At 39.9% G+C, this 144,179-nt stretch overlaps 1 protein-coding gene across 1 annotated transcript; it reads left to right on the top strand.

Annotated features, from left to right (window-relative positions):
• The first annotated feature begins 26,512 nt into the window (after nt 1–26,512).
• Nucleotides 26,513–106,806, top strand: LOC128949503 (type II inositol 3,4-bisphosphate 4-phosphatase-like). The gene is made up of 15 exons (XM_054294355.1): nt 26,513–26,577; nt 41,780–41,910; nt 44,950–45,054; nt 48,287–48,395; nt 53,544–53,721; nt 58,427–58,639; nt 63,272–63,416; nt 71,495–71,666; nt 72,536–72,660; nt 73,576–73,693; nt 75,381–75,521; nt 78,071–78,168; nt 81,826–81,938; nt 83,764–83,918; nt 106,599–106,806. The coding sequence occupies exons 1-15, from the start codon at nt 26,570–26,572 to the stop codon at nt 106,771–106,773; spliced, it is 1,986 nt and encodes a 661-aa protein (XP_054150330.1). The 5' UTR covers nt 26,513–26,569; the 3' UTR covers nt 106,774–106,806.
• Nucleotides 106,807–144,179: the final 37,373 nt, after the last annotated feature.

Genomic DNA, 144,179 nt, shown 5'->3' with positions numbered 1-144,179 from the left:
AAGAATAAGATATACAGAGAAAAGAGTAAAACCCTTTTCTGGGTTCAGTGTGACCATGCTGACTCCTGGTGTCTGGAACCAGTGAATGTGCTGCACTGGCCCCGTGCCACGGGGCAGCCTTTATCTGTGCCCTGCAGGCACGAGGAATTATACTGCCACATGATTCATGGGTTGCCAACAGAGCAGGATTTATACAGAATGCATTGGAGCTGTTTATTATCAGCACAGGATGTGGGAAATTTAGGGGAGAAAAAAAGGGAGAGGAAGAAATACTGCTGTTAATACAATTGAGCTGCATAACTGGAAGTGGCTTTTGTCGTTGCTTTGCTATATGGAGGCAGTGCTGGAAGCAAACTGAGCATCTGCTCAGGAAGTTTGGTGTTCTTAAACGATGTTCACCAGGCACTGGTGCTTATCTTTACAGAGAAATATGCAAGACAAAATGGAAGCCAGCCTACAGACGTTCTTTCCTGGAAAGTGTAGTTTGCTGGGATGACACTGTGCTTATGTCTTTGGTGAAATGGAACAAGAACAGTAGCTCTGCCCTTGAGAGATCTTTAGCATCCACAACACAGTAGATGAACAAAAAGGTTAAACCTTGAATAATTCTTTGTCATTTGAAGATCACTTTTTAGCAGGGAAAAAAAAATATCTTCCAGACTTCACTTGGATTTGTGGGGTTATGGTAGCTATAGTACTGGCAGGAGCTCTCTTGTGTGTAGGCAGGTGAAGTGCATGATTGTAAAATGATCATCAATACATGGCAAACCAGAAGAACCAACAGGAATTTTTTGGCCGTGAGACTAATAATACTTCTCATGATGCTGACATTTCCAGCTGCTGCTTCTTAATGTTGTCTTTGGAAGAACCAAGTTTCTGTGATTATATGTTATGGATAACTGGTATGGTATTTTTAAGTAGAAACTGAAGTTAGGAGTAAAATGGGTTCTGTCATTTGGAAGAACTTGGAAGAGACATGTGCCAAAAAGTAGTCCTTCAGCAGCTGTGTGCCTTTTCCCAAGGCTTCTACCAGCTATGTTCACAAATGAAACTTAAAAAGAGGGAATGGTAATTTTTTTAAATGAAGGCATTTATTTGCATGAGTTTCCTTTTTATGTCCATAAAATAAAAAAGAGTAACCAACTTAACTTTTGTTTCATATGCCAGTGGTAAAACGTCATAATGACTTACATGAAAAGGAAACTTCTGCAGCAAACTTTATTATCAAATTCTTGGTAGTGAAGAATGGAAAGGAGTAGAAGTTTGGCCTACCAGCAAATAGAAGTTTCTGATCATGGGAGTCCAGGAATCCTGGAAGGATGCTTATGACATGTGATCCATCCTGGTGCTGTCCAGGTTGAGGTGTTAAATACCAGCTTTCCTCAGCAGGGCTTTGTAGATCACTGTGTTCAGCTCACTGTTAGGCAGGAAAAGCAATTCTCTCTTCCAGGAGAGAAATATCTCAGGAGAAAATACGCCTGGGTTGGCACATGGCTTTTGAAGAAAAGAAGGGTCTGGGTGCTGAGTGCTGTGCAGTCTGACTTCCCTCTGACAGAGGCTGAAAATGTCATTCTTTGTCCTGTTGTGAGTCATGGTGAGGAATTAAGGGAAGTGCTGCCTCAGGAAGGACGTGTTTCACTGTGGCAGCATGGAAGGAATTGCTGTGTGCTAAGGACAAAGATGCTAGGTAGAAAATAAATTAACAGTTGAATTAAATTGGGGTAGGGGAAACAAAAACTACCATGACAGAAACGAGAGGACAGGTGGAGCAGAGAATTGATGTCCTGGCTCCAGCATCTTAGGTCCTCCATTCTGCAGGACAAAGGCATTTAGTTTTACATAGACATGGATGGCTTTTATGAGATGAATATTGACCAGAAAACGGCTTCCATAAATGTCTAGCTTTTGAGCTTGCTATTTCACACAATCAACCTTCCTGCAGAGGTCTGCAAGTCTGTCACTCTTGTGTTTGCAAAACGTTCTTCATGGGCTTCATTCAAGGGCTCTTGGTTTATTCTTACATGCACAAGGGAAAAGGGAAGTATTGTTAACTCAGACCAACCTTGAGAATTCTTGGCGTTTTTGAGGACCTTCACATGCCCTGAAACTGTCCCTCTCAAGGTATTTGCAATTGTGGATTGCTCAAAGGTTTGTGGTAGAGAGTGGTACATAAATCACTGCCTTTCTGTGCCATGAGATTTGTGTGGAAGGAGGAGAATTTTAAGCTGCAGTCTTTAAATCACACCTGTCATGCACACTTTGTTAATCCTAACATAATCTTGAGCTGAAGCCTCACATGAAATTTAGATCAGTGCTGGGCCTTCCTTTTAAAAGAATGCTCAGCTATTATTTTTAAATGTGTGCTTTCAAGTCCAAGCATGTTTTAGTTTTTGCAGGGAATGATTACTGAAGATCATTAATGTGGGTTTTATTCCACTCTGATCTTTTCAAAACCAAAAGATAGACTTCAATAAAGAGCATTTTATTAATGGCTCTCTGATGAGGTCTGTGCTGATAGCTTTGGAGTTAAGGTTCTTGCAGCAGTATTAAATTAGGTATTATTTCAAGATCTTTAGTGCTTAAAGCTGAGCAGAGTGACTTAATGAAATCACAGACTGCAACAAAAAGAAATTATTCTCGTTTAGGCCATGTCTATTGAAGGTGCATAAATAAACAATTGGTATACTTTGGTTTAACTGCCCATTTTCGTTCTTGTACATCTGAATAAAGATGGTTTTTAATGGTGCTAATATTTATGTGCAAATAGAGGAAATTGTAGCGAATTCTAGGAGATGTGTATGGAAATACTTATTGTGATTTTGCTGGTGTTTGGTTCTTTTTAAAGTTAAATTATTAGCTTCTTAGATTTTAAAAATATTTTTTTGATTTGCTAGCCAAAATATTGAAAAGCATTTTGAGCCTTTTTATTCTTTCCTTTGTGAAATAAGCTAGAAGTGACAAAATTAATTTTGGCCAACTTTATGGAAGTTTTAAAGATGGAGAGAAGACTCAGGATTAATTTCAAAATAATTCTGATGATACTGGTACTGTACAAAATAATGACTAAGTTGGGGCATATATGTGAGAATGGGATTTTTCTGTCTTCAGAAAGATGTGATAAACTTTTATATGGGGTGTTTCAAATGATGTGTGTGAAACAGACACTGTCTGTCTCCCTTTAAGGTTAGACTCTCTACTCATCTCCAGTGTTCATTGACCTCATTACATCCTCATGTTTTGTTTGTCATTTTTCAGTGTGGCTGTTGCTGTTGTGGATGAGGACTTGGACTCTTTATTTGTGGTATGACAAATAAAAGTCATAAATCTGTGTGTAGGAGGTGTTTTGGGTTGTGTTTTTGGGGTTGTATTTTTGGGGTTTGATTCTGAATTAACTTGGACAATTCAGCTGCTGGATATGGCTTTTTTAACATTGGAAATTGAATGGGTTTTATTAGAAAACTGGGCACGTGACCCTTGGCATTCATGCTAGCTTAGTTAATATCTTGAAATGTTTCCTGGAATTAATTAGATAAAAATGAATGCATTTTTATCTAATGGAGTTTTGTCTTGCTTTTGATTTTTGTCAGAAGGACCCATCTGTAAGATGGTTGAGTTGGAGGACTCCTTTTGGAGGGCTTTTCCAACACTGATGATTCTATGATTCCACCATAATAGTAATATTGGATGCAATGTGGGTCTGCAATAATTTACGGAGAATTTATGGCATGAGTTGTGCGATGTTCTGTGAATACAACATTATTTCACATATAAGCTCTTCCTTGTTGCATATATCTTTTTCCCTTTTAGTTGAGTTGTGGAAGGGGAAGCCTTTAAACATTAATTTTCCAGAACTACCATTATCCTGCCAGCACATGGGATGCTGTGCTATTGGGGATGCTATATCACCAGCTGTCCTCAGGCTGAGGAGGTTACCATATTTTCACATGTAAAGTTACTGTTCATATCATCCATCATGTGTTAAAATGGTTTTCTTTTACAAATAATGACTCCCTTTGTCAGGGAAGGAGGTTCTGCTCCATGTGGAAGGAGTGAAGCTGCTCTGTACTTGGCTGAATTATGATACCTACAACTTGTGGCCTGTGGCCTTATGATACATGAGGCCACCAACACATTTTTGGAAGCACAGACTATGTGGTTTATTAAACGGATAGAATCTCTCACTGTTTTTCAGAAGTCCCTCCTCAAGATGTTGCATTATCTGTAGTGACCCATTTCAAGTTATGTAAATTTAGATTTGTCTACGGCAAAATGTATCTGTTCCTTTCACTTTATTTAGAGAGAAATCAACTCTGTCATCTAATTTAGATTACATAAAATCCTTGCTGTGGAAATGTGCACGTGCTTTTTTCAACCCCTATTCTTGCGGTATGATGGAGAAAACACAGAAATTTTCAGAAGCACGAGCTTTCTTTAGTTCCTGAAGGAACCTTGGGCCAAGAAAAAAGTGCCTGTTTCCATCTTACATCAGCTTGTCTGATAACAGATCCTATCTTTCCCAGAAAACAATGTCATGCTGAATTTCCAAATAAGAAGATGCAATATAAAAAGGAAGAAAGAATCTGTAAGTAATTTCTAGAAATAGAAGTGTGGTGGTCAAATTTCAGACCTAAGCAGCTTTGCCAACAATATTGTTCCTAATAGATCCTTTTATTTGCAGAAAAAGCATCACTGAAACAGTTCCCCAAAAAAGGCCACTTTTCAGGTTCTGAAAAAACTCTTATTTTGTTTTTTCTAAGCAGTGAAAATATTGAAATATATTTGGCTCTCTGAGCCTTAGCATCTTTCTGCATTAATTCTGAAAGAGGCAAAATGATTGCTTAAAAACATACACCTAATGTCTTTATTCACACCTTGTGCTTCGTAAGAATCAGAGTTTAATTACTTATCTCAGGCAGCTGTGACTATGAACTTTCCTGAGCCTGCTTATCAGTCTGAAAGTAGGGAGCTCATTTCTTACCTGGTTTTAAGTAACATCTCTGCAAGAGCTTGATCATGCTTGCAGAAGAGGATTACCATGTCTTGCAGATTGCAGTTGTGCTTTAAAAAAAGTAGAATTGACGCTGTAGAGGAGGGAAAGGGTTTATCTTTGTGTGGCAGTCAGGCACAATGACGCACACTCTGGTGAGGAAAGCTGCTCTTCCTGTGAAATGGTTTGGAGAGCAAAATCACGTGTGTTTAATGGGGATGTAGCCATGAATACAGTATCACTGATGGGAAAATGAACTTCTCTTCACACAAACCTGTGTCTGGTACAGGAGAGAGAAGGTGCTGTGTGAAAACTGCTTTTTACCTTCGCTTGTAGGCACAAAGTTTCTTTTGGGTTGCTGCATAGTGAAATAGTCCCACAGAGATACTTGTTCCCAGTGATACCTCCTCCTTCCTTTAAAACAGAAACTAATTTAGATTGTGGGACAGATGACACATTTGTCTGGAAACTTCTTCCAAAGCCAGCAGTGAATTTATTTGATAAATAAATAAATAAAACTCCTTTCAGTTTCTCATCTCAGAAGACAGGGAGCAAAGGGCAGAGCACTAGCAAAAACTATTTAAAGATAGCTGATCAGGAGGTTATGGGTTTTAGTGTTTGTGTACTTAAGAATTTAATTCTTGCTATGCAGGTTTAACTGTTTTAACCCAAGAAAAAATGCTTTCTCAAATGAAAAAAAAAATTGTACATTTTTTCTTTTTAGATAGCTTTAGAAATGTTTATATTTGGGTAGTTGGGAGTGTTTATATTTGGATAGCTGGCAACATTTATTTTCCCAGGATCTTCTGGAGGCTCTTTAGAGAAAATTCCTTGCTCCCCTCGAGCGCGGATTGTTAGAAATGTGGACGGAGCATGTGGGAGCCCTGGACAGAGCAGTAATTCTCATGAATTCTCATGCTGCAGTTCCACAGGCTGGAAGGGACATTCACTATGGAAGTGCAGCTATAATCTTGCTAGAACAGACTTTTGTGAATAAATAGATCCTGTCTATGAAGGCAAAAAAAACCAGAGCTTGTAGGAAGCCCCGAATATTTTCCTACTCCCTCTCATCTGTCTAAAATACACCTTCTGCCACAGTAAATCTGATGAGCAATTTTACCCCTAATTCTGTAAAGGAGAAGTGAAATCCTATCCATTAGGTAATGCTAGCACCAGACCTCAGCCTCAGCTGTTTTTTAAACATTATCACAAACTGTCAGGAGAAGAAAAGAAAAATCCTTCTTGGCAAATATAATTTTCTTTGCTTTTGTGGATGTTTGTGCGAGAGTCCTTCAGCTTCTATGTGTTAGAGAAAAGTTTGGTGTGTGCAGAAATTTCCCTTAGTTCTCCTAAAAAAAAAGCGTTTGCCAGCTGGAACAATGCAAACAGGATGAAATAAAGTAGACTCTCAGTACATGCCTCTGTGCTTTTCTAATAACATGAAGTTTTTTGGGTGAACAAAGACTTAATACATCAGAAACAAATGGTGTGAAGGAAAAAAAAAGGTAAATTAGTTGTTCAAAGTGTGACATAGGACTGGAGCAGATGATGTGATTTGGGGAATGCAGAGCTTATGGTATGACAGTGTACTGGAAAAGATTGGCTTATTATCCTAACAAAATGAAGTACAAGAGGGCATATGATTCCTTTCTCATTGATTCATCAGGAGACCAGTATGAGGAACAGAAAAGAATTACTTATCTAAGACACCATGTTGGCAGAAGAGCAAAGGAGTATAAACTTGCCATGAATAATGATGGGCTGTAGATTAGGAAAGGACTCTGAGCTATCATTGCAATCCTGTGTTTTGAATGACCTTCCAGTCAGAAGAGAGGCAGAGGAAATAGGAAATTAAAATAATTTCAATGTGTAGTTAGAAAGTGTTCACTTTAGAATCTAAAAATTTATGTTAAAAAGTTACCATAAAACATGGAGTGGGGGATAAAATCTTCACTGTTTTTTGGGGGTGATCTTAAAACCACTGTTTGCTTCTATATTTGGTTAGTTTGGTACCTCACATGAAAATAACTCTCAAAATATTGAACTCAAGGCCCCCAGCTGGAAATGCACTTAGGTCTTCTTGGCAGAGGGATAATACAAGCTCCTCAAGGGAACTTTGGAGGTTCATGGACTGCTCCAGCAAGTTAAATTCTGAGTTCTTCATTTCAGCTTCTGCCATGAGTCAGAAGACAGGGGTATTTTGTGTGGAGTCTTGAAGGGTCTGGACTTGTTTAAGGCAGCAAGACTTTTTTTCTGTGTTTAATATGTGAATAATCTTTTGTCACTTGAGTAGATGTTGCAATCTGGTAAGGAACTGGAACACTTGGATATACCTCTAAAAAATGAATAAAATCAATCTTGTTTCTTGTAACTGGTTCGTCAGTGGAAATGGCATCATGCTTAATTTATACTAAGATTTCTTACTGCAGCTTCTATGGTAATAGATGCAAATTATGAAACGTGGACTTTAGCATATTCAAAAAAGGCTGTTTATTCAGTAAATCAAAATATAGGATTTCAGTTTATTTTGTCAGATATTCACAGTCAAATTTTAAATTTTGCTGAAGTTTTTAGGCAGAAGATCATGTTCTGGAAATTTTGTTATGCCATTGAGCTCATCTGATCACTCCAGTAATACTTGCTTTAATTCATGTTGTCTGCCATACACTGAAGCGAGGTGGAGCTGACCTGAGTGTTCATCAGACAACTGTAGGAGCTTTTTACCAGCTTGGGCTTGCATCCTCTCAAGTTTCCTATTTCCTTCATCGCACTAGAGTGAGTATTTTTTGGGATATAATTTGTCAGAACATCTGGATTTCTTTGGCTGCCATTAGCTGCTGCCTTGTTTGGACTGTGGAGTCTGTCTCGGGGATTTTTGAATAGTGCCATTGCAGTGACTAGGCTGAGGTGTTTGGATCTGGGAACACAGGTCCCCATTGCCTGCTCCATGTAAATGAAGAGCCAGAAGAGCTTAGGAATGCTCCAGCTTTAGCTTGCTGACAGAAGCCAGAATTTGCTTTTTGTGAATTTTATTTCACAGTGGAAGAAAGCTGGAAAGAGGAGGCACCACAAGCACTTTGAAGGGTATTTTTACTCTTCAAATTTTGCAGATTGTTCCCAGCATAAAACAGACTTCAACAGGTTCATTCCTGGGAATTATTATGGGGAGGAGGCAAGGCTAACTGGCTGATTGTAACAGCTACAGACTTAAATGTGATTTTCTGCTCTATTTCATTAAAATTATAACTGACCAAATGCTTAGAATATTCAGTACCTATTAAGACTTTAGAAGGCTACTTTGCATCATTGGGCTTTGTTCAAAAAAGCCTGAAAAATGGCAGAAAAAGCCTGTGGCTCATTAGCTTGCTACCAGTGGTCATGGATTGCAAAAATTCAACTGCTTAAAAAAACCCCAGTGGGTCTGTGCCAGTCAGCACTCATCACTGTGGGGCACTGGGATGCCTGAGTGTCCCTGTCACAGTTATACACGTTTTTCTTTGTCACTTTTTATCTGTGGCATAACCTTACGTGACAAAGCTTTCTCTGCAGAAAAAATGCTGTTTCAAATTGGTTAAAAAAATTGAATCCAGTCTCACGCTGTGTGCTGTGTTAAGAAGGTAAATAAACTCTTCCTTCCTTCCATTTTTTTCGTTGCATACACTAAAAACATATTAAAATTATTTAGATTTATGTTAAACTCAGTCTTTGCTTGGGGGATCTCGTGATTCTTCTCTCGTGCCATATCAGTTGCTATACAGCAAGTGATAGGGGCATACATATTTTCCCTACTATCTGTAGTAGGAAATATATATATATATATATATATATATACACACACAGGCACATATATATATATATATATATATATATATATATATATATATATATATAAATATTTTGTAAGTTTAAACTAATTAATATATAATAAAAATCATGCAGTTATTATGCAATGTTGCAGTAATTTGATAAATCTTATATTCCCTTTATTAGTTTTCATCTTTAATGAAGTTTTAACATTTATTAGTTTCGCTGCCTATCAGGTTTTCCATTGGAACTGTAGAATCCCGCAATACCACGTGCATGTCCATTTTGAAAAGATTTTCTCTTTTGTTTTATATGGACTGTAGGAAAAACTGATTGGTTTTGTGGCAGAACCCCATAACAGTTTTGGCATTTTAGGCTCACCCAGCACAAACACACGAAGCTGCAATTTGTTTGACTGGGAAATTCCAGGGAGTCATAACTCCTGGACTCTGATGTGTTTGGCATTGAAAACTAACTCTACTCTTGTGCATCTTTCACTTGCACGAACCTTCATCACACTGCCCTTTTCCCAGTGGGTTCACAGGCCTCCACTGTGGTGTAAAAAGGTAACTGTGTTGTTCTACACACAAAATTACAGGAATGGATAGATGCCAAAACCTTTGCTGCATTTAGTCCAGGTCACAAGCTGTGTTTCTTGTGTGCCTTTGTGATCTCTTTGTGTCACAAAGGTAAAGCAGTAGTGGTGCTATTCCCTGCAGGCATGGGCTTACCCCGGTTGTGAATGACCTCCCCACTCAGAGGTTTGCATTTTGCACAGGAAAACCTAGAGAGAGTAATGGGAAAACTGAAATTCTAACAGAGTAGTGGAGATTTGGGAATAAAATCTGACTTTCTGTTTGCTTTTAGATTTTATAGTTGTTCTGGATGGGGCCAGAGGGGAAAAGTTGATTTATGACGTGGTTTTAAAAAGTGTGGCAGTTTGTTTAATCAAGAAATGCGCTGGGAGGATATTTGACCTGTCAAATCCTCTGTATTTATCTCCCATTTTTTCTCTTCCATTTTGTGGACTGGGACTAAAACTGACTCGTTTCTTATGTTTTATAAGTTTTTATGAGCTGACCTGATGTTTATAATGAGGCCTGTGTGAACACCCCATAATGATACCCCAGTAATTGCAGCATTCAGAGAGTTTGTTCGGGAACTCAACCAACAGACAGCCTGATAGTGTTCAGCCTGTACCACCCATGTATGTATTTACATACACATATGTGGCTTCTCTTTTGATAAATGTCAAATAGTAAAACTGCTTCCGAAATTGCAGATATTTGCACACACTTGGATCAAGGCACTAGATTTAATTTCAAACAAAATATACTTTGGGAAGAAGAGAGGTACGGTCTAATGTACAGTCTAATTTAAAGGGGTTAAAACCCAATGAAAACAAATAAACATAGCTGAACCAAAAAGTATTGCAAAATGCAGCAGAAGTTTTTTCTGTATTTTAAGTCCATTTGAAATTCAGGAATATGCTTTTATTATATGGAAGACTCTAGGTTAGTCAGGTGTTGACATCCCTTTCTGCTCCTGTGTTGGGTCAGAAAAGCTGAAATATGTTCTCCTGAATTGATATTTTATCCAGCAAAAGAAGGAATTAATATTCTTTGATTCTAAATTAATGTTGAATTTCCTTGATTTCAGTATGTGTAAAAGAAACATTAGCTTTCTCTTGCTGTGAAATACAACGTAGTCTCATATAAAAACGCATACACTGTTAAAAATATGAACTGCTGTTGGGTTACAAATACGTAAGTAAATTATGAAAAGGAGTGTTAATTCTTACATTATTAGTTTATTTCTCTTGAATAAATAGCCATAATAATAATTAGAAAATATAAATACCTCAGTTGTTGGGCCAGATGTCACTTCTTTGAGGCTGGCACATAGAGCAGCTTTTTAGCATCTTAAAATGACACAGCATTTTTGGTTTGGTGTTGATACTCCATCTTTCTTTTAAGAAACAGATTGCTCTAAGTTATTTCCTCAGCTTCAAAAGGGAAAGATGGGTATCACCAACAAGAAAATGCCAGTAATTTCATTTTCATTCAGGGCGTGAAGCATTTAAAGGTTAATTTTAGATAAAAATATCATGATTGAACATTTTATACTAGCTTTCTGTAGATTTCCAAATGCTTTGGAGTTGCTAATGTATTAGTGTGGAAAATCGAAATGTAAAATTGCATCCATATGAGGACTCCCACAGATTTCTAAAGTATGCTGTCCCTTAATAAATTAATTATAGCATTTTTTTTACTATCTCCAGGCTTTTGTGGAAAAATCAAAGTTCTCACTGTAGGAAATCAAGGGATAAGAGCTGGCTGAGAAAAGCTGTGGTTCTGCTTTGTCAAGTCTTTGTGGTAGCCTTTATATTGGTGCTTTATAACAACATGTATTTAGAATAACAAACAGACAATTAAATTATCTTTACATTAAAGGAGTGTTTCTTTTTGTGCACTAAGTTGCAGCTAGAATAGAAGAATTGAGGGTCACTTTTGAGGGCATGGGAAAAAAAATGAGTCTTTTGCAGAGAGATTTACAGAAGGAGTTTGATTATTTCTTGCCTTTTTTTCCCCTCCCTTCTCTCAGGTCCACACCAGTGTCCTACCTGACCACAAGGAACCAAGAGCAGATGTTGGGGTAAGAAATCATTTTCAGTAATTGATTTTTTTTTTTCCATCTCATTGGAAGGCACTAACACTCAGTGCTCAACAGGAGCTGAAAAGCTTTTTTAATAGCGAAAGTTTTTGGTGGAATGAATAAAATAATCAAGGCAGGAGTGGCAGTCTCATGGATTGATGTCATCCCATTCACATCTTTTTGAAAACCTCTTTCAACTGAAGCTATCCTGAGACCAGCATAACCCTGTAAAGTCCTTGCTAATATCAAGCAAGCAGTCTGGATGGGAAGTCATTTTCTGAGAGGGCTAAAACCTCATGGATAATATGGGCCCCTGGTGGGAGTGGGAAAGGTTGGTCCTGCTCGAGCTGAGTAGAAGAACAAAGCTCACCTGGTGCAGGTGTCAGATCTGTCTGCAAATATGGAAAATGCCTGGAGGCTTCAATTTTTTAGCCTAAGGGTTTGACTTTTCTGCCTTACAAGGGCTTCCTTGGCATGGTTTTCAAGACTTCAGCTAGTGTTTGAAAAACCTGTAGCTTGGCAGCAAGTTCAATCTTAGTGAAATAATCAGTGTGTTTTAGCTTTCCATATAGCTATTATAGAGACTTTTCTCTTTGGCTAGTTGAGATTATTCATCAAACTACTCAAGGCGAGTGTCTTTAGATTTGTGTCTGGAACACTAGCAAAATTCCGAAGGAGCATTACTCTGCGATTAGGATTACAGCACAAATTTTGTTCTAAAGCCTACTTTTCAAGCCTTTCCAAGTCATGTGGGCAAAGTTAAATTGGTTTGTAGACTGCCAGTTCAGGCCCCAGGGTGGACTATTGGTATCTGAATCAGTATAGAAAAAGTATTCTCCAGTTTGATATTAGACCCCTTGAACATTAGCATAACTCTCTTAATTTGGGTCATGGGATCATTTGAAATTTTATTTGATTTTGCACATAGCTCTGTGCTGTCAAGCAAAGAATTTCTTTTTTTCTAAATAAGCATATGAATATGAAACAGAGAACTAAGTAGAACATTTTAAGCCGATAAAATCATCCACCTTTAATTTCATGACACAGAAGAAGTAGATCTGATGCTCAGACATGTTTAGTGGGTACAATGACCAAAGCTCTTTGGCTTTATGAGAGAGCAGTGTAGTTGTCTCTTGGCCCTGGTCACTTGAGGATTCTGACTTAGGATTCTTAAATATATTTATGGTTCTATTTTGCTGCAGAAAGAAGCCCCAGGTGACCAAACCTTATATCAGTTTCATTCCAAATAGCCCTCTTCCCCTTTCCAAGCGGTCAGGTTTCAAATACAAACACTCAAATGTCATGAAATGCCAGAATAAAGGCTGCTGTGGAGAGACAGTGCTGTGGAATGCGTTCTTGCAGCATGGAGAAGGATATGCTCTTGGAAGAAGATGAATAATCTGGGCTAAGTGTGTGTGACCACAGAGTTTTAGTGTGGAAACACTCTCACACTGACTCATCCAAAGGAAGACAGAACCACCTGTGTGTTCACTCCAGCAAGGCTGTGCATCACCATGTGTTGCACCTGGATGTCTTTTTTTGTAGAAGTGCCTTTAATTTTGGCATTGAAAACTAACTGTGCTCTTTGCTTGTGTGGCTGTGTTATTTTTCTTCCTTTCTTCCTGTTCATCGCTTCCCAAATTCAATGTTTTTCCAGCCTGCCCTAGACACTCGTGTCCTTGTTCCATTGCTGCTTACATGCTGCTTAGGAAATCTAAGGCTGTGCCATTTATGGGAACAAGCCTTACCTCATGACTCAGTTTATTGAACTGCAGACATGCAGTTTGCAGTTTACTAACTGCACTGTGGGTGCTTGCCCAATTTCAGAGTTGGTGTTTGAACTGTACGTTGTGTATGGAAGAAAACTTATCTTAGTGTAAAGCTTTATTGTTTGCATTCAAGCACACAACATCCTGCTGGCTTTCCTGAAAGAAAGCAGGCTGAAGGTTTGTTTTTTTTTTACCAGAGAAGTAACTCTTCTCAGCAGTGACAAATTCTTTTCTGTTTTCCTTGAAGAGAACATTGCTCTCTGTAGGCAGCCTCTGTTGACTCAGAGCAACTTGATTCTTCTTTCATTTGTATAGCCAAGAATGTATATAATTTAGCCTGGAATTCTAATTTGCCATTCCAACAGTAAACTTAGTGTTATGTAAGAAAAACCAAACTTTGTGCCCTTCTTATTTTTTTTTGCTAAAAATTAAACATAATGTCATGATCTTCTTACAATTTATTTAGAGCAAGTGATGTTGTGTTGTACATTTGAAAGATAAATTGGTAGAAGATGGCTGTTAGTTTCTTGCCCATTGTTCCCAAGGCAAGAATACTACTGCTGGCCAAATTGACAAAATGGGATCTCAGCAGGATATGAACAGAGGTTAAAAAATAGCCCAAGTGCAAGAGAAGATTTAACCCTTTTTCCTCTTTGTACTTTGTTATGCGTGAAGAGTGATTTTTATAGAAGAAAAAGATACAGTGGTGTAGCCTAATTTAACTTTAGGCATTCTAGTTACATTACCACATTTCTCTGCAATTTTAATGCAGTAAATAAGTTCACCTTACAATGGAAATAGAGGAAAACACTACTTAAAACATTGCCAAGAACTAGAGAAATAAAACATTTCTATTAATAAACTTGTGCTGAACTCAATTTAAGAATGCCTTCCTAGCACATACATTCATATTTTGAATACGTGGATGGTAGTGCCAATGGCTTGAGGAAAAACCATAACAAGAACAACTTTGGTATAACACTGAAAACTTAGCACTTCTTGTAATCCAGAAATTAGAAAAATAGGAAGGAACAGATGCAAAATGCAAATACTGGTACTGAATGAAAATCTTCCTGTGGCTGTACATCTTACAACCTGTTATTTTGTCAGGTTGTTAGACTGTTCTTAATGGAAATGAGAAAGGTTCCTGCCCATAAAACCAAAGTTTTTAACAGTTTACTGATAATCATGCTGCACAAAAAAAATTCTAGAGGATTAAGTATCAAACTGTTATATTGAAATGCAATATTTTTCTTTGTAGCAAAGAAAGATTTTCAAGTGTGTGAGCAAAAGAAATAACAAAAATGAATGAATATGTTATCTTTTCTTTCTGCTTTGATTTGTAGCGAAGCGTCCTGGGCTGTGCAACTTTTAGAGTGGGTGATCTGGTAAAGTCAAAGGAGCAGCAGTTGACCCTCACCCTCAGGTAAGTGTTGTAAATCAGGGTTTTTCTAAGTACTAACCTTTGGCATTTCTCATCCAAAGAATGGCAGCAGAGATAGGGAAAGGTCTGCAGCACGAGTCGAACAAGGAATGGCTGAGGGAGCTGGCATGTTCATCCTGCAGAAAAGGAGGCTCAGCCAGACCCTGTCACCCTCCACAGTTAACTGAAAGGCCATGTTGAGAAATGCAGGTTGGTCTCTTCTCCCAAGAGGTAGCAAGTGAGCTTCCCATGTGCCAGATTAGAAAAGGTCATTTTATACCATGATAACCTATGGAAGAATTGTAGAGAACTTGGCATAGGGAATATTCATTCAAAGTTTCCTTTAGAAAGGAGCATAAAATTGTCAGTTTTGTTTGGTGTGTGTGGTTTAAAGAATTAGCAGTGTACAGGTTTTTTTAGGCACGTTTAAAGAAGGTGGTCCTAATTATTGAAGGTGTCTCCCACATGAAAATGCTTGTGGTCTCCTGAACTCTTTGTATGCAGCTACACTGAGACTGCAGGGGGTGTGATACAGAACTCTAATCAGTGACAGGGTACAGACCTAGGTAGATGAACTCCAGCTTAGTGATCGTAAGAATCTGTTCTTACAGGAATTCAAGTTGTCTTCAGCTCTTTGGGATAAATTTGGTTTCCCTAACTGACATCTTGAAAATTTGATCTGGAAGATTGTCTCCAACAGGTGGCACAGTAATTGACAGAACGGAAAGCTTCGGTTTCAGAGTAAATATTTTGTATCTCAGCCATCCAATTTGTAAGCAAAAAGTTAAGATGGAAAACTCATAAGAAATAGATGAAAAAATTGTTTTTCATTAATATTTTTAGTCTTGGTTGCCCTCTTTGTTCAGCTAACACTAAAATACAAATGTACCAATGAAATTTAATTTGCAGACACATTAAATGGTAGGGTTTAGTCAGTTGGATATTTTTAAAGAAAAACATCCTAACCTTTCAAAAGTGGGTTTGTTTTCTGGTTATGACTATTGGGCAGCAGAATGTCAGTAGAAATGATCCACATTTCTTTGATGGCAATTTAACCAGAGCAGTCTACTTATTTAAGCTTGCTTTCCTCTAATTACCCTGCAATATTAGTACCTCTCAGGAGGATAGAGGATATATCAAGGGACTTGTCAGAGCAATAAATTCTATTTAATTCTTGTTGATATTCTTTGGATAGGAGTTTATCAGGGCATGCCTGTGATTGAGATACTCCTTTGTTAGATTTAAAGTAGAGATTTAAGGACCCAGAAATAGCTCTGTGGTGTGCCCTGTAAAGATTGGTGTAATTATAGAATCTGCTTAATTTTTAACTGAGTTTTCTTTTTCTTTTCCTTTTTTTTAGTTATGTTTTTCCTTTATCTTTCTGAGGTACAATGGAACAATATAAAAGTGTTTTCAAAGGAGCATTCTTGTGTTTTTCTGTTATTTTGTGGAGAGCTGGCTTGTGTCTACAAATTCTTACTGCTGACACACAGTGCTCTACTTCTCTGTTTTCCTACCATTGTGCCCTAATAGTGATTAGGGACACAAGTTACAAAACCTCTGCAAAAGAAGTTTTTATTTTGATTGTCCTTTCTTCTCCATAAAGGTGTCCTAAACTGGTGGCTGAGTGTTTCTGGTAGATCTATGCAGTAATCATCAAAACACAAAAAGATTGATTTGCAGAATTACTTCAGTGTACACAACAGGTGTTGGGAGAGGAATTTAGTTATTAGAGATTTGGGATTGCAGTTTTCAATATGGAATTTATAAGAAGAGAGAGGTTTTCTATAGACTTGCATGTTTCATTTTGCAGTGATAACGCAATGTCACTTGCTTCCAGCTTTCTCATACAGTTGTGATGATGAATGGCAAAAAATGGGCTGTTGAATGCAACAGAAGTATTTTTCAGTAGGAGAATGTTTCTTAATATTGAGTGTATGATACAGTGTGTCTGATGAAAAAAATAAAATCACACTTTTTTTTTTCCTTTCTAAATAAGAGCTAGGTATACTGGTTGCTAATTTAGCAATAAAAGCTGATTTTTTTTTTTTTTTTTTTTTTAGAAGATTGGAGGCAAATGCCTGCTGTTCTCAGTCCATCTTGTTCACTTACTTTTCCATCACTAGCTTGTTACCTTTTTTCTCCCTGGATGCCTTGGTCAGCATTTTATGGCCAGAAGGAGTAAGGTGGGCACAGATTCCTGCTGCTCGTGGTGTTACTGGCTATCTCCTTCCCTCACATTTGGGGGAACTAATACTGACCTGGGGATCCTTAAGGACCTGGGATAGTAGAGAAATCTGTTTCAAATGCAGGTGCTCTGCTGACAGGTATCAGATGAGTGCTGATCCTTGTCCCAGGGTGCCAAAAAATATCAGCAATTTTCCATCTCCATAAGCCAGGTGGGTTTTGTCCCGTGTATGGGCTTCTTATGTTGATGCTGAGTTTATTCTCTTGGCCAGATTCCCCATCCCAACTCGCCCTAAGCAGGTTGTCAAGGTGCAGTCCTTTGTTTTGTGGGGATGTGTCTCCTCACTCATGACTGAAAGCAATTTGGTGCAGGGACCGTCTTCACTGCACCGTGTGAGTGCAGAGTGCCCTTCTCAGCTTTATTAAACTACAGCAAATAAGCTGATCTCATTCTAATGCATTGTGAAGTATCCTAAAACCAATTGATTCCTTATCTGGTGCTGTGTTGAACAGTGTGTCTGTGTGAGACTTTTTACATCTCTACAAGCAAAGGACATGAGGTGTATACATAATGTGTGTGTGTGCTCAATACTGTTAGTGCAAAGTAAAATTATGCAGGGTTTTATCCTACTAAGGTATGATCACTAAGCTTTTTTTTTTTTTCCCACTCCGTCACTTCTGTTTCTCTTTTTAAATTTTCTTTCAAATGAAATTTTAATCTCATGGTATTGCTGGAAAGTTTGAAATGCGTGTTTTCAAGTAGCTGAAGACTCTCAAGCACTGCTGGTGTTTTAAAATCAGTCTGACAGTTTTACCCTGGGCATTTACAGAGCTCTTTGTTGATTTGTATGCCTGTAGCATTCAAAAGAAACTTTGGGTTTGGGATTTGTTGATTTTGTTGTTGTTGCCTTTTTCGTTAAAATGTGTCTTCGTATTTCTGTGTGGGAAGATAAGAACTGGAGAAAGGAGTGCAACTACAGTGCAACAAGTCCCACTGTTTAGTTTTATTGTGTTGCATTACCTTCTCTTACAGGTAACACCTGTAACAGATTGTAGTATTAAATATGTATTAGACCAGAACAGGAGTGATTTTGAGAAGAAAATAATAATAAAAAAATATATAAAAGTGGAATTATATCAATCACTGTTTTTAAACCCATACAAAATACATATTGCTCCTTGTGCAGGCAAACAGTGCAATGCTCGCTATCATACTGAGGCCAAGCTTTTAATAATAGCACCAAGGGAAATATTTAGGATTCTAAAGAACAGGAGACAAGGATGAGAAAGTGTAGTTAGCATTTCCATTTTACTGGAGCAACAGGCCCTGTTGGTTTGGATCAGTTCATTTGCTTGGCACTTTGATCGGAACACCTTAAGCTCCTGAAAAATTGTCAGTCTCATAACCACACACTTTGGCTTCTAAAGATATGTGATTTGCTGACATCTGCTGTATTCCCTTTCTGCTGGGGATGCTGCAGTGCATTTGTTGACAGAGCCTAGTTTGGGTGCTGGTTTGACACAAGAAGGAGCAGTCAAGCCACACGGCTGTAGCAACTCCAGGGAAAGTTCTTCATTCAGAAGGCCCTTTCAATATTATTATGTATTTCTGCTCATAATTTGGACACTGAACCCTTACTGCTTTTCTTCTGGATACTTCTTAAATTAATACAGGCTTCTTCAATTGCAAAAATATCTGGAACTGGTTCATTTTTAATAGTCTCTTTATTGTCAGTAATTAATTTGGCTTAGAGCAGATGAAGTTTTACACATGTAAAATATGAAGAATTATGTTTATTTTGCAAGGTTTTATAGAAGACCAGATTTGTGTAGTTGCAAGATGAGTGTATTCTACTGAGTGCATAGTAAAGCCTAATGGTTTTCAAGGAAGATAATTATTTAATTTGAAAGCTTGGGGGTAACTATTTTTTGAGACTTTACTGTACGAGCTGAACTTGTTTAATGGGTCCCTTCCAACTCAGCATATTCAATAATTCTGTGGTTTAATGATTTTATGACATTGAAGTTTTCTATGTATTCTTTTTTCTTGATTCATCACTCTTCATTTCCACTGCTCAGAAAAGACACAGTATTGCCCCACACGTATTTGTTTTGATTCTCCTTCCTCGCTGTGTTTTTGTAATTGTGCTGAACTTATTCTCGTCATTTCCTTTTTGCCTATTTTTGCTTGGTGCCTTTTGTTACTCTTTCCTCATTATTATGAAACTATCAGTTACTCTTCTTTCCTTCCTTTAAAAAAAAAAAATCTAGCTGTTCAGAAGAAGTCAGGGAGATAAACTTGGTGCTGTGCTGCCAGTGAAAGCTGAAAAAGCATTTGGTATCTTTCAGGAGTTTAAATCCTTGTTTCTTCCTAAAGGAAGTCAGCAATGCTCTTCCCTCGGTGATGTACATCTAAATTATTTGTTTTTGATTAATTGAAAGTAAACTATTTATGGGGATGATAATGAAGGAATTCACCTGTAACTATACTACCATTCCCATATAGTTCAAGAAATGGGATGGATTCTGAATAATTTCTCTGTGGAGGGATTACAAAGGGAAACGTGATATTCAGATTAGCTTCACTGTTTTGGTTTTGCAGGGATTCTGTTAATACACTCTGTCCTTTCTTTGCAGATTGTTAGGAAACAAAGCCATGTACTCTGCATTGGGATTGCAGATCCTAAGTGGAATATTGGTGCAGTGTTACAGCCCTTTATCCAATGGTCCACAAAGAGGATAAGGTCTAGAATGAGAACCTGGCAGTGTTCATGGATTCATGCACCATTCATAGCACTTACCTGTCCTCAGTGTTGTGATGAGAGCTTTCATTGTCCTGAAGAAGTTGCCTCATTGTTGTTAACATTTGGTTTGTGATGGTAAATAGCCAGCTCAGTAGCGGTGGCTGCACTTTACAGAATGGAGAGGGCACTAAATATTTACTGATGTTATTCTAATTGAAAGGATTTGATGCTGCAAGTGACCCGGTGTCATGGGTTGGTTTTTTTCCCAGGACATCTGATGGTGGAAAGACAGTTGGTACCATTGAAGTCAATCTTATGAAGATGGGAGAGCTGGATGAGGGGGAAACAGACCACATCACAGCAGATGCTCAGGATCAAAAGGTAGAAACTCAGTTTATTGCACAAAGTTAATTAGAATGATCTGTTGTACCAGATGTCTAAAATACTAATTACCAAATTGGGTTAAGAACTTAAAACAAAATTTGTGGCGCAAGTGCTGTGTAAACTTATCTCCCTCATCCAAAAAAACCAAATTCATGAAGATGTACAGAGTAATATCCTAACCTGAGTTTCCTAGGCCCTCTCCTTCTTGAAGAAAAAAATAGCTTATTTTTATCTCAACTGAATATATTTGATCACTTCTGATAAAAACTGTCCAGAGAGATGCCATAAATACAGCTTCTTTTTTCCTTGGACAGCTGGTCTGGTTTCTGCCCTTGAAGTCCTGTTTATGTTGATTTTTATGTGCAATCTGTGCCCACAATACTGAAAAGCTGGAAGAATGACAGACAGGCAAAGCAAAGAAGAGGTAAATTCCCTTGCAAAGGGGCAGGTTCATCTGCATTAAATGGGAGCACACAATTTTTGCAGCCAGAATACAACAGTTCACTGCTTAACACTGTGGTGTATCCTGTTCTTCCTGAATAAAAGGAAATATTGCTACAGGGAATGCAGGATTTTTTTGTTTGGAAGTTACATATAAAACTATTTTTTGAGCAGAGGACATTATTTTCAGTATCTTTTCTGCATAGCAAAATCAGTCTGAGGGTAAATTTCACACTTTTTTTTCACTGCTTATCTCAGAGAACTTCAATGCCTTAGATGAGTGTGACCAGTTCCAAAAAAGCAACAAATGCTGTGAAATCTTCCTGACTTTGACCCGTAAAACTTGCACAATATAGGCAACATGAGCTGTTTTTTTCAGCCTTCTCTTTTATTTGGCTTTTCTTCCACTGCAGAATGTGGAATGAGACTCCTTGCAGTTATTGGAGATGTAGTTACTGAGCTCTGTTGGGCCTGGGGGACACAGAAGGCTTTAATAGCAGCTTTCTAGGGGTTTCTAATACTTGTAAAGAGAGACCAGACTCATGACCAATGTATGGTCTTTAAAGGAGTCCTTGGTTTGTACAAATCAGTGGCAACACAGTCTTGGATTATATGTTGATAGTGAGGATGCAATTGTGAGAATGGTGAGTCATTGAATTAATAAAAAATAAATAAGTTTTGAACTGGTGAATCACAAAATCTGAGCACATTTTAAGGACTTTTTTGTGCTTCCTGCTTTTCCCTTGTTTAAAAATTAATGAAGGGTTTTCTTGCACTGTGCATGTGAAAACTGCTTTGTCTAAAGAAACCTCTTCGAAAGTATGGAACTTGTCAAAAATGGTTTTAAACTAAAGTGCCTTATTTTTATAGTAAAACGTATTAAGCTAAACTATTACTATCTCTCAACATTTCTGCCATAATACTGGTAGGAAACATTTCTGTTTTGTTATGGAACAGCTGATCATATTTTTTTCATTTTCTTGGCTATAATTCTGATTGTGTTTCAGTATCTTGGAACAGAAATATAAAGAAAAATGTAAATTCTAAGTAAGACTTTGGAAGTTTGTATTATTATCACTCATGGTTTTCAGCCTACCTTTTATAAATGCCATGGATTTATCTCAGACCCCCTGAATGTGTCACATCTGTATTGTATTTTTTTGCAGTGTGCATTGGTTCGTGAGTGTACAGCCACTGAGGGCATAAGTGGGAAGGACAACCTGCCTTCCTTAAATGCAGGTAAGAATTCCAATATCTGTAAGAGACAGCTCTTGCAACTCCACCTCTGGTCCTGTAGAAATCACACAGATTCGTGGCAGAGCTCATCAATGTCTCTTCAAATGCTGCACAGATGTTCAAGTTCAATATTTTAGTGTTTTATACATGTTTGGCATTATCATTTCACGGAGAAGTTTGAATAAGTGTGTGTCAATTGCGCTTTCTGAAGCAGTGCTGAAATCTCCATCTCCTGCATCTTTACTGTTCAGTGATTTTCAGTGACTAAAAATCACTGTCAGTGACTTCCATGGGCATGGAATTACCATCATTAGTTTCTGTTGTGTCATTGCACGGCATTCTGTAAAATAATTCTGCATTATTTGTAAGTGAATACCCAGGACAATCAATCTCTCTCATTCATAACTGGTGAAGTGGCAGTTTCAGATTGATCTGGAAACTGTCTGTCCTAGAATGAAGGGAGCTGTTGGCAAGGCATTCTCAATTCTAGGCCAGCTTGGGCTTGAGTGCATGGTGTTAAACTAGATCTGTTTTTCTTTCATTATCTGAGGAGTATTACATGCTGATGTGCTGTGCCATAAAACCTTTATTAGCCCGAGTTTATGAATCTCCATTACTCGGCAATAACAATGTCACAAATAAGTTATATGGGTCATCTAAAACCACAGCACTGTCAAGAATTCTGTGTTTGCTACATACCGTTGAGGAGGAATGTTACCAAACTTTTACAACTTTTTAAAATCTTTCTTGAAACTTTTTAATCTGATTTCTCTGATAGGGCAGACTTTCTGAATCTGCTTTGCAGTCTGAAGGAAGCCCTAAAAACTGCCAAAAATTAAGTTCTTCCATATGTGTGTGAATATTGCATTTTTTTTCTGTGAGTTGTTGAGATTAGATCAGAATCAGAAAAAATATGTTCTAGAGAAATACCATTTATTTTCATCAATTCAAAGTGAGAAAGATGTTAATTGAGAATTTCTGAATGTGCCGGAGCTACATCCGGCTCCAGAAATTCCTGAACTGGAAATAGCTGGAGGCATGGAGGGTATCCTGTGTCTCCAGGTGTGTATTTATGGCTTTTCTTGGGCACAAGATACAGAGGCCAGGTGAAGGATTTCATCTAGCCCAGTGCAGTTCTTTGGTTGTGATTCTGTATGTCATCCAGATTAGTGAGACTTGAAGAAATGACATTTCTGCCAGAGAACGATGCTGATTCACAACAGATTGTTTTCTGTTTGTTGCCTCCCTTGTATAGGTCTGATTGGGGTTTTTTGTTGACTTCTTTTGTATAGGAAAATGCTGTAGGTTGTGAATATGTTTTGTTGGAACTTCCAAGGTAGATGTCAGTTTTAGGAATATTGAAGTCTCGATCAATTTGTCAAGAATATTTCCATGTGATTCTACAGTGTATCTAGGCAGCGTTTTCACATTTGTTATTGTCATATACAAACACAATATAAAACCAAAGCCCACCCAACACTACTCGGGTTTATAAAGTTATAAAGTCAAACACACCTTGAAGAGCTTTTTTTTTTTTTTTTTTTTTGTCATTTTTTGGGTTGTCAGGCTTTTTTTAAAGAATTGAGGGGAAAGAGGTGCATATGCAAGAAATGACAGCATGCAGGCTATTGGGAAGAGTTTGCACTCACAGGAAGTTTTTCTCAGATAAATAATTAGTCTTCAGTCTGTTTCCTGTATTTGTGACTTTCTCTTCTCGTGCAGCATCACCTCCACTTTCCTGCTGACATGCTGTGCTCATACAGAACTGCCCCCAGAACAGTATGTTTTCCATATACATTCATATTTAGTTGACGTGTATGCTGCTGTAAAGCTTTCTGGTATTTTCTTGTTGTTTATCAGGCCTTCAAAATGATGAAACTGAAAAAAAAAGCTGCCTCTGTGAATCCTTAAGCTTGTAGGCATAGAAGCATGCTGGCATTCTTGTGAAATTTAAATCCTAGGATAGGGAACTCTCAGCCCTCCAGTGAGTTATGAGATGCTTGTTGAGCGAGTGGGAATAAGCAGTGTGTTTCAGAGCCTTATCACTATTGCTTCTATACCTCCAGAGACTGAATTTACGTCTCAAAATTCAGTTACTTATTTATAATGCTGGAGAGTTTGCCAGTTGTTTACATGTAAACAAATTGCATTCTAAATTAAAAAAGAAAGATAAGAAAAGTAATTGAAATTAAGCAAAATTAGGAAAGCTTTAATTATTATTCCTGAGGTAATACACATCATATTCCTATGCTACAAAGAAAGATATAAATAGGAACACTGTTAGCAAATTAATATATGGCAAAGATATGCTTTGATCTGTGTTCAATAGGGAATGAAAATAAAACCAGAGTATTCAATCTTTTATTATTTTTATTGTACTTTCAGGGGAAGCAATGTGAAGGATATTGCATGGAATAAAAAGCACAGAGGTTCTTCATATTAAAAATGACAATGTCCAAAAATATTCATGGGTAAATATATGGCATTGGCTTTCAGGCTTGATGCTGTGGAGAAAAGCTTTTAAAACAGAGTTTTCTCTTTTTTAACCACTGCAGTTCATGTGGATTTTGGGTTTTCTTCAATGCCTCTCATGATCACTGTCTGAGTACAGCAAGGATTATCTTTATGAAACTTCCACTCATTTTAATCACTACTTTTTATGAAAACCAATTCTAGTCTCACCCTTCTTATTGTACATGCCCTCTAGAATTTGGTTCTAGACAACTTGTTACAGGTAGAAATTAATTATTGTTGCAGTTGGAGGGGAAGATACTTCTGAGATTTTTATGGAGTTGCATGCCTTCAGTAGTTCTGTTTATAAGGAAAAAACATCAAGTACTTATGCAGCTTTTATTGGCCTTAAATCTTAAGCTTTAGCAATACTGCATATTGGGATTATTTGGGAAAAATGCCCAGGCTTTTTTTGACTTTGTAAATGAAATTTTCTTCTTAAACCCATGGATTTGACCATTTAAAAAACTTACAACACACTTGAGATTATCCCCATCTGAAAATTCAGACCTGAATCAAAGACCCGAAGATGAAGCCAGTACCTGGAGAGGAGTTTAATAATTCTAGCCACAATAAAAGTCACAACTTTGAATCCATATTTTTAGTGTTCTTTGTCCCTTGGTGCAGTTGTGATGGGTTTTCTGGGCTTTGTTTTACTTTGTGATGGTGGCAACATTGGGGAGATGGGAGGAAAGAGATTTTTCAGATACATATTTGCATTAGGTTCTCACAGATTAATGTGCATTTTTCAGTGTAGTCGATTCTGAGTGTGAATTTAAGGGCTGCTCTTGGAAAAAATCCCTTGATAAACTCCTTAGGAAGTAGATATAAAAAGGTAAAATAAAGAATCTTTTGTGTCAGGGGCATCATCATTTAAAATGTCCAGGTAATATGCTGATCGGGGGGCACAACAGAAAAAACAGTACCAACTCAAAATTATCATCTGGTTTGGCAGTTTTCTGTTTAAGGCCAGACTTGAATTAGCCCTTGAATTAGCCCTTAGTTTCCTGAGGTTTGAACATTGAGATATTTTGGGTATTGATAGTAAAGAAAAATTGCTCTTTTTAATATGTCAGAGAAATTAAGCATCTCTTTCGCTTATTTCACAATACTGAGTGAAAATTTAGTTTTTGAAAGTAAAATCACTAAGAACTAAAGGCAAAATTACTCTAAAAAGGCTCATAAAATGACAATAAAATTAAGAAATAGTTGGCTTCTGATTGTAAAGGCGTAAATTATAACATCTGTATTGTCTCACCCTTCCCAAGAGATTGAAAATAGAATAAAAGTTTTTTAAGACTCGGTTGCTCCATCTCTGGATCAGAAAAGGGCATAATCCAACAACAGTTTTTCATCCAAGATTGCTGATGAAAGACATCTCGGTGGAGTGATGGGAATATAGAGCAGTGCGACCACTTAAACATTGCTCCTTTCTTCGGGTTGCAAGCAGTGGGTTTATTATCAGTGTATTTAAATCTCTGGTCTTCTTTTAGGCCTTTCCTAAAGGATATTTGTTAAAAATCCTGATTGCTTAGATAGACAAGGCAGTTTGGGTACCTTTTATTTTTAATTCTCTATAAATCAGACTACATAAACATTAATGGTGTCTGTGAAATGTCTGTTAGTAGCTGTCACTGTTAGTAGCTGTCACTCATTCCAAGTCAAGTGATGTTCTTATGTCACATTGCAATAGTGATCTGAAAACTGTGTGTGTAACATATCGACAGGGCTGTTATATTTATTTCTATGTAGTGGCAGTGTCTTGACCCCATCAAAGTTCCAGGTAACTCTAATATGTTCAAGTTTCCTTTAATGCAGAAGCACACCTCCAATTTGCATTAATGATTTGTGTGTGCATGTCCAGGGGAAGATGCAGCTGAACCCTGAGTCCTGTGCAATTTATTGGAATTGTGAGTGGTGCTGGCAAGCTGTGGTGGTGGCTGTACTGAGTTCATTGTTCATTTGTGCTCTCTGGTTTTCCTAACTCCAGCTGAAATGCAAGAAAAGAGAGTCTGATTGACATTCTCACTACTTTGAAGACCTAAATTCAAAAGTTAGCTACTCTGCTGGTAAAATGCGATTTATTGATGTACTAGTAATACTTTGCCCTCCACATGCTGGTATAAAAATGAAATAGATATTAAATGTTTTTAGTGGAATTTTAATGATACTAAAATTAATTTTGTAAGCTAGGGGGAAATAATATAATAATTATGCAGGTTATTGTCATAAATGTTTGGACTCATATAAGCACATGAAAGCAATGATATTATTTTTGCTCTTTGCAGTGTTGAGAAACCCTGTTTGTAAGTTGTATAGATTCCCTACTTCTGACAACAAGTGGATGCGGATCCGGGAGCAGATGGCTGAGACCACCCTCTCCTTCCACGTTCCTAAAGAACTAATAAATCTGCACATAAAGGAGGACATGAGAAGGTAAGGAAGAGGCAGCAATATAAATTATATTTTTCTGACTTTGAATCATGCAGACGAGGAGCTAAAATATATTTATTTGTAGTATGAAATGGGCACTTTTATAGCTGCTAAGAATTTACAGCTGTAACTGAACAGAATTGATTGCTCAATAGGACTCCAGTGACCTCATAAGTTCTGAGCAATGAACTGTGCTAAAGTGCAGTCATGGCTTTAAACCTGTTAGCACCACCGTTTGATTAACAATTTAAATATTCTGGAACATTAGCATTTTATAAAGGATCAGAAAATGACAGGGGGCTGAGCAACATTGTGCTGTGTTTGGCTATGTGTCTGGGTAGAGTTAATAACATAGACAAACATTATGCCATGAAAAATGACAAGTTTATAGTGAATAAAGGAGCAATGAGGATAAAATGGACATTCCTTTAGCTAATCTAAATTAGTTGGCATAAGAAAAGGATTCCAAAGTAATGTTTGTTTGAAACCCTAACGTTTGGCCTCATAACCCAGAGAGATATCTGAGAATCATAACAATGTGTATGGCCTGGAGAAAAAGGAGAATAGAGAACACAGGTGTCCCAAAAGCCTTTGAATGTCCAATTTGCCATTGCAGTGATTAAAATGGAGCCTGTCCTTGAACCCTTGTAAGCTGTGCTGATAAAATTTGGGGAAACATCTTTTTAAGTAACCCAGGGCTACCCTGAAGACAGTGCCTCCTTCTTCTTCCAGCGATAATGGATGATGTAGAAGATATTGCCTCCTTCCTCATGCAAGTTACTTAACACATAGATGGGCAGCTGGTCTCATGTGTAAGAGTGATGCTGGGACCCAGTGCTGCATTCCAAAGCCATCCTGTGCGCTTTGAGGCAATTCCTTCCTGTTGTGTCACATCCCAAAACAACCTGTTGTGGCTGTTTGTTCTGCAGTATCAAGCTTCTTTTCCTTTTTTTATTTACCCCATCTGTTGCTTCCCTGTGATGTTTATATGCCAATAGAACAGCATGTGGGAGGCTGGAATCTTGATTTTAATAAAGTCACTGGACTGATACATCCTTATGCATGGTGATGATGGGTTATAAAATTCCTATGAATTGTTATAATAGTTTATTTTATTCATTTAGTACTGTGTTTAGGCATTTATGGCCTCATCTTGTTTGAGAATACTTATGGGCAAGGTTTTTGCAGTAAGCAATAAAAATAGATTATACTGAGTCTCACAGTTCATGCACTTCCCATATTTTCATTTGCCTCATGGGTAAGTGCCTTTTAAATGTTAGAGGATTACTTGAACCACTTTTACTACTTCTGCATTATTCTCTCCAAAGGCATAATACAAGTAATAGCCCTTGTTGTTGTATCATATTATAGAATTCACCTCCCTGGACAAACTCCTAGTAAGAATTCACCATGGTGGGGTTTTCTCTTCACCAAAATAAAGATTTGAAAAAGAAACAGAAGTAACAGTGGCACAAAGATTGAGATAAGTGCCTCTGATTTTCCTGACTGCCGGTGTGGTTGAGCTGTTCAAGCCTAGTTGAAAGTGTGGGTGTGAAAGAAAGAGACCAAGTGATTGATGCAGTCTGGAGGAGGAGATAAGACTAACCAAAATGAGCAACACTATGTAGAATACCAGCAGATGGTGGGAACAGGAGCATCTGTGTCATCTACCATCATATAAGAGTGTGGGTTGGAGCTTCTGCTTTGTCTGGCCTTTCTTTTTCAAGAAAAGCAATTGTGGAGATGTGTGTTCTTGTGGAGTCCTTACACTTGTAGTCTAGTAGAACGTGTGAGGAGGATGCTGCTATATTCGGTGTGGGCTCAAGTATTCTTCTCTGTGTCTTTTCCCCTCTGTTAGTATAAAAGGATAAATATTTCTGTCTCAGAAGCCACTTATCATACTCAGCCTGTTTCATTTTTTTTATTGTGGCTTCAATATAGTCAGGCCTGAAGCAATTACCTATAAAAATGTGCCAGTAAGTGTTAATGCTATTCAGTATTCATTAAAAATTGTAGTTTAAATTCCCTTTTCTCGCCATCTTGAGATTGATTGTCTCTTGATAAAACTTCAGTGTTCATTGTTAACCAAACCCTTTCATTTATTGACATGATGCTTTGAAATTTGTAACTTCTAACAGTATTTGACTTTATTTTAACTTTAAGGGAAAGAATTTAAAGCAGGAATGGAAGCAAAATGATCTTAAAGTAGGAAGGGAGAAACAAGTTAAATTTAGCTTATAATTGTCTACACTTTTGTATAATAAAAAGTGTAGTGGATAGAAATTTAAAAGGAACTTAAAGTTTTCATCTCTTAGGAACCATATAAAATCGTATCATGGCTTTGCAAATCCCAGTCTATTCTCCTCACATGCATAGGAAAAGAGGCTTTAAAATAATTTTAAATGTATTTGTTGCCATTTTTGGGGTGGGTAGTTTGCTCATGGGGTTCTGGTGGGGTTTCTTTTGTCTCTTTTTTCTGCTTTGTTTTCTCTTTTTCTGTTTCTAAACAACTGTTCAGGGCATGCAAAGGTAAGCACAACTCACATTGAAGTTTTTAGTTGCCTGTCGGGTCAGGCTCACCAAAACTTGAAATAATTTTGGGAAATTCTGTAAGGAGACAAAAATTGCAACTGTTTTCAAGAGAGTCTAAAATGAGATTATTAGTAGAGAAAGAAAAACATGCCTTTTTTTTTTTCTTTTTTTTCTTTTTTTTTTCTTATTGACTCCTCCGTAATAATTATTTGCCTGGTTTGGAAACAACAGAGTGAAAAAGCTATGAGTATTTTATTTCTGGAGGGAATGTTATATTGTTTGTCTGGAGTTTATTGCCTATATATCACAGAAGTATATCTTGTAGCAAAGAAAAATGAGAGTAATTTTATCTGATTCTGTTCTTTAAAAAAAAAAAAAAATTGAAGTGGTTATCCATACATTTTAAAGTGAACTTTGTTAGGAAGAATAATTCCTGTGCTCCTTTCCTTAGAAGCTTCTAAACTTCCATTATGTATGAATGATTGAGTCATATCCCAAAGCTATAGTTTATATTTACTCCAAAGCTCCTGTTTGATAAATATTCAGAATTTTTAAGCTGTTACAATATTACAGAAGTTTTGCAAATATAATCTGCAGAAATGTCCCCTCTTGTTTTGAATCCTGCTAAGCTCTTTGCTTCTGATGTGTTGTAGTGTGTTTTTAAGTTTCTTGTTTTGTTCCCCCATTTTAGGTATTATTCTCCCCCTGTTCTTTGTAAGATGGTTCTTCCCCCTCCAGTTTTCCCGCCACAGAGTCTTTGGCAGTTATGTTACCACGGTTACCCCTGCCCCCCTTATTTGTCAATCTCCCAAGTCACATAACTGCTCCTCCCTTATCCCACCATATAAGTAAAGTTTTCCTCCTCCCTGGGCCCAGTCAATCACCCCCCACTCCTCCCTGCTTTCGAGAACATTCTTCTCTCTGGGGGTCATAGTTGGCTGGCGTCCCAGGGCCCCTCCTTTGTTCTATGTTTATTGGATAAGTTCTTGTGTCAGTTTTCTTATGTACCTCCCCACATGTTCCCCTATTGGTTAGCTGGGCTTCCCCTCCCGTCTCCACCCCTTCCCTGTAAAACTCTGTCTCCCCCCGTGTTCGGGGCCATTTTGCTGTGGGTTTTTCCACTTGTTGGTTTGCCCTGTGCTGCCTGTGGGCTCTTCAATAAACCGACGTTTTACCCCCAGCAAGTGGTCGCCTCCTCTCTCGTCTCGTCCAGCGCGAACCCAAGTCCGCAATCCAGCCCAGCCCGAGGCCAGGACGCCAAGGGGGGCTGGCCTCAGATGCGCAGGGGCGTCGGCCGCTTTACCCCTTCAGCTAGCCGGACTTAGGGCCGTGTACGCCCTCGCGCAGTTTGCCGTCCAACGTGGGGGCCGACGAAGTGGACTTTTGACCACGGACTGGACCCTGCGGAGTTGGGATTTACTTATCCTCTGGACGCCAGACTACTCCGGGTAGTAGCAGGCTTCGTTTTACAAGCAGCGCTCCCCGGCGGAAGGGAGTCGGGACTCCTCGCACCCTCAGAGGACGACTCCCCGAGACAAGTGACCTTCGCCTGGTTTTTTCTTTGTCGCCGCAGCAGGATTGGTGAGTTCGGGCCCCGTCCTGGGGACTCTCCGGCTTCCCCTCTGCCTTTTTAACTTTCCCTAGGGGTATATGCCCTGCGTTGGGGACCTACCCCCCCGCCTTCTCTCCTTGAGGTTTTTCCTCGCCCCCGCGCCGTTTTTGTTTTCTCTTCCCTTTGGGTGCCGGATTTCCCCAGACGTGGGGCCGCACCCATCACCCAATCTCTTTTTCCCTCCGGCTGTTTACCCAGACTTTGGGGCAGTGGGGGGGGGGCAGGGGCCGGCGGCAGGCGGCTCATTGTTTAAGTTCTCGTTGTTTCCCGGGCGTGCGGTTGCGTCATCAGAGGATTTTCCCCCTTTCTAGCGGTAGCAGTTTCTGCTCTAGAAAGGCGCAATGGGTGCCGGCTTGGAAAAATCCCAGAAGGAGGTTTATTATGTTGTGAAGGGTTTGTTGCTTGGGGGTGGTCAGAAAGCCCGCAAGCAGGAGTTAAAATGTTTAGTTAAGTGGGTATTTTCTAGGTTTCCCGAGGTCTCCCCGGAACGCGTAAAAGAGCCGCGGTTTTGGGCAGCCGTTGTGGCAAAATTAGAAGAGGCCATAAATTCCGGGGAGACAAAACTAGCCACCGTGGCGTATTGCGCGCGCAGAGTTCATGCGACACTCGGCGTGCCTGTGGAGCCTAAGAAATGTCCCGCGGTTTCTGGTTTGTCCCCTCGTTCTCCTCGTTCAGTTGCCCTTGTCCCCCAAACCTTTCCCTCGTCCCGTAGGCATGAGCCCTCGAGGGGGATTTTGAGGGCCGACCAGAGGCAGGGGGTCCATCCTGCCCCTGCTCCCCCTCGACCGGCTCGGCCTCCCCCTTCGAGGAGCCCTGGCCAGGCTCCTTCTCTTCCCTTACCCTCTACCCCGGTCCCCAAGTCCCCGGTTCCAAACCCCAAAGTTGTTCGGTTTTGCGACGACCCTCAAAAGGGGTCCCTTGGTGCCCGAGATGGCGGCGGCCACGCGGCCGCTCCCGCCAGGGCTCTTTCTTCTCCTCCTAACCCTTTCCTCCCTAATGCTAACCCTTTCCTTCCCCTGGACCGAACCTCTTTTTCGGTTGTCCCTCCCCCATCTCTTTCCTCTGCTCCTTCCATTTCTCCGCCCTCCGATCCTCCGTCGGCTCCTCCCCAGGTTCCTCCCCCAGTTCAGCCCCCTGTTTACTCCTCCCCTGCTCCACCTTCATACTCTGCTCCGCCTCCGAACTCCACCCAGGGGGCGGAGAGGGGCGGTGTGCCGCGCCCACTCCCTCGCCCTGCCCCATTGCCAGACTCCGCCTCAACCTCCTCCAACTCCGGTTCCCACGCTCCCCCTTCCGGTTCTCACGCCTTGTGTTCGGGGTGGGGGGGGATGGATGACTGGAAGCCGGGGCAGGCGCCTTTATTGGAAGCCGCTCCGGTTACGTACCACCTCAGCGGGGAGGGGAGCTCTCAGGCCCAGTGGGTGCCTTTAGCACAGGCCCGGATTAAGAAACTGAGCAAGGCGCAGAAGGACTACTCCCGCGGGTCTGAATACTTCCGGGGTATGCTCCGGAATGCCCTTGCACAGGGAGATCTGGTGCCGGCGGACCTGAGGGCCCTTTTCTCTAGTTTAACAAGACCCATGGAGTTTAGGGTCTGGGTGGGGGAATGGAGGAGGGAGATAGTGGAGGTTCTCCCGATTCTTTGGGGGAATCCTTCAGTGTCTCATGACGCGGACGGTTTGGCAATTTCCCAAGAATATCTTTTAGGCGAGGGACAGTGGGCAGAGGGGATAGCTCAAGCAAAGGCCTTGTTCTCGTCTCAGCTTGTAGAGACCGCTAAGGCAGCAGAGCGGGCCTTTTATAAGCTAGAGGTGATGACCTCCCAATGGGAGGACGATGAAGTCCGGCAGGGGCCGCAAGAGCCTTACATGGTTTTTATCGAGCGCCTCTACAGATACGTGGAGGCGCAGGCGACCGGGGACGACGACAGGGAGAAGATGCTCTGGAGGATGGCGTATAGCAACGCCAACCTAGAGTGTCGGAAGGCCATCAGGAGGCTCCCTCGAAGTCCCCGGCCCACGGTGGAGGTCATGATAGAGGCCGTGGTAGGCCAGGTATCCTTACCATCGCGGCCTAAAAGAGCCTCAGTGGCTTTTGCGGAGGACCCCGAACCGGACTTCTTTGATATAGAAGCTGCCCCCGTTGCCGGGCCCCCAACATCCGGGTCCGGCAGAAGATCAACAGCCACCCACCCCTGCCACCTCTGTGGCAAGACAGGGCATTGGATGCCTCAATGCCAGATGCGATTAGATTATTTGGAGTATAGAAGGAAGCGGGAAAAGGAGGAGAGTAAGGGCACAAAAAACTAGGCCTGGAGCGCAGCCCCTCCCTGCGCGAAGACAAAAATGCGGCAGGCCACTTAACAACAAGCGGGGAGGGAGGAGACGACAGAGAGCTGCCGTACACACTGCCGGATTTGTCTTACTTAGTACCAGACTTGACACATACCTGTGGTATTCAGCCTACACCTGCGCTTGACACCATGTCCTCTGTCCCTACAGGCTGCAGCTAACTAGGGACTTCTATCTCCCTAGTAGTGACATCCAGCTGGTGTCTGTCGACCTGCAACACCCGGGTCGCTGGAGGAAACTTGGACGTTGCAGGTGGACAGTCGTCGGGGACACAAAGCACACACCGCGAGACATTCACATCGTCCCTGGTCTAGTAACTACCGACCGGGACCGTTTCGTGGTAGGGCTGTACTGTGTCCGACCCCCACTCTTCCTCCCTAAGGGACAGATCATTGCCCAGGCTATTCCGGTTCCAGATAAAGATAATTGGAAGAACTCCGTGGAGAGGACATCGCCTCCGACAGTAGCCTGGGCACAGCTGGTGGGGAGGGAGAAGCCCCGCCTGACTTGTCAGCTCTCGTTGGGAGGGGACAGAAAGATCGTGAGGGGTCTTTTGGACACAGGTGCGGATGTGACGATCATTCCCTCTCAGGAGTGGCCGTCACATTGGGACTTGCAAAGCGCTGCGGGCACAATCTCAGGTGTTGGGGGCCTTCAATTGGCCAATCAATCTAAGAGCATTGTGCAAATTAAGGGGCCCGATGGGCAATTGGCCTCTATACGCCCGTTCGTTTTAGATTATACCGAGCCTCTCTGGGGAAGGGACCTACTAGCCCAGTGGGGAGCCAGAATTGACCTCCCAAAGGCTCCCCAGGTTTTTCGGGCAGTGGCCACTGAGGAGCGCCAGACCTGGAAGCTGAATTGGCTGTCAGATAAACCAGTACAGGTCTTGCAGTGGCCACTCAACAAGCAAAAATTAAAAGCGCTCAATGAGCTCATTTAGGAACAGTTACTGAAAGGCCACCTGGTGGAGACAATGTCACCTTGGAACTCCCCAGTGTTTGTCATTAAGAAGCCTAATAAGGACAAGTGGCGGCTCCTGACCGACCTCCGCCAAATTAACGAACAAATAATGGACATGGGTCCTCTTCAGCCAGGGATGCCTTCCCCAGCAATGCTCCCTCAAAACTGGAATTTGGCAGTTATAGATATAAAAGATGGTTTTTTCCAGATTCCCCTGCACCCAGACGATGCCCCGCGCTTTGCGTTCACAGTTCCATCCATCAATCGTGAGTCCCCAGCCAAGCGCTATCATTGGCGAATGCTTCCGCAAGGCCTAAAGAACAGCCCTGTGATCTGCCAATGGTATGTCGCTTTGCTGCTGTCACCCATACGTACAGCCCTCGGGGATGCCGTCATCATTCACCATTACATGGACGACATCCTCGTGTGTGCACCCGACCACAGTCTGCTTGCCCATGCGCTTGACCTGACAACCAATGCGTTGCTTGCTGCAGGGTTCGAGCTCCAGCAGGACAAAATTCAGCGGATGCCACCTTGGAAATACCTGGGCCTCGAAATCACAAAGCGGACCATTGTTCCGCAGAAATTGGCTATTAGGACAAAAGTCCAGACCCTAGCGGATGTCCATCAGCTGTGTGGGTCTTTAAATTGGGTGAGACCCTGGCTAGGCATTTCAACTGAAGACCTAGCCCCCCTTTTCAATTTGTTGAAAGGGGGAGAGGGGCTGAGTTCCCCTAGGGCTCTCACCCCAGAGGCAGGGGTGGCTTTGGAGAAGATACAGAAAGTTATTTTGGCCAGGCAGGCCCACCGTTACCATCCGGGCCTGCCCTTCAAATTTATTATACTGAGAAAATTGCCACATCTCCATGGCGTGATACACCAGTGGGACACCAGTGTAAAGGACCAGGGGCTGGGTGACCCCCTCTTAATTATAGAGTGGGTGTTTCTCAGCCACCATCGGTCCAAAAGAATGACACGGCCACAGGAGTTGGTAGCCGAACTGATCCTCAAAGCAAGATCGAGGATCAGGGAGCTGGCGGGGTGTGATTTCGCATGCATACATATCCCAATTAAATTAGAATCAGGACAACTCAAATTAAAGACCTTTGAAGAACTGCTGCAAACTAATGAATATCTTCAGTTTGCACTCGACAGCTACACCGGGCGCATCGCAGTAGATCGGCCGGCCCACAAATTATTCAATTCGGAGTTTAAATTATCGCTGAAAAAGGTTCAGAGCAGGAAGCTGCTGGATGCCTTGACAGTTTTCACAGACGCGTCTGGAGCATCCCACAAGTCAGTAATGACTTGGAAAGATCCTCAGACTCAGCAGTGGGAGACTGATGTTGTTGTTGTGGAGGGCTCTCCACAAGTTGCTGAGTTGGACACAGTCGTCAGGGCATTCCAGAGGTTCCCTGGGCCTTCTAATTTGGTTACAGATTCTGCATATGTCGCAGGTGTAGTGTCTCAAGCTGAGTCTGCGGTTCTTCAAGAGGTCACCAGCAAAAGATTATTTGAGTTGCTTAACAGGCTCGTCGAGCTAGTCTCCCACCGCGAGCACCCTTTTTATGTTATGCATGTGAGATCACATACTGATCTGCCCGGGTTTATTGCGGAAGGCAACCGTTGTGCCGACTCTCTGGCCGCGGCTGCTGTTACGCAGGCCCCTCTCCCAGACGTGTTCGGCCAGGCTAAGATCAGTCACCAACTTTTCCATCAGAATGCGCCTGGCCTGGTCTGGCAGTTCAATCTGACACAGGATCAGGCCAAGGCGATAGTGGCCACATGTCCCCAATGCCAACAAGATCAGATGCCTACTGTGGCCTCAGGGGCCAATCCCCGAGGTTTGGCGAGCTGCGAAGTGTGGCAGATGGACGTGACGCATGTCCCATCTTTTGGTCGATTGTGTTACGTCCATGTCTCAGTTGATACCTTCTCTGGGGCTATCTATGCTTCTGCCCACACAGGTGAAAAGGCAGCGGATGTGCAGAAGCATCTGCTTCAGGCATTCGCTGTCTTGGGCATCCTTAGGGCCCTAAAAACAGATAATGGCCCTGCGTATACCTCCAAGGAGCTGCGGAGCTTCCTGCAGCAATGGGGAGTAGTCCATACGACTGGCATCCCCTATTCCCCAACAGGCCAAGCCATGGTGGAGAGGGCCCACCAGAGCTTTAAGAAGATCTTATCCCGGCAACAACCGGCGATGAAGGTGGAGACCCCCCACGTCCGGCTGTCAAGGGCATTGTACACGCTTAACTTCCTAAATTGCTCTTTTGACAGCCAAAATCCTCCAGTGGTCCGGCACTTTGGCAGTCACCAGCAGCTGCAGCCTAAAGCCAGGCCACCGGTTCTTGTAAAAGATCCGGAGACCTGGCGGACGGAGGGCCCCTTTGACCTGGTGACCTGGGGGAGGGGATATGCCTGCGTGTCCACTCCCTCAGGCCCCAGGTGGATTCCATCTAAGTGGGTCAGGCCCTTCGTCCCGAAACAGAGGACTAAGAAGGAGGCAGTACCACAAGTCCGGCAAGCTTGTTGGCGTTGGCGGAGGAAACCACACCATCAATCTTTGTCTTTCTTTCCGGATCTTCCCCCAGTTACAGAAGAGCCCTCTCCTCCAGCTTCTCCTCCACCCCTTGACCTCCTATGTCATGTTTCCTCCCATTCACCCCCTGCTCCAGCTCTTACCCCCTGTATGTTTTACTTAAACTGGTTGTTTGGAGAAGAACCATTTTTGTGAATTCGTCATACTTTTACTATCTTATCTCATTTCAGTTACATCTCCCCCATGGCCCCCGTTTCAACATCGCTGACTCCCAACCCTAGCCTGCTAATGGCGATCATGACGACCTGCGGACTCCTTTTGCCACCTTCGGAGCCGTGGGTCATCCCCCAGCGGAAAGTCAACGTCTGGCGTGCCTTGGCTCAATCGTTAGGACAGGACAGTATATGCCTAGACACCGGCGCAGCAGAGGACCCGATGTCGCCTTGTGGGGATCCCTTTCTCTCCAGGCGAGTTTCTCCCTGCCTTCTAAAGTGCCTTTAATGCTATCCTAGCCCAGAGCCTCACTATCCTCCCCAGTTTTGATTCCTCCAAAGCCTGGAGAGACGGAGTGAGCAGGCTAGATCCTGCACCCTCCGAGCCCACAGAGTTACATTTCCTCGGTTCGACCAATGCATCAATTTGCTTTCAGTTTGATTATACAATCACCCCCGTCGAGAGGGGTAGTGAGGTAGTGCTACAGTCCAAGTTAGAATACCAAGCTAAGCAGTGGTGTAAGGCTGTCCTAAAGATCCTCGGCCCCACCACTACCAGACGGACCCCTTACTCCCTTCCCCGAGGCGTGTTTTTAATTGTGGCGACCAGGCGTGGGCAGGCATCCCCTCTGGCCTGGTCGGAAGGGCCGTGCACTTTTGGCCGGCTGACACTGTTTACCCCCAACGTCACTCAAATTATCAATTGGAAGAAGACAAACATCACATCTAAATTGGCTAGACCTAAAAGAGATCTCAAGGATCTCATTGAGGATTGTGATGATGAAATTACTCATTGGTCACACTCAAAATCCGTCGCCTTTACCATTTTGTTGCCTTGGGTATCGGTGGCGAAGGCTCTAGGTGAATTGGGCTGTCTAGAGTGTTGGGTGGCTAAACAAGCAAATTTTACTTCGGCCGCGCTCTACGACCTCCTCACAGACGAGGAAATAACAAGGAAGGCGACACTCCAAAACAGAGCAGCAATAGATTTTCTATTGCTGCTCCATCATCATCACTGTGAGGAGTTTGAGGGCCTCTGCTGCCTGAACCTATCCTCTCGAGCCGAGGACGCCAGACATTCCATCAAGAGGCTGCAAGACCTTGTCCATCAGGTCAAGCAAGAAACCTCTGACTGGCTGGGGGACATTTTCAAGGGTTGGGGCCTCAGCGGGTGGGCCGGTTCCATAATAGAATCTGTTTGCAAGGTTGTTCTGAGTTAATTAGTACTTTTAGTTTTCATTATTTTGATCTGCGGTTTGGTCCAGAGACTAATGGTCAGAGATACCTCAGCATCTGTCAACCATGCCGCAGTCCCGTCGGACAAGCCCATTGAGCTGGAAGACCTCTCCTCGGAGGCCGAAGAAGCTACAGATGAGGAAGGGGCGACCGCACCGTCCTTCGACCACCCAGGGGCGGGCGGATTCCAGCTCGAAGAAAGCGAGGCCTGGCCGGACCAGCCGCGAGATCCTGAATTTTAAGTTTCTGTGGACTTCCCGTTCTTTTTATTTTATTTGTTAAGAAACGGGGAGATGTTGTAGTGTGTTTTTAAGTTTCTTGTTTTGTTCCCCCATTTTAGGTATTATTCTCTCCCTGTTCTTTGTAAGATGGTTCTTCCCCCTCCAGTTTTCCCGCCACAGAGTCTTTGGCAGTTATGTTACCACGGTTACCCCTGTCCCCCTTATTTGTCAATTTCTCAAGTTACATAACTGCTCCTCCCTTATCCCACCATATAAGTAAAGTTTTCCTCCTCCCTGGGCCCAGTCAATCACCCCCCACTCCTCCCTGCTTTCGAGAACATTCTTCTCTCTGGGGGTCATAGTTGGCTGGCGTCCCAGGGCCCCTCCTTATTGGATAAGTTCTTGTGTCAGTTTTCTTATGTACCTCCCCACATGTTCCCCTATTGGTTAGCTGGGCTTCCCCTCCCGTCTCCACCCCTTCCCTGTAAAACTCTGTCTCCCCCCGTGTTCGGGGCCATTTTTGCTGTGGGTTTTTCCACCTGTTGGTTTGCCCTGTGCTGCATGTGGGCTCTTCAATAAACCGACGTTTTACCCCCAGCAAGTGGTCGCCTCCTCTCTCGTCTCGTCCAGCGCGAACCCAAGTCCGCAATCCAGCCCAGCCCGAGGCCAGGACGCCAAGGGGGGCTGGCCTCAGATGCGCAGGGGCGTCGGCCGCTTTACCCCTTCAGCTAGCCGGACTTAGGGCCGTGTACGCCCTCGCGCACTGATGTTTTGCAAAAGTAGATTTCAGAAGCTCATTTTGCTTAGCGGAGGCCAAAATCACTTAGTCTTCTAGGTTTTGAATTTGTCATGTTTGCTTTACTAGGAAACACATCATTAGATTTTTGAAGCTGTATGTATAAAAAATTGCTACTTGGCCTTCATACAGCATTTTCAGCTTATGTGCTTTTTAATAGCACAATTGTTGTTTGACACAGTTACTGGTTGAAGTGGATTTTTAAAGTTATTCAATGAAATAAGTTAACATTAAAGTATTAAAATATTATTAAAAATTTCAACAATTGTATTAGTGTGAACTGTAAACTTTTTCAAAAATGGAAAATATTATGGTTTTTCCACTCTGTGTACTTTTAGAAAAGGCCTTTCATGTAATAATAATAAAGCTTGGTACTGTGGAGTATTGTTGATGGAGTTTAGATATAGAAAAGACAACTCTTTTTTCATTCATAACTCAGAATTTTATGGAGTCAACAACAGCAGTGATAAACTGTAAAAAGACCACGAGACATAAATCCAATTTAAATGCTCTGTCTTCTATAATTTCATTAGAAAAAGAAATAGATATAAAGTGAGGCTATGAAACTGTTTTCTATGGAAGTGTCTGCCATATAATCCTGTTTTCTAATGGTTTTGATTTTGCTGGAGTTTAAAATGCAAATAAATTCAGAAATCGTAGTCTTTAAAATTTCCACGCTGTGTATGCTCTAGATTGCTATAGCGCTGTACTCTCACTTTAAGCATTGTTGATGTGTCTTTTTTTGCCACATATTGAAGACTGAATTTTTACTTCATTGATTTGTACATGTTTCTGAGGAGAAACAAATACCAACCTTGTCACCAGTAATGGGGACAGGATTTGATATTTCTTGAAGACCTATTAAAATTAATATTCCCATTGCTATTGATGTCAGTGGAGTTAACTCTCAAACTTCAGTTTGAGACCAGCAGCTCCAGGCATGAGCTTAGATGGAGGCAGGGATGTAGTTCTTGGATAGAATACTCTATTCCTATACAGAAGGAGTAGTAAAGTTTTGGAAGCCAGCCAGGTCCAAACATTGTTGCTAAAACTATTAAATCAGACACCATAAATATTAAGGGCCAAAACATTATCGCTGCACATAAACAAAATTGCATACCCTGACAAATTTTACACACTTTGCTGAGAAGGAAGCCCTAAGATTTTAATTGAAAGGGAACCTCATGTTATACTGCTAAAAACTGGCAAAGAAAATGGTCCCTGAGAATGTTTGGTTTATCCTCTCAAATCCCTTCGTGACAGATTGTTCTTATGCTACAGCATTACCAGTTTGTATTGCTGGAGGAAAGTTTAATTGGTTCAGCTTCAGGAGCAATTAAATGGCAGAAAGTAATAATATCGTTAACATAGACTGTCAGCAAGTCCATGTGTTGTGTCTTTGTTTCCATGTTGATATTTTCAAGAACATGTACAAATGCAATGCTTTAATTCCGCTTCCAGTGCAGTCTCTCTGGTTTTGATTGTCACCTACACCAGGAGCAGAGGTCTGCCTATGGAGCTTGTTCTGACTGCACTGCTCACACTAATGCAAAGCTAATAATGATGGGGAAAGCCCCACCAGTGTGTTGCTGTTCCATTTAAGAAGTCATTTTAAGGCTTTTTTGACTAATGGTCAGATCTACTGCTCACATAAGTGAGCTCTGTGTTCCTGCGCTGCAAGCTCACTGGTCCTTTCCTCCCTCTTTCCACCTCTTCTACCCTATTTTTGCTTTTTCTTACATAACTTTTCTGTATGCAAGAACTGTCTACTGGAAGACTTTTTGGAGACTTCCAAGAATTACAGTGGAACACTCTTCTTGATGCTCCAAGGAAAATAATGAAAACTGGTTGTGTTGCAAACATTTTCTCCTGTTAAATTCCAGATGTTTGAAGACTGACTGAAGATCTTTTATTTTCCTTAAAAGCAGGTCCCACAAAATGGCTTTGGGAGAGATACAGGAGAAACTTCCTCTGCAAGAGGAAAAACCAAACAGAAAGCCCAAAATACTAAGCTTGTTTGTGCAGGAAATTCAGATGATCTCTATTTCACTCAGGTCAGCTCTCAGGAGTGTACAGGAAAACTGATAATTTACTAAAGGATTTCCTTTTGGATTTCCAGTGACCTGTTTGGTTACCACAGCAGTACTTTTTTGACCTGATGAACACTGGACATGACATTTTAGGGAGCAGGTGTTGGGATTTTTTGTGTATATTTTGTTTTGAATCCTGAAGAAATGTGGTGAGAGCTGATGTGTTGATTAAACTGAATTTGTAGAAACACTGCTAGAAATATGTGTTTATGAAATGTTTATGAAAGTATACAAAGAGTAGTGCATCAAAACAACCATACTGAAAGTTTTGCAGGAAAAAGAAACTTTATATTCTTTCCAATGTTGTTTAATATCTCTTGAGATAAAGTTACTTGCTCTGAGCACAACTCTCTGGAGCCTGGAAGCCTTCTTTCCTTCATGAAAGAAGTGGTATTTCATTTTGAAGGTTACTGCATTTATACCAGATGAGTTTTGAGCACAAAAGTTACTGCATTATCTACTGACATAATTTATTGTTTACTTGTAAAAGAGAGATGAAAAGCAGATCTCACAAGCAGTCCGAAAACGGATTTTATTTCAATTAGAAATCTTTCTGATGTTTTGTAGCAAACTTGTTTTAGATTAATTTGGATGAACCTTGATAGATTAATGAGTTAATTAGCGCCTTCCCTTTTTGCTTTTTGGTACAGGAATCAGGAGCTTAAAGACCTGGGAGAGCTTGCTCCTCACTGGGACAACATGCGCAAAAGTGTAATTGCTCACTGTGATCAGTTGCTGAGCATGTACCAGGACACTCTGGCAGAGCTTGGGAAGCATACAGGTGGGAATCTGTGATTTTATCTGGAACCTTTCAGAGCTTACTAGATTGTTAGCTATAAAATACTGGCATATTCAGTGGGAATAAAATACATAAAAATCTTAGAATCAAGGGATGGTTTGGATTGGAAGGGACCTTAAAGATTATCAAGTTCTAGCCCACCTGGACCAGGTTACTCAAACTCCCATCCAGCCTGGCCTTGAATACTTCCAGCAATGGGGCATCCCCAGCTCCTCTGGGCAGCCTGTTCCAGTGTCTCACCTCCCTCCACATTAAAGAATTTCTTCCTTATGTCTAATCCAGATCTCCTCATTTAAGTTTGAATCCCCTTGTCCTGTCATCACATGATCTTGTAGAAAGTCCCGCTCCAGCTTTTATTGTAAGCTCCCTCCAGGTACTGAGGCAGTAAGGTTGCAATTGCATCAGCCTGAAATCTCTTTCCCAAGCTGAACTGTTCCAATCAGCATCTCTGTGGCCTCCTCTGGACTCACTCCAGCAGGTCTGTGTCCCTCCTGCGCTGGGAGCCCAGAGCTGGATGCAGAGATCTTGGTCACAGAAAAGGAGAAATCCGATTTGAGTGTATTAAAAAAAACCAGTCTCTAACTGAAAGTCACCTTTTTGAAAGCAGTCGGTCAGCTGCTTAAATATTTGGTGGGGGAAAAAGCTCTTGTGTTGCACTAAATGTTGTATAATTATTTCCATTTTGTTGGCAGAAGTGACGTTTCTTGTATTTATGATTGTTTGCCATCATCAGAATATCCCAGTTCCAATTTTGGCATCTACTGTCTAGCCCAGTATGGCACTTCCTGATTCTGTTTTAAATAGTATCTATATGTATTTTCAATCTTTGCCTAATTAATCTTGAAAGCGCTCCATAAAGTGTCGTAAACAAGCCAATAAATACAGATAATGACAGATCCAATGTAATAATTATAACATTCAGGAAGATATTGAGGGGACATTTTGAGATTTTAAAAAACAGACAATATAATCTCTTAAACATAAACCCTGCAAGACCTGTGTTGTGCAAAGTGGCTTTCTAAAGGGTTTATAATGTTAAAGGACCCATCTTAATTGGGTCTTGAGAGAAATAATGTGGTCCTGGGAAACTGAGGTCATCCGGGAGGAGCAAATCAGCACATGTAAAAGAGAAAGGGACATTAATCAGAAAACAAAGCAGTCTAATACAAGATTGTATACAAGATCAGAAAAGCGAGCCAGACATAGATTTGATTTAATACTGTAGTTGAACAAATAGTTACGTTGGGAGCACGTTGAAATTCAAGTACTTATGAAGTAGAAATTGCTAAGATTAGGGATGTGAGTACAATTTTAATTCAGACTTTTCAGGTCAACATATTTCAAGGCATGCCAAAAACCATTTTGCTCTTCAGTGTAGCCAGTGCAGGTGTCTTTCTTCATCCTAAAACATCGCCTGAGTTTGTGTTGAATTGTTCAGAAGGGCAGATGGCACCTGCAAATAAAATTTCTCCAAAATATGCTCATGCTTCCCCAGCACAATAATCTCACGTTGGGCTTTTTGAGTGATACCCACTTGAACTACACCAAACTATTTGGGAATTTAGTGGAGAAGGCTGTTAGGAGACCACCTAATTTCTTTTTGAAGTTGAGAGATTGCTGTGGAAGTATGAGGAAGCCACATTAGTGTTAGACAGCAATTTTGGTTTACCAGCATATTTATTGAAAATGGATGTTTAAGAAAGTTAAAACTCTTTCAGATTTGAGTTGTTTTGGCAAACACTTTTATCCTCAGTTATGGGAGAATTTGAGAGAATGTAAAGCATTTTATTGTAAGGAAATATACCAGGAAGATATAAGTGTTAGGAAACAAAAAGCCCAGTAATTTCAGGTAACTCTAAAGCACAGATTTGGTGATATTGGGAGGGAGTGGAACTTTGAAAATTATTTGTTTGTTTCAATCTGCATCATGGGATTTCCTGTCTAATCTAAAATTTTGACTCCTGGCTGTGCTCTTCATCTGTATTAAATTATAATTTTAAGTTCCTAACTTAGGGAGCAGCCTGAGCATGCTTGGCTGGTCTGGAGCATCGTTGGTGCCCTCTGGCAGAGTGGTTTATATTGGGAGGCTCAGTGCTCAGTCCTGTGGCAGTTTCAACAGATAAACACTAGCAAGTCTTGATTGGGCAAGCAAAAAACAATTTAAAATATTTTCTTTATCTTTTTATGTGTTTGCTTCAAAAAAAGGCTGAACCTTGGCAAAACTTATTTAAAAATTCCATCTGAGTGAGAGGAATTTTAGTTCTAGTAATTAATAGTTGGCGAAATGATAGAATGTTGGAAAAGTGGCCTAGGTGAACGTTGGGCTGCCTGAGTTAGAAGACAAGGCCACCTCTCTTTCCTAATCTACACCCTTTTATTTTATACAGATTCTGTATTAAATGTGTTCAGGTAAATTATATTTTCATGCTGTCGGACTTTAATTATTTTTCTTTACGCTACCAAAAAACTACTCAAATTCTAATGTTTTGGAAATATACAGCCATATTAATTTGTTTTGTTTTGTTTTTCCAAGGCATCATGCCTCCTCTGAACAAATATATAGCTTTTCTTAAGATAGTTTGTGTTTCTTTATTTGACCTTTCTAGGAAGAACGCATAGCCTATTCAATACAATACTTTTCTTCAAAGAAAATAATCTTACTTGGAAAAATGCAGTGCCATCATAGCTCTGTAACCTCGCAGTTTTAGCACAGAATATACACAATGCACATTAACTGCTGCGTTGTCTCCAGCAGACTACAGACTGATTTCAGACAGCAGGGAAGAGTATCTGTCTCCCAGAATAAAACAGTTAGATTGCTCTGTGAATTAAATGCTGCTTTGCTGCTTCCAGTATGGATACATGCTGAGACTCAGTGAACATTTCATCTCCTAATATATAATTATCCATTGAAGGTAAATTAAAGACAACTCCTCACATACAAGTATTGTCTCCCTTTAAAAGGAATACAAAAACATCTGGGTAGTTAAGACAATGATTCTTTAAACTTTTGTTTTTCAGGTTCTTCCTTTAAATCAAGCTGTAGCAAAGGAGAAAAAACACTAGAATTCATCCCAATAAATCTTCATCTGCAAAGAATGCATGTGCATAGTCCTCGATTGAAAGGTAAAGAAATTCCCCAAGTATGACTAAGTGTGCTTTGAAACACAGTTTCACTGAAATCTAGAAATCACATCCAAAGTCAAAGCTCTGCAAGGAATTTCCCTGCCTCGTCTTCTGATGCCACAAGTTGTGGACAATTACTGCACATCTTGGAAAACTAGGGGCTGGTTAACTAAATTTCTTCCAAGTTCTTTTCTAAAAACAGATTCCAAGAATGTGCTCATGTTGTTCCTATGACACTTCAAGCAAATAAGTAAATGGAGAATATGTGCTATTTTGGCTCAGTGTTGAGTGAAAATACTGCAAGCTTCCAACATCTCCTGGAAAGGGGGATAACTTTCTCTAACATGGTCTGTGGTTCTTTTTAACACAGAATTCTGTTGTTGCCACTTGCATATGATTTTAGCAGCTTCCTTTACAGATCAAAGATCATATTGATACATATATATGACCAAATGGCACAGTGAATAATTTGTTGATCAATTGAGATCTGATAAATTTGCTGTAACTACAAACACAGAAATTACATTCTGATATGGTTTTTGCCTTATTAATACACTCTGCATCTAAGATTGTAAAACAGGAAATAAAAACAATGGTAAATTTCCTGTTTTGTACTGTGTGAGTATACATCCACTTCTAAATTGGGACACAGGGGCTTCCAATTATCTGTTAGATACTTGTTGGTTCAATATTTTGTTATTTGTTTTACTAAAAAACTGTGCCTCCAAATATTTCAACAAGATGGGGATTTATAGTGACATAATGTGATAACACAGATTTTAATTTAATGTTTTCAAGTTAATTAATTAACTGAAAAGGATTTTTAGGTTTGTAATGGGGGCCAGAAGCTTAACGTTGTCTTTTCAACAAAACCTCTTTGTGAACAGGACACTGTTCTATTTGCTAAATAAAAAGAGAATTTGAGTGAAATCTGTGACTTACTTAAGCACCCACAACTTTTACAGTACTGGAGTTTTGTTTTGCTTTTTAATGAATTTTCTCCCTTCTTCTCCAAAACCATTTTGCTTTGCACACATCATTAATTGATAATCAAAAAGAGTACAGGAAGAGATAAATGTTAGAATTGTTCTAGTTGTCTTCCAAATTTGGATCTTCAAATTATAAAACTCTGCCTCTGTTAGTTAACTGATGTTCTTCCCTGTGTCTTGTATTAGATATATGCAGGCTAAGCAGTTTGCAGCAATTGCTAATTGATCTGGAATAGGCAGCACTTCGATATGAAGTTGGTCTTTCTCAGCTCATGCTTTGCTTGGCATATATCAAAGGACACCTGGAATATAACCAGGAGAATGATACTGGAAGGGGAAGAATAAAAATTCATGGAGGTGGCATTTAAACAAGCTAATGATCCATGGAGGTGTCATTAGCCCTTACACTATCAGATATCTTAATTTTGGGAATGCAAGATAGGTTTTTATCCCATCTATTGTATATACACATTGGTATGTGGGTTTTTTTGTGTTTGACATGTATAATAATAGGTTTGCTTTTCCTGAACTTTTGTTTGGGTTGTCATTGAGTACTGAAATGGAAGAGAAAGTGTGCTTAAGCTTTCAGTAGGAGTAGCTTTGAGGAAAAATACTGTTTTCCTATGGGTCAATGGTATCCTTATCCATTTGATAAACCCCACATTGTGCTCTGTTCATCATACTAGAGAACTTAAATCTGTATATTGACATAGCTTTGCTTTTGTTTCTGTTTGCAATATGTGCTTGTTTTAAATAGATTTGGTGAACTGAAGTGGTTTTTGTTTTGCATCTGGCCAGTTTAAGACACTGACTGCCTCCTCCTCCTCCTTATTGTCAAGTATCAGTGGAGTCCTAATAGCTGAAGAATATGTATTAGTGATAATCTGTATAAAGACCTAAAAGAATGGGCTATTTAAGAACCTTGAGGCTCACCTTAGGCAAATGAAATTATGTCACTTCTCCTTTTAAGTGGATATTGAAGAGTCACCAACTCATTAGAGCTCAAATCAATTTGAGCAAATGTGTTCTGAGATTCAGCTCAGGAAGTAAGGCATAGTTCATTAACTGTGAATCATTTGTACAGTGCTCATGCTTCTGGGCATATTTATCATCACAATGCAAGTTCTATTTTAGGAGAGGTCTAGATTTTAATTTACATGGGAAACTTCTTTGAGGAATAAAACAGTTCTCAAAAAACATCCTGTAACGTTTCCTTTAGAAATGCATTTTAAAGATGAGGCATTCGGAACTGCACTTTTGTACCTCCAGTAAGTTCAGGTACAAAACAGGTACTTACTGTAAATGTAAATTTTTAAACTTAGAAAAAAATAGTTATGTGGTGTGGGATGTAATTAAATCTTCATCTCCACCCTGAGAATCAATCACGAGCTCTTTGAAAAATGATGTTTCACCTCCAGTTCTGTAAGCATATATCCACAAAAAGAATTCATCCCCTATGTCATAAGGCACCAGGTATATACAGAAAGAGACAACAGATTGTTTTCTCAGCAAGCATTTCATTAGTATGATTTATTTCCTATTCTGGTAGCTTCTCAACTGACTTTGTGTTTATAAACATATATAAGAAGTGTATATCCTAGAGCAGGGCTCACCAATTCAGCATTAAACACCATTATATCTGAAAGTACAGTAGCATTACATCCGAACAAATTGAAGCTAGAAAAGGAATAGGGATTTTTACTAGCCTAATTGACTTCTCTGGGAATGCAGTGAGTTTGTTGTCATTTGAAATCTTTTAATCAAGATTAGATGCCTAAACAAAGAGATGCCTTCACTCAACCAAGAGACAAGCTTGATGCAGGAATTATTAGCTGTGATTCAGTAGTCTCTATTATTCAGTCAGACTATTCCATCAAAGTGGTCTCTTTTGACTCTAAAATGCTTGAACATGACTACAAGTTAAATAATGAAAGGGGCAATAGAGTGGAATACGCAATGGGCCAATTTACTTGTCAGCTTTGTAAACTGCAGAGCTGGAATATTCTTCTACTCAGTGGCACATAATTTACATATAGCCATAAATCAAATGAACTTTTTAAAGTGTGCAGTGGCTGTATAGAAAGATTGATTAGCTCTTGGGCCTTCTTGGGACATGGATTATCAATTATTCCCTGGAAATTATATAGACTTGTCCTTACTTTTTGTGGAATAGATGTCATAGTGTTTCCATGATTTAGGGATAGAAGCATTCAGATGTCTGTGTTCCTCTGTTCCCATTCCAGATGCTCTGTATGATGTTATCACTGTGGGAGCCCCAGAAGCACATTTCCAAGGATTTAAGAATGGTGGTCTCCGGAAACTGCTGAGTAAATTTGAGGCTGAAAGACGAAAGTAAGTATTCTTTCCAGCAGCTGGGAAAATACCATTAAGGTTGCATTAAAATGCTATAAGCTCACTGAATAACAAAACAGTTTATCCTGCTGAATGAATGGAAGATTAAAATCTGGTAGGATTGAACACTGCATTCATAAAATATTCCCCTTTTTTCCCCTGCTTTGATGAAAATTGAAACACGCTCTACTTCTTGTGTTAAGACCAATTTTGAGTAAACACAGGAAATTACCTCAAGCTGTGCTGCAGGGTGTTCAGGTTGGGAGGATTTCTTCATGTAAAGGGTTTTTGTGCATTGGGACTTGTGGTGGAGTCATCATCCCTGGAAGTGCTCAAGAAAAGGCAGGACTCGGCACTCGGTGCTGCGGTTTAGTTGATATGGGGGTTGTTCTGTCAAAGGTTGGACTCGATGATCTTGGAGGTCCTCTGCAACCTTAATGGTTCAAAATTATGATTTTTTTTCCTTGTATTTTAGGAAGCTGGAGGTATATCAGTACTTGAAAACCTGCTGTTCAGAATGAGCGATCTCTTTGGCAATTCTTGTGCTAAGAGGAATGTATCTGTAGACAATTTTTAAATACAGAAATTGTAACTTAAGGTAGCAGCTTTATTTCTGACAGGCCTGGGTGTATGCTAAGGTAGAAGTATTTTTAGTACGCTGTGAAAAAACAAACTACTCTTATTCTTCAGAAAGCCAAAATAAGACTAATCAAAAATAAAGGTTTCAGTTTATTGTGGAGCTCAAACGCTTTGTTCACTGTTGAACATGCGCCAAAGTGTTAGTCACATCTTTTCCTAAGAATTGGATGTATTTGTGTTTGTTGCTGTGGCTGTTCAGATTTTTTCAGTAGTTGTGACTGCTCAGTGCTCCAGCTGATGGTGCCAACTGCAGTGTTACAGCATTCCAAAGGGAAAGCAGGGAGGGAGTGCTCTGATCTAAATTACCATGACAGTCCACAGCAAATTAATTCCATTATAGTCAATGCTCAAAAAAGTTTCATGGATAAAATATCATAGAGAATAAAAGGGAAATTATTCAATTCTTCTGTTGACTTCTAGGTTGAATAGGAGCTGGCATTAATATTAACATCAAACAAAACCCAGCAGATCTAGTTGCTTTAAAAGCTGTATTATTGAGGGGGTCTTGCTTGCCCTACACAGTATAAAAACCCTGTTAAATCTTCAAAAAGCTTTCATTTCCCTGACCACCTCTGATGCTGAAACCTGCCAATGAAACACGTACATCATGTTGATCACATAAGACGCATCGAGAAACTCGGTGTTAATATTCTGCTGTCAGCAAACTGGTATGGGCAGCCTCATCCCCATCATATGAGGGCCTAGAAAGTACATGTTTTCTGTTGAAGAAAATGTCTGAAGACACTTCTTAAAGTATTTTCTCCTTTACTATCTGATTAATGCAGTTGCAATAGTGATTTGTGGGTTTTTATCATAAAAATTTATAACTGAAGCCGCTAGATATAAATAATATAATAGACATAATCCTTTAAAGTTATATGATATAAAGTAGCATTACAGTTCTCACAGTGCTCACCTTTCAGAAAATGAACCATTTCTTACTACATTCTCAATCTTATAATGGACAAATTTATTTCACTCTGGCGACAACAGTGCTACTTTGCATGCACCTGTTTATTTTGCTGGATAAAGGTGTTTTGAGGACACCTTGTGTCCCCCGGGGCACCTTCTGCAATTTGAATTTCCTGTTTTATGATGGGGCTAGATTTTCTGAAGATTTTGTTGAAGGAAGAAGTGACACCTTGCGATATCAGTCAGAATACAGAACGAACAGGAAAAATGCAGATTCAGCAGCCGTTTTCTCTAGGCTAACTGAGCTGAAGACCTAATGCAGGACGTGGGAAGAGACTAGTTCTCAGCCAATCCTAGCAGCTGTCAAGATGTGACAGAATTGCCTTGCGTGTTTTTGACCTTCAGTCTGATTATTAGAGCAGTTTATCAAAATATTCAACAGTGTCAGCATATTGCAATATATTTCTTGCGCAGTCTTAGACTTGTGGAATTTGCAGACAAAGAGAAACAGTTATCTGGTAGCATTTGCAGTTGCAAAACAAAAACAAGACAGAGACATATGTTTTGTGAAAGTTTAAGAAGAATGTGGAAAATGTGTATGTGAAGATAGTTCTGGCGTCTTTTCTATTACACAGAATATCAATCTTTGTGCAGACACAAAGGGAAAGTCCTGTATAATAATATTTACAAAAATGCAGTGGCTTTGCAATTCTTCTCTCATTTATTACCATCAGGAATGTCATATCCAATTTTTATAAAAGGCACATTATAAAAAAAAAATAGGACCTGAAATGAGAGCAAGAAAGGCTTTTCTTTTAAGTGAAAAGTTTCTGCTATGTGATCTGAAGAATGTCCATAAAGCAAGTTTAGGACTGAAATGACCGCTGACAGTCATGTGGTTATGGTTAATGATGGCGCCAATATATGGAAATGGTCAAGTGTGGTTTTATATGCTTAGTGAAAGCTTTCAAACTTTTCCCAGAAAGCATTATAATACAGTTTTCAAAAGGTACCCGAGTCATAATTTACATATGAGAGGTATGTTTTCATTATGCTGCTGCTATTCTGCACTGGACCTACCCATGCGGCCTTTACCCTAATGCAGAAGTTTCGTGCAGTTTGTGCCTTAGGACACCTGTGAAAAGTTTCTCTTCTGCCTAACAGTGCTTACATACCAGAGCTGCATGCAGCAGTAAGCTTTAAAAGTAGCTGCAGAGGAGGGAATGTCGCTTACTTGTGAGTGGGAATATCTGTTTGTGAAGGCTAAGGCCACAGAAAACCTCAGCTAGTCATACATGCAGCAGTGTGAACACAACAGTTAGAAACTTCAAACGTGTTGTTTCTGAAAAATAATTACACATTCTTCTAGGGGGATTGAGAAAGTTGCTCTCAAATTATGAGAGGAACTAAATATTTGAAGTTGTGTCGTGCTTTCTAGGGTTCTGAAAATGTTTAAATTGTCCAAATAATTACCAGTCTGGTAGTGCACTTCATTCTGAAGAGTCATTCTCTCTTCACTAATTCCTTTACTTAAAAGCTATGATTTACTTAATTGCAATGAGAACTGCCCACACCTTTGGTGTCACTGCCCTCTTTCTTACAAGTGGTGTCTGTAGCTTTTCTGCTGCAATATTCAGTGAAGCCTAGAGCTGTGGGAGATCAGTGAAAACTATCTAGGATTTAAAGACTGAGGGAAATCCCAGAAAGGAGTGAACTTGATAACAGCATTAGCCAGATTCAGCCTGCAAAAAGGACTTTTTGATAAAGGGAGGGAAAAGCCTGATGGGGAATTAGAGAAGTGTCAAGACTTTTAAGACTATGTCTTCACTGCAATTAACATAGACTGTTGCTCTTTGTCCCTGCCCTATCCACTGAGCCTGCTGCTTGAGGGTTCCAGTGGATGTAGTGCCAGATCTGACTCTGGAAGTCATCTCACTAACAGGCTCTCCACCTCAAAGGCAGAACTGTGGCAGTTTCTTGATTACTCAGAGGGACAGAGGTTTGCTTGTTTTTCCTAATTCATTAGGAGGGACAGTTTATATTATTCACTTTGCTGAAATACTCAGAATTATGACTTCTACTAGACATGGGTCTAGTAGACATGAGTAGCTCATGTAAGTTGGAGATGCGTCGTAATTTAGATGTGGCTGGTAGTAATGGCAGCTATATGCCATTAATCCTGATTGCTTCTACAAAGAATTGTATCTAGGAATGAAGACATTGGTGAAAGACAGAAAAATAGAATGGATATTGGGGAATAGAAAATTAGAATTGGGTATTGAGAGTATACTTCAGCAAAATATGTAAGCAAGAGCCTTCATTTTAAAACTGCTTGAAGCTATCCTTATTTGCCAGAATCATAGAAAATGCTGAATTGGAAGGGACTGATCAAGATTTAGTTTCTAATTTGTAGAAAACTAAAGAGAAGGAACTAGAATTCACTCAATAAAAGGCACAAAGGGGAACTGGGGGTAGGGAAGAGATCTGGACAAAGACTGAAATGAAAGCGAATGCATAAAGTTCAGAGGATTGAACAAGTGTCAGTATTTGGTCTTGGTATGCCAAATTAAGAAAGAAAGAAAGTGGTGAAATGGCTGAAGGGACTGAAATACTTCAGACAAAAAGGAGAGAAGGGAGATACAAACAGTACCAGCTGGGAGTAGCATGTACATTCCTCTGGCATTGGTGATGTGCCAGGAGGGGCTTGGGTTCTTTTTTTCCTGTTTTAATCTGAAGCTGCAGAAGATTTTGGTTAGTTTCTCTGAAAGACTAAACCAGGGCTTTATAAAAGGAAGGGTTACGTACCAGAGGTTCAGGTGAGGAGCTGTGGGCTGCAGGCAAGAGCCAGTGGGTGTGTGCATGCTGTCTGAAGTGGTGTTTGAGAACAGTGGTGTAAGAGGATATTGCATAATTTGTAGGGAGGAAAAGAAGAAAGAGGGATAGGAGAAGTCCTGCAAAATAATTGCAGTAGTTTGAACAGTGGACAGTAGGAAGTTTGCAGTGTGCATTTGTGTGGTTTTGAAGTAATTCACTTCCGCACCCATTGCTGGGTCTCTTCTTGCAAATCAGATGCCTGTTCTTTATTGGAGATAACTCTGTTTATCGTCTCTTCCTGGACATCACTGAGGCCAATCAAAACACAGTGTGGGCCACTGATCAATTCAACATTAATGGCCCACTTGGAAAGACTCGGTGAGGCAGTCAATTCTCTTTTGGGGAGCTCAGTTGGAAGAATAAGGAGCCTTACTCTTTGATATTATTACCTGACTTTGTCAAATATTTTCTGTCTCTAGAATTACAGTGTTTAAAAGAAACACATAAAAACATGGGGGTTTATGTTCAGATCACCCACTCAAAGGAATTTTGCACTGTATTACTTGGAGCATGTGGTGGTGGGCTGTTTCATGCCGTTTATGCTTTTACTGTTCAAGGAAAGGTTTGTTTTTACCCTTAAATGCAGGATCAGTGGTGTCTGTGAAGTTCAGGCATCTGGCTTTTTTTTTTTTTGCAAAAGTAGTGGTAAGATTTTTAGCACCATAAGCATTGCCGTTAATGGCAGAAATGAATTTGACATGATGTGACTCTCTGTTATCACAGCACTGGATACCAGTGTATTTACTATTCACCTGAAAACACAGCCAAGGCAAAAGAAGTTCTCAGCAACATCAGTCATCTGCAGCCTCTCATATCAAGCCATGCAGACCTGCTGCTCAGTTCTGCAAGCCAGCGTTCTCCAGACAGCTTGAAGAACTCTTTAAAGATGCTTTCAGAAAAAGTAAGATTCAAATCCTCACTGCAGTGGAAAATGGAGTAACCAAGTCTCTCTAACTGCTGGGGAGGAAGGGGGGGGGGGTTTCTGCATCATTTGACTTTCACAGCATCAGGAAATGTTAAATAAACTCAGCTAAAATAAGCATCAAAATGTTGTTATTAGAAAAATAATGTTATTTAGCATTTCTGTAGGCCTTCCGTATAGAAAATTAATGAAATCTATAAAGATTGCTTTATTAAAAAGTGTAATTAATTTAATTTCATGTAGCTTCTTCATCCTCTAGTGGCTACATACTGGAGTTTATGAAAATATCAACAATTATAAATAATTTTGTAGTATGAGAAGTCTTTTTTTTTCATTCTCTTTCTATGATATTTCAAGCTGCTGGTTATGGGAGGTAGTTCAAGCCAGGTTGGTGTATAAGGTTTAGAATAACAGCATGATCAGAAATGGTGATGCAGCCTGGAAGGAGAAGCTGGGAAATTTGCTCTAGGAGATCTCAAAGTTTATTTCTCTTTTTCCTATTATATCTGTCTGTAGCTGTAACCTCTTCCTCATTTTAGTTCCTTTAGTTCTAAATTAGAGAAGATAATGTTCGCCGCTGGTCTCACAGACTGATAATGGAGATTAGCTGAAGCCTGTAGTGCTTCCCAGCATATGTTACCCTATAAAAATATGAGCCCTTATATGAATAACAATATGAACCCTGTGACCCGAGAGCTTGTGAAGAGTTTCCCATTTCTCCACGGGCCATCCCTTCAGCAGTATGATCCCAGTATGGCTCAATAACACGATCAGTAACCATTTCCATGCATCTTCAGCTATTGGGAAGTGACAGCCCTGTTGGTCTGTTGAGCACCATTACCCCAGCAGCTCCTCGTGCCATAGGAGGGTTTCAAATATTGATATTGAGCTTGGCCACTTGCTGGGAAGGCATTCCAGAAGAGCACTAGGGAGAGGAACATCGCTCTCAGCGGCAGATGTGTGAATCCACACTCGCTCTGAGAATGTGGAGTCGCTCTGAGCGTCAGGGGTGATGGAAGAAGGCAGAATTCAGCCTGGAAATGAAACAGAGGAATTTAAGGAGGGGGACTGTAGTGATTATGGTGTACCTCTGGATGCAGGAGGGCATTTTTAGCTGTGCATAGAAGAGTGAAGCTGCTCTGTTAGAGGTTAGTTCAAAGAAATCTGTATGCACAGGCAAAGCCAATCAGGCAAAGAAGGGTTTGTTCTGAAGATCCAAGGGGTGGTTGCTGAGCAATGTGCATTTTCTCTGCCATTGGCCTCTGGACAGGAGGAGGGGATGATTTCAGAGGCAGGAGCCATGGTACTAAAGTACTGCTTGAACCATGGCTCGCTAGAGACTCTGGCTATAAAAAGGGGACAAAAAAGACAATTCATTCAGTTTGCTAAAGCCTTAGGTATTTTACATTTATAGCTGGTGGCTTAGTTGAGTGTGTTCATATCAGCTTTTCAGGACCAGGATTAAATTGCTGTTAGTGCATGAGCTCAGGTTCCCAGAAGAAGGAGTCTCACCCCATGTACTCCTTGGATGTCTGTCTAGCCTCCACCTTTTGCTTGGAAGAGACAAATCCAGTTGTCTGAACAACTGCAGCAGGAGTGGTTCAATACCTGCTTCCCTGTCTATTACCAAATGCACTCCTAGGAAAAGGTGGACAATAGAGAAATAGGGTGGATTGCTGAGGAAGCAAGTGTGCTGGGACAGCTGCTTGTAAAGAGGGGAGGAGAGATGGGGAAGAGAGACCAAGAAACAGCTTCAGGAAAGAGAAATACAATTTCAAAGCCCTAAACTCAGTGAACCCACACAATACTGAAATTAGATCCCTCATGGTTAATTCAAAGCCTTATATTGCTGTCTTGAAATATTCTGTCTGTATAGTCTGGTACAGTACTGGAGAACCAAGACTACCAGAGTGTTCCTGCTTGCATTTAACACAGAGTAGCACATGCTCTGCTGAGTATAATGACATGATATCTGCTTGTGCTCCTGAGGCATATGTAGTGCTTTGCTATTCCATCTTTCCTGCACTTTTTGTATGTAAAAAATAAATGCTCTGATGTTTTAACTGGATAGATATTTAGAAAGTAAACATCTGTTTGAAGCCATAAAAATTATTTGCCTGGTGATTAAATTCTGCAAGTTTATTAAAAAACATATCACTTGGTATATATAAGAATTCTTTCTATAATTACTAGGTAGCAGTGAGTAAATCTGAATTATCAATAATGTGAATTACATTAAAGTGTTCATGTTGGAAATGGAAGGACTGGCTGCATGGATTGAAAGTGGAAAATGAAATCAAATAATTCCACTGCTGCTTCTTAAAAGGAGCTTATTTTCTCCTGTTAAGCATCTCCATATATAATTTACAGTTTCCTGTAGTGTTTTCCTGAGACTAACCTTTTATCATTCCTTTTTGTTAGTTGATTAAGGAAGCCTTTAGCTATCGACAAGTGTATCAGCATTTGCAGCTTGCAGCAGGCTTGATAAATTAATTTTCCAGCTATGCCTATCTTTGTTTGCAGGAATACTCTTTAGTAGAGTATCTGAAAGAATTTGCAGAGTTTTTATTTCTTTGTATAGACTGGTTTTGTGATTTCAGTGCAGTTTCATAAATAGTGATGTTCTGCAAATTTAGCTGTACTGAGCTGTTAGAAAGTGAAGTTAAAACATAGACTGCTGTAAAACCAATGGGATCTCTGAATGGAATTTAATTACAGAATTATTTGAGTTGCTGCATGAAAAATGGAGTCGCACTTCTGTACTGATTTTCTTTTAAAAACTAAATTTCCCTATAAAATATTTCTATTCAATTATATTACTTAAACTTTGCAGTCCTAGTGGGCATTATTTACATCAAGCTATCCAATTCTCCTAATTTTTTGAAATGTAAAGTTTTTTTGAGAGTTATTCTGAACCAGAAACGTGAAATTTTCTCAAACAGACATTGTGGGGAAGGTAGGTATTAAACCTCAGCAAAACCATGATATTGCTGTTTTTAAGGGTAGACAAGTAATGGAGTTTCAACTCTCTTGCTATGGAACTGTAGAAGTGTTGAAGAGGAGCTTTGCTGTTACCACACAACCCCTCAAATCTCATTGTGCCATGGTAAGGCAAAGAATGGTGGGGTGTGATAGCACTATTCCCCAGAGACTAAGTCATTCTCCAGGCATGCACCATCTGGGTTGGAAATGTAGAAAACTGCAATTGTCCTGCAGAGCAATTCAGGACAACGAGGAGACAGTCCTGAGAAAACTGTTAAAAAATGGTCTTTCCCTCAGGCACCAAGTTGGTAATGAGGAGAAGGAATGGGTCTGGTAATATCGCCAGGGAGATGAGTAGCGTTGCCAAGTCTAAAGAATCCCAAGTCAGGTCTGATTTTGGTTTTAAAAAATCAATAATTTTTCTTAGATGTGCCTGCAGTTCTTATTTTTAGAACTGTAGAGATTTATTTGGAGTAAAATTTTCAGCCCGTCCATGTGAAACAATTCAGAAAGCATTTTTTTGGTAAACATAATGAAAATGGGAAAGGCAGAAACTTCTCATTTAAGTACCTCACCTAGCAGCTGGAGCCTTAAGAAAACCATTAATTTTTTAGAGCCTTTCTGTCTTAAATATCTGTAAACTTTTGAGAGGGTCTTGAGACAGGAAGGCAAGAAAAAGAAGTTGAGTAGGAGTGGGTGCAAAAGATGACCAGGTAGTATGAAGAAAGGGATAGGATAAGAAATGCAGAAACTGGGAGAAAAGACTTCCAGGAATATTCTCAGGAGTTCCAGGGAGGTGCTGGCACTTGGCACTTGTTTGTTTTGGGGTTTTTTTTGGCTACTTTTCCCTCCAGTTTTTGCATAAGCAGCACATAAGGGCTGAAGAGAGCTTGGCTGGGCAGCCCTCATTTTTGGCATTTCCTGCTGGTTGAGGCTGGATCCTCTGACTCTTATCTACATACCTTCCCACATCCCTGTTTAATTAAGATTGTCTGCACAAAGGCATACTTTCCTTGTTGAGGTGGAAGGGAGATGAATAATGCAGGGAGGTTGAAGGATTTAAAAAATACGGTAAAATGCCAGCTGTAACAGTCAACATAGAAAAATGATGCAGAGATTGAATAGCATCTTCAGAAGACCCGAGAAGACAACTTCAGAGTTTCCTTTCTTTAAAATATACAAAAAAATCAAGCTTGAAATCAGGTGTCACCTACCATGATATCTGGGTTGACACCTACCAGTAGTAAAATTTATCTGTGGAAATACTGCTTTTGCAGATACTGCTATTTCAGCATTGTAGAGTGGTGGGTTTTATTTAGAGAGATTATTGAACTGGTTAATTGTGTTTTATCTTACACTTATTCAGAAATCATCGTGCTGTGGTTGGTTACTCTTGGAAGTGGTTCTTGTTGAGGCTTGCCTCTGAGGTGAAATTTGGAATTCAAATAAAATGTGAAAAGATTGTGATCTCTGACAGATAATGTGCTCCTGTGTTAATGCTTAGAACACTGGGATTGTAGAATGTGATCTCTAAAACTCTTGAAATTTTCCTCATTATTTGTTGGCCTACTTTGTTTTCTGCCTCCCAGGCAGGCCTGAAACAAATAGCCGCTCTGCCTAAGGATAATTCATTGTTACACAGCTTTGCTGCCATACCACATTCTTTGCTCTAACCTTTCCATTGGTTTGGTTTTTTCCCTAGACGGAGTTATTTGTGCACACGTTCAAGGACCAGCTGGTGAGAAGTGCCCTTCTAGCGCTGTACACGGCCCGGCCTGGCTGTGTGCTCAAGAAACCAGCTGTGCCCAGGAGCAGTGCAGAGGAAGGGGCTGATGCACAGCACCAGGACCATCCTGCTCACGTCAAAAGGCAGGACTCCATACCCCATCATTCTGAGTATGATGAGGAGGAGTGGGTAAGTGGACAGAAACCCTTGGCCAGTGAAACCCTACAAATTAGCATAAGCCACCTCAAGCCCTCAGTGTCCTTGTCACATGCCGTTGCAGGGGGCAAAGGGGTGCAAAACTGTAAAATTGTGCTTCTCAGATGCATCGCAGATATGCAGATTTTGAAGCTAAATTGCAAGGCTTTGCCTAAGTACAGTGTGCTGCTCTGAGACTGCCTAGTTGTGCATAGAACAGTGAAGGTGTTGAGTGTATTCTTGCCCAGACACAAGAATAGTCTTTGTTCTTACTTGGGTTGGTTTTGCTAGTTGGGCAGATTTAAGGACTGGAACAGTATATGCTGTTCACAGGGAAATGGTTTTTTTGTTCCCCACCCCCTGCAACACCCCTCTCCAGCCCTCAGGCTGTAATCATTTTAAATACACTGAATTAACCCTCAGCCCATTGCCCCTAGACTCTGTTCTTAGAAACTGTCTGAGGTTCTGTAAAAGAATTAAATACAGTGTTTGGATTTTAACATTCTTAGCATATCTTTCAAAGATATGTATTATTTATATGGCTGAAATGTTATAAATCAATTATTTTGGTGGATGTCTTCTTTAATAGGTCTGTTACTTTATTTCATACGTACTCAAGCTATTTTTATTCAGTCCAGGCTCATGCTTTGAGTTCATCACTGTATTCTCATAGACGTAAAGGATGTCAGCATATTCATCTCTATTGTAAATAATTAATAACTTGTGTGAGCTATGGTATTCCACCTAACCTGTAATTTTTTCCACACCAAAAATAAAGGAAGAAGAATATATTTCTTCTAGAAGAAAGGCAATTATTTCCAGCCCCATGCATTAAGTATTCGTGAGATTTAAACAATAAATAACTCATTATTTCATTTGTCCTCCAGTTTTAGAGCCTTTAATTCACTTTTTCTTGTTTTCTCAACAACCTGAGGGGCTGGAATGGTGCTCTTTGCTTGAACTAAAGCCAAAATGTTTGTTTTTAGCTGTTGAAACATTTAGAGATATAAATAACACAATAGTTTTTGTAAAAGAGATAAATTTTGCACTGGAAAAAGTGGCATTTGTGAAAGCTGCATTTTAATTTAGTACTGCAGTTCAGCATCTCTGAAGAGAAGATAGCTTTGCTGTAATTCATAACTAAAAGCCGCCAGGTGCTTGGTCCTCACCTATTAAACTGCATAAGTGGGTCATTTTAAACAGCATTCATTTTTTTCTGCTGAATTAGTAATCTTGATTCAAATTAAATGTATCTTTCACTGTTTTCTGAATTGAGCTGAGTCAGAGTCATTGTCAAACTTGAGACAGTATAAATTTTGGAGAAATTTTGTGATTTTTTCTGGATTTGAATGGTTAAACTTTTCAGTTATTTCTGTCAGTAGAGGTGATATGAGTTTTAATAATCAAATTGTGATTAGCACGATGGAAAGAGAAAGAATAAAGGCATGTAAAATTTGAAAAAACACTTAATCCACTGTGAAACACAACTATAAAGGGAAAAACTTTAATATATGTTGCTTTGTATGCACAATGCTCTCTCCTCCTTTGCTGTTGTAGGTTTTTTCCTCACTATTATCAGTACTAAGTGTTATAAGTACTATTATAAGTACTAGTGTTACATTTTGCAGTTGGAACTTTAGTTTTGCCTGAAATCTACATCCTTAAACAACTCTTTAAGCTGACCCTTGAAGCAGCCCACGAGGGTGTTAATCTCTGAGCAGAGCTCAAAAAGGCCTTAAGGAATTATCTGAATATCCACTGAAATGAAGGCGACACAGCATCTTCAGAGTGCTTGGACGTGCAGATGCTGTGCCATACATGGCACAAGCAAAGCACACAGCTGAAGTGGTGTGTATGGAGGGACAAGAAGTGACTGAGGAGCTCTGTGGTGAATTCGGAAAGGCTGAGAATCCTTTAAAAACAGAAACAGCCTCTGGGACTCCACTGGCTGGCAGTGTTTAGAAGGAAGACATCCAGTCAGGTGCAGTGACAGAAAGGAGTGTCCATTCCTGCTCTCTGAAATGAGGAAGGTGTCTTAGTTTTTAATGATACTTTCTGATCAGATGGAACTTAATTACAATTTTTTCAGTTGGATGAATGAAAGAGAATTATTTTACAGGCTCATTTTTAATTGTCCTAGGAGAGGTGCCCAGCTTTCACTGATGCCAAGGCCTGCCTTTCCATCTTTTCATCTGCTTAAGAAGATGAAAGGTCAGTGCTAGGCTACAGGAAAATATTCTGGAAGTAGTAAAAGATGACAATAAGAAGTGACGAAGTGAAGGGAGACGGCCCATCTTAATTGATCAGCATCGAACTCCAATTTATTGATCCAACATGCACATTTTTATAACCGTGTTAATTAAGTTCATACATATTGCAAAACCCGAGCTCATCATTGGCTACAGATTACACAGCAACCCCTCCTCTTGTTTTCAATACCTGTGGTTTGTTATTGAGACCAAAACTTGTGTTTCTCATCCTGTTATTAACTGTTCTCAAGGCCTCCATGTTTGTCACTGCTTTCCCATCACTACCCAAGGACAAGGTATTTACTTGTTATTAAAAACAAGCCTGAGAACTTTGCTGTTTACAGCTGCCTTTTACTTTTCAATCAGCTGTATATTTTCATGGCCTTTTTTCCTTCAAGCCATGTCTGAGCAAAATTCTCCAACAAAGAAACGGATTAATTTCTTCTCATGGAGAATCATAGAAGCCACTTGATTTTCAGTGATGGGAAACTGCAGTTTTACTTGAAAATTGTTCCTGCCAAACTGCAGAATTTCAACAGCCTTCTTAGATAAACGTGACTGCCTTTGGTGCAGACAGAATAACATCTCAATGAATGATAAATAGATGCCTCTACATTTTCTATCTGCCCACAATCCCAGGAGCCTCCTGTGTGGAGAAAAGGGGCTGTGAAACAGGCCCTTGCTCCCTCTCAGTTGCTTGTATATAAAAAAGCCAGATACATGATAATAAGAGTGAGCTTTCTGTCAACAGATGTTTATGAATTTCGCTTCTAAACCCTCAGGGAACGTTTGTGGGAATATTGTATAGAAATCATCTCAATGCTGGGTTAATAGTTGGTTTGAAAAAAGTGCTCTTTCCAATGTGAAACAAGGGCTCATATTTGTGTTGCTTGTGCAATAACTCCAGATGCTCTTTAAGAGCTTAATGCTTTTTTTGTGCAGGAATTAAGTTCCCCCATCACACAAAAGAAAAGGGAAATTAGATTGCTCCAACTTCTCTGAGCAACCTCACTTGCATATTCCTCAGCAACTTCAGTGACTGAAAGCTCTGAAGCTCCCTTATACTCTGGAGGATTCTTCATAGAATCCTTCTCCCCAGAATTATGCTTGTGGGCGGTAAAAATCAGTAGTTTCACACATATTGTAAATGTTTTTTCAGGATTGCTTGAAGTGCATAGAGGAGGAAACTTTTGAAGGAATCTATACCTGCCCTCAGTCTTTTGTGTCCTCAGGAGGAGGGAGCAGGGCATAAGATAAGATCCCTCTAGTCAGGCTGAAGCGAGGCATATAGTTGAAAAGCGACATTAGATTTAAATGTTTGCCTTAGCAGTGGCTCTAGATTTGCCTCCACTCAAAATCCAAGGGTTGCCATTTAAACGGAACTATGCTATTTCTCTGAGTTCTCAGTTTTCTTTAACCTTCTCTCTTGGTATTTTTGCAACTTCATTTTTCCGCCTGAAGACCTGACAAATACATAATGCTTCTGGCTCTGTAAAATACAAAACAAAGCAGTGATGTTAAATTCCCATTTTTAACCCTCAAGCAAACTCTGGTTGCTCTGCAATACTTTCAGAATGACTCAGCATTGAAACATATACTTGGAGAGGGAAGGGTGGTTTCTGTGGGTTTGTTATGGTTTGGTTTTAGTCTGATTGCTTGTCTTGTGAACAGCCTCATTACTTGTATGGCTTGGTTTCTTCCTTCTTATTCAGTGCTGCAAAAGTGGGTGCAAAAGCTTTGATTATCCATAACAGCTCTTTCTTATGCTCCACATGATTTCTTTTCCTCTCTGCTTGTACAGAACTTTTTGTACCTCTCTATTACTTCCCTAATTCTCCTATTGTAAACTCAGTTAAGTGTGACGGTTGCAGTTTGTGTGAGAGGTGAGGAACAAAACTGAAATTGTGTTAGCTAATAAATATGCCATGACAGCAAGTTTCTCATTTTAGTCCTTGAATTAACATTTTCTTCAGCAGAGTAACTGATGTGATAAAATACAGGATATGTTAAATTATCAAAAAGAGGTTATTAAACACTGTGACAAAACTGGCCCACACAAGGTTTCATTTGTCAAGCTTTGAGTGTGTCTGTACTCTTAAGGTATCATTTAAATAGACAAGCTGCTCAGTTCCTTGCTATTAGACCTGAAACTTTGTCTGCATTATGTCGAGTTTGAAGCGCTTGTGCACAGTGTCTAAAACCATAAAAGTTTGGGTTCATTTACGCTGCAAGAGAATCTCCATGAAAAAGGCTCAGGTTGGTAATAGGCTGAAGGATGAGAGGAGCAGTCGTATGCTAACATCATGAATAACTTACTATTGTCCCTTTTTGGTTTTTTTTCTGCAGTAACATGCAGTGATAATTCTGGTCTTTTCAGGACAGGGTCTGGGCCAACGTGGCAAAGAGTTTGAACTGCCTTATTGCCATGGTGGACAGGCTGCTTGAAAAGGACAACATCAGCAACATCAAAGAGGGTGAAAATGAGCCTTCAGCAGAAGATTGCAAGGTGTTGCATACAGGCGGTAAGCAACCTCCCCTAATTTTTTTTTTTTTAGTCATTGACAAGAGTAAAGAAAAATTTGCACAGCTACAGAAAAGTCATCTAGAGAAGACTCCATAGTATCTTTGATGAGAGTGCTAATGGCAAGGTTTACACATTTGTGGGAGGTTATTTATCAAAGTACAGCTTTAATGTGTGCTCAGACTGCTTGCCATGTGCAGTTGTTTGTGCTAGAGTGTAAACCTTTTGAAACTAGAGTCTTTTCTTTTTGTAGGCTGATGTAATTTAATTTACTCTAGATTTTACTTGCGTGTAGTATTTTGAGGAAAAAAAAAATTGGACTGTGTCTTACCCCATAGAAAATTTGTAAGGAAAGGTGAACATTCTGAATCAGTGTCATTCTCCTGCAAATGCTTCTGCTTTTCTGAGGTGATATACTGAGTTTTATTTTCTGATTTGATAAAATTCATGTTTACCTGGATATACCTGTCAGCCTGTGTCAAAAGGTCAAATGGAATAATTCAGTGGGATGATGTAAAGAAAATTTTGTGACAAGGGTCCTTGTCACCTTCTGATCTTCTCCTTCTCATCTTCTGATCTTCTTCTGATCTTCTCCTATGATTCATGTTTGCATTCTTGATGCATAGATTATATCTGCTTAATAAGTCTAATGGGATTTTCTAGTCTGAAAGTGTGTTGCAATAAATGAAACAGATCCTTAGTGATGGTGGTAGTAGTCCTAATGGAAGGACATCAGAGCCAACCTTTGTGCCACTCTTTGGCTAAATAAATCAACTCCCCATACAAAACAACAAACCAACACAACTGCTTTATTTTGTACAGTTTTGTATAGTTTCAATTTTCTTTTTTTTCATTGTGCATTTTATCCTGTGTCTTCCCTTACATGTTCTCCACGGAATTTAATGACATCATTTTATATAAAGACTTTTAAAGTTATCAGTACTCACTTGTAATTTATTTCTTACACAACAAGAATTAAAATCACTTTTAAAGTTTTATGTCATTTGTGTAGTACTGGTGAGATCTGTGAATTCTGGTTGTAGTATTGATTTTTAATGCAGCTGTAACATCTGCATTTTACCAGTGTGAGAGGTTTATGCTGGAGTCCTGGCATCCTTGTTTTCAGTGCAAGATGTGTTGGACTTGATTTTGTGTGATTTGTTCAGAGAGCAGCTTATTCCTTATCTGTTTGGTTCTCTAAGTTTCTGTCTACCAGGCATGTAATGTTAGACAGGAGGGTGATATAATCTCTGCTCTCTAGTGAAGGCTTGCAGGTGAAAAATATCAACACAGCTTTCTACACCTTTCCCGCCTTCCTCAGAGAAAGTACAAATATTCAACAGCTAGGTAGGTGTAGTTTTGAACTTGGGAGAATCCTTAGATGGTGGGCCTTTTACAGACTTTTACAGACTTTTCCCTAATTTCCTTCACTCTCTTCAACCCCCTGAGTATCTCCTCTGCTATACGCCGTGTTATGGATTTAACCAGCACAGGCAAATGAAATATTGGTTACAACTTTTAGGTCACAAGCCAAAAACAAAAAAGGAAAAAGCAAAGTTGCATCATTTAAAGTACTGTAATAAGGCAGCCATCAAGTCATCAAGTAGAATGAAAGGTAGCTCTTGCTTAGCAATAATGATAATAGTGATGGTTAGAAAATTTTAGATGAGCTTCATCCAGCTGAGAGGTTGTCTTCTGGAGCTGGTGGGCCAAAGACACAAAAAATATCCAACTGCTATGATGCTGGAATAAATCCTTGCTTTTTTCTTCATTTCAGAGCCATCCCTATTTCTCTTGAATAAGTACAGGTGTCCTTCAGTGAGAGCAGTGCTTTTGTTGAGCTGTCCTGAAAGTTCTCTAACACTCCCTCACATGAGAGCTGCAGAGATCTGTGGGGCAAACTGCTGTGTTTTCATGTCCTTTTTGAGTAAGACATCGTTTTAGGAATGCCTTGGACAGTTTATAGGACTTTCAAGGTCACATAGAGATGGAGACGTTTTAAAATTGCTTTCTTTTATAGGACTAACTTGAAAGATGGAGCTTTCCGAAGAGCTTTCCAGGTGTGTGCCAAAGTTGGTTCCCTAATGATTTTCAAAACTTTGGGGCCAGAATTTTTCATGCTTGACTTCTCTATGAGAGTGTGGGTGTAGATGTTTGTTTTTCTCTGCATCTCCCTCTCTGAAATTTAACGTGAAACCCTAAGGCTGCACTGTGAAGCAACTACACAGAGGTTGAGATTCCAAGTTTACAGTTACAAATTTGGCTTTAATTCTGCTTCATTTTAAACTTGAAGCCTGATTATGAGTTCACAGCATTTTCCTAGATACAAAATCACACTGTGTACGCCCATAGATACATTTCTAAAATAACAGACTTTTGCACTACTTAAAATTCACAAACGTGACATAAATGAAAAGCTTGCCACATCTTGCTTATATATTATACATAATTTGAGCATATTTGAGCATAATGTATTTCATTAATACTGCAAATATATGGCACAGGTTGATCTTTAAGTCTGAAACTGCTTTAGTTGATACTCAGAGAAATTGGGCTGCTTTTGTAAGAAAAAGAATGCAGAGTTTTGAACAAAATAATAACAAATAAGCCTTGAAGTATGAGATTAAATTTTTGCTTATTTAGTGAACCTGACTGGTTTTTTGTAGCATATAGCAATGAAAGACCTTTCAAAAAATGCACATCTGTTCATTTTAGATGATAGAAAATATTATGACAATATTTTGATGCAATAGCATTTTCATATAAATTTAGATATTGTTGTAACATATATTCAGAGTTTCCTAAAGTAGGTTGATATTTGCAGTCTCAGTGACTATGGCATTGTGTGATCTTACTCTCTTTTTTCAAACATGTTTATATTTGTTGTTTGGAATCTTTGTAATTGGAGATACTGGAGCACTTTTTTTTGCTGTACTCTGCCTTTCAATGTGAATTATACCTTCCTTAGCCTTAACTTTTCATGCAGTCTGACCTTTGAGTGTATTCTAAAGACTGAATTTGAGTTACAGTTACCAAGGTAACATGCTATGGTTTCATCAGTCGCAGGATTATGAATCCTCTGCAGGATAAATCAGGAAGAGTAGAAGGATTTTTAAGGAGAGGGCTTTTTTGTTGTTCTTCTGACTCTAGTCTGGTTTGCCTTGGAGAAATATGTGACAACATTAAATTCTTTTCACTTTTGCCTTTTCGTTTTCCGTGAGAGTTGTGATGTGAAAGCCTGTCCTGCAGCATTAGAGGTGCCAGTGGAACACAGCGTTGGCTCTGGTGCTGGCACAGCCCCGACAGATGTCTGTGCTTGGCTGCTGCATGTGGCTGCTGTTTCTGTCTGCTGCTCGTGCCTCCTGTCAGAGCTCCCACCCAGCCGTTCCCTCGCTGCCTCTGCGTGAGGACTCCCCCATTTGATACACACAGGATCCACCTAGCATCACAAACAATTTGAGTTGCCAGTGTGATTGCACCTGGATTTTGCCTTTAAGTGAATTATGGAATCATGAGCTCCGTGAACTGGCCCTTGATAACCTTCAGCATAGGTTTGCAAAGAGCACCTGGGGAACATTGCCACATTTCCTAGCTGGAATTACAGGAGACCTCTGTTCATACTCACATTGCTACAGACACATGTGGGTTTATTTTTCTTGTATTATCTCATACCTGTTGGGGACTATATAAGTTTAGATTCAAAATTTCGGACTTTCATTGCCCTGGGGATGGGGACTACATCTTTCGTTGCATCCCTTCCAATGCAGGCTGGTAGAAGTGGGAAATAAAGCTATGTTCTGTGGGAAATAAAGCCGTGCTCTAGTTTTATTGGAATCTTCAGAAAAGCTTTTATTATAAAATATTGTTTAGTCATGAAGATGAAAAATTTTTCTGTGGTCTGTGTCCTTGAGCAGCAGACATAATTTATTTAGAGCAGTCACATGTGAAAAGCTTTCTCTTTCCTTCCTCTTCCTCACATTTTTCCTTCCTTTTCTTTGAAGCTTGTATTTACAAAAGTTTTACTTATGCTTTTTTTTCCCCTTTTCCCCTCTCTTCTGTGTCATCCTTTTCTTTTTGATAGGATCCTTATCTGGGCTGAATGTAGCCCAGGAATACAAGACAATCCCCTTCAGCAGTACTTTCTCTAAGTACTTTGGCTAAAAACAGAAGCTGAAAAATATGTAAGGGAAAGACTGTTTAACTGAATCAACAAACTAAAACAAGATATAAGAATATTTAGTTGCACAGCATTCACAGAACCTTCCTATGCTTAAAGTGTATTAGATTTTCTTAGCTTTGTCTTTTATTACCTTTGTCCTCTCTTTCTGTTTTCACTCTGACTAAGCATGCTGAGATGCTCATGTAGGTATTATTGGATGGTTTTGGGTTTAGCTATTAATCCATGTGACAGTGGAGAAAATCTTGGATGGTTGCAGTGGAATAATAAATCCCAAGAATTCCAAATTTCTGGACACCCAAACTGTGCAAAGCAAACTGCTACCTTCAAGTGCAGGAACACCAGGAAATCTTATTCAGGTTTTTATTGTTCCTGCAAGAACTGCTGCAGCATTATGAGTACAAAGCCTCCTCCTTTTTCAAAGAGCTTAGCCCTCAGCTACAGTTCAGCTGAGCTCCAAGAGCTGCGTGGCAAAATAAAGAAATAAGGCACTGACCTTTTTATGGTGCAAAGTTGAATATGTGCAATCTTCTGTCTTTTTAAACCTCCCTTTAAAAAAAAAAAAAACATTAATTCAAAGACTGTTCCTTTCCTAAGTCAGTAAAATCAAATTCTGGGTTAATTATTTCATGCTGATTTTAGGGATTTACTGCTGCTGTGTTGGTTGGTTGGTTTGATTTGCCTGCCTTTTTCATTAAAACAGAGTTTGTCTAATGATCACTTTGTGATATAAAGACAACTCATTTATGTTTTTTTACCTCTAATTATTTCAATTCTGTCATGGAATATTTTTATGATCAGGTAGCGAGTGATTAATTTAAGTGAAACGTTACCTCGTGGGTATCTGCTGTTACATTTATACGTCACATTTATATTTGTATTTCTTACATTTGTGTGGCTGTAGTGCCCCCCTTTGCTTTAAGGGCACAACATTATGCATTCTTCTGCTTTTTCTTTAAGGTTTGGTTTTTTAACTTCATACCATTCAAGTTTTGAAGTGACTTAAAGCAATTTATGGATTTTAGGTGGCACAAATAGCAGTGACAAAATTGGCTTTTTTAATCTGTTGCTAGGGCTAAAGGAGATAGGAGTACTATGCTGAAGCATCCTTTTTGGTTACCAGCATATTTTAATGAGCATTTCAGTGGGCCTGACTTTGAAAAGACCAGAAGCTTGCTTTTCTGCCAAAGTTTATAAAATTTAACATGTGGTTTGACATATTGCAACTTGGATATGAGCACGCAGAACTGACTAGCTGGGTGCTAAGCAGGTCATTTGCCTGCACAGCCTGTTGATTACAGGAACATGGGGCTGAAGGGCGTTTTCCAGTAACCAAAGGGCAAATCCTGTCACAGACTGAGCTGCCATCACTCTCTTGGCAATGAACATGGAATATTTACTCAGTGCTTTGTGGAACATGCACTTTTGTTTTAATCTCATTCTAACTGCATAGCGGTGGTACTGTCCTTTTAGTTTCATCCTTTAATTTTTTAATTTAATATGTTTGGTTTTCATGCCTTGTTTTAGTTTCCCGTGGCTGACTAGCTCTATTTTTGTGCTGAGTTTCTTTGCTTTATCCGGAGACTCTGACAGTTCTTCTGGATGCTAAGTGTTCCAAACTGACAGGCTGCCCATGTCATTTTAGCAACCTGCCAGTCATCCCGGAGTCTCCTTGTCGCTTCTGTTCTTGCTTCTAATCTCCTTTTTTTAGATGGTCACTCATTCAGTTAATTCTTCACCCCTTCTTCAAACAATTTTCTGCTGTGATTTTAATTTAAAAGAAAGTTGAGATCCGAAGGCTCAATGTGTGTGAGTCCATGAATGTGTTAAAAGCAATAATTTGTATTATTCCTTTCCTGAAGTGATTCTACAAAGGTATTCTGAAAAATATCTTATTCTAAAATGTATACAATATGATTTACTGAGTCACTCTAAGAGAACTCTTAGACTTTAGACTTTGAGCTTACTTTGCTGCTGATGCTTTTATTGGCATATGTATATTGCTTAAATTAATAAAGGATTGTAATTTGACTGAGACTTTAGATTGCCTGATCTGTCTACACTGGCTTCCAGTACATTACACTTTTTTGTCTACCTTATTTCTAAACTCGTCTGTGTTTTGCAGCAGCCTCTGGTTGTTCTTTTGCTTTTATTCCCTGGAATAAACACCACAGTTAGTTCTTGTTATTTTCTCCTCAGGAAGAGGGGAAATCAAGTTGCTGCTCAGTCTTTTTCATCAGCTTAAGGAGATTAAATCTTGGTAGCTCTGCGCTGCAAGCTCTCCATTTTTCCAGCAGCCTCTCTAAAACGTGTACACCAGCGTTTGGCACACAGCGTGTCATCACTCTGTTAGCCAATGACATGTATAAAATCACCTGGAGCTTGTGCCTGGGGGTGGCTCATGGTCTGTTTTGTCAGGATGACACTCGCTTCAGAACTGCTTTTTTCCAGGGAATGCTTCCTCAGTCTGTGTTACTCATGGTTAAATATGTATGACTGTGGTAAAACTCATGTTGTCTGACCACAAAGTTAACAAAGAGCTCATCCGATTCTCTGTGCATGCTCTGTCCTTGTTCCCCTTTCCTGCTCCTTGCTTTCTCTAATTTCTCCCAGCTTTCAAAGCTCTCTGCAGTCTTCTTGGCTGCAGTTTTATTAATTTGTGTGTTTTTCTGGAGCTCAGCCAAATTGACTGGCAACAGGCAGCTGTCTTCTGCCTCAAGAACTTCCTCAGTTCTAATGAGGTTTTACTGGCCTGACTCAGAATGTTACCTGAAACAACACGCTGCTGTCTTGCACCTAATTACAACAGATTTTAATTATCATTGATTCTTAATTACACTGACCTACAGAAAATATGAGCCAATTATAGACTGTTGCATTGTCAGTTGCATTCCCAACTTTTATATAGATTCTTCTAGAGTGTTGATTTCCCTCATTTCAAACTGTACAATCAAACTGAGATGTAGATTCTGAAGGAGGGGGATTTATTTATTTGTTTTTATTATTTGCTCAACTTAGGGGTAGGCAAAGCCATATGCAACTACCAGGCAGGTCTGATTTTATTAAATCATATAAAATTCAGGAGTAGCTGGGATTATTGGGCAAGTTTGTGTAAGGTGTTCCAATTCTCCTCCATTCCTAGTTATCACTGTTTCATTTGTAATGTATTAAGGAATCACATTTTTCAATCATTTCATGAGTGTTTTTTTTAATATGCCTAGCGTGTATTTTCATAGAGAAAAACATGTTTCAAAATACTCTGCATCTCTCTGATAGAAATAGCTAAAATGAGTTCAAAATGTCTAAATGTTTAAAGAGAACAACATAGAATCTAAAAAAAAAGGAATATGGTCTGAAGCTTTTTATATTTCCAGCCTGTAGATTAAGTAGGTGATACCCTTCCAGATACCTATTTGTTATTGTGTTTTACCCTCCAGCACCCACCTTTTCTTAAATATTTGGTTATTCTCTCTGGTTTTGCATTTTTGATGCTATTTCATTTCTTACATAGCCAGTTCTGAGTCCTGAAAGGAGACTCCATCGCCACTGTATTAATCTCTGTGTGCTAAATGAGGTTTTATGTGTTTCCCTGTGTACTCTGTTTGTGACACTTGAATACCAGTTTTACAGGGATGCTGGGACTGTTGGAAAAGGCCATTGTTTCAGAGTGCAGTTGGATTCAGGCCAGGGATTTAACCCCATTCCCAGTGGTAAGATGGAATCCTGCTTATAAGTATGTTCTCCAGTGGCATTTGTGGTCCCACAGTGGTCTGGGGAGAGCTGCAGGGGTTGTTTTAAAGGGAAGGGTGATGTGCACAGCTGCTCCTGCCATCCTTCCTAGTGAAGAAGGGTTTTTCACTGCGAGTTTTCCAGTCTGGAGCAGATGACCTGTCGTGTTGTAGGTGACTGGTACGAGCAGCTGTACCCGCTGGTGGTCACGCTGAAGGACTGCATGGCAGAGGTGGTGACCAGGGCCAAGCAGTCCATGGCCTTTGTCCTGCTCCAGGAACTTGCCTGTGGCTTGCCCCAGTGCCTGATGCTGACCCTGAGGAGAGACATCGTCTTCAGCCAAGCAGTAGGTTGTCTTGTGTCGCTCACTTCCTTCTCTTGCTCTAATTATAAGCATACTCTTCATGCCAGTGTTTGTGGGTTTCTTTCTCATTGGTTTTTTTTTTTTCCCTTACAATTTGATACAGCTTTTTCATTTATTTTCCATTATATTCACCTAAATAATTTATAATGTGGTAAGAAATTAAATAGGAAGTAGAAATCCATGGTACTGGCTAGGCAGCATCCAAGCCAGGGAGATTTTTTTCTCCTGGTCACCTTGGAAATAGGGAGAAGACAATTTGTTTTCAGTTTGTGGCAGTGTTTTAAGTGTTTAAATACTATTAGCATGTCTTTCCTTAGAACTGTCTTTTCTTGGCAAATAACTGAAGCTCTTTATGTCTTCTCCTGTATATCATGTTTTTTTCAGATAGATTTTTTTCTAAACATTTCACTTAATTTCTCTCTTAAGTTGGCAGCTGCCTAGGAGATTCAGTTACATTAGATGTTGAACCACTTTCAAATCCATCAGAATTCACATGTTTAATTCACAGTCTTGCATGTTTGAAGCCTGACAAGTGAGGTTCTGGTCTTATTTATGTCAGTGTAAATAACACACAATGATACAAAACAAATTAAGCTTATCTAATATACCTTAACAGAATATTTCACTACTTTATACACCCCCAAAAAACCCATCAAAATACATTATTATGAAATCATGTACTTAGTCACTAAACAGAAATACCTATGCTGATTTCTCAAATATGTAGGTGCTACCTCTGTTGTGTATAATGATGGCAAGCCTCATTTTAACTGTTTGTCTTGTAACAGTTGAAATGTCTTGTATCTGTTTGTCTTGTAACACTCTTGCACATGTTTTAATTATCTTTACAACTCGCTGGATTGGTCTGTGGTTTTGCAATCAAATTGCACACAGGTTTACATGATCAAGGATTTTTACAACAGCTTCACACTGTTGGATTGCTGGTGCAGTATGAAGGACTCCTTAGCACATACAGTAAGTATTGCTCTTGGACAAAGTTCCTTATGTTTCCTGCCCAGAAGTTACCCAGGAAGTTCTTATTTTAACCTCAGCAAGCCTCTTATTTGGCTTGCTGAATCAAATCTTGTCCTTACAAGACAGTAGACTTGCACATAATAGCACAGCTGAAGTCATTGACACTGTGTTGTTAATTCTGCAGCAAAAGTTATTAATCTGTTTCATTCTGAGTTCCTCAGAGAACACGGCCTGCTTATTGTTCCATGCAGACCTGACCCAAAATAGCAGGTTTATAAAACTAATGCAAACGGAAGATTTAAACACTTACTGCTTTTATCAGCCTCGGCCCTGATCCCCAGTGCTGATAATGTGAAGATAGCCTGAAAACAGTTTCATAGTTTGTTACACATGCCATTATTTGATATGTATTAAAAAGGAAATTTGGAGGGAGAAATTGTCTTATGTTTCAAACTTTGAACTAGATCTATTGGAATCATTCCCTGAATCAGAGATTTTGACTAAAGTAGAGGAATTTAGCATTTGTGCAGCTTTATTATGCAGTTGCTCATTTGGAGATAGCTGTCTTCTTCATTTTACATGATGCTTGTTTTTATTCTCAAAACCTTTGTCCTCCATCAGCAGGAAAGCCTTTTGAAAACTTTCAGAATAGACAAAAATGGCTTTTCTGAGGTTATTTTATGCCTATATAGAGCAGGCTGATTTTCAGAATTGCTTAATACTCATGGTTACCATTTAGGGCACAGAATTGTCAGCAGTTCAAGAAATGAGTCTGGTTTTATGTAGGTTACTGTAATGTGGATTTAGAACTGTGATTTTTAGATGCACAGACTGGAAAATATATTGCTTTGCCCTGACCTATACAGTGACTGATCTGCCAACTCTGTTAATAGTCTCTTTAATCTTTTCATGTAGGTGAAGAAGCAGGGATGCTCGAAGACATGGCTGTGGGCATTTCAGATTTGCAGAAAGTAATGTTTAGAGTAATTGAAGCCAAGTCAGAAGATTTTTTGCCTATTATAAGTGGAAGGCGGTAAGAACTTTGTTTCTTGGAGCCCAGGAAACTGAGCTGCAGTTTTAATCTGTAGCCCATGAAACCCGTCTAATGGTTTTCTTGTTGCTGAGTTCTGTTTTATTGAAAGTGCATTGTTTTACTTTTTAGAAGGTGAGTTAGTAGGGATTCTAAAAGCCAGTAGGCTCTGGGTTACTCTCCTGATAAAAAGCTGAAGTTCCAGTTACTAATACAGATTAATCTGAGCAGCGTCTGTGTTGTGCAGAGCTGCTGGTGCATTATTCACACATGGATACTGAACCCTGGACAAGTGACAAGGCCATTGTTTACAAATGTGGTCTCTAACTGAGAAACTTTGCTTTTGAATGTCCTGAATTTGTATTTCAGCATGAGAAATGAAACTGCAGTTCCAAGAGTTAGGCCTTGATTGTTTTTAAGATGGAAACCAAAAAACTCCGATGCCACTTAGTATTAAAAACTTAGTAGTCACTTTTAAAAATGGAAGCCTTTTTTAGCTGCTGAAAATCACACAGGACATAGGCAGTCTCAGAAATCCTTGCACAAAATCACTTATCCTTTATGAATCTCACGTGAGTACTGCTGAATGTCAGGACATATACTGCAATAGTCCGTTTATTTTGGCTATTTGAGGGTTAACAAGATTGGAATGGATTTTTCATCTTTATTATTATTCTAGTCTGAAGCTCCAAATAGTTTTATTTTGCAAAAATCACTTCCTTAATAGTATCATTGCTCTTAAGATGACTGTAAATTAAATTCAGCTAAAAGCAGGAACTTTTAGAAAATATATGTTTCCTCTGAAGGGGGCTTTCACCACTGATTTACTTAATTAATCTGGATGATTCACTCTCATCATATGGGCTTTCTGAGAAGGGATTGAATAAATAACAGGAAGGCTGGAATATGATAGGCAATACAATGGGAATAATTAAAATTAAAAAAATTTTAAAAATAAAATCTACAAGGTTTATGTGGAGGAGTGCCATTCCTCTTAGAGCTGTGATAAGACTGCTCCTATCAAACAGCATTGGAAGTGAACCGTAAAAAGAAAAGATGAAAAGGTGAAAATCTAGTTATTTTCTAATAATTTTTTTAGAAACCCTCCATTTTTATTTTGGTTGTTATATGGTATGGCTCAATAAATGAGAGTGAAAGACTGTAGAAATGCAAGACAGAAAAATCAAACTACAAATTCTTATCTTGAAGAGTCAGCATATTTACTTGTAATTGTTTTTTCTAGGAAAGTGCTTAAACCTGACATTCTGTGTGCACAAACAAATCAATCCAAAGTGTGTGGCACTGTCTAGCAGTGCACTGATCATCTGGTGTGGGTGGTAGATACCAGCCACCCAGGGGAGGTGAAATTCTGTTCAGGAGCTCACATGCTTTTATTAGAGGCCATTCTTTTATTAGAGGCGCTTTTGGAACATTCTTTACAGAATCACAGAATATTTTGAGTTAGAAGGGACCCATATGCATCATCAAGTGCAACTCCTGGCCTTGCACAGGGCTTCCCAAGAATCACACCCCGTGCCTGAGAGTTCAGATGCTTCTTGAACTCTGTGAGGCTTGGTGCTGTGACACTTCCCAGGGGAGCCAGTTCAACCTGCTCAACCATTCTCTGGCTGAAGAAACTTTTCCTGACATTCAAGAACCCCATCCTCACTCTTGTTTTCATTGTTGCTAGTGAACATTACATTATAGAGGTCCAGCTCCCAGCAAAGATGTTTGAGCTGCTGCCACAAGAGATTAACGAGGGAAAGCTGCTTCGCATGTATCCAGTGCTCTTTAATGTTGGAATCAATGAGCAGCAAACACTGGCAGAGAGGTAAGGAAAAGTCACGTTGCATTTTCTGTCCAAGTACTCCATGCTGGTACAGGCTATCTCTCAGGATTAGAAACAAATCTTCTTTGTTATTTGCTCTTAGACAATCTCACATTGACTCAGTGTGTATTTTCAAAGGTATTAAAGGAAATAAACACAAGCTATGAAGCAATGTAGAACAGTGAAAAAGTCCAGATGAAGATAAGATCATAAGCAGGGCTCCGTTTCACAGAGTTGGTGCCATGTTTCTCTTGGATACAGGTGCAAAATGGATTTCTATTTCAGATGCAGAATTTTGGTTGTATGCAGTACTCTGAAATTCTCACACAAGTTTGAAAATTCAAAATTCTTACATCTTGAAGATGGGTTTGAAGAGACCAAACAAGTGATAAGCTAGAGAAATTAGTACTCCTCTGCAACAGATTGCTGGAAACTAATTAATTAGTATAAAAATAGTCATGGATTCACCAACGTATTAATTTTCTCTTCCAAGAGAAGGGTATCTGTCAGTCATGTTAAATTACCACATTTGTGCAGGGCTAAAACTGCAAAGTAGAAGTCAAGATGTCAATACAGACAGCTACTTTGTTAAAACTTCTTTTCTTTTAGCTGCTTTTATTAACAGAGCGTCCAAAATACCTAATGCTTATCTTGAGGTTGCATTTGCTCTAAGCCAAAAGCTTATAGCAAAGCTGTAGCTGGAGTAATGGAGGGAGACAGTGAAAATCCTTAACCTGGGTAATAGGCAAGAAGTTAAACACCACAGGATTTTATCTCCTGTTCACTGTAGACAGCCAAGTAAACCCAGTCTTTTAAAGAAGTCTACTAAAGAATGTCATCAGGTAGCTTTGTGAATGTTTATGGGACACTTCTCCAAGTTGAGTGGTGGTATGTGAGAAAATTTAGGCAGAAAGTTGAAATGGGAGACATAGACTGAATCTAAAGACAGTAAAATCTGGCATTTTACTGTGAAAGAGCTGGATAGCTGGTTAGAGAACTTGGAAACTTCTTGAAAATGAAAATAGGTTATTCTGATGACATAAAGAGAAAAGTGCTGAGAGGAGTGACGTGGCCAAACTCATAATGTGCAAAACCAACAAAATCAGTCATGACAGTTCTGAGTGGGACACTCAAAAAATAAGAGGTAAGACATGATGTGGTAAGCAAGAAGCAGGCTGGTGGGAGCTTACACGAGTGAGATAGGCAGGAAGGACTGAGTTATGAATAGTCTGAGGAAAAATTTGACAACATTTAGAAATAGCCTGATTACCTGGGGGCTTGTAGAGGAGTTGGTATGAAAAGATGCCTGGCTTGCAAGTGAAGTGGCAGGAAGTGTTGTTCCCAGTGGTCATTTTACATTGTGTGCAAAGAAAGCCATAGGAGAAAACAAAATAACTGCATATTTATAAATATGGATATGTACTAATATCTGCCAAGAAAATAAGTTCAATGCAGAAGCAGCTTTAATGCATGCAGTTACAGTCTGCTTTTGTCTTAATTCAAAATGCTGCTTAACTCCTAAAGTTGTACATTTGTTTTTGAGACTGAAAACACCACACACGATTTATGGCTAAAAACATGGAGGGGTTTGTGGGATAAAGAACCTGAGAATATAAAAACACTTTCGTGGCAAATTTCTAGGAAATGTTACTGTATTAGAAAAAAAATCTTTTAATTTGTTTTTTGATAGAATACACTTGAGAATGTTTCCGATTTAAAAGAAATGTTCTCATGTGACAGTGCAGCAATGGCTACTAAGGAAGTAGTTACATCTTCTCCCTGTGGCCTGTTGAAATATTTGCTTCCCTTGTTCCCAATTTAGCAGCATATTTGGTATCTTCTGATCTGTGTCCCCTTCTCTCTGAGTTTCTCACTTATCTGCCCATGCCTCTCTTCCTGTACTCCTCCATTCCCGTTTCAAATCTATTCTGAAGATGAATTTCAAAACTTTGGCCCTAATTGTCATGGGGACATTCGTGTCTTTACAATCATATCTCTTGTAGTACCGTGAGATTTAGTTTCTTGGCATGTGAAATGTGGCTGTTGTAGAAATCTTGGTCTCAGAGAGAAAGATATTTGTTTTTATAGCTACAGTTATTTTGTAGATAAGCTTCTCTTCCATCTTGTGTCACTTCCATATTATCCAGCTCTTACAGAAATTGGTATGCTTAAGCAGTAGCAGCACTAAGAGATGGAGAGTTGGTGTTCTCTGCCTGTGGTACCCAATTTTTGGAATTGGAATTCCCCCAAAGTGCCTTTCCATTTATTCACGATTTGTGAGGGGAAAAGAATAAGTGCCTTATTGCATGTTTGTAAATAGATTGCTTTGTTAATAAACTTTTGGAAGAAGTATGCATCAGCGATGATCTCGTTTCCAAAAATTAATTCCAAAGCATACAAGAACTTAACTACTGCATGTTTGACAAAATCTAATGCATTTAGCACCAAAGTTATTTCTTTATGCAAAGAAATAACTATGAAGGATAATTTATCTTTTGTTGTTGTTTGTGGGTTTTGGGTTTTTTTTCATAATTTATTGTGTATTTTCATAGGTTTGGAGATACCACTTTGCAGGAAAACATTAACCAGGAAAACTTAGAGCTTCTCAAAGAATATTACAAGTTATTTACAGAAAAAATGCCTCCTGATTGTGAGTACAAAATAATGCAATGTCCAAATCGGTTTGAAAAGCTTTGAGTAGGTAGAAGGTTATAAGACAGTAATATTAGCAGAATCCCATAACTTGTTCCATAAATTTAAACATTTTGTACCTGTACATGACCCTGCTGGTCTCAGGAGTGATTTCAGGCCTTGTGCCACAGCAGAAACTACAGAGAAAATGAAACAGAGGAATGATGAACTGAACAGCTATTTTAAGTTATTAAAATAATAAGTTTGTTAATATTTCATGTAGAGGACAGTCTGTACCTACTGTATTTTTACATAAATACTTGGTGGGCAATTTCATCAGCTTCAGTCATACCCTCTGTTCTTATTCTGAAAATATGTTGAGGTTTGGTGAACCATGGAGAAATCTGCAGATCAAATACAAGCAATGAGCCACATCATCATTATATGAACGACAAGGTTTCATTGGAATAGGCCCTGTATTCCACTTCTGTAGAACTTCTGTATTATAAACATAAGCATTACTATGCTGTTACTCTGATTGCCAGAAGCAAGGACTGAAGAAAACATCTGCATCAATCGAATCCTGTTAGTTTTAATGCCCAAACTATAGTCCCAAATGTGGGAGATTTAACTGCCTGATGTTTAAATGCTATGTAAAACTTTAATACATCACATGCGTATGTATACATGTTTATCTCTTATATCAGGATGATTTTAATTTGTTAATCATTTTGACAGAAACAAAAGCCCTTCCTAAATGATGGGCAGGATGCCCATCCATCCCCCCACAGACCTAGTATTTATTTCCAGGATGTCTACAGAGAAACTCATACAATAAGTTGGGTGATTAATTGAGGGGAATGTTGCTAAGAAAACATCCTCGAAAAACTAACCTCATGCAGGTTAGGACTAAGGTAGATCTGCTACCTCATAAATGGATTTTATTTTATAAAATACTGCATGCAGACAGTATTGGCTACTTTTCATTAACACAATTTAAACTTGTACTGCCTTCCTGAAGGATTATTAGTGAGCCACACAGTTCCTGGACTTCTTTCAGACTGTGAAGGCTTTTGAGAACTAATTGTGTCTAGTTCATCGTGTATTTTCTGGTTATTATAACTTTCTTGCTTTTTTTCTTTACCTTTAAGAACTCAGTCTCTTCTTTATACAATTTTTTGTGGAACATAAAGCATCTTTTGGTTCCACTGCCCTTCCCAGTAGCTCCCTGCCAGTATACAGAGTCAGTCTTTTGCCTTGGAGAAATGTGCCTTTTAAACCAGCCCCCTGGGAAAAAAGGGAAGCTCTCAAACTTGTTCATTTGTGGCAGGACTTAATCCCACTCCTGTTCCCCCTCGTCTGGAAGACAAACCTCCATACAAGGCTGGCAGCAACCCTGGTGCTGGGGCCACGTGAGAGGCATTCAATATTGATGGCTTTTTGATGGTTTTGTCCCACCTATCCAGATAATTTCCTATAATGCCAAATCTGTGCTACAAAATCAATGCAGGACTGTGTTCCCAAAGCTGTCAGTTCCAAACAGTGCTCAAAAAGCCCAACAGAATTTGAGCATTTGCAGCCCTATTTGCCAGGCTGTTGGATCCACCCTTGGTAGCCTCCCTGGCCTGCTGCCTCATTCATATATTCCCTTTCAAAGAATTCAATTTCCCACTCCCTGAAAGGTATTGCCACCTTCGCTGTTAGTTTTCCTCTTGTGTCTGTATTTCTCCTTGGCAATAATAGTCTTGCTTGTAACTAAGCATCCACTGACTTTCTGTCTTTAGGATGAACATACACTTCGTCATTTACCCATTTGTTAACTTCTTAAATTCTTTTAGCAGAAACTGAAAATAAGAGCATGTTTCCAGCAAGGTTCCTACCAAAAATGCTGACCAAATATAGCTCAAAATGGTACTGCTTTTATAGAAATACTAAGACAGTAAGGGTCCAAAAACGTAAGATAGTTGTTTAGTAGTACGTAAGTACCTGAAAACAAAAAGGCTGTTTGGTATTTCCAGGCTTCTCCCCCTTATCAGCCTGATTTGGTGGTTTGGTACTGTGGGGGACCCAAGGAGTTTAGGCCATTGATCATTTCCAGTCAAGGTGCAACCCCTTTGGCAGTACTGTGAATTAGGAGACTCTTGCTGTACCTGTGCTGAAGTCATCCCTCTGAGATGTCACGTTTTCTGCTGTGACCCAAAGGAAAGCTACTGGGAGCAATAGAATGTTTAGTGATACATTTGCATCATCTCAAAGCATCTTTGCCATTTTGTGCTCTCTGTTTTAAAGAAACAGATGCACCCATAAGTGTAATAGTCTAGCAGAGTGTGATGTGGTTTTATGTGCTCTACATTATCTAATGTACAATCAGAGCTTGTGATACAGAGGTAAAACAATCCACATTAAAATTATTGCAAAACAGATTCTGGATGTACGTTTTCCTCCCTTTTTCTTTTTTTCTTGTTTGTTTGTGAGTTTTTTTAGACAGCACAGTATGACTGGAGCAACTTAGTTCTTTTTGAATAGATTTAAAGTACTTCTTCCTATGAATCATGGATAAGGGAAACTACAGAATTTATTAGATGTAAAAGGTAAAAGCCTGTTGATGAGAGGGATCATTCCAACTTGGATCACGTTAGGAGAATGGATATTGACCTTCATTAATACTTCCCTCATTTTTTTTCTTCCAATTGAGTATAAGTTTTTGGGCTTGGGTTTGGGGCTTGGGTTGTGGGGTTTTTTCCCCTCACTGGATGGATAATTTACTTTCTCTGCTTGAAGAAATCCATTGATCAATTTAGTTTCACTTTGTTCCACTTGATTCTGGCCCCTTTATTTGGTGATAACTATGATTTAAATTCTTTTTACTTTGCCACCATGAGAAGAAATAATTTCAAAAAACAGATTCTGCATGTTTTTATTGATTTTCAGAACTAGCAAGGATAAATGCAACATTAGAAAAATCCCTCCTCTATATACATATGAAACAGAGGGGGAAATTAAATTGCCTACTCTTGAATTTTTGCTGGAGATGTAGGATAAATTAAACTTCAACTTAAATTCCATACCCAGAACAAGCAGGTAAATTTTTGGATTTTAAGCAAACTTGAAATTATTTTCTACTTCAAAATAAAGCCCCACTTAATTTCAGGAGAAAGATACTTTGTTATTTTTTAGAGGGGATACTAAGTGCTGTTTAACCCTTATCTTACATTATAGAAAAATCTAAGGCATATTTTAAAACAAAAACTAGATGTTTCAATTTGAAAACAAACCCCTAATTTTTTACTTTAATTTTAAAAAATAATCATCCCATCAAAGCAGGTTGTAATACACTCAGTTTTTTTTTTATTTTTCTGATTTCTTTTGAATGTCTGTAATAGCTGATGAACAGAACTACAGCAGAGATTTGGTTTTGTTTTTCACCATCCATTTATAAGATAAAGGTTGAAGATACTTCAAATTTCCACGTGAAGATCTTAGGGAGGACAAGGCAATACTCAAAAGACATAAGGTTTGCTTATTCCTTAAATATTTAGCTGGTAATTTCTATCCTGTGTTCCAAAACAAGGCTGTAAATAATAGACCTGTTCTTTACCATGAGCATTCTTTAGTCGGGACAATCATATCACCAACCTTATCAAAATGAGCAACTTTTTTCGTCCTTTTTTCCCAGGTTTACCACATTTTCAAGAACAAAATGATTTAAAGGGATTGCTAGAAAGTCTTCATCAAAATATCCAGGCCAAAAAGAGAAAGAATGTAGAAATCATGTGGCTGGCTGCAACGGTGAGCTCTCTTGTTTCAAAGAAATTGATGAACTAACCATAAACTCATTTTCATAAGCTTGCTGACTTTGTAACTGCAATGGATTTTAAGGAAATGACTGGAAAACTCACTGGTTAAAGGAGGCAGATGTGCTGTAATAGTTTTTTGCAGACAATTTCTTTTTCTCACTTTTTAAACTGGTAGAACCTGCTAGAATTTGAGTGATTTGTTTGATATCCATTCTTTGATAATATAAAATTACTCAAAATAATTTTTTAGTGTCCTTGAGGTATGATGTGGGACACGATTGCTTGGTTCCCTTACTTTAACTTTCTGAAATGTGTATTTCTGGTCCTAGTGATCTACACACTGTTATTCTATATTCCATTTATTTATTGAAAAAGATGTAAGAAGAAAACTTTGTCAGTGCAGTAGCTGTGCAATATCACTTTTTTATTGCAGTGGAAGTACAAGATTCCACATATGAGCCCATCACTCATCCAGAATAATTACCTGGGATTTTTTTACTTCATTTTATAAATGATTTTTTAATATTTTAAAATTTTTTTAGGACTCATTCACATCGAATAGCCCCAATGAATCGGGGGCTTCCAAAGATACTAGTGCAAAGAGAATTAATCTCTTCAATGAAACAGTTCTTTCACATAATTATTTAAGCAGATTATCATATAGTACTTGTTTTAAATCCCAGTGCAACTGTTCAAATTTTTAAACAGATTTAACTTTTAAAATTTTCAATTATATGATGGAAGAAACACTCATAGGTTCTCCTTCACTATCCTGTACCTCTTTGGATTCTAAGTAAGATTCCCTTAATTGGTTCCCTAAATTAAACTTTTGAGATTGTCCTCACCATGGTATCACAAAGAACTTAAAGGCTCTAAGTATTTTCTGATTTTTATAGAATTTAATAGTATTTATTGTTTAATAGAATTTCTAAGAATGCAATTAGCATTAGATGAAGAAACACTTATTTGCTGGACTGACACTGGTCATGTTTCAGTTCATGTTCCAGTTCATCCTGCGAGCTCTCCCATGATAGCCAATGCGGGAAGTTTCTTTTTGTGATTCCTGCTGTAGTTTATTGCCTTGCTGCATTCTCACAAACATTTTGAGGTTTTGTACCATTACAGCTGTGATTCCCCAGGGATAGGTGTAAGCAAAGTATTACCTTTTCTCAGGACAGGTTATATCTGGGAAATGGTAGATTTGGGCACAGAAGCTCTCCTTCAATTTTTCTTTTTCTAGTAAAATATCATTTGAAACCATAGTATAAACTAATGGAATGATACAACCACAGATTGATTCCTAAGAGGAGGAATCATCCTCCAAAATGTCATGTTTCCTTTATGTGTTATAACTTTTTCAAAGTATAAGTGAAAGTAGACAATCCATGGCAGCAATTTGTTAAACTTTATTAATTGTGAGCCATACATTGAACAGTTCACCTGTTGAAAATAAAAACTATGTAAGTTAGATGTGTCTGACTCCATACCTTCACAAGAAGTTAGTCTGCTACATTCATGTTTGTGAGTTAAGACTCACCATATCTTCATTCATCAGATATTCAGACAATTTAGCTTTCATTGAACAGGGCAGCTGCTGCATTCAGTGAGGAAACGGTGAAGGAACTGTTTCTTTTATAGTTATGAAAGTCCCATGTCAAATTCAGGAATTCAGTGTACTGGTACTAACTTCCAGAAGATGTTTTCTTCTTGAGAAGTGCTGTAGCTGTCTGGAAGCCCTCGCTGGGCTTGCAGAGCTGTAGGGCTGCGCAGCCTGGTAGGAAGGAAGGGCTGACCTGTGGGGCCTGCCCGTGTTTCAGATTTGCCGCAAGCTGAACGGAGTGCGCTTCACCTGCTGCAAGAGTGCCAAAGACAGGACATCCATGTCAGTGACGCTGGAGCAGTGCTCCATCCTGAGGGACGAGCACCAGCTGCACAAAGACTTCTTCATCCGGGCGCTGGATTGCATGAGGAGGTACGTGGGGCTCCATGGAACTCTGAGCCAGGCCAGGGCTGCCAGCGAACAGGGCCTGAGGCTGGTTCTGAGGGCCCAGCAGAGCCTGAGGCAGGTTCTGAGTGCCCAGCAGAGCCCAGGGCCACGGGCACACAGGGTCTGAGGGTGGTTCTGAGTGCCCAGCAGAGCCTGAGGCTGGTTCTGAGTGCCCAGCAGAGCCCAGGGCCACGGGCACACAGGGTCTGAGGGTGGTTCTGAGTGCCCAGCAGAGCCCAGGCTGGTTTTGAGTGCCCAGCAGAGCCCAGGCTGGTGCTGAGTGCCCAGCAGAGCCCAGGGCCACGGGCACACAGGGTCTGAGGCTGGTTCTGAGGGCCCAGTAGAGCCCAGGCCTGCCTGCACAGGGTCTGAGGCTGGTTCTGAGTGCCTAGCAGAGCCCAGGCTGGTGCTGAGTGCCCAGCAGAGCCCAGGGCCACGGGCACACAGGGTCTGAGGCTGGTTCTGAGTGCCCAGCAGAGCCCAGGCTGGTTTTGAGTGCCCAGCAGAGCCCAGGCTGGTTCTGAGTGCCCAGGGCCACGGGCACACAGGGTCTGAGGCTGGTTCTGAGTGCCCAGCAGAGCCCAGACTGGTGCTGAGTGCCCAGCAGAGCCCAGGGCCACGGGCACACAGGGTCTGAGGCTGGTTCTGAGTGCCCAGCAGAGCCCAGGCTGGTGCTGAGTGCCCAGCAGAGCCCAGGCTGGTTCTGAGTGCCCAGGGCCACGGGCACACAGGGTCTGAGGCTGGTTCTGAGTGCCCAGCAGAGCCCAGACTGGTGCTGAGTGCCCAGCAGAGCCCAGGGCCACGGGCACACAGGGTCTGAGGCTGGTTCTGAGTGCCCAGCAGAGCCCAGGCTGGTGCTGAGTGCCCAGCAGAGCCCAGGCTGGTTCTGAGTGCCCAGGGCCACGGGCACACAGGGTCTGAGGCTGGTTCTGAGTGCCCAGCAGAGCCCAGACTGGTGCTGAGTGCCCAGCAGAGCCCAGGGCCACGGGCACACAGGGTCTGAGACTGGTTCTGAGGGCCCAGCAGAGCCCAGGCCTGCCTGCACAGGGTCTGAGGCTGGTTCTGAGTGCCCAGCAGAGCCCAGGCCTGCCTGCACAGGGTCTGAGGCTGGTTCTGAGTGCCCAGCAGAGCCCAGGCCTGCCTGCACAGGGTCTGAGGCTGGTTCTGAGTGCCCAGCAGAGCCCAGGCCTGCCTGAGCAGCAGCCTGACTGCTGCTGGGTCACCTCAGGGCAGGCTCTTTGCAGCGGTGTGTTTTATCTGTCATTAACAGTTTGTGAGACAGATATGTGAAATCTTGCAAGGGTCAGCTCACCGACTGTAGAATATGAGCAGTAGTCTGAGCAGCAGTTGCTTTTAAAAAAAGTTATCTTTCAATTTTGAGGGTATTTTAAAAACCATTTGCGCAGTCATTAAATTTTTTGTTCGACATCTACACAAACACTGAGAAAGCAAAAGAAAAATTTGTTACGCATGGCAATTCTTACTAGTCACGTTATTGAAAAGAAACATCCAAGTAGGTTTGGACTGGTGGTGTTTGCCACTAATACCTGATGAAATCTTTACTGCGCTTTAGAAGAAGTGAATTAAAACATGTTTTATTCTAAATTGCAACTATGCAGAAATTGAGGCTGATATTATCAGGAATGTGTAATTAAAAGATGTAAAGATTTTTCATTACCTGAGTCTTTGATGAATAAAAAAACCTTCTTGAGCAAACAAATGTCAATCATAAAATTAATCCACATGCTAGATTATCTAAAGAAACTTTCATCATTGGTTTTAATGAGCTTAATCATATAGTTTTAATCATATAGTAACAGTTCTAATCACATTGTCAAGAGGAGTTTTAAAATGTGTATCCCCGACACTAGAATAACATATAACAAAGGTCACTGCAAAACTAATAGAAAATATTTTGGTCAGCCTGCAAAGAAGTAACTGAATCATATCTTGGACTTTTCTTAAACACAAATTGTTTGTATGGTGGCTTTATAAAGATCCTAATAAGTAAACAAGCATGTTTACGGTCTGTAATGGGTAATTCTGGACCTTCATATTTATTATTGCCAGAATAGGTGCTTAATGTGTAGACTAATACTGTAGGTTTGCCCACATAAACCCTTTGTCCTTTGGCAAAGATAGCTGCTCTGAAGAGAAAAGGTAATTTTATAAAGAGTAAATGAGCTGAGATGGCTTAGCTGTAGGTTTAGTTGACAAGTGCTACTAATGCAGTGAGATGTGGTGTGTTGAACTGAGCTGTATTGTTTTGGATGTATTGCACCTTGCATAAATCCCTCAGTCTCTGTAGTGATTCAGTGAGTGAATGAGTTTTGTGCAGTCTTTCATAACTACATATTTTATCATTAATGAATTCTGAGTTTTCTGTGTTAAATTTTGTTTTTTGGCATTTCAAATGCTTTTTTTTTTTTTTTCTGGTATGTCTCCAATAAATACAAAAGTATGTAAACTACAGTAAGTTACCAGACAGGAAAATAATTTAATTACATAAAATCGCCATAATGTTAGAATAGCTTTGAGTAGAGTAGGAGATTGGAAAATTTTCACAGACATAAATATAATTTTAAAAAACCTGAACTTGTTAGTAAAAAAATGTAGTAGGTTTTTGTAGATCAAAATATAAATGGTTTTGAGTGGGTTTATGTCATGTGAGTGATTTGAAAGTTGAGAAGATTAACACATTAGTTATATTTGCAGGCAACAGTAATTTGAAGTCACAGAAGAATGTTGTAAAGGCAAAAAAATCAGAATAATACTTAAAAATTAAACAAGCAAATGGGTATATGAGGTTGAAGCACCATTACAAAAATGTAAAATCTATCAGTTATGCTGTACTTTCAAACAGACAAAAGCTTTATCCTGCTCTTGCCCTGTATATGAATTTCAGAACTGAATTAAAGTAGGTGAAAAATGAGTTACTTTGACTTGGGTAATAGGATTGTCTGAGGACTAAAGCAAAGGCTTTGCAGTAGTGGCAGTAGCATACAAAATAATTTGCACCATCAGGATAGTAAAGAAATAAATCTTCTAACTATGCTGGTTGCTATCAGTCTAACACAATACTAGAGGTTTAAAAATAAAATACAAAAAAAACCCAGCCAAATTCCTCTTTTTCCCTCCCGAATTCAAAATTTTCACGTCTAAGAAGAGAACCTATTTTCCTTCAAGGGCAGACAGAGAAAAACTATTTGCCATTTAATTTGCAATTTTAGCAGTTTTTTTCCCAATGAATCTTCTCTAGATCACTTTGTTAAAGTTTGTCAATCAAATCCCTTTGTGCTGATTGCCACAAATTGCTTTTAAGCCTTTCAGAAGAACAAGTAGACATGAAAAATTCAGTTTTACCATCTAGAATCCTAACAGTTTGGGTTGACCTTTGAAAGGCTTCTTTTAAGAGTTAACAGTGGGAGGTAGAGACTGCTGTGAAACTAAGTGAACTGTAGAAGTAAATGGTGATTCAAAAGCAGACTTTATTGGAAATGCCATAATTTTGAGATATGAAAATTATAAAGGTGCCTGTGTAGCCATTAGACTTTTTCTTTGTCTGCCAGTGGTGACAGAGCTTTTGCAGTGGAAAAAGGAAGCATGCGTTTACAGGTTCATGCTTCCTTGCCACCAGCAGCTTGGAGATGCTGCCCTCCTGTGTGCTGCTGCTTTTCAGCTTCTTCAGGGTGCCCAGAATTTTGAGCAATCCAGAAGTGATTCCCAAAGTTTCAGCGTATTTGCCTTGGTGTACATTGCATAACTCTGTTTTGGAAAATACTGCCTGTAGCTGTTCTTTTAATGACTTAGTTTGTAAGTGGAATTGTTGTCGTTTAGTGATAAACTCTACAATGTTTGTTGCTTCTTTATAAAAAAAGGCTGTACAAGAATGCTTCTATTAGTTCTTCCTTTCACTTATGAAAAATGTGGAAAATGAAGCAATGATGGCAATGCACACTTTCTCATTTACAATATGTAATAGATGGCTTTGTCCTCAGTCATAAGTCGGGCCATTATGATGCTGCAATTGATGTGTACCTGGAGCAGCCATTCTATAAATAATTCCACATATTATAATTTCCTTGATATAGGTTTGTGACTTCCATTGATCTTAGTGACAGGCATAGTTCAGAATGAGGAAAATCAATATATCATCCCCTCTGTATCAAGTGCTTGTAATTCACATCGTATTAAAACCCTGTTTATAATGTCTCTGCCACTTCCAAGTCTCTTTTTGCAGGCATCAATATTCTTATTTTTCCCTTCACCCATACCTGAATGTTTCCTATCATTCAGTGTTAAGTCTATTCCAAGAGACAGAGAGGCACAAAACTGGTTTACCTGAGTTCATTGCAGTATCTGTCACATGGTTCTATTTTTTTGGTCTTTAGAGCTGACTGCTGTTAAGGGAGGATGGACTGGTGGGCAATGCATAATGAAGTAGCTCTGTAAAAAAAAATAGATTTTTTTCCCTTTTTAAAATTTATTTCTTTTCTGACTCTATTTAGCTTTATTGTTTCAGTGACAGGATCCCTTTTGGAGGCTGTGGGTCATGAATAACCTCAGGATCTCCTGTCATTGGGCATGTTTCCAATAAAGCCTCAAAGCAGTAACAAAGGCCATGACAAATCCACTGTCTATGGTGAATCCTCCATGCTGTCAGCCTTATCATCGTTCTGAGCTGGGCACAACACCTGTCACGTGTTTCTGACATTGAATACAAAATTTGACTCAGTGTGGCACACACTGTTTCCACTTGAAACGGTTAAGGATATTTCAGGGTGTCTTAGATAAAGTGCCTATCAAAAATCTCCCTGAAGCACGAGTTCAAAGAATGAATGATCTGGACAACAAGTATTGGGCTTTTGATGAGCCAATTATAAAGAAAATATCTCCTTTTTTAAAGAGCTGTTTGAGGACATTAAAAATGAGTGAGTTGAGGAGGAGGAATATCTGACCTCCACCACCTTTTCTTTTTTCTTTTAGAAGTATAAGCACAGTGCAAACAAAACTTTCGAAAGGCAAGCCTGACTTCCAGTATAGATTTTTACATCATTCTATGGCTCTTTAGAAACTTAACATCTCTATTTGGAGGTGGAAGCTGTAGATGATTTGCATCACCTGATGTGCTGATAGGAGCCTGGGCATTAAGTAACAGTAAGGTCCAGTTTTGGTGCTTTGAACTGCCATCCATCTTGTTTTCTAAAAGTTAATTCACCTGTTGTGATTAGACAAAGCTAGCATGCAAGTAGTTAGATTATTGTAAAATATTGTTTGGTGTTCACTTTTGAGGTTTTTCTAGTTGCTTATGGAAAACTTCATTAATTTTCTCATTCATCTAGTGCTTTATTGCTTATTAAGAGCTTCCATGAAAAACTCGGTCTTAGCAGAAATCAACAACCAGATGTTTATAATCACCAGACTGAGTAATACCAGGTTTCTTCCTGTTATATTTCACTTTGATTAAGATTTCCTGGAAGAGTGTGTGGGAAAAGTCCTGTATGCATGTTCATTATCTATTGAAAATCCAGTTCCTACAGCTGAATTACCATGGCTTTGGCCATGTTCAGCTAAATCTCAGGAAGAACAACACTGCCAAGTCTAAAATGTAGATAAGAAAGAAGCAGGAAATGAGAGTAAGAGGGCAGTAGTAGCATACAACAGCGAGTTAAAGCTATCAAACATGAAATTTCTTCTAGAAGTTACTAGCCTCTAAACCAGTGTTCTTCTCAGAGTGATATAACTTGGACAGGGAGGGCTCATAACTTCCTGTCTGCAGTCCCAGCAACCTACAGACTGTCCAAAGGTGGGAGGGGGCACACAAGGATGAAGCAACCAGCTGCTCTTCCAGACAAGGTGGTTTTGTGATAGCAGATCCTGCATTCCTTCAGGAGAAAGGTGACGGAGTGTCAGGCTATAGCTCTGGCTGCCTTGTAAAGGAAGCAGCTAAATACATTTCTAGGTTTATCTTTCCTCTCATTTTAGACTCCCTTGATCCCTTCATAAACTTAGTTTCCTATTGTAGGAATGCTCTCTGGCTCAGATAATCATCTTTTCTTGTCCAGCAGCCTGGTTTCAGGTTTTTTTTCCCTGAGTCCCATCCTTTGGGATGGAACACTGGCTCAGGGCCAGCCACCATCTCTGGGGGCTAGCCTAGTGCTTAAGATGTACATGACATGAGAGAATTCAGCATTCAATCTCCACATTATCTTTTTCCATTTTTTATTATGATGCATTCATAAGGTGACCAGGCACATTCTGTTATACAATTGTGCTTTCAAATAATTAGGGTCCTATTCAGCTTCAGACACTGGATCTGAATTTTTCTATCTCAGGTTCTTTAGGGAAGGAATCTAAAATCATATTGGATACCAAAATAAAAGGAGAGATGTAATTGTGTGTCATCATCAGCCCCCGTATTTTATAACCATAATTTGAGGAACTGTCTTTGATGTATGGGGGTTTTCTCCCTTCAGCCTGCTGCTTTTTCTTTTTCCAATGAGCATTTCCCTGTTTCTTACTCTCTTGCAGTAACATCTTAGTGTGTGGTATTTTTATAGAAACTCTTCTGACAGTGGCTTTTCTCAGCTTAGTTTTAGCAGTAGTTTCTACTTGTTGCTTTCTGTGGCAGCTCTGGTTTGGTGAGTGACATTTTGTAAGCGTGTCCTTACCATTACAGCAGCCACTGGTGACCTTTCACTGGAATCCCTGGCAGCAACAAGTTGTTTCTCAGTATTAACCTGCAATACAAGTCCTGGTAGCTGTTTGCAGTGCAGTGACCAGAGGAGTTTCCATTTGGATCATTATGTACCTATTATGTATTTCCTACTTTCATGATGTTGTCTGCAGTCAGCTGGAACTAAACCCAGGAATGGAGACAGCAGTATTATATTGCTATCCTATTCTCTAGATCATCCAGAGATAAAGCTGGGAGATAGTTTGGGGAATTTGCATTCTTAGTAGTGGAGGTCTCTGCTATAATTTGTATGAATAGAAAGCACATGTTTGTAAGGAAGTTAATGCAAAGGAAATGTTGGAGTCCTGCCAAAGTGCACAGCCCGCTCCACAGCTGACTCCTAATGATAGAACAGTTAAAGTAGTTTCTGCAGCCCTGGGACTTAGTGGTGCTGCAGTTGTCCTGTGGGTCTAACCAAACCCCTAATGCCACAATCCCTGGGCACTAGTTTGGCTGTGCATCTGCAGTGCTGTTCCCGTGCCCTGGTCTGGGTTTACTTCCCTGCCAGCCTGTCTCCTCTCCCCAGCCTGCAAGTTGCCATGTGTGTGTTGTCTTCCAGCAGTGGGAAAAGCCCTTGGCTTTTCTGCTCTGTTGGAGATGCTCCTAATGCCCCAGGAAGGTGCCAGAGCGCGTTTCTGCCTCTGCAGAGTCTTGTGATTCCAGACAAGGCTTAGCCAAGATCTACAGTCCCTTAGACCACGGAGATCAGCACGTGGGAAGGGAATCACTGCTCCCTCTCTCTTCTGTTAAGGGATGACATCCTTTGGTATGTGAACCAGCCTCTTTTGTTAGGTTGCCTCTTGCTGAGGGAGACAATGCCTCTGTGTGTGCTGCTCAGGAACTTCACTTACTGCTCCGTGAAATTGTTGTGTAGTACATAGATAAGAAACCTTCCTTTCTGTCCCTCTCATTCATCCTATGGGTTTTCTGATGTATCATCAGCTTTAATTTCATGCTACAGCCTCCCCTTGGCTGCACGTCTCCTTACCCTTGTGGGAACACTGTAATGTGTGAGCCTTCTTATCCCACATTTCAGTTTAGCTGAACTCAGTCCTTGTGCCCAAAGAGGATATGTACACATTGCTGTTCCTTCCCCTCACACCGAGAGCTAGCATGTGCCCTTTGCTTCTAGAGAAAGACAGGCTAAAAAGGCATCATATTATCTGCAATAGATCACTGAGATACACCTGACTTTAAAAAATATATATATTTACTCTTCAGCCCCTCTCCACTCAGCATTTTTCCGATTTGAGGAACTTGTTTAGATTACTGAAACATTGAAAAGACTGAGGTGCAATCTGATCACACAGTCATGTATTTTATAAAACCCCGTTGTAGGATCATCTGGTTAATAGTTTGTGTCCTGGGTGAACTGAAAATCTGATGAAAATACATAATTCCTGTCAAAATAGTGTTGGCTTTTATATTTGATTTGCAACCATCGTTCCAAAGTTGGTGGTTTTTTAATTTAAATTCCTTTATAATTCTTTCATAACTGTTGATAGCAGAGCATCTACAGAATACAAAGTAATCAGCTCAGAAAGGTTTGCAGCTTCCAACAAACTGCCTTGTGGTGTGTAGTAAGTAAAATATGTGAGGGTCCAGAGTAGTTTGTTGTGGAGTGTTTTTCACATGGTTTTGGTTTGGTTTCTTTAGGGTTTTAGCTCATGGTGTTTAACCAAGACTGGCATGGTCTCTGTTCTAAGTTTATTTCTCCTAAATGGTTGTTACATTGAAAGCCTCAGGAAAGCAAATGAAAATGGGTAAACTGGCACTGTGGCAGAGGCATTATTGGCTGGTTTTGAAGTGATCAAAGTAGCATCAGGCAGAGGCAAGCAGCTACAACAATATCTCATTCTCAAAGATCCATTAAATTATTCTTAAAATCCACAAGAGACTGCTTTGATAATATTGGCTATAACTGGTTTGAGTATTTATTCCACTTGCACTTTTTAAAGTCAAATGTTTTTTGATTTAAAAAGCTTATAATTGACAACCAAAGGGCAAGAGAAAGAAATGCTCTTGGATCTCTTTCAATTTTAAAGTGGGAGAAAACTAGTACAGAGGTGCCAAGTCCTTTATGACATCATAGTCCTTCCTTTGTTTGAAATTTCATTTGAATCTACTTTTTCTTTAAAAGGGCCTCTTCTCATAGACTGTTTTGCTTTAAATAAGAGTCCTGTTGCTGTACTTGAGTGTGCAATAGCAAAGCTTGTAAATAATGTTCATTACCTTACTGACATTCACTTTTCTGCATAGTACTAATTCTGTTTTCACACTCCTCCTTGCTACTTGGGTTCATGCTGACATAGCAAATGCAGCAATGCTGGCTGCACAATTCAAGGCTCTCTGCCTTCTGGACACTGCTGAACTGGTGTTTAAGCTTTTGAGTGCTGATGGATAATCTTCCCTCAATATCATCCTGAATAAAATCCTCTCTGGCTTTCCTGCTGTGTGGTAGCCTCAGGGAGAAGGCTGCTCCCTATGTCACCTTTCTCTGTAAAAATTTGCTATCACAGTGATATTATCAGCAAATTTGTAGATAACCACATTAAAGTTAGTTTGACGTTCATTTGCCATGTGAAGACGCTTTTTGAATTTATTTTTCAAGTAATTTGGCACATATCAGACGACTATGATGCTGTTTATTTTCTCTCCTGTGCCGTGCAAGGAGCCCAAGATGTGCTGCCAGATTTATTATCTTCATGTGATGATCTTTGTTTGTAAATGAAAATTTTGGTGGGATAGAAGCTCTAGGAAAATGTAGGCATTTCATACAATGTGATCAAGCTCTTGTTCTTGGTTTTCAGAGAAACTTGAGTGCAGTAACATTTTTCAAATCAGACACATTTTCTTACTTTTACACCAAGGGTATTCACTGGCAAGACAATGCTGGGTACAGTAGTGTAGAAAAGTATTTGTAGGCTTAGCAGACTATTTAAAAATCTTTTTGTGACAGATGTATCTCAAATTTTATATTTTCTATCCTAAAGGCAATCGTTCTTCCTGCTGTCACAAAGCATCTTCTTTGGTGCAGCACAATAGGGATTAAAAAAACCTCATTTCAGTCTTAACTTAATTCCAATCTGAAAAACTTGCAATGAGGTGGTAATGAACTTGAACTTAGTACAGATTACCTCCTGCATGCTTACACAGATGTTCAAACACAAGACAGATATTTTTGAGACATAGTTCTCTTCTGAGAGTGTTTCTCTCTTGAGCAGATTAAACCCTGACATTTTCTGCTTTGCTTGTTGTTGCAGCGAATACGGTAACACCGTTTGGAGTTCACCTCCTAGGTTTGAATTAGGTCTACATAAATTCATACCCAGAAGAAGTATGGCTCATGATTATCAGGATGAGATCCTTGTAGCAAATAATAGGTTGTTGAGATGAAGAGGCTGATCCTCTGATCAGACCAATCAAAGCCATTTGGAATGCAAAACTCTATGCTAATGTGTAACCCGATGGAATAATGTGTCCACACTGGGGTAGGAAAAGTCTAAAAGCCTTTCTTCAGACAGGACCTACACCTGGTACTACTGTGGGCTGCTTTATGCAAATACTACAGCTTCGTTATTATTGCACCACAAAATGCATTAGGCATCCAATTTCCTTTGTAAATGAAGCAATACATTACTTCAATAGCTACTTTTGAAGCTTTCTGCAACTTAAACCACAGATGTTAAAACTATTGGAATTAAATGAACCCCCTCTGAATTGTAATCCTTGAATAAACTAGAAGGGGTTTTTTAATTATAAGTTTTATTAAATTAAAAATATACTACAATGGAGTGGAAAAAGTCAAATGATCTTATATGGCAAAAATAAAAACTTGAAGCTCGCTATCCATACTCCATTGGGTATGGAATGCCAAAAGAGAAATAATACATTTCATCTTGTTGCAAAGCCTAATGTTCTGTACCACATCATAATGTAGCCCAAACCTGACAATTCCTGGCTCATAAATCTCTTGGTTTTTCTTTTATTTACACTACAGACAAAAATCAAGTCTGTCCTTCAAAAGTACTCTGTCGTCAAGTGAGCTTGAAAGTTTATGTTGTTATCCATCATGTTTGACTATGTTTATGGTGCTGGAGATAAAATCTAGGCTTGTGAGCTTCATATTTTAGGGGATACAGTGGCAGTGCAAGTATGGACTTGAGATTATGAAGCTCTTTGAAGATGAGAGGGAAAAAACATTTGGGCGATTGGCATTGGAGAAGTTATTTCCAAAGACCACTGAATTCAGTGCAACACTTATAATCAAGCTATTTCTATCACAAAACTTTAGATAGCTATTGTATCCCAGCTAAGGACTCAGGTTCCCAATACTGTCCTGGGGAGGATGGTTAGTAGCCTGATTTAGGGGCCCTGAATCATCCTGGGGATGCTCTGTAGAACTAGAGGAAGCCTGGGCTGTTAAATTTGGCACCCAAAGACTTGCCACTCATGGTTAGGGAATGTTGCCTTTTAAAGGAGTTGGATCAGGTCTCAGAAGTGTATTCTGTAGTTGTCATGGTAAATACCTGAAGGTGAAATAAAGGTATGAGGGCAAAACTTAGCTTGAGGAAAATTTTGCTGACATCAGAACCTGATGGGCTTTTAAACATATGCTTGTCACTAGACACTAATTTATTTATTATCATGAGGTCAAGGAAGCCAGGAGTTATTAGAAAGAAGAAATGGGTAAGAAACGAAATGTGTACTGTTAAGTTACTCTTTAAACTTTAGCTGCTACAAGATAGAGGCTGCTTGTTTGCTCAATTCATATGATAACTACTGCATGCTTTGCAATAAGGGTAGAAGTCCACTTTGGTACTTTCCTTGTTTACATAGAGAGCAGTAGCCATCAAGTGATGTAGTTATAGTGCCCTTATGCTAAATTCTTGTTTATTTTCATAGAAAAACTTTATTTGATAACTCTTCCAGACAAAGTTACTTTAGCTTGCATAACTTCAGCAACATTACAAATTCTGCAGATATTTAGCCATTTTGAGTAGATACATGTGCAGAAGTTATACTTCTATACTGAAGAACACTTTTTCAGTATTTCGTTAGATGTTGCTCTAGTTTTTCTACCATTGTGATTTGATGTGTTTATTTTTGAAAAAGAACTTATAATCAGTGCTCCTTAATAAAAATATGCAGCTAATAATTTGAATGAATGGGAGGGTGAGGAAGCTTTCTAAATAAAGTATGTCCTGTTTATGGAAGCAAGTGTTTGGTAGAGAGCTCTTTCCTTGCCCTCAGGTTGTCTGTTGCTTCTTCGGTTGTTGAATTCCTCTGCACTCGAGAGAACATTATTGGTCAAATCTAAACCCATTACTTTTCCATTGAAATTTCCATTATCTGTGAGCAATTCCATCTTGGGGAGGATTATAATATTTTTCATATTCTGTAGTGTTCTGCATGTGCTTCATTACTGTGCACCATACATGGGAAAATGTCATTTATTATTTCATACATCAAAATACTCTGTCTGCATTGATGAGCCTTCTTGTCTGACAAGTGCAGCTGCTGGCCTGCACTCACATATCTTTAGCTTTATTTGAATCTCATATCTGCCATCATTAGCTATTCATGCAAGCAGGAAAAGCAAAGGAAATAGTTCAAGGAATTCAGAGTGCTTGCTTTAACCAACTCCAGTGTTCTAAGAGAGTAGCAAGGATATTATGAACAACAAAGAGAGCACAAGCCCTGTCCCATGTGTACATTAATGAGATAACAAGAGATGCCTGTAGCTCTGCAAAGATAATTTTTTTTAAATTGCTTTTGCTGTTTAATTGCAGCTTTTGTGTTTTATAGATTTTATTTAAGCTATCAGTAGCTGTACATTAATAGTGCATTTAACACAGAATTGAATACTAATAAAAAGGGACAAGTGGACTAATTTCCATGTGTAAACCAGGCTCTGACAAGATGATGTTAACTGATAATAAGTTTTTAATAAAGGGTAATTGAGAATAAAGCTATAAGAATTGTTGAGATCTTTAAAAAATAACCAAACCGAAATTGTTTAGTTACCAGAAGCCTGTAAGTGCTGTCCAACAGACATAGAAGCTCAGGATTATCTAAAAACCAGGGACAGAATCAGCCTGCTCAGATGTTTTTGGAGGGTGGCTGCCCTTTTTCGTAGTCCCCTGGCCACGAGCAAGTGCTAGAGAGGACTGTGAGTGCTGACATCCCTCACTCACCTGGAAAGCCAGCATTATTCCTAATGAGGTTAATGTGGAGTGAGTTGCAATATAATTGAAGGACATTAGCATTTATTAGAAATTGAAAAGAAAGCGGAATTCCTTAAGGCCTGACATTACAGGCATTTGGAGAGGATGAAATGTTTCTCATTAACAACCTGTGTGCTTTTTGGCTGCACTGTAGGTTTTTCTGTATGAACACCTGGCCTCTGGCTCATATTTATTTGATCCAAACACCTGAAGCATATGAATAAGTGTTATTGGTTTTCCTAGTGACTGAAGAAGGCATGGCCAGAAACATAAGCATACCAGAATATATGAATGTAATACAAATGTAATAAGAATGTAATCTTATATACGTATAAGAATATAGTTGAGAACTGTATTCTTATAAAGAGAGTGTAAAATCAGAGGCACTGGCATTGCCTCCAGCACAACCTCAATCTGTGTAGTCTAATATTTTGTAGTTATTTCAAAATACAGGGTTTTTCTGGAAAATTGGAGCAGTGTTTAGCTAAAGTCGGAGCACCGTGAGATGATGAAACTCTGAAATGTACCTTGAGCTGTTTTCCTTCCAGTGCACATAATAAGCAGTGCATATAATAGAGTAGGAAAATGCACTGCAGACAAAGGTCACTCTCCACCATCCCAGTGAGACATTTGTACCCACTTGCTACCTTCTGTGTCCCATCCTGGGGAAGGAAGGAAGGAAGGAATACTCCAACATTGCTATTGGCATGCTGCTTCTTCAGAAGAAAATAATAATGGATGAATGTTTCCCACAAAATCTTGGATAGTTCCTTTTTTTTTTTTTTTAATGTTTTGGATTTCTCACAGGAAAACACCCTCTTTTCCCCGTGATTGCAATTGCCACCAAATGTGGAAAGCCCCATTGCTGTTCTGCTTGGCAGTTGCATATGTGGCTTGCTAAACATGTGCTTGGGAACATTCATACTTAAAATATCTCAAACCCAGAGACTCCAAAGTTTCAGGAATTGGCAGGTTCTGTAGAAGGTCCCAAGGCATTGTAGTTTAAACTCTGGTGATAATGTTTCAGCACCACTGGTCATGCGCTTGAGGGAACACAGTCTGCAACGCAGGAAAGACTGACTTTATAAGAAACTTCATATGTATCTGATAGTTCAGTCCAGGTCAGGAAATAAATGGCCATTTTTTTCATCTGTCAGAGACTTAGCTCATGGTTAAGTGCTGCTGACAGTGCAGTGAACTCCTCTTGAGCTCAGGGAGTCTTGAGCATAGTTCATAGAGCTTATCCTGAGAACTGCGTCTTTGATCTTTGGCAAACTGACAATTACTGTTACTGCACTGAGCAAAACCACGTCCTTCAGCTCTTTGTAACAGTGAGAAAAATGTAGTGTTATTGCAGAGAGGAAGGTATTTGCACCTGTGTTATAAATTATTTACTCCTTTCTGCCAGCAAAGATTTAGGAATGCAGAAGGTAAATAAATGGCTTATTGAATTTTTAGTCTTTAGTGATCTCAAATCTTCTGAAAGTCTTTTTTTTTTTCTTGATACTGGGGGAAAAATAGTATGGGCTTTCATCTCTTTATTCTCCCTTTCAGTGCAGTGGTATTTTTGCTTAAAAAGTGAATCTGTGCTAATATTGTCTTTGTGAGATACAATGAACTTCTTAACAAATCTGCAGTAGCATTCAAATAAAGATTTCCTTACAAATGCAGCTTAACAACCAAAGAGAAAATGCTTGTATTCAATATTGTTTAAAAGATTTCAGTTTCAGTTCTCCTCCTTGGTACTTGAGTGAAGAACAGACTCCAAAATTTCAGCCATCTTCTAAAAAGATACTGAAACAAAACAAGTAAGATGAAAGAATTACATTCACTCCTAATTTCTCATAGAAAGGTTTATTTCTCTAAGTCTCCACATTGTACCTATTAACAGAAAAGATGACAAATGCATTCAAGGCATTTAAATTAGAATTTTATCCAGCCTTGTCATTTGCCCTGAAGGAAGTACATGGAAAAATTGTGTGTTTCTGATTCAAATGGAGTTTTCCTTGCATTTTCCAAAGTTCTCTAACAATCTACCTGCTGAAGAGAGGAGAAGATGGTTTATTGGTAGTAATGTTGGGACACAATTTTCAGGTTGCTGCAGTGTGCATCCCAGCCTATGCATTTTTTGGATAGGTTGTTTTGGTTAGCTCCCTACCTAACCAAAACAGGGCTGCATTTTTTTTCCTGGTGGCAGCTAAAATCAGATTTAGATGCATTTTTCTTTGTGGCTGGGGAATCTATATGTGCACAAATTCACCTTGTATAAATATACCCCCAGACTGTGTGCTGCTGAAAGAACAGCTGGGATCAGAACAGATAAAATCTCAAACTGGCTTTGTGGTTTTTAAAAAATGTATCAGTGTGTTAGGTGAAAGTTTTTTTAATGAACTGACATTATTTAGCTGAATTATTTAGAGACTAGCAGTTGTCTGCAGTTTATGACTCACACTTTGGTTAATCCCATGAAGAGACTATGTCTCTTGGTGTCATTAATGAAAAGCAGTTGCATTCCTCCTTTCATATATCTCAAAGTGAAAACCCAGCAAGTCACAACATTCAAATTTAGAATTCCTTCTGTTCAGCACCCTCCTCCCTTAAAATACCTAAATTAGGGATGCAACATAGATTAAATGATGTTCTGTTTACACCAGCAGTTCTCTGACCTTAATTCTGTCATCCTACCCATAGATTTGGACATCTCGAAATGAATAACAGATTTTAAGCTTCATCTTTCACACGTGTCTGTTAACTAGTGTAGGAAGCCCTTTCTGCCTCTTAAATCAGCTTTGCTACTTTGTCCTCAGCATGGGGAAAAAGACTAAAAAAATTTTTGCCAAAAGAAAAGGGATGACTCACAAAGATTTATTTTCATGGCCAACAGAAAGTATTTAAACCTGATTAGACATATGAAAGAATTTATCATGGATTTATGTTTCACTGTGCTATGTGAGCTAAATGTATAACTACATCTTCAGTAAAACTCTCTTGCTGTGACAGAAACAGTCTGGAAACAAGTGTGACTTGCTAACCAATTATGCCAGTGCCCTACCCTTACGGAAGGGAAATGTTGGATCTGTTCAGAGCTCAAGTGAATGTCAAACCCGTGGGGTTTTGCTTGGTTGTTTTCCTGCACAGAGATGCAGACCACATTGGCTTTAGTGTTGGTCGTACATTAGACTGAATTTGACACCTTGTAAGAGAAATTTGTCAGGAAAGATTTCGCAACTTTGACCTGAGAAATTCCCATACACATGTAATCCTAATACTTTATAGAAGAGTGTCTAGGAAGATTATTAGAACCATACTTTTTGATAGACAGAGAAACCTTTGTAAAATTGATGTGTAATACTACAGAGGACTATCAGTAAAAAGCAGAATGAAATAGCAAATCCTTTCCTTGGAGTACAGTAGAGGTGAAAATCATGTTTCAGAAACTGCTCTGCTGTCTCAACAGGTAAAGAAGAATCTCCTCTGCAAACCCATCACTTTCCAGTTCTGAAGCTAATCTCTCACACAGTCACCACAATGACTTTGCAGGACTTGAAGCTTCTGGCCACAGCTGTAAATTGAAAACCTCTGGGGACAGATGCTAGAACATGATCTCAGTCATTTTATACAGTGAAATTATTAAATGTTTCCGGATGCAGTTTTGGCAGATTAAGTGTGCTCTCAAGTGATTCCAGGGCACTTTGGGAGTTGGCATGACCAGGATACTGTGCCCATGGGGCAGCATCTGCTGTCCATTTTGGCAGATTAAGGGACACAGGCACAGAAAGTCAACTTGGCTTTGCTGTTCAGATGCTGAGGGTGAATTTAGCCTGCTAATGGAGGTGTCCTAAATGCACCAGTGACAAAAATTGTGATTCTAACTGGAATTTTTTTCTTAATGTTTCTTGTATTTTCACTATAATAAGTTTGTCAATGTTACTTTTTTACCACATAGATACTCTTTAACATTGAGGGAAAACCATTCTTGAAGGCATTCTGTATCAGTCAAAAAGGAAAATATTAATTCTTCTGCAATCAGCAGAGATTTCTAAAGTGCTAAGATGAACACTGGTAGAGATGTATATTACCCAGTAGCATGTTTTATGCATATTAGATATCAAGCTTGAAACTGCCCTTTTCCCGTCTATTCTTTGGAGTTAATTGTATGTTAAAAAGTAAACATAGACAAATATAGGGGTGTTGCTCTGTGTGAACCAGCAATTCGGGAGATGTTTCCATGGCCCAAAGCTGGAGTGAGTTGTGCTGTTTTGTTGCCTGCAGTGCAGGGTGTGTGCCTCTTTCACTTGCTCTGGGAAATCCAAACACAGCTAAGCTGATAAAATAGGTCATAAATTTGCACATTTATAATTATTTTGACTTCAAGGAGAACACATACACAGCAGAGCAAAAGAGCAACTGTGTAAATTGAGTTTTGACTTCAGCATTCCTTCCAAAGGATCCCTGTCCATGTCAGCACATAAGACAACAGGGTTTTCCCGGATGTGGTTGTGTGGCTGTGGGACCAAGTGTCTCCTTGCCTGTTATTAAATATTGCTGCAAGAGGGTTTCTTTATTAATCTCTTGCTCTGTACTGAACTGTTAAGGCCTGTTCATAATAGTGCTGAAAACCTGTACCCTGTCCAGCACTGAGCCTCCAGTAGCTTGCTGTCTCTGACCACCTCCTCAAAATTGAATTTTTAGCTCTGTACAGACTGAAACTCCGTAATGGTTTTGAGCCCAAACCCCACAGTTACTTCACAATAGCTGATTTTCAAGATCTAGGTGTCCTATCATCATGACTGCACCATGAATCTGCTGCATGGTCCAACTCAGTGGTCAAGCCTCATATTGTATGATCTACTTTCCTTTCTATTTCCTAAATATTGCATTAGAAAAGTCGTGTGTTATAACCAAGCAAGGAGAAAAGAAAGGAGTGGGGAAATAGAGGATTTCTATTCTAGCAACAAGAGTAGGGAAAAACTTGCATTACAAAAGGTTAAAACAGGAGGAGGGAGTTTAGTGTGACAATTTGATAAAACAGATTTGATAAACAGTCTGGGGTTTTTGTGTATGTTTAAATAGCAGCTTCCTAAATCACTGACTGAATTTCTCAGTATTCTTGGATCTAAGACTGCTTATCAGTTTCAGCAATTCTCGTTGTTTTGAGCTGAGATTATAGGATCATGTAAGCAGCAAAAATTGATTTCTAGCATCTTCTACTTTATTTAGTGCCATGTGGATTTGAGGGAAAAAATTTAAGTTATTAAATGCGTATCAGAAAAAGAATAATTTTAAAGATCATTGATACAAAAGATGTCTCTGCTGATTCCCCTCCCTTAGCTTCCATTTTGAAACAGTGCAGAACCATTTTTTGTTCTTAAAAATTGTTGGAGGTTTATTGCATCAACTTCATATTTCAAAATAAAATTTTGTTTCCCGATATTCCTTTATATGTTTTATCTGAGTTCTGCTCTGATACTGAAATCCTTCAGGACTAGGCTGATACCTGTTTATTTCCTTCTGCATGATGTTTTATTCTTCTAGATGTGCTAGTGCAGCAGCTTGGTAATGGCTAGGAGATGTTCACAAGGATCCCACATTTTCTCTTTGAAAAAGTTAAGGCTGCCTTCTTGAACTGTAGTGCTGTACATTGATACAGGTGATTATTCTCTGAAGTGTTTCAGTCAATCCCAGTAACATGTATCATGTAGAAATTAGGATGCTTTCGTTCCAAAAACTTCTTAAGAGAAGCTGCTTCTTGAAAGCTGCTTATGAACTTGACTGTCTTGAAATAAAAGGAATAGGTAAGTTATCAAAATTGTGTAAGACTGAGAACTGTTAGCCATCCTTTCTATTTGAAGAAATGTCTCTACTATTACCAGATGGCACTCTAGAGAAGCAACTTACTTTTGCTATTTTCTGTGTCAGCACCGAAGTTTAAGAAGAAAAACACATCGGGACCAGAAAAACCTTGCTTGAATCTGTCTACAAAAAAAAAAAGGGAAATTCCCATAAAGTACAAGTGCAGTAGGACATGAATTCAAACGGTAGTCACCACTAGCACGTGGGACACCTGTTAATAGAAAGCTGCCTGTTTATTCCACCTGAAGAAATCGTGTAGAAGAGTTCAACGTTTCTAATAACTGTAGCTGGAAAAGTTCCAAAAAAGAAGCATACATCCCAAAATGTGAAAATCATCTCCTCCAAAAACGTTGCTCAGGGACATCAGTGTGACTGATAATCGAAAGCCAGAATGTGCCCTCATGTGTGTGCTTGACTCTCTTAAGGACTTGAGAGGCTTTTTCCTCACACCATTTTCATCATCTCTGCTTCACTACTTTGAGGTCCAAATAATTTATCAGCTGAATTTGAAAAGAACAAAAAATACCTGCTGTTTTGCCTTTGCCTCATTTGATAAGCATGTAGCAACTCCTAACAGGAGTTTAGGATGATAAAACATCAAATGAGATAGAAGGCAGGCTGAAATGGTTATATTGTCATTAACTTACAGAACCCTTGGCTGCTACAATGTGTTTGTGCTGTGCCGGAGGTCTCAAATGAACAATTTGAGAGTAAATGAATAAAAATTGTATGATAGGTTAGTGGGGTGTTCATGACTCCAGATGTTGCGAACTTAGGTGGTTTCACTACTTCTGTTTAAATTATTTGTAAAATAGAAACTTGCTGGTTATTTTTCAAGTTTTCTTCCTTCCTTTTGCTGTTAAAGTTCAATTTGTGATGGAGATAACGTCTGAAACTATGGCTGTACCTTCACACCTGAGCATGTAGCACCCTTAGCGCTCTGTTCTGGTTGTGCTGTCAGTCAGAAGCCACATGAATCCAGCTGACAGGGCACTAGTGGGATTTCTGCTGTTTGCAGTGAAACTCCTCCAGGGTGGGGTGAGCCAGGGGAAGCAATGTTATGGTGCTGACAGCTGGGTGTAGGTCTTTGCTTTGTTCAATAGTCACTGCAGAGGACACTTTGGGGTGTGTTGGAAGGCACTGTCACTGCACTGCACTGAGAAATGTTGGCACACGCTATAGCAAGGCATCTGACCCTGATCAAATATTCCTCCTCAATTAAAAGCATGCGTAGCTATTCTGCTCAGCTTGTTCTTAGGAAGCTAATAATGGACTTGGATCCTCTTGCTCTATTTTGGGGACATCTTATTGAATCATGCATTGAATGATGTGACTAATTTGTGGAACAGAGTGCCTGTGCATCAGCTGTTCACGGTTGCTTTCCTGGGGGGAAGATAAACTTTTTATGTTAAAAGACACCGATCATTCTTTTCAGCATATCAAAGAACAAATGTACTGTAGGCTTTTCTGTTGAAAAAAAAAAAAAAAAAGAGAACAAATGGCTTTTATCTGTATTTCCATCATTACTCCCGCATAAATCTCACTGAAGCTAATGTGACTTGTAGCAGTGCAGATGAAAGCCAGACACTGTTGAGATGTGGAGTCCAACAGAGCAAGGCACACCACAGAAGCAGGAGGGTTCATCCCTGTAGGAACAACCTGCAAGTGTGTGACTCAGCCTGCTTGGAATGAACCATTGGTGTGCAAAGCCAGGGCTCTCCAGATTGGTGTAAACAATCAATCTGATTAATGCAGTGGCTGTGCACCCTACTGAATGCTCAACTTCACTGCTGCCCAGATGGATTTCTCCAGAAGAAAAAAGTTTGGTGTGTGCATAGGAGCACACGTGATGTCTGTGATGGAAGGGATGCAGGGCAAACAAAAATCACCCGGACTCTGTGACTGGGAAGGAAGAGATGGGACTGGGAGGGTTGAGCTGGACTTCTCATGAGTTGTGGGCATAAGGGGAGTAAGCTGAAACCTGCAGGCTCACCTTGAGGAGTTGGAAGGGAGTAAGGGGACAGGGTCAAAGGGACAAACCTGTGGGATGCTGTGGAGATTAAAAAAAGAAAAGGAAAACCAGCAAGCAGCAGGTTCTTAAAAAAGTATATAGAAATACATAATGGAGGACAACATTAACTGGGAACAATAAAGTTAGTCCTCCCAGCTGATCACAAATAGTAATGTCACTGTGAGCAGAAGAGGAAGGCAGTTCTGTAGGTGGGCCCTAGGACAGAGGCATAGCTGGAGCAGTCTGATAGAGAAACACAGAATTACTTATTTCAGTGCTGACAAGGCCAATAAACCATGCAATCAGCTTAATTTCTTGATAGTTTCTGAGATAATGTCTACAGCAAAGTCTCAGTTCTGCCCAAGTTCCATCCATGGACACTTGAGATCTGTAGAACAAAAGCAGCAAACACCCTGCCACCAGCAATTACTTTGACCTAGATGAAAATAGCAGGGGTTTTATTTTTTTATCTCTTATTTTGCTATTCAAAATAGTATGTATTGATCCCTTTATTAGTGTAACATACAGACTGAAGTTCAAAGCAAAGACTAAGACTAAGAACTTATTATGGAAGGCTTGTTCAAAAGAGAAATTGGGCAAGGAAAGGTTTTGATCAACCCCCCCTTGCCTAGGGTTCCACCTGCAAACGCAGCTCTTGCACCTCTCTTGCTATCCAAGCTTAGGAAATGTAGCACTGCCCTTTAACACACGAGTCAGAAGGCAGGCTTTCTGTAAGGTGATGTGGCTGCTGCTGTTTTCAGAGTATCCTCTTCATCTTACCTGCAGCTGTGGGACAGTAAAGATAATGTCTGCCAGCTTTTTCTCTCTTGAAAGCAAGAGCATACTTGTGACCTGTCCTTCTGAAAGGGCACTGCATTGTCATCTGATATATTTGGATATTCTCAAGTCCACATTAAAAAATGGCAAGTTATCTTTTCATCACAGGATATTCATAGTAAATAGAAAAAAAAAAAAAATCTTGCCAGTCCTTGCTGCCCAAAGGAAGTCTATAAACAGGACTCCTGAGTGTATGCAAGTAAGCTTCAGAGGAATTGAAGAAGTGTGGTTGCAGTGTGAGTAATTGTACTTACAGAGAATCTGTCAAGAATACAAAAGGCAAGCCTGGCAGTGGAAGTGTCCCTGTTGCTCTGGTAGGACAAGGACCACACAATCCAGCGTGATTCAGTAGAACTTCCTTCTAAGTAGATTAGCTCCTCCCTGTGTTGACTGATAAAGATACAAGGTGATTTACTTACAGGAATGCAGGTGCGAGCCTTTGAATAAAAAGAACTGCTATGGACTTTGAGTCACCAGCAGTGATGAATTTTTGAAGTCAGTTTACCATCATTTAATACTATTTTAGAATAGCTGTTAGTGTGTGGCCTTTTCATTTCTGCCAATAAACTTCCTAATAGATACTGAAGCAGGACTGAAAAGCCTGTGAGCACCATGGAGACATCATTTGTTCAGTGTTGCATTATGACGTACTCATGATCTTTTTTTCTTTGCTTCCTTAACTTTTTTTTTCAACCTCCTTATTTCATTTCTGTTCAGTGTGTGTGTTGATTTTAGTGATGGTGTAGTTCATTGTGGAAGTGATTTAATGTTCACTTGTGAATACTACTCCAAGGCACCTAGTAGCATTAGTATGCTAGTAGCCGCCCAGTGATGGTGCTTCCTGTGTCAGCTGTAGAACACAAAAGTTATACTGGAAGTACTTAGATAAATCTATTTCCTCAAAATGGCTCTGTACTTTCATTTTGTCAAAATGCCTGCGTGTTGGCTTTCTTTGCTGCTGAAATGCTGTTCTATCTGTTCCTAACTTCCCTGTTTAACAGCAGACAGACCCAGGGAGCACTGACTGACTCGGATGATCCCGAAACAGGCTGTCTAACTGATAACAAGCCAACTGCTCGACACTTCTATCCTGTCGCCTTGCTGCTTGTCAGCTCACACCTGCTGGTTGTGTGGCTTATTTTAAGTCTTGCTTTGCTATTAGCCAAATATCAATAAACTTTACTTGTGTTCCTTTCTTTTCTACAAACAGCAACGAACTAACTCTAGAAAAAAGAATCATGTTGTAATATTTCTACAGTCTCAGACCCCAAGGATTCATCTTTAAGATTCCCATGTCTGAAATGTACTGTGTTTTCATTCTTTTTTTCTGAACTCCGAGAAGTATACTATGCATTGAGTGAATTGATTTGCTCTTTCTGTTCATGGTAAAACTTTCCCACTGTAATTAGCGCAAAGAAAGCCCACTTACAATGCTGTCACTGTATAGAAGTTGTGGAATCCTGAATGCTTGAATCCCTCTTTCCAGAGAAATTAGTCTGACCAAAAAAAAAAAAAATAAAATAAAAATTTGCACAACACAAACTAACCCCTAGACAAATATGGCAGGGCAATGGTTTGTGAGACTTACCTTCCGTTGTGTTTTTTCATTGTAACTAGCTGACGGGATTGTTTTCGTTTAATAAATTATTATTACTTTGCTACAACTAACCCTTTTCTGTAGAGTAAATAGAATATACTAAGTTCTGTTTTGTAATGAAATTAGCCTGTTTGTAATTGTTGCTTTAGTTGCTTTTGCTTTCAGTACACTTTTATATTCTTTTTAACAAAGTCCTGTTTATGTCTTGATGCACCACTTTGGCACTTGTGACTTTTGTACTGTATGTGAACGAACATCCTTCCTTTATAAAGCAGAGAGGTGGATTGGGCTGTTTGAAAAGCCATTCTCTCTTTTTTTCATTGCAAAGCTGAACATACAGCAAATGAAGCAGAGATGAAACTTTCCTTCACGAATCTCTAGGGCCAGACTTAATAAAATTCCTTATTCCTAGAATGCGCATTTTAGGGCAATGTATACTCACACATATATAGCAAATCACTTGAAAAAGAAAGGTATGAAAAGGTTTAAAAGGCAAATATATTTCTGGAATTAGAACAAAATGTATCATTAAAGTTATTAAATTTTTTTACTGAACTTTAAACCTCAAGGGCAGATATATTAGGGGGATGGAAAATCTTATCACCTATTTCTGAGGGCAATAAGTGTACTGGGCCTGGTCTTGGATTTAATTCTGTAAGATGTATCATCACTCATGGAAAACAAAAATGTAGAGTTGAATCCTTGTTATTTTTACTTCAACTGTTGCTGAAACTCTGCAATGAACAAATAAAGCATATTTATTTATTCTATGTTTCCTGAAGTTGTACTTTTTCCCCCTTTCACTAGAGAAGGATGCCGCATAGAGAATGTTCTGAAGAATGTCAAATGCAGAAAGTATGCATTCAACATGATGCAGCTGATGGCTTTCCCAAAGTACTACAGACCTCCAGAGGGGACATATGGAAAAGCTGACACCTAAGTTTAACAAAAGTGTAATCAGGAGCATGTATCATGCTAATTAGTGAATATAACAACTGCTGTTTATGACATATGAATTGGGAATGTATGACCAGTGGAGGTGTTATTTTTAGCAGGTTTTATCACTTTACACTGAAATGAATCTGATTAGTCATTATGAAATAAAACCATGAAAAAGCAATGGACTGGATATTCTGAAAATCAAATATACTCAACTTATCTTTGTGAAATTGAAGCTTAGTATGACTCATAAGCCAGCTGGAATTAGTTTCTGGGGTCATTTGATTGAAGATTAAAAAGGGAAATGGCATTTGCTGTAGGAACAGAGATTAGTAATCTGGAAGGTGGCATTCTGACTCCAAACCAAACCCTGAGATTTGATTTAAGGGGTATCTTACTGCTGGAAAAGGTGTTTTCTGTAACCAGCAGAGCACTGAGGTCTTGATCACTAAGGATTAAACCCTTCACAGAAATGTTTATGAAAGATGCTAATGATAATACCTGGGCTAAATATAATTTTGGTAATTACAATTAGCTTCTTTACATAAGCGTGGTAACTTCATAATGTGTTTTTAGTAATTGCAGACTGTAATTTCAGTAATTCCATTTTGATTCCCTGCGGTTCATTTGGATGTATCACTCTTGGTTTTCTGCACCTCAGCCAAATACCACTTATTTCACTTTCACATAGATCACACTGAAATCAGGGCGATTAATTCCACAAGTCATGTGACTTGAATTTCACCTCCTCTTTAGTGTAAACCCTTAAAAGCAAATTTTCTTTAGTGCTAGGGAAAATAAGTTGTATATACAGGAGTTAATGTATCTTTAGACTCTGAAAACTTGTATGTTATTAGAAAGCCTAAAATAAATGTTATGAGTAAACTGCTGTACTAGGACTAGTTAGCCACAGCAGCTGATTTATATCAAATTTGTAATGCTGCAGGTAGACACTCTAGGATGAAGAGCTATCAGCTTTAAAAATGAATGTTAATGTTCTGCCAGCTGGTGTTAATCCTGAAATTTGTCTTGCAAAGAACATTTGTGTTTTCTAATTGTGTCTATTTACTTCTATTTACCTTCTTCTGCCTCCCAGAGAGGAATACAATTTAAAATTCCCAAGTATTCACTGGTTACTGACCTTTATGCAATGCCTTCTTTTTATATCTAGAGCAGAAGTATGAGAAATGTAGCCTAATGAAACTACCCTGGGAATTTGAGCATCTGTAGGAAATTGTAATTGCCATGGATAAAGAAGTAGACGTTTGCTTACTCCTATGGAAGTCAAAGAAATCTCTATACACCGTGACTTTTAATTAGTTCTTTTTAATCCATTAATATTCATTACTGGGTATAAATCTGTAACTATAATAGAATTTAAGAGCCTGATTCTGCAAATTCTATTTGGGTGATCCATGGAACTGATCTATCATTTGCCTAAAATTAAATCCATCTTGTGTATTTGCAAGATCAGGCTTTGGAGTTTGTAGGAAAACATCAGAAAGAGATTCTTGTTCTAATACTCATTGACTTCAGTGGAGCGAGAAATTCACCTATACAATACATTAGCTAATTGGAACTATTTTTTCCAAGAAAAGTAGATAATGTAAGTAGTGTTTTGGTGCATTAGTTTTTTATTTCTATTATATAATATGCTGTCATTAATTGCTTCCTTTTTCTTGGAATGTATTCAGTATATGTCAGAAGAGTTGACAATGCATCACAGATAAGCTCAGACTCATGAGAACATAATGCCTTGATTTCTTCTTGTCATGTACCAGTAGAAGGGGACAATACTCATTGGGTGGCTGGATATGTGCATAAATTAGTGTTTGTCTATTAATATAATGTAGCTGATCTGTGTGAAACTTTCTTCTGAATTTATGGAACATAATCTTTCCTAGAAAAGTAATTTTTCTTGTGTCAGGCTGCTGCACTAACCCTCACTATATACATGTTTATTATTAGCTTAAAGAACCCCTACATATGCAGTTTAGAGATAGTGATAAATTCCTTATGGGTCTCTGAAATAACCTCCAGGCATGCAGTAGAGAATGCCAACCATTGCACAGTAATTCTGAAACTGTCTGTAAAAATCTCAGTGGAGATGGTGCTCTTTGCTGGGTGCTATAGGTACCTAGACTTCTTTATCTGAGTCCCATTGGCATTCTGTCACATTAAAATATGAAATTATTCTAGATTTTCTTGCCAGGAAAATAGTATTTCAAGATTGTGCCTCAGCATTTTAGCCCTGCCCAGGCTCTAAATTGCTGTTATCACTACCATGTTATTTTTGCGTTGAAATTGTTTTTCACGCTGAAGCCATGGATTTGATGAGGAGAAAGAAAAAATGGCACTGGATTGCTATCCTTTTTGTTTTAGCAACCATTCACAGTATGTTCTTGTGAAATTAAATAAATCCCTTATTTGCTAAAGATAATTAGACAAAACCACAAATACATCAGTCAGCTGCCGTGAAGCCTCGTGCTTGGGCCATTACAGAAGAGTTGCCTGAGCTCTGTGCTAAATAGTGCTGAAATTTTTCTCACTGATATTTGGATTGGAACATCTTGTTGTAGGTCTGGAGAGCTTTGTAAAACCTGCACAAGCGCTCCAAGTGTCCTGGAAAAACCTCGTTGCTTCAGTAGCAAAACAGGCCCAAAGATTTTGTTGTTTGGTCAGTGCCTGCTGGGGCTACTGTGGTCCCTGTGGGCAAAGGCTGTGCCGTCAGCTGGCCATGGATTCAAAATTTTGGGGTTTTCTGGTTTGCCTTTTATGGAGAAACAAAGAGGGGCTTGCTGCAGGTTGATGGTTGTGTTACATGGAGTACATTTATTCTTTGTAGCAGCTGCTCCCAGCCCTGTGGGTTGTTTGAGTGTCTGACAGAGGAGTTAAATCATCCCTGGGGTCTTGCACATTATCTTCTAGCTCACTGTGCATTTCAGTGCACTACTTAATTTTTATGAGCAAACTACATTTTTTGTCTTGCAGAGGGATAACATAAGCAGAGTGATTTTGATGGTGGCTCCACAAAAACTGTTCCATAACTGCTGTCTTAAAACTTTTGTAAGGTATAAAATAATCTGCTTTTAGAGGAGGGCAGTTCTTAAGGGCTAGAAGATGAAAATTCAAAAATACATCTGGCATCTAAAGCCAAATCTTGTCTTAGAGATGATATTATTTGTAGAAATCTAATCAGGATCTGTCTCGAGGAATCCTGAAATAAGGGCTTCTAGCTTTCAATATTTGTACAATGCATCACACACTTCCATGGGGGTTTTGTGCCACAGAGTAGTGACTAAATAGAGAGCTAGCCTAAAATAACTAAAAACATAAGGAAAGGAATGTTAAAGTATTTTTCCCCAGAAATGATTGTAATATTGTTATAATACATGTCTATGAGTGACATTATATTATCTATTGTTTATAATACATGTTTATGACTGACATTAAGCAGGCAGGGTATTTTTTTTGAAGTCTTCTGAGGAATTTAAAATGCATTCTGATTAATGTTCATACTTTGGCTTTTATGGAGCAATTAGAAAGCAAAAATTTTTAATCATGTTGTGTGATTTTTGTCTATGTGAAGCTATGTATTTTGATGGAATCCTAGCAATGTCTGTGTTATAAAAAAAAATAATTTAGGAGGACAGCTGAAACAAAATATTAACTGGGAAGTAGCCTTAAGGAAGCCCTTTGCAATGCAATTTTAATTTTTTTCTGTCTGAATTTTGCCATTACGTAAGTGAAATGAGGAAATTAACAAACAATTTTGTGTCTAAATCAATCTCTTCTGATGAAAATTCACTTAGTTGCAGTGGAATAACTTGTAATGATATTCTAAATCTTCATTAGTAATTTTGGTATAAAGAAGTGCAACACTCCGTTCTGAAGCCTACTCTATAATATGCCTATTAAAAGTTTCAGGAAAAAATTATTTTTATTTCTAGATTAAACACAAGTTCCAAGAAATCCTTTGGTCCATTTAAAAAAAAGCATGAAATGCACTGAACATCCACCAGTGTAATAAAGAAAGGAATTGCATTGAAAACTATGCAGCAAAATTACTTGTGTGAGTTAATGTATGTAATCACTTAACAATCTTATACGTACATTGTGCCAGTTGGTTATGTTGTAAACTTGAAACTATTGATATTTATATTTATGCTCTTTTTTATTATAAAGAACTGCGCTGTATAGGTAGTGCCATGAGGCATGTTTGCATCTTGCTTTTCACTTCCTTGCAGCTTAAAAGCAGATGTTTACAGTGGAAATGCTTTAAAGTAATTTGCTGTTCTCGAAAACACAAACTTACCTTGTATATTGTGTGTTTACAAAAAAAAATCATACAAATGCTTTTTTAGAGAGAAAAAAATCACAGATTTCAGTCCTTAAAACACTGGGGTTTTCCCTTAGCCGTACAACACCTCAACTGTTGTGCTGCCAAGCATTTGGCTTGCACTCTGCAGGACTCAAACATTTATTTTCTCTTTCTTTCATAGCATCTGCTGAATAAGTAATATAACAGCCGTGACTATCAGCATGATACTCACGATCCAAGTTAAAAACTTACATTTGCTCAGATATGAGCAAATACTTCAGGATAAATGAACTGTAAGACACTTGTGAACCAGCGTCTCCCTATTCCAAAGAGCTGAAACATAAGGCACAGGATTTGTGTGCTGGCTGGGAAAAAAGGTTACAGTTGGAGTCTGTGCTAACAGAGTGCCCTGGCCATGCCAGGTTCAGAGCAGTGAGAATTCAACCACGCTGCAGTGGTGTTTGGTTACTCCTTCCTTGCATGCAAAATGCCTTGAAAGTTTTCAGCACTTCTGTTTATGAATGGCCTGACTTTAAAACTTCTAAAATCCCAAATTACTTTGGTACTTGTTTTCCTTTTGTGTAGCTGTTCCTTGTGATGTTCCTGTCTTACATTCTGGAGCACACAGGGCTGTGTATCAGTAACATTAACAGGACCTCAGTCCGCAGCATGTGTGTGTCCAGAGAAACAAAGCACAACTATAGGAATTCAATGCTTTTTATATTTCAGGGTTTATCAGTTTTGTTTCATTGCTGTCTGTAAGCCATGTCCATTGTACACTATGTGTATATTTTTATTTAAATAAATTTAATGTTTATTTTTTATGTTTCTGACTTTTCTGTTCGTTATTCATTTTTCATTGTCATTGCGGTGGCGTTGCCCAGAGGGAGGATTGTCCATGCTGATGAGAGTGTGTTCCCTCCTGAAGCAGTTGGGGGAAGCCCACTCACAGGTCTCATCACCTCGGAGCAAGGATTTAAGAAAAGTTCTGAAATAACATTTAAAAGCCGGCAATGGGCAAAAATTTATAGTTCATATTCTTCTTAGTCTTACCATAACTTTCATCTCAGAACCAGGTGGGTCATGCATTTTCTAGTTCAAAGCAAACAAAACATTCCAGTGCCCATAAGGAGATCCCTTTCACATAACTGTTGATCTTTAATTCAGGTGGGATCAAGGCTTTTCGTAATGAAGACTTTTAAAAAGGTGATGTGTCATGCTTTGTCTGGTATCACATCTTCACCATCTCAGCAAATTATTTCCTTGGGAAATAATTATGGATTGCTTCTGTGCTGTTTTCTTGAGTTTCTGTTGAAATCCGGATTTATTATATGATCTCTCACCACAATGAAAGGTAAGTTCCCCATGGCTGGCTGAAATGTAGCAAACAGATCTTCTGTTCGGGTATATGATAAAATGTGGCTCATCTGTACTGTCAGTACTACGAGTAGAAGGTGGTTGCATAATTTAGTATCTCTGTTTATATGTTAGCATTTTTAGTTTTACTAAAATATATTTAGTGAGATTTTAACTACTTGCAGAGTTCTTGATAACCTTTAGAAAACACTGGGAATTGGTGCTTCTTTGGAAATAAATTAAAAAGCTGTTAGCATTCAGCTAACAGGAGCCTAGGAGTTTTGTCTCTTAGTAATAAAAGTGAAAGTATTTTTAAATTACTTTGTCTCACTTTGCATGTTTATGGATTTTATTTTCCTCGTAAACTGGGAGCCGCTTTCTTCTCACAACGATGTAAGACAGAAAAGGAGAAAGAACCTACAGCTGAAGTGAGATGATAGAATAATATGATAGCAAAAATATGTTTTCACTGATTCCCTTTCCAGTGTTACTTCAGAGCATGCTTGAGTATGTGACATAATATTTCTGAACCACAGTCTGCAGGGTTCCACACTGGGCTGACCATTGCTGCCTGTAACAGAATGTGTTCACAAATGCTGCTTCTGCTAGGCAAGAGCTTGATTTTGAGGGAAAAATGGTTGTTCCACTTTGCACATTCTGCCAACAGCAAGGGAAGAGGACAGTGCTCAGCTGAGGAGGTAAGGAGTGTAACAATGCATCAAGGTTTAATGCTTTTTTTATGATAGATAAAAATTGTAGTCACATCCAAAGGTTACAAAGCATTTTAGATAAAGAAAAGATAAAGAGAATTTTAGAGGTTGATTGCAAGTCCTAATGTGAATATAAATTACTTGCTTCTAAGTACTTTTAATTAAGTTTAAATAGGTTAATTATTTACACTGTTCAACGGGAATATTTGATACACATCAAGGTAATTTTCAGCAGGAATTAAAAACAACTCCCAAACTCACAAAATAACATCATCTAGTATAAATGAATACTTTTAATGACTACCTTTACCTCCTCATGATACACCACCTCCATGCTTTGTTGAAAGAAAGAATTAATTAAAAAAAATTAAATCAGGGTTTTTGCTTTTTTAATATCAGTATGGGAAATAGAAGTGATCATTTCATGGGTGGGAAGTAGTAGGTGTTAGCAGGTTTTTTGTGTGTGAATCCAGTTAGTGTACTTAGGTATAAAATACTGAGTAAGAGTTCAAAAAACAAAAAAGTGGAGCACCCAGTTTATATTTACATATTCAATGGCCCGGTTAATGGACATCAGCAGGGGAGATGTGATCCCACACTTTTTAAAAATCAACAGGAAAGCAGTGCACACTATGCAATTCCCTTTTGCATTAAACTTATTAAGTCAAATCAATTTTTACAAGCACATAGGCTAGAGTTCTGGAACTTAATTCCTTTTGATCTTCCGCCTGCTAAATTCTGCTTCCCATTGTGCTACCATGCAGTTTATTTTTAACAGATAATTTGTTTGGACACCATTAAAATGAAAATATGACAACTTCTAGTGCTACTAAGGCACTGAAATTCCTGTCAAGTTATTAATTGTCTGCACTCACACACACAAACAGACACGCAAACAGCCATTTGCACAAGGGAAAATTGTAGAGTTAAGAAAATATCGCTGCTATGTTCAAGAGCATGAAGCGCACAAAACACAGGATCCTGACTTTTGCAAAGCCAGCATTACAGAATACTCCCACTAATTTCTGTGCTTGAGGTGCAGCCCCCATACCTGTTAGGTGTCTGGAGAAGAAGACTGCTATGATGTGACAGGTTTTAAATGGAACATTTTGGGGCTGAGTCAATTGATTTTTCTTTTCATTACAATATGACATTAATTCAAAACTCTTTTCTATGATTAGTGTTCTGAAAGGCACATTTCCGAATTACGGATTCTTTTTTCAGCTGAGCACTGCTTAGTGTTAGGGAGAAGGGTGGATGCACCTTAGCTAAGAAGGGAACTGTGTGGATCAAATGGCCTTCAGATATTTTCATGGTTTGTGATTGCACTCATGGATCATAAATACTGTCATAATCCTGTGACCTACTAAATATGCTGGCCTTTTGTTTTGCTCTAGCACCTCCTATCTCCTTTTTAAGTTATGATCTAATTAGCAATTCATGATTTAATGAATAACCTACATAAGTAGATATGAGTTCATGTCCTCAAAGAAGATACTACAAAAGATAACCAGACACATGAGAAGTTCCTTCTATGGCTTAAATACTCTGGTGAGTCTCGATCTGAATCATCTCTGTGTCAATAAATCCCTGCCACTACCAGCAATATAGATCTATGACACCACAGGAAGCTTCTAGTACTTAGTTTTCCTCTGCCAGAATTTTGTTTTACAATCTAGCTTCCTGCTTTCATTGCTCATCTGGTAACTTGAGAAGTTGCAGCCCTCTTGCATGGTACTAAAAGCTTTATTCCACTTCAACAGTTTCCTCAATCATTTTCTCCCAGTGTACTGCTCAGTTCATGACTAGGTTTGACAGAAAATGTGTCATAATATCTCCCATTTCTCTAGTGTGTTATTGAAACAGCAAAATGAAGACTAATAGCAATTAAGGCAACTTAAATTCCAGATCAGCACACAAAGCAGATAGGAGAGTTTTATATCTATTCTTATTTGAGGCAGCTGGATGTTCATACTTATTTTCTTACTCTGTGCTTCCCTGCAGCAATCCATGTCCCAGGAGCTTGACCTTGGGATGCTGGCTGTATGTCAAACTCCTCTATCTCTTTGCCTGGTGTTTGCTACAGTTTTTATTGGCTGATAATCTTCATCCTCTTCCACTGTCTAGAAAAGGACATAAAACAAAAGGGAAAAAGGTGTAGTGCACAGTAATATGTATTTCTCTTCATAACAATGAGTGTATATATATATATAAATATATATATATATATATATATATATATATATTGTGCACCAGCGGGAATACAGACATAACACTTTTTGTCTCTCTACTTTATTCTACAGCAAATTACCATCACTGTAGTGATACATTCTTCAGCAGTGAAAATGGAACGGATCGCAGTTTTCTGAGTTGCTAACTGCATTGAGATTTTGCAAATGATGCAAGATGTAACACATTGCCATCACAGTTCTGAGACTGCAATCTGAATTTAATGCTGCCTTATTTCATTTAACCTGCTGGAGGAATTGTGATAAATTCCACATCAAAATGTTTTCCAAAAGAAAATTAAACCTTTGCATTTCTCTCATTGATAAATTAGCTATCATTAAGACTACCACATTTTAAAATGACATGTTCTTACTAAGATGGGTCTTTATTATAATTTCACACTTTTTAGTATGTTTATAGGTAGTTGATAACTTATTCACTTCCTTTTCCCTGTAAAGACTTTTATAACAAGTTATTTATATCTGAACTTACTATAACAAAGAGAACCAGAGAAACAATGGTCCAAATAGATGGATATGGGAAAAATTAGTTGTGCCGGTCTATGGCATGTCAGATCCTATTTCTTTATTCAATAGAGTTTCCTAGGACTTGAGACCAGAAGAAATAATGAACTCCTCCATGCTTCATAAAGTATGGCCAAATAACCCCATATACCTGAGAGCAATACAAATCCAAAGGTCATTGGATGTTCAGTCCTTCTCAGAGACTGTGACTGTGACTGATACCCACATGTGCATACAGACTCCTCAGGGGGATGCGGAGGAATCACTGCAAGCCTTCTCATGGGCTCTTCTTCACCAGAAGTGGGTATTTTATCCAGTACTGCCTAGTGAACCCAAAGCTATACAGCATGGGAAATGGGTGAAGCCTTTAGGTAAAGGAAGGAGCACTTGTGCAGCTTAGCTCATATCAGGGAAATTTCTCCCCATTGGCAGGAGGGATGATGAGGGGGACTCCATGATATCAGCAGGCTAATTAATTACTTTATTATACTATTATTCTATACTATATTACACTACATCTAAACTGAAACTGAACAAGAACTCCACGGAGCAAAATCTTGTGACTGTCTCCTGACCAACCATCCAGACTCAGCTTGCAAAGATTGGTAAAGAAAACAAAACACTCACACAAGAATCCTATTACCACATTCCTTCAGGTAAATAATCTTCCAACACATTCCACACGTTCACAAAACAACAGGAGCAGCACATGAGATAAGAACTGTTTTCCCTCTGTCCTTCTCCAGGAAAAAGCCTGAGAGAGATAATTGTCTCTCTCTGTTCAGAGAATGTGAATCCCACAAGTTCATGCTAGGTTCATGTCAGGTAGTCCTTAGTTTTAGGACAGGCAATTCAAAAACAGCAGGTTGAAATATATAATCAAGGATTTTATGTTAAAGTGGAGACTTGGTTTATATGTCACTTCTGTTGTCTATATTTAGTCTAATTGTCATTTACATTCCCAGGAGAAAAATGGCCACAGCCAGAAACATCATCAATCCAATTCTTTAAGGAATGTGTGACCTGTCCTCTAAAGATATTAGTCTTTATCTAAGTTAGGAAGGGACTAAATAGGGAGCTCTGAAAAGCAGTTTAAATTAGACACCTATAGCCTAAGTTAGGATTTCTGAATCCTAGTCACAGCAGCTGCCAGCTGTCAGTGTTGTTCAGCTGAGGAAAGGAAAATAAAGCTGTTGTTAAAAAAATACAGAGAAGCCTAAGATGTGTTAGAAAAGCTTTTTCAAGAATGCTCAAGGTGTGGAAAAGCAAGATAAATGCTGTTTTAAGGAAGTGAACATGGGGTTGTCTCGATATGTCTGTACTATGTTGCCAGTCTGCCAAAATTCAGTACCAAAAATCCTTTTTAATAATCAAGCAGCGCATCTTGAATTTAGCCAGCAGCAACATTTACTCTGCAGTGACATTAAAAGTAAGTAATTTATGACTGTAGCCCTCAATCTATTTGCAGACAAGACTGTAATATTGAAAGCTGGCTATTGGTCAAATTGCTTATCTAGTTTTTTACTTGGTGAAAGGAAGTTTTGAAATGAAAGGTAAATAAAATACTTTTCAGCTACATGTAGGGGCTTAGTGTGCTCTCTCTCTCTCTCTGGGCTAATTCAATAGCAAAGCCTGTGCTGAGCCATAAGGTCAATCTTTTTAACTTGGAAAGGTTAGAAATCATTGTTATTGAAAGCAAGGCTGACAGCACAGCAGGTATGGCCATCAGTGGAATACCTGGCAGCCCTGTGGCTGGAGCAGCAGTGGAAGGGGGATGCAAGACTGCTATTTCAAGGGAAAGAACCAACAGCCACATTGCTTTAAGCATCTGGATTGTGAGATTAGGCTGACAAATAAAGCAGCAGCTTGAATACCATATCCTGAATTCCTCTCTGCAGAGACGTGCTTCTCTGAGCTTGGAGGAAATGTAAGGAGTTGTTGCGACTTGCACTGAAATCACAGAATAATCACAGCAGTGCTGACAAAAAATTTGCTGGCAGTTTTCACATCTGCATGGCTATAAAAAGCAATGGCATTCAAATATACAGCAATACATTGGCTGCCCCAAATACCCCTTGGTCTCCTCCTTGCCAAAATGGCTTCCCTTTGTCTTGAAGGAAGAAAGATAAATGGGGCGATTCTCTCTTCAGAAGTTGCTGCCTGTCAGTGGAATAGTGAATAGTCAGCACTTCCAAAAAAGCTCTTTTAATGGCACCTACTTCTCAGTCATTGCAACAGAATTAGCTACTCAAACAGACGGGTCTAGCAATCATTCCAAACAAAATCAATTCTCCTTGGGAATATTAAACATCTTGGGACTGTAGAAGGGTTGGGTTTCGTAGAGGTAGGGTTGGGGTTTTTGTTTCTCTGGCAGCCCTTCAAGACACATTTCAGGTGTAACCACTAACGAAAGCAGCCCTGAGTGTAAACCCTCTGACAGGGGGAACAACAGATCTCCTTGGGTCTGGGGCCAGAGGAAGCACCACCATGGAGAAAAATCGTCAGTTGAAGCACTTCCCTCAATTCCTCACAGAGACACTTCCCTCAATTCCTCACAGAGACATTCTTCATCATCAGCATCACACATGGGCAGGCAGGAGTGTTGTTAACATCCAGAAAACCAGCGTGTTTGGTGAATCTTGGTAAGTTAATTTCCAGGGAGGGTTTTCCAGAGTTCTGTGTTACTGTCCACGGTGGGGGCACCCTGCAGGCCAGCACAGGTGTCTGTGAGCCTCCTGCCACAGCTCCTCGGGGCTGTCTCACTGCAGGGACAGCAGAACCCTCTGGAAGGTGTGAGGGGGTCCTTTGGGAAACTCTGAAGAGTATCTTTGAGGAAGGCCGCTCTTCCAAATTGTGTCAGAGGCCTGTGGAGGGGCTGCAGGAGCCCTAGGGACACCCAGTGAGGCCAAGACAGGCGTGAGGCCTTCTCCTCGAGGAGCTGGTGTTGTGATGGTGGTTTTCCTCCTGAGGAAGCTGCCATTGATCAGCCAGTTGAGGCAAATCCTCCACTAAGCAAAGGCTCCATCTTGACAGGCTGAGCTGAACAGGAGATCCATTTAAAAAAGGAAGAAAATAAAAAGGAAAGAAATCAGCTCTCTCAAGTGAAACTTGTTGCACAGGGTCTTCCCACTACTGCTGTGGTGAGTATTTGGAGAGAAGACAACAGGCTCCCCTCAGAGCCATGGCAAGGTCAGGATGGGGTCCCTGAGGGGATTGTGCTGTGCCCATGGCCTCAGAGCATAGATCATTTCAGCAGGGAATTGCTATTTCCAAGAGGGATTGCATCAGACCTGCTTGTGCAGCACAGCCAGGGATGGCAACTCTGCGAGGAAAAATCAGGACCTTCACAACTTCAGAATCCTTTATTTTGTAACCTAGTAGCATGTGAAAGGGAGTACCTTTAATTCTCTTTCTGTTTTAAAAATCCACTTGCAGAATGTAAAAGAGCATTCGAAAGCAAGCTGCCTGTTTGTTCTCTGCCTTTTCCTTGACTGCTTCCTTTTCAGAGGAGGGCAGTGCTGCTCGTCTGTCTGTCCTCTCTGCTCCAGCAGTGGCTCTGTAAGGGGAATTCGGATGGCTTGTGCTGAATCTTTGCTGTTCTGCCATCTGAAAGCACAGCCCACTCTGATGGCCTGTGCTGAATCTTTGCTGTTCTGCCATCTGAAAGCACAGCCCACTCTGATGGCCTGTGCTGAATCTTTGCTATTCTGCATCTGAAAGCACAGCCCACTCTGATGGCCTGTTCTGAATCTTTGCTGTTCTGCCATCTGAAAGCACACCCCACTCTGATGGCCTGTGCTGAATCTTTGCTGTTCTGCCATCTGAAAGCACAGCCCACTCTGATGGCTTGTGCTGAATCTTTGCTATTCTGCATCTGAAAGCACAGCCCACTCTGATGGCCTGTGCTGAATCTTTGCTGTTCTGCCATCTGAAAGCACAGCCCACTCTGATGGCCTGTGCTGAATCTTTGCTGTTCTGCCATCTGAAAGTACACCCCACTCTTTCCCCCAAGTGCTGCAGCAGAGCTGAGGTACCAGGTGGGTCTGTGTGCTGCACAGAGGAACTTGAGGGGAAGAAAGATTTTTTCCCATGAGGATTCTCATTTGACCTTATGACATTGCCCCCAGCATATGATTTAGGAGGACAACTCCAACCATTTCACTAAGATCAAACCATTTGGGAAAGAGACAGTAATGGGAGGAGTTAAAAATAAATTTCCTTTTGCTTTTCCGAACCAGCTATCTGAAATCATATTGAACCCTTTTCTAGTGCCTTAATAATAGCAAAATCCTTGGTGATACTTTGAGAGGTAACACCTCTATTTAGATTATTTTGTTTTATACATGCCTTTTTATTATTATTTCATTTCAGAAAGATTCAATTTGTGACTATGCTGGGTATTTTGCACCTGTGGTTTTGTTTAAAAATATCTTCTTTCCCTTGGAATCAAACAGATTTTATATTTCCTCTTCCTAAGTTCAGCATTGGAAGATTTCAAACTGCTGTCATTTGGAACTGATTGCTAATAAATCTTTATTGAAAACTATAACAGTGAGATAAATAAAGTTTACTCTTCTCTTATACTTGTGATAGTACTTAGAATTAGTTTTATACTCTCCAACAGTTTTCTTTTAAGTGAAGAGTGCAACTTTAAAGAAGCACATTTTCACTGTCGGGTTTGGGTTTTTTTCATTCTGGGGTATGTTATATTTCTCAGCAGGTTTTACAGGAAAAGTAGCAGCTGAAATATCAGTGGAATTACTGCTTAATTACTTCAGCTTTATGAATAAGCCAGCACAGACTTTTTAGCTTTGTTGGAAGAGAAGCCTCATCACCTGTATTTCATAGGTCACTGGAAAAACCAAGATTGGCACGGAGTTTACAAGTGCCCGCTTCTTACTCTCGGGCTGGATTCAGCTCCTGCAGTTCTCGTGGACATTGATGGTCCTTTCACATTATGATGGCAGAAATCCAGCAAGAACTGACTATGTGTGAGTGTGTGAATGCCATTTTGGTGCTGCATTGGGTTCCTTGGACTGAAGGTGACTGAGGGGTCCCTGAGCAGTAAAAATGTTTGTCCTCCCACCTTCAGCCTCCTTGTCCTGCAAGGCAGGTATTCCAATATCCTGCTTGGTGCTGCCTTGGGGGCCACCGGTGTGGAAGCACAACCATTTGTATGCCAAAAGTGTTTTGAAGGAAGCATTCTTGACAATAATTTCCTCATACACACTGTGTTTTCTTGCATCTAAATCATTATTTCGTGCCACTGAAGGGGGATGGAGGAGGAATATTAAGTACAATAAAATTGCTGCCTCTGTGAGGCAGGGCGGGACACGGCTGTGCTTGAATTCTTGATGAATGAGGTCATTTATGGGCTTCCCCACACAGAAGGGATCTGCTCAACACTTTCTTCTGACACATGGTTCCCATATGAAGAGATTATATACCACATTAAGGAATGCGTAATTTGTGATCTCTTCAAAGAATATTCCAGGAAAGGTGAGGGAGAATCCGATACTGCTGAAGGTGTATTTAAAGCCTCTGCCAACAAGATCATCCTAAGGATTAGAGATTTTCTTAGTCATTTTGCTTTCAGTGCTGCTGACATTTCTAAATAAGAGGCTGACAGTAAACTAATTCAGAATGAGTTCATGCCTTCAGGCTTTTATCATGCTATAGACACAGCAGTTTCCATAGGAAAAAAAAGGCAGTGCAGAGGATAGGGTGTGGAAGGCTTTGCTTGAGTCAACATTTCTCATGTCAGCAGTGTTTTAGATTTCCTGTTGTAAAGGATCTTTCAACTTCAACAGATACCAGATGCTTTTTTTCTTCATCTTTTTCTTAATCCCAAGTTGCCAGCAGCCGTTGTAGAAATAAAAAATTCTGTCTGGTTCTGCAGATGCGTGCGTGACTTTTAATTAACCCAGTGAACACATATAGATCCAATTTGCTGTATCCATTCATCTGTACTTGAATTAGGGTAAGGGATGTCTTCAGTGCTGTAATGTAGTAAAGTTTATTTTTAATTAACCTGCTTTGCACTTGTAAGTGAAAGCTAATTAGTACAGCTCATTCATTGTTTATATCTAGGAGCACTGGGAATAGTTTGATTTCTCTGCCTACTTGGTTCTGAGCCATAAATACACATCCACTACCTGCAACTTTCAGGTTTTTCACTGAACTGACACCAGTATTTGTAGGAGTTCATATTATATACCAACAAAGTTTTCTTAGGGCAGGATCCTGGAAAAGATTTCTGAATCTTTGTCCATGTTACCTCTAGCTCTTGCTAGTATGTGAATCGTGGATCTGAGTTTTGCAGATAGAACCAATTTTTATTCTCCTTAAGCAGCTGTGAATTATCCTTAAATAACTTCTCATTTTGGTGAGGGAGCATACTGAACCATAGAAAACTGGGGGCTTACAGAGCCCATCTCCCTCCTTTCACTCCTGAGTGATATTTAACCTGCTGGCACACCATTGAGATGTCAGACAGAAGGGAAAACAATGCATCCTTCCTCTGCCCCCCAAAAATCCAGTCAGATTTTCCCTGTGACTTCCAGTGTTTAATCTTGGAAAGATTTTCCTGATATCATCTGCCTGAATTTTCCTGGAATGCTGTGGACAGCGAATCTCTCAGGAAACAAATGAGCTACAGCAGAATGGCCTGGGCAAGATGTTGGAGGGGAAAATGTATCACTGGAGGTCATATTCCATGTTGCTACACAGATGCCCAAAGCTAAAAAAATATATTGCAAACTCTGGTTTTCTGGGGGATAAGTGGAGAAAGACTGGGCCAGGGTGTATTCTGAGCTTACTGGCTCCCTAAAGGGAGTAAACAATGGCAACAAAAATACCCCTGGTGTTCTATAGCTGCTGTCAGCTGGAGCTGCTGAAAAGGTATCTGCTAATGGTGCACACTGCTAAATGTTTTATTTCCTGACAGCTTTTCTGAATAAACAATTTAAGTTGGATTTTGTTTTAAATGTGATCCTGCTGCATTCTTTATGTGGTTTTTTTATTACTCCTCAGTGCATAAGCCCTATAATCAGCAAATGGCAATGTTTCCTTGTAGAATGCAAGTGCAACTTCTTCTGTGGATGCCCCTGATTCCCCCTCCCTGTTGGTCTGCACTGAGGGAGGTCAGTGCGTAAACCTAGCACGGCACAAAGCAATCAAGGCATTTTTAGCACCCGTGCATGCCAGAGAAAAGAAATCAGATCCCAGGACAGGACGAAATAGGAGCCTACCAGCTTGTCAGAGCAGCGAGTTGTTGGTGGAACAAAACTTCCCTCACCAGTTATGTTGTTAATGTGAGTGCAAGCCTCAGCATGCTCACAGACAGAACCAGCTTCCTGATGCTGCTGAAAGTGTGATAGCTGATACGCTCTTGGCCTCAGGTGCCACATTCACTGTCAAACAAGCCCTCCCAAGCATTTATTCCTGCACAGGTTGTATTGCTGGACATGATTCAAAAAGTGCTTTAACTAACACAGACAGCCTTTTTAAAGGCTGTGACAGATCCTCGTTATAAGCCACTTTTGTTTCAAATCAGTAAAACAAAAAAAAAAAAAAAAACAGGCAAAAGCAGAACAGTTTTCAATGAAGTAGGAGTTTCTATACAGGGAATCCTCTGCTCTATTTAATTCTTGTTTCAGATTTTCTTCTGGTGGACAAATGTATAAGTGACCTTATTGAATAAAATCTGCATACAAATTTGGTAAAGGCAACAAGATCTAAACTTTTACTTTAATAGCTGAAAAGTGAACTTATCATGCCTTTCAATGACTTTCCTTGGGAGTAAGGATGGGAAGAGTGACCAGCAGAGATCAAACCACACAATAAGATAAATGGTTAAATATTTTTAGTTAAGAAACACTGTCTTTGAAGATTCTATGCATTAACAATCAAGTCTTAGTGGCCTGTATGGAATGGAGAGCATTATCAAAGATTATGTGGGGACCTGTGTCCAGACAGTCTTTAGAATGTCAGTACATTCCACCTGACTAAGCAGAACCATTGGATACTGCTCTGCAGTGCTGCTGTTATTGCAGCAATGACAAACTTTCTTTTATTAGTGCTGTCCAAAGGTAAAAAGGAAAGGTAAGGGTATATATGACAAGTGCATTCTCTTGACTGTTTTCTTCCTGCCTCCCCACACCCTTAGTGATTTAGCAGAATTCTAGTAAGAGGGAAGAAGATAAGAAAGGTGATTGGAAAAGGACTCTGTCTTTATGAGACGCTAATGTGTGCTTTAGGAAATCACCTGCCAGCAGGGAAAGTTTTTCACTTGGGCAACTAATGCTTTTGTGCAGTGAGGGTGCCACGTTTTGACAATTTGTAATGTCAGTGCTGTCTTTGGGACCTTTTACTCCACTTGATTTCCCACAGTGTTTTGTGTTCTGTGTCAGCTGCAGCTTCATTGAGTCATAGAGTGCTCTGGGTTGGAAGGGGACCTTAAAGACCATCTTCTCCCAATCCCTGTGCCACGGGCAAGGACATCTATTTTACTAGACCAGGCTGCTTGCAGTCCCATCCAATCCTCAGGGCAGCATTTTCTGTCTTTTATCAGCTGCAAATCCTGGCTTTTCATTTGCCATATAGAATTTTCCCTTTAATTTATTTTTCTGGAACTAGGATTTTTATTGAGAGTATGGTGTAATTTCTCAGGAGTCAAATAAGCAAATTCAGAAATCACAGAATCTGTGGACATAGAGATTCTGCTAATGTAAGCCATAGCCAAACCTCTGGAGATATATGAGATAACTGGCTACACGATGGTCAATCAAGTTTGATACAAGTGTCTGTGGAATCCACATAAGGGAACTATTGTAAAAAATCCCTCTCTCTGTAGCTAGGTCTGAGCAGTGCCCAGCTGGAAACTCTTTGGTTCTGAGTTTCAGATGTGCCAGCATTCAATAAACCATTGTGTGAACTCCAGAGGAATATTCCGCCATTCTTCCCCTAAGATAAGTCAGACACTTTAATTTGTATTGTGATAACTCCTGCTGACACTGCTCAGAAATTAAGATCTTTCTTTGCATTCCAAATGAAAATTAAGCTCACTGAAGAGAGACCCCTTGTACCAAAATGCCTGCAGAAATGATACTAAAACAAAATGGATTTTCAGGCCAGGTTTGAAGTTTGGTCAAAATATCCAAAACTGGGATGATCTTCTTTTCCAGTCTGCCTTGACGTTTTGTGATAAAAGGAAATATTGCAATTCTTCTGTAAGTTTTTGTTTTCAAAACATTTGTTTTGAAAGTGACACATATTAGATTTAACCTCTCAAAACCGCTTCCCTAATCTGTGAGTTGGGAATTGAAGGAATTTGGGGTTTTTTTATATAACCATGGTAATGAGTCCATGGCAAAGACCACCACCCTGCCTGTGTATGACTTTCTGTCTAGCCACAAGCCAAACTAATTGGTAATTGTTTGACAGGCACTTTCTTTGGTATCACAGAGCTTTCCACTTCTTTTTAAAGCACTTACAGGGTGGATTTCCACAGTGAAGAGACTGACTAGATGTAAAAATTCCCAGAAAGAGCATAAATAACCCAAATAACTAATACTGCTGAATTTTCCCTGCCCATTCCCTTAAAATTTTTTGAAAGGTAAAAAAAGATTAAAAAACTACAGAGAATTGGTGTGACATAAGTACACCAAATTCAGGAGTCCTTTCATCAGAGTGAGGTGATGACTTTTCCGTGCAGGAAAGGATGATTTCAGGATAAATTTGAGAGTGTCTCCATCAAAGAGCACCAAACTGTGTAAACCAGGATTGGGCTGTGAGATGCCAACTGTAACTTGTACGAAGTGAAATACACAAAGTGTGGTAATTGTCTTTATAATTTAACTCCATTTTTAATAGTTTTCCTGAAACTACTATGAAAGAAGCTCAGAATTGAATTGTTCTTACTAATTGTTCTGACATAAACCAAACTTGTATCATGTACTCCCAACTGTATATGGATTTACTATTATTGTGTCATTTCTTTATTGCAGTATTCTCTGAGGTTTTCAGGTGGAGACTTAATAAAAATAATTAAATAGTGCTGCCCATAGCAAACAATAATAATAAAGAATCAGGTTAATCCACAAATATACTCAGCATACTAAAAAGGAAAACTATCCAAGGAGTAATCGTGGTCCTAATACCAAATTAATCCTCTTGAAATAATAAGCTTTTCAGTCTGAGCTGAAAATGCAGTGCCTGAGTGCAGCTTGAGACCTTCCATGAGCTCTAAGGAGTACAGGCAGGAATTAGAGACTCTGAGAGTGTCAGAGTGCAGATGTCCTAGGGCTGGCTGTGGCCTCATGTCGAGCTGACAGTAAGTGCTGTCAGAGCTGGCCTTCACTCCAGTAACACTGCCTTTCCATGCCAGTTATAAAACAATAATTGCTTTTCCACCCCACAGACAATGCCAGCAGAAAAGACATGGTGGATATTAAAATATCCCGTTTAAATTCCAGCTCTGGATATTTCTGTGGTTGAAATAACACTCCTCATGGAGTTTCCTCCATCTCTACCCAGCCTGTCTAAACCAAAAAGGAAACAGAGCTTCAAGGGGAAAGAATAAAAAAGGTGGATTTTTCCTTGTGAGAAACGCAGCTCTTTAGACTTCCTGGCTGGCTGCTCTGCATAAATTAATAACCTGAAGTAAATATAACGAGCAAGTATTTTCTCTAAATTAAATTTGTGGGGAGATGCAGAGTTGATCAGGCTGTATTTAAGTCTAGACAGTTTATGTTAATTATGGTTTCCTGAGGCTGTGGTTACTTCCAGCAAACTGCTTTTGTTGGCAGTGTCCACTCAGTGGATTATCCTTTTTGCACATTGTATTGTTTCACAGGAAACCTCTTTTTACTTGTTGGACCTTTATGATGAGAAACAACAACACAGCAGCAGGTGAAATTATTTCTACATTCCTTCATTTGTTTTGATGAAAAATCAGTGGCACATAGGACTCTTTCAGGCTTCTGCCACTGTTAATTTTCATATAGAATTCACAAAGGATTAATCAATGCATTTGTTTGAGAGTATCTCTGGGGATGTTGCTGGAGAAAATCGTGTTTAGGCTTGTTGTCGACTTTCTGCACATGACTTGAACCAACACTTATACTAATTTCTCAATCTACTACAACTGCTCTGGCTTAAATATAAAATAAAGTTCTGATTGATCTCATGTTCAGGTTTTTTTTTTTTGGAGGGGTGGTGGTTACAGGTGTTCAATGAAAAACCTCACACTTTTAAGACTAATTATTTTCTTTCTTTTATTTTCTTTGTCAACATTGTGGTTTTAAATTAAATGAAGCAATTGCCTAGTACATATTTCTCAATTTTAAAAATGACAAATAATGGATGAACGGCATTCCTGAGGCAGGGAAAGTTCCTCAGACATTGTACAAGACTGCAGAGAAACCAAAGAGCCTGCTCTGTCAAAGCTGATACACAGCAAGAGCCCAACAGGTGAATTTTTAAAAGCTGCTTAGATAAACATGGGTGAAGCACTGCCTTATATGCACCTGCTCGAGGGTTTGGTTTTACTCCTTCTCCTCAGAGGTTTTACTCCTTCATCACTGCTTCCTGCGAGGAAACCAGAAGCCCAAATCGTGAGTGTCTGATGGAGGCTGATGAATTGCAGGAATGGAGCCTTGCTATTAGACTATAGGAAACATAACATCTTTGAAAAAAGGTATTAAGGATTCAGGAAATAAAAAAGGTAAAAATTAGGAAGTAGTAGTGGATAGCATAAAATAAAGGCAAGTTATGTACTAACTCCAAAAATTGTTCTTGTGATGCAAATTACACGAGTTTCTGTCTTTATAGTTTGTATTAACATTGCAAAAATATAGAAATGTTATTATTAAGTAGTTATTCTTTTTACTGAGGGGGAAGGTGCAGAGACAGTGCAGAACCATGATCTGAGTAGGATTAAAAGTGAGAATGAAGATAAAGGTATTTTCTGTGTTCAGGGTTTCCCTAGATGCTCTCCAAATCAAGAGGGAAATGTTATGGAACTAACAATGCAGTGCTGTGTGTTGTGGATAAGATCACTACTACTATACAGAAGATATAGGAAATAACTGCACAAAGGGGAAAATCAACTAAGACCTGAAAAGTTTGATGGGATATGATCTTATGAGACAGGATATTGGATTTTCACTGACATTAGAACTTGCATTTTCCAAGTGGGTAAAGAGGAATGTGGGTGAGTTAGAGAATGCAGCACTGGATGAACTAACAAATCTCTATTACGTTATTACAACATATTCAACTCAGATTGCATAGACATTCTTTTCACTGGTAACAGCAGAGCTGTTCTATTTATTTGGCATGTGTACATCCTCATTTTCTAAAGCAAAATACATAACTCTGTATTTTACCACATTCTTGGGCCTCACTGCATGAAATCCCTCCACCAGCAAGGAGCTCAGCTTGCAGTCTCCTCTCTTTCTAGCCTTCCATTCCAGCTACCAAAGCTGGACAACCCCTGAGACTAAGGGGAAGACACATTTAATTGGTTGTGATAATTCTTAGAAAACTAGATTCAACTAGGACAGTAAATCCACGTAGCTGGATTGCTGTACTTACTGTAAGTGTCAAGAAGATCAAGTGACTGCAACTAGGAAAATATATAGAAATTTGAAATGACTCAGCCAAGAAATTCTGACACAGTGAATGTGTGCAAGTAGCTGGGATAGATTCCAAACAGAGGAATGAACGTTTAAAAATATTACAAAATTTTCTCATATAGAAATACTTTGTTGAATGCAAAAGTATTCAACATGTATTTAATTCGTTCAATTTCATTTCCATACATTTTCTTCTTGAAAGTGTGTGTCCTGGAAACAGATTGATTTCAGTACAACACATGGCAGAATAAAGTTCAGGCTCTCCAGTGGGATTTGAATCTGGTGGGTGCTGTAAAGATTATAGAATTCCATAACTGAAAATCAGGTGTGCTGCCTTGGAGGGGAACCTGCTGGTGGTGAGAAATGGATTGGTGCTAGCAGACATCCTTTGTGCAGGTTTAAATCTTGCTTCAGTTTGTTATTTGTTTCACTTATATTGTTCTGAAATCACGGTCCTGAGAAGGGCTTGTCTGAACAAGAATGTCTCACGTGAATTACTTAAACCAGATTATAAAACTGCAGTGCTAAACTATGCAAAAGGGTGTGTGGAAATATTTGGTCTGGTTTAGGCTGTGCATTTTGGTGATTTTTTTTTTTTTTTAATAAATTGTAGGTAATCACATCAATGCTCTGGGAAAAACATTGGTTGCCATCCTGGAATGAACACATATGGAATTTTTAGAGACAAACACTGCTGAGTTCTGGTTTCTGTGTGAAATGGAACTTAATAGAAAGTAGGGAATTTAAACAAAGGGCTACACAGATTAGGCAGAAAACAAACCATGTGGATTTATAGAATTCCGTTTGTATTATTTTTCAATAGATAAGTCAATAAGGCTGTAGAGAGTTTTAATATAGGTAGATGTCTTTAATTATGAAGATATGAGATATTTTACAATAGGACAAGGGAGAATGGTGGGGGTTTGATCTCAGAAGAGCCTATCAGTATCTTGGGGCTGCAGAGTGATGTCTCCACATTGAAATAATGGCTACAATTAATTGTCATGTATCAGGACTTCAGTCAGATGCCTGAGACAATCCTTCCTCTCATACTAACTTGGTTTCTGGCATTTTTATTTATAATTTTCCTTCTCTGAAACACTCAAGATTTCTTAGAGTTGTGGATCACACAGTGAATCCCAAGCAAGGTGGGAGGTGGGACAGAGGCTCCTCTCCACTGCTTTTCATGCCTTACTAATATGTTCACGGTGATATTGGATGCCTGGGCTATAATTTTTTTCTGCAGGTCAGAGTGTCAGGCACCTTTAAAAATGTTTTAATCCGCTTTCCTAGGAGAGCAAGGTTCATATAATCATGTCTGGTTTTTTCCCTCCAATAATCTCAGAAACTGTTGGCTAATTTTACTGAAATGGCAGGAAAAACTGTAGCGTTAAAGGCATTAATCTTCCACGGGTTTGGGGCAGCAGGGTTAATGCCATGGCACAAGCTGTGTTCAGCAGTGAGAATTTGCTCTGTGAAAGACACTGGAGCAGACACTGAGGAATAAATACGACAGAGAAATATCTAAATATCTTTGGAATATCTAGGGAGCTACTGATTTCCTCTTGGTTTTTATGCAGTAGCCTTTCCGAGATTATCCTGGCATGTCTCAAATGAACTCCTGGTATTCCATGGCTTTCAGGTTTCATCTTTCCTGGTCTATCAACAGCACTGGCAGGCCTTCTTTTAAAGAGCTGACATGCTTTGGCTGGAGATCACTGATCATTTCTGCGCTGCGTAACTCTCTGGCAGGTGAAGGGGTCAGCCCTGGTGGCCTGACATTGTCCTCCAGTTTTATTTAATTTGGAGAAAAAGCTCTCCTGTGCAGTTTGCCCTGGCAGTGCACCACTGGAACTTTCTCGTGAAGTTAACAAAGCCAGTTCTTGGTGTGATATCCACCTTGTGCTCCTGAAGTACAGTAAACATAAAAATCCATCTTCCAAAAAAGGAATGAGTTCTGGGTTTTGTTTGGTTTTGTTTGTTTGTTTGTTTCTTTTTGTATTGTTTTGGGTTTTTTAATGGAAAATGTTCTGTCATGTCTCAAAGGTTGTCAGGCTTGAAAAGAAAATGGGTTACACTAAAAAGGCTTGGATCTATCAAGGCAAATTCCCTTATGAAAGCTAAAAACATCACTTAGTACCATGTCTGCAACTGAGAGGACAAAATCACTGTGAAAGTCATACAAGGTCTGCTTTTGATCACCAAATGAAAACTAATCAGCTGTGGGGTTTATGTGCAAAACCAAAGTAAAAAGAAACAGGTTCATATAAAATCTTTGTCTTATTCACCGACTGTGTTTCACTAGTCTTTTCAATCCACTTTTCAAATTTACCTTGTGGCTCTATTATATTTTATACATACTTATTTTACTCATTCACCCCTTTTTCCGCAGCCAACTCTATAATGGCAATTTTGGCTATTCAAATCCTTATTTAAGATGTTTTCATTTTGTTAACTGCTCTTTGAATGCAACCAGTTATCTTTCTGGATTAAATTAATTGATTACTATTGCTTAGTAGACTGATAACTTTTGAATCCTTCTAGTTTCACAAAACACACTAAACTGATACAGAAAATGTAATTTTCACTGTCTCAAAAATACTATATTTTCTTTTTATCAAAGAACATGAGTGACAAAATGTTAGGTAATATGTAGAAAATTATCACTCAGCACATTAAATCAGATTATCTCTCAATCCTAGTATGACCATCAAGCTGTTCAACCTTGGTTACCCAACAAAACAAATATTTATTATCCTCAAAATCTGTGCAGTGAAATGTCATATCAAACATACCATAACAATTCTCAGGAGAAGATCAATACAGCACATGGGCAGCAAAAGCTACTGATGTGACAGAGATAAAAAGCATCCCTCCAGAAATCTTGGTAACAATTTTTAATGAAACATATGTGAAAAGTGCTGCATTTCTCCTTACTGATTAATAGGGACCCAAAGCGGAGCAACATTCAGAAAAGAAGTGTCCTCCTTTCTCAAGTGGAGCCTTGGGACTCTTCATATTGAAACACAATAAAATCTTTGTGTTTCTCAAACAGCCACTGATTTTAGAAAGAATTCCATGGCATAAAAATCCATCTTTCTTTACCTAAAAGAGTCGATAAAGTATTTTTATTTTATGGGTAGCCTCTTTTCCCAGCATTACTTCACCACAGATTTTCAGGAGAAGTCACGACTGACTAGTGCTCAAAAATTTCTTCTGGTGGCCTTCAGAGTAAGACAAGAATTGTCTAAATTAGGTTAACTATGGAGTTTGGCAATCAGTAAAAGGATAACAACAAAAACCCATTCTCCTTTCAATTTGTGATATGCGTTTCAGGTTTTAGTATGTGTTTTGAGGATTTGAGTGTTTTCAGTCTCATCAGACATTTTCATGTAGAAACTAGGCTACAAAGGAAAGCAGCATTTCAGTGCAGATGTTGAAGGCAGTGACAGTTTTGGATTTTCACCGAGTCTAGTGAATATTCCAAAAATAAATACCTGTTCCTGAAAAGCATCAGCTCAAAGAGGGCAGCCCAAATCCTACACCAATGCAAGTGTGGTAGTGCCTCTGACACATGAGGAGCTGACAACTGGAAGAGACTTGTCACACAGATCACCTCATTGGAAGAGAATAGCCTGCCCAGAAAAAGGGGCACTAAAGATTCTGTTCCATTTTCTGTAGCTGTCGACAGAGGTCTGCTCTTCCCAACGGCCTCAAGCACTCCTGATCTGAAAAGGGGTGGCTGAATTAGGTCTTGCCCTACATTCTTCCTCTGTGTAGGTGCCAGCGGCCATCAAGCAAGGATTTTCAGCGAAGGCAAGCAAAGGTGAATAATAATAATAATTCACCTCAGGAACTGGTCCCCGTTCTGGACGGTGTGTGCACCTTTTCCCCTGCAAAACATTAACTCCATGTGAAGTGGGAACTACAGGAATTTCTTTTACAAGAACTGACATCTTGGCTTTCTATTTAGGTCACCATGGAATGCTTCACTCCTCCATGGGCCCTTTCACATCAGAAAGTGACAATGACTAATGACAACGACTGTTTCAGTTTGAATTTTCATGGGGGAGATAGAAGGTCAGGAGTTGAGACCATCCAAAAGAGAGGAGACTTGCCACAAATTGTAGGAAAATGGTAGTGGGCTTTTAGCCGTATATTGGAGGTAAAGTTTTTCCTCGAATTGGCTGACAGCACGTGACTGTCAGGATGTTATTTTTTATACTTTATTAATTATGTTCTGAAAATAAGCTTATACATTTGAAGTAAATGCTGGGACAGAATTTTGTGGGGAAAATGCATAATGTAGAAGATAAAGCACAGCAGGACTCTGAAGCTCACATGAAGGAGAAATTTTGAGAAGAGGGAATGGGGAGGACAGTGTAAGATTCTCAAGATCTGCGCTAAAATGGTAAGAATTAAGGTTATTGATTATTCTGGAACATAACACAGTATCCTTCTAACCTTCACCTTTAAAGACCCCCCTCAATTTCATGAAAATAGTCTTTTTTCACAAGGCAGCTTAAACTTTCATCACAAAATAACTTTTCTACCATTTCTGTATACTACAGAAATACAGTTCAAAGCCAATAGTGTCAGAGGGCATTACATTTAAGGGTAAAACACAAATGAGAAGAAACTGGTGTTATTCAAGACATGTTCCCTATTTTCCTCTGCAATATTTGATATGTACTAATTTTTAGAAGACAACTCCAGGGGAAATATTTTCTTAAAAATAAAATTTTTGCATAAGCTTGTGACCCTTGTACTGCCTATAGGCTCCTGAGGTTCTCACCAAATGGAAGAGATATTTTTCTATTGGCAGGGACTCAATAGAAGAAAGAAGGGAAAAAAAATCCATGCCCCAAAAGAATAGCTTCATGGGAAAATGTATTAAACAGTGAAAGAACCAGGAAAATTAGAGCTAATTTAGATTGACAGTGTTTTCAAACATGTCAGAACTAAGTGAACTTTTTAGGCAAAAATGTTGTGCTAGATCCCTAGAGGACATAAATAATGATATCCATTATCTTCCTCATGAGATAAAATCAATATTTTATTTTTAAAGGCCTTCAAAAGAGATGGAGCTCCAGATTCTCAGAGGCACAAAATACCAGTGTAAGCAGGATAGAGTGTCTGAGGCTGTGTGAGCCTCAATCCTACTTTCTTTATCTTGGAAAGTTGCAGAGGCTAAAAATGGCCTACAGACATTTCAGATGATCCTGATCCGAGGCATCTGGTTTCCATGAGGGTTTTTGTCATTCATTGAGAACAGTGAAATTATTTCTGGAATGCTGAAAGGCGGGACAGAATCAGCACAGCCTTTGTTAGAAGTGGGATCTGCAGAGTCAGAAATGCTTTTCCTTGGAGTGATCTCATGTAGTCCATGCAAACTTTAGATTTAGAATTTAGCTGCCCCTCAGGTGGAGTCACTGCTTCTCCTCTGAGCTGATAGCTGACCCAAAGAGATGGGCTTGCCGATGTCTGCAGCAGCATTTGGCAATGACTCAGAGCAGCAATTACTGACTCACAAAAGAACCTTTTCCACTAATGCATGTTTCTCGCCATTTTCCTAGGCATGGGAGGCTGTGACTCACTGCGTGCTTCAATTTAGAGGAAATGCACGATCAATGTCGTTTACAACTCACTCTTTTGGACTACTGATGCCTAGATATGCAGCTGCAGGCAGGTAAATGAATACCATTATCACAAGAGAGACTACCAATTCTGGGATACTGAGAGCCAATTCAGGACCCTCCTGCTTGCATGTTGATATGGGGATTTTTTTGTTGGGAGGGTTTTTTTTAAACATCATGAGTGAAAATAATTTGTTAGAGACACAGAGGAATTTGATGAATACTAGGAAAAGAAATGTTCTTATTTTTGTTATTTAAAAACTTTTAAGCAGTCTCCATAGAATATAAATGCAGTGCAAAGAAGTTCTGTTCTTATCTTATAAATACCAGTGAGAACAAGCCCATTAATTTGTAATACTGCCAAGGGTTGTACTTATGAAGCGTAGAATGTATGAAGTACAAAACAACAATTTCTATTCAGTCACAGAACAACTAAAATTAGGCTATACTTTGAATTCTCTATGGCAGAAAATGAAACCTTCAAGTGAAGAAAATGAAACCCTTTCAGGGTTTTTTATGTTTGAGCAATTAAAACACCTCATAATTCCACAGTATATGAGATCCAGTGGAAGACTCATTGAAATAGATCAGAACAGATTCTCTACATCACATTAACGATTTGAGCAACCAAAACATGCTTTGAATTAAATACAATGACAAAATACTAATCTTGATTTCATTTTAATAAATTCCAGAGATGGATGGTTGTCATATATGTGTGCTTTCAGTTTCCCTGCAAGGCATTTAAAGTTCAGTTGTATAGTGTGGTTTCATACATTGAAATATTGTAAATAAGTTTTAAAAAACAACCCAGAAGACCATTTTTCCCCCAAAAATATTTTTGACAAAAAAATAGCAGCATTAAATGTATGTTTGACAAAACAAATTTTGTTTGGAAATTTGGACTAGATCTAAAGTTTCAAATGTCAGCTTGAAAAATTCTCTAACAGAGACTACCAGTCTGTGAAGCTTCATGTTTAAACTTATCCTCTGCAAGAGTCAGAGAGCTACATTGATGGTAATTAGAAAATTTTTTGTTAGATTAAGTGGGTTAAGGTTATTCAGAGTAGCTCTTTCACACTGTCCAGTGACTTAAGCATCCTCAAAATAGTAGTGGACTGCTCACTATACTCTGAGCAGTTATTTCATTTTTATAATTCCCTTTTTGACATATTCTAGGTGTGTCATGAGGGCTTTCTGTGTCCCAAGGACTTCACGTTTGGGAACATTCAAAGGAATAGGAGTCATAATGCAAAAAGTATTTCAGTTTTTATGTAGCTCCACATGTCTCGGCATATTATAGAATTTTATCTGTGACTTTTTTCCTGTAAGGAACAGAGTCAATTCCCAATACTTCAAAACCCAGCAGTGGTTTACATGTTTTTCTATCCACACTACTCCATGTGCATTACACATACAGACACACTGCTGTATATTATAAAGTGGGTAGGTTTATGCACATTATAACATGTATGTAGTTACACACAGACACACACAATTAATATGCTTTATACCAAAGCTATATTCTGTACAAACTACTAACAAAACCCCAGACCATGACATGACAAAAGAATTAATTTCTTTTAGAACCTTTTGGGGTTTTTTCTGGATTGCAGGAAAGTATTTATTAAGAAAGCATAGTCTTTCAAACATACCAGATAGTACACTTCCATCAATTTATTTTATTTAGTGACAGAGAAAAAGTAACACTTGTAGTAAAAGAACCAACAAACCCTATAAATTGCTATCTGGTTCAACACCATTTCATAGAAGTTCTTTGAGAAAGAAAACAATTCTTTTTTTTACAAAGCTGTCCTTTTAGAATTTGTTCTACAACCTTAATTAAAACATTTGACTATGGGGTAGAGAGATGTTGTGGGTTTTCCATTATATTTCAGTTTAAAATATCTTTTTATTATCTTTTAAAATGTGAAAATCATGGTAGCCGTTTGCTTCAGGTGACAACTAGAAGGAGTATGAGATATTTTGGTAGTTTGATTTGTGCTTTGACTATAAAACTTTATGATGCAGCTTGTCTTGATGAGAAATCTTATAACTTAAGCAGTCCTCTAATTCTCTCACACTTGCTTTTTCAAAAGGGATAAAATAAAGATTTTGTGTTGAATTTGGCTCAGCTGAGTTTGATGGCATAAATGAGGGCAGAGGCTAAGCCTGACTGTGGAAGTGGGACCTTCGAAGGAATTTGGCTGTGGGCACATGAAAAGCAAAGCAGAGCAGCTTATTCACAGCCTCATCCGGCTTTTGAATTTGATGCTTTGATATGATGATTTGATATCAGTAAAAGGGTCAAACATATTTTAAACTAAAGAGAGCAATTGAGTTGAGAGATAAAATAGTGCAAATTGGAAAGTTTTCACGTTTCACAAACTGCTCAGCGCTGCAGAATGAGACTGGAATATTTTTAATTACCCTTAAATGTGACTAAGCTGTGTGTAGGTTTCAGAAGCAGGTGAGTCAGAGGAGGAAACCTCACTCCTCAGCAAGGATTTGGACCATCTGAGATAAATCAACATATGTAGAAAATTAAATCTGATTTAATAATGATGAAATTAATAGAAAATTGTATTATTTTATTTTTAAAAGCCTGAAGCTTACTGCTTCATTCAGTTTAAGAAATGAGAAGAGAAATAACAGAGTGGAAGGGTATCATCACAGAGAGAAACCCCCTCAGAGAGCAAGCTTTTAATTAAATCATAACAGATGCTGACCTAGGCATTGAGGGGAATCAACGTTTCTGATTTGTACAGCATTTAAGGTGATACAAGAGGTGAAGAGTGAAAAGCAGGGGAATTCATGTATGCATTGGTTTTATTCCTCCTGGGATCACAAAGGTCATTGGCAAAGTTCCTGCTGACCATAAAGTCGCATGCTCAGGCCCAGCTGCTCACGTTGTTGTTCATAAAGAAAACAGATTTATGCAACTGAGCCGCTGAGTGGAGGGGTTTATGGGGCGCTCCCGGCGCTGTCTCATGGAAGGACTGCAGGAGCTTCTCACAGGGTCGGGGGGAACGCCTGGATCCGCGCTTGGATACGTGGAGCATCGCTTAAAGGAGGCGCCGAGGGACGAATCTTGGTGCCGGGGAGCAGCAGCCGAACAGGTGAGCCCGTGTGGGTTTGGAGCGGGGAATTTTCTCCTTCCCCTTTGCAATTTCATCTCGCCAGTCCCTCCCCGGTTCCCTAGGAACAAAAATGGAGCTTATGAGGACAAAAGGGATTAAGGAGAAGGAAGCAGCTACTCTTCTTTTATTGTCTGCGTTTGAACTGAGGGGATCCCTCTTCACTTGGGGTTTTAAGGGTGATGATTGCAGGAAAAGCTGCCTTTTCCAGGCTGTTAGGGGTATTCCGGGGGTGACAGGGAATCCCTGCGTTCTATTTTAAGGGGAATGGGAAAAGTATTCTTGTGGTGTTATGGGTTTGATTTGAAGGCAGCCCACCCCATTTTCATCACCCTCGGGTTTAAATGGAGGGGGCAGCCCTGGTGTCCCTCCTTTTCAAGGGTTTGAATGGAGGTCGAAATCGCCCTTTCCCATCAGTCGAAGACTTTCATTTAAGGAGCGCCCCTTCTTTTCTGCTCTCGTAGGGGACGAAACTGAAGGGGAGAACGCATTTCTTTGCCCTTGTTGAAGTGAGGAAAGGAAAGGGAAGATTTATATAGAAATATAAATCTAAATATAGAAATATACAGTCAATATAGAAAGATATTTGTAAAAACACGACTGAACGAGGCCGCCTTCGGCCGAATGGAACGAGCTCAGCCGAACCAAGGCGAGACCGGCCGAACCTGACGGGCTCGAGCGAACCGAGGCCAGGCTTGCGAGGCTGCCTGAACGGAGCCGAGCTCAGCCGAACCGAGCCCGCTGCTCTCGTGCGCGCTAATTAGCGCGAGTGCGGTCACAGCCCAATGAGCTCCTGTGCCACCCCGCGCTCCCGGTCGTGTCGGTGCGATGGCCGGGCCGCCCGCGGGACGCGGCAGCAGGAGAGCCCCGAGCCGGGCGAGTTTAACGTGAGGCGGCGCCGCTTGCCCGCCCTCGGGGAGGCGAGCCGAGCCGAGCTCAGCCGAACGCGCAGAGAGCGGCTCCGAGTTGGGCCGAAGCGCGCCGAAGGGACGAATGCGGCCGCCAATAGCCGAGTTTAGCCGACAGTAGCCGAGTTTAGCCGAAGAGCCGACTGGAGCCGAGTGACTCCGGAGCGAGCCGAGCTCCCCCGAGCGCAGCCTCCCGGGCAGGGCGAGGCGCCGGGCCGGGCTCGGGGTGCAGCCGGGGCTCTGTGAGGCTTCCCCGCCTGTCCCTCTCTCTCGCCCTCCTTCCTTCTCCCCGTATTCGCCTTCTCTCGCTCCCTTTCCCCCATTCCCTCTCCCCCCACAACCCCGGCTCCTTCCTGTCCAGCCCCTTCCCCGCTACTCCCTTCCCGTTCCCCGTTTCTGCCTCCTCTGTCCACCCTCCCTCTACCCCCTCCCGGGCTTTCCCTTCCCGTGCCGCTTTCCTGCACAGCCCGCCCTCCCTCGCCGCCCTTTGTCATGCCCTGCTCTCGCTCCTCTCTTCCGGTGCCCGCTTTCCTTCTTTGCCGCGCAGCCGCGGGGCTCGGGGTGCCGGAGAATGAAGGCCCGAGGGTATGAGGATTCATCAGTGGTGCTGTTAACACAGTTAGAATGGCTCAGTGACTCTGTGCCAGGCTGGTGTGGCCTCAAAGGCTGCCCCTGCTGCTGGCAGAGTGTGTGAAGCGTCTGCTGAGCGGGCAGCGGCATCCCCCCGAACACCTTCTCGCAGCAGGGACGGAGACGGACCCAGCCCAGCGCGTGGAAATGGATCTCTCCAGCTGAACGCTCAGGTGAAGCGAGCAGAGAGCGTGCTCAGCATGAACCAGGTGAGCTGCACGTCTCCAGGGTAATGATTCTTGCACCTTCAGAGCCACAGTGTCGCTGAGCTTTTTTTTTTCCCCAGGCTTTCCATCACCTCTCAAACAGACGAATGCTCCCCTTGGAGGCTGCTGTGCCCTGGGGAGCCTGGCAGGTGGCCCCGTTGGTGAGAGGAGGGCAGCTGCAGGCAGGCAGCCCCCAGGAAAACACGGGAGTTTCAGTGGTTTCTGATGCCGGAGGAACGGGGAGATGGCGTGAGCTGAGCAGGAGTTAAGCACGGTCGTACAGAGGCCTGGCTGTTATGATTTAAGATGGCTTATTGAATATCTGTAGTTTCTATAGATATTTGTATATCTGTCCAAGTAGGATATAGAGCCTTGTGCAGGAGAAAAAGAACTCTTGATGTAAGATATGACCTGGGGGGGCATCATGCCAGGCTATCCCTTCCAGATTTGGACGGCTTCAGTGTCTTGTGTGGCATGATGGGAAGTTCTGAAAATTAAGATTTCCTCTTTGGTGCGGGTCAGATGGGTGACGCCTGGCAGCTCGTGCACTGCCACTGTGCTAACCTGTGTGCCTCTCCTTCCCTCCCTTCTCCACAGGCAGCGCAACACGGGAGCAGCAGGGAGAGCTGGCTTTGTCCTGGAGGATCCAGGAGCTCGCGGTGGATATCTGAGCCTGCAGCTCCAGGCTGCCGCAGGACGGAAGGGCTGCACACAACCAGAGCGTACAGGTACTGTCACAAACGTGGGCTGTGGTGGCTGAGCCCTCAGGAGCTGGCGGTGCCAGCTGGGAGAAGAACAGTAGCTTCCAGCCTTTTCTTTTGTCTGCGTTTCCCCTGTTCAGTCAGTCTGATTACTTCTGGGCATTTCCCAGCAGGGTGTGAAATGCTTCAGGGGCTAAAGGGGGAAAAAAAGGGAAACACAAACTATAATCCACACCTCAGGAGGGAGAAGACATCTGTCAGGACAAACTCTTAAGAGAAATGGGATGAAGAATACTTGTTTATTCAGTCTTTGGTATGTGTAGCTAGTTCAAAGAGGTCTCCCAGTCCTTCCCATTAGCAGAGCAAAGGAAGAGCAGCAAAGCCCTCAGGCTAAGCCATTAAAAGCAGCAGCAGCAGCAGCAGCAGCAGCTTTGTGTGCTGGAGTGTGGCAGGCATTCCTAGGTTTGCTTTTTGGTTTTGCATCTAGCACTGGTAGAGGAGAGTTCTTTGCAAGGTGATAGTTCCAGCCTTGTATTGAAATGTGAGCAAAGAGGAACTTTGTCAGTTGGATTGGGGTTTATTCACAGCACTTGTAAACAGAGTTAACATTCAGATAACATGTGCAGGGAGTGTGTGCTGTGGGTTAGCACAAGTGACAAAGGAAGTGGGACAGGGACAGGGCACTTTTCCCTTCAAGGTACTGTCTTTCTCTGGAAGAATGATGTGAGAGCAGAAAAGTTGCAATGGCACTGCAGTTCCCTGCACAGAATATACCCAGGGAGGTGAAGCACAGCCCAGTGGTGCCATTCACCTGCGCCCCAAGGGGGAGCATCAGTGAAATGAGGAGGACTGAGGAGCTCTCCCCTTGAGCAATCACAACAGTCATGTCAACGAGTGTCACCCTTTTCCAGACCACTGGCATGTGCTTGGGGACAATAACCTGTGTTTTTTACAGCCAGGTCTTCTGAGCCGCTGCTCACTGCTCGCAGTGAAAAGAAACTTGTGTACAGGCACTCTGCAAAATTGTCACCTCAGATGCCACTGAAGCACAGCTTTGGCTTTCAGGCATCTCCCCTGCAAGCTGTCCCTTGCGGCGTTTCCGCACTGGATTCATTGTAAATTCATTCCTCCCATTTTTTATTTGTAATTTCCAAAGAATATCAGTCGACTTTGACAGCCTCTTCAGGGCTCCCCAAGCTTCATACCACACCTAAATGCTCGTTTTCACTGCCTGAAGGGCTTCTCTCACCCGAGTGATTCTATGAATTTGGCCTGTACTTCAGCTTAAGGGGAAAGCTGTACATTGATTGCATTTTGGAGAAAAAGATTTGACCGTCCAGCTGTAAATTTAACTTGTGTTTTGCCTTCCAGGTTCGCTCGTATTGTAATTTGCAAATGGCATGGCAAATGCCACGAGAGCAGCTGGTGAAGGTGGCTCAGAAGCAATGACAAGAATGTGCTGCAAAGTTGGGTCCAGCAGTCCAGCTTCCCGACACGGTAGGGCAGGCACACCTTTTGATAAAGCATCAAACGCTGTAGTTTTTATTCTTGGTGTTTGTCTGCGCTCCCATTCTGATCACCCCTTGAAGTATTATTTTTCAAAATGATATCTAGGAGAGAAATCATGTTTATTCAGGGGGAGCCATAATTTTCATCTGTTCCAAATGCACCAGGTGTGTTTTAAGGCCTGCACACACAGCAAGAGCCGCAGAGCTTGTTGTGCAGTTTCCTGCAGCACTGATTCATTCTGTATTCCAGTAACCATGCCCTGGGCTGCCAGCCAGGCTCAATGCCAGGAGCGGGAGGAGCAGACCCGAGAGGTGCTTTGGGTGGAGCCCAGCCAGGTTTCAGGCAGCCCGCAGAGTCTGCCCTTGCAGTCCACACCGGTCTGCTGTTGCCATCTGCTGGAAAAATCCCTAATGGATATTTCCAAAGGTGGGGAGGAGCATCCGCTCCTGTCACGGACCTGCTGGGGGCTCTTTGCCCTCTGGCTCCGTGCGCTCTGCCCAAGAACAGCGTGTGCAGCAGGCTGTCACTGCTCTCTGCAGGGTGAAGCACCTTCAGCCAAGGTCAGTGCAAGAGCAAAACAATCCTGCCAGCAAAGCCTGCTACTAGAGAGGCAAACAATGATCCTTCCAAAGGAATTCATCCTTCTTCTCCCTTACAACTCTCCTGTGTCATCACACGGCAGAATGGTTTGGGGTGGAAGAGATGTTGAAAACGACCTAGTTCCACCCCTGTCCTGGGCAGGCTCACCTTCCTCTGGGCCAGGGTGCTGTGCTGTCGCAGATCAGGTGGCAGATCTGTGGAAATTGTAATGATATTATTAAGGCGTGTCTCTTAGTGCCTTGCCATTCGTGAATCCCGAGGCTGTCTTGTCCTAGTTTAGCTTTCTGATGTGGAGGAGCAGAACTGCCAACTGATATGGATTTTGGTGCTCTCTGTGGAGTGACGTCCTGTAAAATTTCTGTCCCAGGAATGCTGTCACGATGGCTCTGCTCCATAAAGAATGACACGGCCTGATTGTCAGCAATTTTTGCTGCTGCAATAGTGTAAAAATGCTAAAATTTGAACACCGCTTATTATTTCAAAAGAGAATATTTTAAAACTGGAAGAGATAGCTGAAATTACGCCTGAAAGGTAGCAAGAGCAAATACATAGAATATTTCTCCCTGTTTGTAGATATACTTTTCATTCAAAATTATGCTGATGGGGATATGCTTTTATGTATTTAGTGACTTTACAGATTTATTCCCCGAGTTTTTTGAGTTCACAGAGTCATGGAATAATTCAGGTTGGAAGGGGCTCTAAAGATCACCTCGTTCCGAGCCTGCTGCCGTGGGCAGGGACACGGTTCCATGGACCAGGTCGCTCTGAGCCTGATCCCAGAGCACCAATGGGCCTTGGAACACTTCCAGGGATGGGGCAGCCCCAGCATGTGTGAGCAACCTGTGCCAGCCAGTTGCCAGAGGAGGAAGAAAGCCCTTCCCAGCTGGAGCAGAGGCTGCTGCAGCTTGGCGCAGCCTCGTGTCACCGAGCGTGTGAGGCAG

This window comes from Melozone crissalis, unplaced genomic scaffold (assembly GCF_028551555.1).
Source record: "Melozone crissalis strain CALT ecotype California unplaced genomic scaffold, PUWL_Pcris_2 ptg000245l_1, whole genome shotgun sequence".
In the NCBI taxonomy this organism is placed as follows: domain Eukaryota; kingdom Metazoa; phylum Chordata; class Aves; order Passeriformes; family Passerellidae; genus Melozone; species Melozone crissalis.
The sequence above is the reverse complement of the archived record's forward strand: the minus strand, read 5'-3'. Positions and strand labels throughout refer to the sequence as shown.

Bases quoted from the DNA above. Each gene is read 5' to 3' on its own strand.
- LOC128949503 (XM_054294355.1), top strand. The intron at 48,396-53,543 runs GTAAGTATTCTT...CTGTTATCACAG, and splicing joins TTTGAGGCTGAAAGACGAAA to CACTGGATACCAGTGTATTT. The intron at 63,417-71,494 runs GTAAGCAACCTC...GTCGTGTTGTAG, and splicing joins CAAGGTGTTGCATACAGGCG to GTGACTGGTACGAGCAGCTG.